Below are 144,179 nucleotides of genomic sequence, written 5' to 3'. Positions count from 1 at the left end.
TCACTGTTTTTCATAAATTCAAGAGAAATCAATGTAACACTGCCTACTAATGGTGCTTTTTTGTCTCTCCACTTCTCTTCCCTGCTGGGATTATCTCCCTTCCTTTACACTCCCCAGCTAAGGATCTGGCTCAAAGCACTTCTTATTTTGCCTTAATCCCAGGGCTCAGGCAAACAGGATAGGCAGTACTGCTGCAAACTGATGGACATCTCAAGCCCAGAGGGTTGAGACTAAACAGCATGAGCTTGGCCACTTGGGAACCCATCAGTGTTCTCTTCCCTAAGCACAGACATGTCTCTGTTTCCACAGTCCATACTCACAAACTGTTATAAAAACACGGCACACCTTTGATCCCAGCACTCAAGAGGCAGAGGCAGGTGGATCTCTGTGAGTTTGAGGAGCTAGTGTGAGTTCCAGGAAAGGCTCCAAAGCTACAGAGAAACCGTGTCTCAAAAACAAACAAACAAACAAGGGGTGGGGATTTAGCTCAGTGGTAGACGCTTGCCTAGCAAGTGCAAAGCCCTGGGTTCGATCCTCAGCTCAAAAACACAAACAAAAAAACAAAACAAAACAAAGAAACAAACAAACAAAACCATGTCTTGTGGGGCCAGTGAGGGGGCTCAGTGAGTAAAAGCATTTGTCATGCAAATGTGACCCAAGTTCAATTCCTAGAATCCACATTAGAAGGAAAAGTTGTCCTCTGACCTCCATCTTAAAGCTGTATCAGACAACATTCACACTTAAAACACTCTCTCACACATGCAATAATAATTGATAAATAAATGATAACATGAATTTCCTCCAATAAGGCCTGTCCAGTTTGCAGCTTTGCTGAAAGGGCAGGTTTAGAGAAACCAGAGTTAGGCCACTAATTTCTGACCCAATTTGTTTCTTTGCATCCTTCCCTAGACAGGGTCAGACCTGATCTGACTTTGAATGACAAAGAAAATTTTAGTCTTGAGAAAAATTAGGTCTGAGAACTTAGGCTCTCCTTTTTGCCGTGTGTATGTGTGTGTTGCTGAACCTAGGGCCTCATGCATGCAAAGCAAGCTCTATCAATCAAGCTATACTTCCAGCAGGCCCTGGGACTCACTGCATTGAGGACTCAGAAGCATGACGACTCCAGCTTGGAAAATGATGATTCCTCTTTTCATGCCCGGACATCCCAGGACACTGAGCATGCACACCCCTCCACATCCTTCTCCAAACAGTCCCGGTGGAACAAGGACAAAGAGCTGGGATAAAGGTTTAATCTCCAGGGACAAAACGGTGGCAGTGGGGGTGAGAACTAATCTCTATAATAATTAAGAATAAAACGCCGAGTCGGGCGGTGGTGGCACAAGCCTTTAATCCCAGCACTGGGAGGCAGAGGCAGGTGGACCTCTGAGAATTTGAGGCCAGCCTGGGCTACAGAGCCAGTTCCAGGACAGCCAGGACTGTTACACAGAGAAACCCTGTTTAGAAAAACCAAAATAAAATAAAATGCAGGATGGGTATGGTCGTTCACACCTGTAATGCCAGGATTCATGAAGCAAGACCATTCCCAGTTTAGGCAAGCCTGGGCTATATACCAAGCTTTGGGCAAAGCTGGCCTCAAACAAAACAAAGTACACAGAAGCCAGAGGGTAATGTTTTTCCTTTGGATTCATGTATAAAATAAGATAAAAAATAATTTTAAACTGAGCATAGTGGCACACTCCTTTAATCCCAACACTCAGGAGGCAGAGGCAGGTGGATCTCTGTGAGTTCGAGGCCAGCCTGGTCTACAGAGTGAGTTCGAGGACAGCCAGGGCTACACAGGGAAATTTTTTTTAAACATCTGCTTCAGTAAGTGTATTCAAAAGACCTTTTAAAGTGATACGCTGGGCTGGAGAGATGTTCAGTACAGAGTACTTGTTGCTCTTGCAGAGGACTCAGACCCAGTGCCTAGCACCTACATGGTGGTTCACAACCATCCATAACTCTAGTTCCAGGGGATCCAACTCCCACTCCTGACCTCCAGGGGCACCAGGCAAACATGTAGTGCACGCCATACATGTAGACAGGACACGCAGACATGTAAAATTAAGTAACACCCTATTTTCTGTTGCGGTTCTTGAGACATGATCTCAGGTAGCCCAGGCTAACTCTAAACCGTTATGTAGCCAAGGCATTAAGCTACTGGTCCTCTTGCCTCCACTCCCAGGAATGGGATTCTAGGGAGACCCTAGTTTATAAACACTGAGTGTTCTGGTCTAGAGCTCCTGAAGTTGCATCCCTCATAACTACACTGGTTTCCACTTCTGACATCACAGACTGCTCTATCCAGTTTGAACCAGGGAAAATGTACAGAACACAATTTATTCAACACTTTGATAGTATTTTATTTCAAAGCTGATCTCTGCCCTATAATTAGAGAATGCGGTCAGTCTGCTCCTCCACAGTTCCTGCTGTGAAAAGCCCGGTATCACGTCTGTTCTCCGACATGCTGCTTTCCTTTCACCTCAGGGTAAACATGACTTTCAAAAGAAGATGCTCCATGGCCAGGAATCCCAGCCTCCTACCTGGGCCAGATATCAGCCACAACCGCAAGTGAAAAGGCCCAGGCAGGGCAGGAGAGGGCAGGGGAGCCACTAGGGTATAGGTGATTTTGTAGCCCCATCATCCATTATTTTTCCCCCAAGACAGGGCTACTCTGTGTAGCCCTGTGGTGTCCCGGAACTTTGTATCCAGGCTGGCCTCGAACTCACAGAGATCCGCCTGCCTTTGCCTCCCGAGTGCTGGTATTAAAGGTGTGTGCATCACCACCGCCAGGCTCCTTGGGAGTCACTTATGTCGTTAGGCAAGCTGAGGCTTATGGGCTTCGCCTTTTGTCTCTTCGTACTCCTCCCATGGTTTCAGCTGAGGACCAGGAATCATCAGCGTCTGCAAAGAACAGGAGGCTGAAGTTACCTGCCAATCAAGCCTGCTGTTTACCCACAATGGCTTCACTCCCTGACCAAGCAACCAGAAACAGTTCCCCTTCCCCAGGTTGGTACATCTTTCCCTTTCTCCACTAGGTGGAGCCCAAGAGGAGCATTTTAGGATGTCAAGACTACAAACAGCCTTATGCAAGCTGCCTACCTTGAGGATGGGCTGCTTAGGGGGTACCCATGTGGGCACAATCTTGGCATGCATTCTCCAGCTCCCATATGGGTTCACCAAGTGTTTTTCAAACACCACATACTCCAGGACATCCTTGGGCACATCTTCTTGTCCATACATCAACCGGCCAAACCGATCATAGATGGCCAAAGTCTGCAATGATGAAATACAATCTGGCCTGTCAGAGGGCTTTGTTTTATTTTTGTCACACAATCATTTTTGGAACAATCTTAACAAAAAATTTAATGAAAATTAAAATTATTTCAGAATTCTGAACTAATCATTGCTAAGGTTCTTTGGTGGATGGGGAAGGTGGGAGACCAGCAGAGGAGAATACCCTCACAGCACATCTGAGTGGAGATAACACTTAGCAGTGGCAGGGACCAGCAAGCCTCTCCTGAGAATCCACAGTCCTGGGCCACGGGATGGAACAGAGTGGTGTGAGCACTTCCCTAGCATGCATGAGGCTCTGCCTTCAACCCCCAGAACCACAAAAACCACACAGCCCTGAACTCAACAGTCCAGAGACAGATGCCCAACATGAGAGCTGTAGTGATGAAATTTAATGAAAATGTCTCTTGCATTCAAAGAGACTAAATGTTTTTCCTGGATCCCTGGCCCAGTTAAAACCTTTGAGATCACTTAAGACTTGGCCTGCTGTCCTACTGTATCCTCTCAGCCAGTCTGAGCTCAACAGTTAAGAGAACAATGTAATAATGTCTTGAACTTCCCATGTAATCTGCTTTTACAACCTAGCCTAAGACACAGTTTTATACTCCTCCATGCCCCTGACCCAGAGCAGTGTATATATGTATGTTGGGGTAAGGATTTGCTGTATCAGCCAACAAGTTGAAAGCAACCTTACACAATAAATACCCACCGAGTGCTGGGCAGACTGGAGATGTCACCTGACAACATTTCTGCAGAACTGTTTACTTTCCTGAGTGCTTTAGGGTCAGATGGGGTCAGCAGAGTTTGTTCCCTTATAAAACTCTGTTAAAGATTTCTGCCTGGAGAAGTGGCTCAGGGGTTAAGAGCACTGACTGCTCTTCCAGAGGTCCTGAGTTCAATTCCCAGCAACCACATGGTGGCTCACAAACATCTGTAATGAGATCTGGCGCCCTCTTCTGGCCTGCAGTCATACATGCAGGTAGAACACTGTATACATAAAAATATAAATCTTTAAAAAGAAAAAAAGGTTTCTGCCCAGACTGCGCCGTCCCTTTTCCATACTGTTTTCTGCGCTATTCAATAAATACAGAGGAAAGCCCGTTGTCAGGGACAGACACAGTGGCAGGTAGACATCAGATGGCATCCAGGCAGGCACAGACATATTTAAGAGATAGACTAGGGACAGGCCAGGAACCACAGAACTCACACAGGCGGAAAAGGAGAATTCAAACTTGGGCTCACGCCTGGCCAAACAACTCCAAGGGGGAGTCTGAGATTTCATTCCTTAAAGTAACACTGATGCATTCTGGTGTCCCTGAGGTTATTTTTAACGTACTTAACACAGAGTGACGAAAACAGTGACTCTACCTGCCGAGTGTGCAGGCGTACGGTGACCTGGGCGTACAAGTCGCTCTGCTTCATCAGGCCTGCAGCGCGAACATGAACCACTTGGGCTGGCTCTAAAGACTCCACGAAGCTCCAGCGGACAGTCTTGTACTTGAGGTCCCAAACCATGTCCTGCGGGCAGGAGAGAAGAGTTCAGTGGGGTGTCCCTTCTGTAGGGTGCCAAGAGCACAGCTGCAACACTGTAATCAATAGGCAGTGTGCCCCGACTTCTTCCTCATGTCAGGTGGGCATGGGGTTGCGACAGGGACTCACTAACCCAGGCCGTAATGCCGACTCAGCATATGGGAGCCACAAAGTCCCCTCTCTTCCCAAGTTTTTATGTATTTATGTATGTATTTTTTTTGTTTTTGTTTCTGCAAGACAGAGTTTCTCTTTGTAGCCCTGGCTGTCCTGGAACTCACTCTGTAGACCAGGCTGGCCTCGAACTCACAGAGATCCGTCTGTCTCTGCCTCCTGAGTGCTGGGATTTAAAGGCGTGCACCACCACTGCCTAGATATTTTAACTTTTATTATTTTATGTGTATAGGTGTTTTGCTTGCATATATGTCTGTGTATCATGTGCATGCCTGGTGCCCATGAAGTCAGAAGAGGGTGCTGGAGGCCCTGGAAGTGGAGTTACAGGCAGCTGTGAGCTGCCAAGTGGGTGCTGGGAATTGAATCTTGGTCCTCTGGAAGAGCAGCCAGTGCTCCCAACCACTGAGCTGTCTCTCAAACCATTCCTCATGCTTTCAACTGTTCCAACTTTTTTATTTATGAGTATGTATGTGTATATTTGTGTCCCCAGAAAGAATATAGTGTGAGGTCCCCTGGAGCTGGACTCATAGGGATCTATGAACCACCTGACAAAGGTGCTGGGATCTGAACTCCATTCTTCTGGAAAAGTGGGAAAGCACCAAGCACAAGTACTCAGAGTAATTAACCTCTTAGTCATCTCTAGCCCCTCTTCCTCAAGGTTTTTTTTTTTTTTTTTTTTCTTTTTTGGTTTTTCGAGACAGGGTTTCTCTGTGTAGCTTTGGAGATCAGGCTGGCCTCGAACTCACAGAGATCCGAGTGCCTCTAGTTCCAGAGTGCTGGGATTACAGGCGTGCGCCACCACCACCCGGCTTTTTCTTTTTTTTTAAATTTTGGTTTCTGGGCCAGGTGGTAGTGGCACACGCCTTTAATCCCAGCACTTGGGAGGCAGAAGCAGGGGGATCTCTGTGAGTTTGAGGCCAGCCTGGTCTACAGAGTGAGATCCAGGAAAGGTGCAAAGCTATACAGAGAAACTCTGTCTCGAAAAACCAAAAATAAATAAATAAATAAATACTTTTTTTTGTTTTGTTTTTGGAGACAGGGTTTCTCTGTGTAATAGCTCTGGCTGTCCTAGAACTCACTTTGTAGACCAGGCTGGCCAAATTCTCATAGATCAGCCTGCCTCTGTCTCTCAAAAGCAAGGATTAAAGGCGTGCACCACCACCACCACCACCTAGTACTTCACAAATTTTGATCAAGCTACTGGTCAGGCTTACCTCGAAACTACATTTTTATTAAACCACTCCTTAAGACCCACCCACCAGGTTAAGAGTACTGACTGCTTTTCCAAAGGACCTGGGTTCAATTCCCAACACCCACATGACAGCTCACGATGGTCTGTAACTCTGGATCCAGGGTACTTAACATCTATGGCAAATTATCACACATTAAAAAATAAAATAAAATAAAAAAGGCTCTTCTCCAAATCACTGAAAACCCACTCCACACACCATCACTCCACACACACCATCACTGCACACACACCACCACTGCACACACACACCATCACTGCACACACACCATCACTGCACACACACCATCACTGCACACACACCACCACTGCACACACACACCACCACTGCACACACACACCATCACTGCACACACACACCATCACTGCACACACACACCATCACTGCACACACCATCACTCCACACACACACCATCACTGCACACACACCATCACTGCACACACACCATCACTGCACACACCATCACTGCACACACACCATCACTGCACACACACCATCACTCCACACACCATCACTGCACACACACCATCACTGCACACACACCACCACTGCACACACACACCATCACTACACACACACCATCACTGCACACACACCATCACTCCACACACCATCACTCCACACACACCATCACTGCACACACACACCATCACTGCACACACACACCATCACTGCACACACACCATCACTCCACACACACACCATCACTCCACACACACACCATCACTCCACACACACCATCACTGCACACACCATCACTGCACACACACCACCACTGCACACACACACCATCACTGCACACACACCATCACTGCACACACACACCATCACTGCACACACACCACCACTGCACACACACACCATCACTGCACACACACACCATCACTGCACACACACCATCACTGCACACACACCATCACTGCACACACACCATCACTGCACACACACCATCACTGCACACACACCATCACTGCACACACACACCATCACTCCACACACACACCATCACTCCACACACACACCATCACTGCACACACACCATCACTGCACACACCATCACTGCACACACACACCATCACTGCACACACACCATCACCGCACACACCATCACTGCACACACCATCACTGCACACACCATTACCCCTTCCTCCCACACACATTCTTCTAATTACTGCACGTACTTCTATAGATAGTACACTTTTTCCCTCTCTTTTAGTTTCATTTTACCCACTCACATTTCAGCAGTGAAAAGGAGTGGTTTCCAGAGCTGTCAGGGCTATGACAGATGAGGCACACTTGTCCCGGAAGTGGCTGACAGAAACTGGAGTTCTTATTCTAGAACATCCAGCTGAAGTACAAAGCCTCCATTCTTGGGGGTTCCTCAAAGTACCGGATACCCAAGTCATTACGTAATATAAGCTTTGTGAATTCCAGTTGAAACCTTTACCATAGGGAGACATGTGAAGTGAGGCCTCAGAGTTAACTCTCAAGCTCAGGATCTACACACTAGACTGAAAGCCTTTCTCTTTCCTCATTTGCCACGGCCCTCATCAGAGTCTGTGCTAAGTCATTATCACACAGCTAGAAATAAAGGACTTGGGCTGGAGATATGGCAGGGCGGTCTAAAAGGATTGGCTACTCTTCCAGAGGATGAGAGTTCAGTTCCCAGCACCCACATGGCAGCTCACAAGTGACTGTAACTCCAGTTCCAGGGGACCTGACACCTTCACACAGGGATAAACATAGGCAAAACACCAATGCAAGGCCAGGCGGTGGTGGCACACGCCTTTACTCCCAGCACTTGGGAGGCAGAGCCAGGCGGATCTCTGTGAGTTCAAAGCTAGCTTGGGCTGCAGTGTGAGTTCCAGGAGAGGCGTAAAGCTACAGAGAGAAACCCTGTCTAAAAAAAAAAACACATAAAACAACAACAACAACAAAATCCCCAATGCACATACAAGTAAGTAAATTAAGAAGAAAATACATTGAAAGAAAAAGAAAAGAACAGACATAACTCCCAAAGCCCGAGTAGTGGCATACACACATAATGTGAGCATCAGGGAGGTGAGGCACAAAGACTGTGAACCGGTAACCCCAGCTACATAGTGTAACCCTGTTCCTCACCACTAGCACCCCCCTAAAAGGAAGAAAAAAAAGAAAGAGACAAAAGAAAGAGAGAAACAACAATATCAAAAACAGAGTAACATCTAGAATCTGCCTGCTCAGGCAGGCCACCATTCTAAGGATGAGTACCTACCGGAAAACAGTGTTCAGTGACCAAGGTATGAAGCCGCTCATGGTCTGAGCTAGAAAAGAAAAAGAGATATACTTATTTATCACTGATTTCTACTTTTATGGTACCCTCTATGAAATCTGAAAATGGGCTGGTAAGATGGTAAGTTCAATCCCCAGAACTCATATGAAAAGTACTGACTCCACACATGAGTTATGGTATGTGTGTTCCCATTTATATATATATACACACAATACAAAACCAACAGAATATAATAATAGAAAAAGAGTTTTGTTTTTGTTTTTTGCCTCTCCCCTCCCCAAGACAGGGTTTCTCTGTGTAGTTCTGGCTATCCTGGAACTTACTTTGTAGACCAGGCTGTCCTAGAACTCAGAGATCTGCTGGGCCTCTGCCTCCTGAGTGCTGCAATTAAAGGCATACACTACCACCATGCAGCAAAAAAAATTTTTTTTTTTTTTTTGTGTGTGTGTTTTTTTTTGGGGGGGGGGTAGGCTGGAGCTGAGGACCGAACCCAGGGCCTTGCGCTTGCTAGGCAAGCACTCTACCACTGAGCTAAATCCCCTACCCGTGTTTTTTTTTGTTTTTCGAGACAGGGTTTCTCTGTGTAGCTTTGTGCCTTTCCTGGAACTTGCTTTGGAGACCAGGCTGGCCTCGAACTCATAGAGATCCTCCTGCCTCTGCCTCCCGAGTGCTGGGATTACAGGTGTGTGCCACCACCACCAGGCCTTTTTTTTTTTTTAAGTTGAAAATGGAGGGCTGGAGAGATGGCTCAGTGGTTAAGAGCACTTAACATAGAGGTCCTGAGTTCAGTTCCCAGCAACCACATTTGTAATGAGATCTGGAGCCATCTGGCCAGCAGGCATACATACAGGCAGAACACTGTATGTGAAATAAATAGACAGATAGATAAGAAATTATTTAAAAAAAAAAAAAAAAGGTTTAAAATTTAAAAAGGTCCTGAAGATGGAAAACGGTTCATTTATACAAATGTTTTCTACATATGCACTGGAAGGCACATAATATACTAATTTGTGATCTACCTCAAAACTCTTGACGTTTAATAGTATTTAATAGTTTGTGTTTCTGGAGCAGAAAGAAATTCCTCTGAAATCACATCTAGTTGGGCAAGGATATTCACTAAGACGTGCAGCTGACTCTTGTTCTACGCTGGTATAGCTGGTGTAGGGAACAAAATCCAATGCCATGCAAGAATAAAAAGTCCCTTATCTTCTCTGATGGAGCATGAGTCACTTGGCCGGCCTCTATGGACACTCTATCTCTGAATCAGTAAAAGACGGCCGTGTGTCTTTTCTGTCCCTGACACCCTCGGACTCTGGAAGTGCAGGAAGTTGGACTTAGATGTTATGACTCTTCAAAGAGTCCTGCATCTACAAGGAGGAACCAGAAAACTAGAAAGACACCAGGCACAAAGTGTCTCTTCTGGCTCAGATCTTAGTGTGAAGGAAAATGGAAAACTGCAAGGAAAGGAAACCCCTTCCTCCCTGGGCTCGGGGACTATCACAGATGAGAAGGCAGAAAGATGGTGAGCAGAGGTTGGGGGATCATGACATTCATGGCGGCCTGCATAAAATCAAGCCAGTCAGGTTCTAACAAGGAGTGGGAGGGGCTCAGAAGCTCCACCCTCACTGAGGAGCTACTGATAGTAGATTCTGGGACAGAGAGAGAGAGTTTTTAGGATAGGTCAGCTACACTGCACTGGATGGCCTAATACTCAGGCATGTGTATGAGTAGCACAAACTGAATTTGGGGTATCAAAAAAGGGGGGTGGGCAGGGGCATAGCAGGTGCATCTGGAAGGAGTTAGGAGGACAAGTGGGAGGGTTGAATGTGACCACAATACATGCTGTGAAATCCTCAAAGCATTAATAAAAACTTTTTAAAAAATGGCTCTGGGATTGGGGATTTAGCTCAGTGGTAGAGTGCTTGCCTAGCAAGTGCAAGGCCCTGGGTTCGATCCTCAGCTCCAAAAATAAATAAATAAATAAATAAATAAAAATAAAAATAATTTTAAAAAATGGCTCTGAAGAAGCAGTGGTGCACACCTTTGATCCCAGCACTCGGGAGGCAGAGCCAGGTGGATCTCTGTGAGTTCAAGGCCAGCCTGGTCTACAGAGCGAGATCCAGGACAGGCTCCAAAACTACAGAGGAACCCTGTCTTGAAAAACAAACAAACAAACAAAAAATGGTTCTGAAGGTAAAGTGTTTGTCATCAAGACTGAGGCCCACATAGTGGGAGGAGAGAACTCACCTCCATAAGCTGTTCTCTAGTTTCCACATACACACACACACACACACACACTAAATAAAAAGAGAAAGAGCATGCACAATAGCATGGTAGAAGAAACTGGGAACAAAGCAAACAGCAACAGCACAGGTCCTCAGGAGTGACAGCGCAGGACTTTAGTCCTGGAGCTTGGGATACAGAGGCAGGTGGATCTCTGTGAGTTCCAGGCCATCCTGGTCTACATAGGGAGTTCTGTATCAGCCAGAGCTGTTACACAGTGAGATCCTGTCTCAAAAGAAAAAAAGAAAGAAAGAAAGAAAACACCAAGGCTGGAAGATAAAAAATGAAGAGGCCTGAAAACAGACACTTGCAGGTGTAGGGACCCAGCATCCATCTTGTATGCACAAACCCCAGGGTTTAAGCTCCAAAGGCAACAAATAGCCCCGCTGAACAGCAAACCTCTTTCGTTCTCTCCTTCCTTGCCTCTCCTCCTTTCTTTCTCTCACATAAATGCCCCTCCCTCCCCCCAAAAAAAGAAGAAAAAAATCAATAAGAATCCAAGGATTAGTCCTTAGGTCTGTTCCAGCCCTGCTGGCTGAGTGGAGCTCAGAGATAAAACATCTGCTTAATTCGAATTAGGGCCCTCAATAAGACAAAGGACAGGAACAAAGAAAAAGTTACAAAGAATAAAAATTTCAGGGGGCTGGAGAGATGGCTCAGAGGTTAAGAGCACTGGCTACTCTTCCAGAGGTCCCAAGTTCAAGCCCAGCAACCACATGGTGGCTCACAACCATCTGTAATGAGATCTGGCGCCCTCTTCAGGCCTGCAGGCAGAACACTGTATACATAATAAGTAAGTAGATTTGAAAAAAAATTTTTTTCAAAAATGTATCCCAAGCTCCTGACATTGAACTTTCATGTCCCTAGCAACTTGACTTGGGTGAATTAAGAAAAAGTTGCAAGTATCAAGAAAAACTTAAAGTCACCAAGGAAAGAGAAATGTTCATGATAAAATAAATGCTCAGGCAGGATCAGATAGGGACCAATCCCAGGACAGTGCTGACAACTACAGCTAGAGCTGAGAGACCAAGTCATTAAAAACCATCTTTTAAAAAGCCCACTCACCGGGCGGCGGCGGCACGCCGTTAATCCCAGCACATGGGAGGCAGAGGCAGGCGGATCTCTGCGAGTTCGAGGCCAGCCTGGATTACCAAGTGAGTTCCAGGAAAGGCGCAAAGCTACACAGAGAAACCCTGTTTGGAAAACCAAACAAACAAAAAAATGAGTTCAAGGACAGGATGGGATACATGAGAATCTCCTAAAAATACAGACAAGACCCTTGTGGAGGCACACACTTTTAGCCCTAGCACTTGGAAGGCAGAGGCAGGCAGAACTCTGTGAGTTCGAGGCCAGCCTGGTCTACAGAGAGAGATCCAGGACAGCTAAGGCTACACAGAGAAACCCTGTCTCAAACAATGACAACGAACTACTGGAAAGGCAGGGAGAAAAGAAAAACCAGCTTCAGTTACTACTTAATAATAGCTGTGGAGACTGAACATATATATACAAGATGGGGAGTTCACTTACTTGTTCAGACAAAGATGAGCTTCAATGAAAATATCCTTAGCTTTTTCAGGGAAGACTTTCATTTTAAAATTAGCATCAAATTCTCTTATCCTTCGAACTCTGTAAAATTAAGATGAAAACCATCTTAAAAATGACGTCACAGCAGGTAAAAGGTCTTAGCATCAATCCTAACAACCTGAGTTCACTCTTAGGGACTCACATGGTAGAAGGAGAGGACGGACCGACTCCCACAAGGTGCCCTGACCTCCATACTTGTGCCGTGGATGAGCCAGCAAGTGCACATACAGAAACAAACAAAAAACTGTAATAAACTATGAGTTCTTTATATAATTTCCAGAACTTATAGTTCACATTAATCTTCATGTCCATCTATACAGTTAATAATGTTTTGACTGTGTCAAGACTGTAAATTCAACTCTCTCTCAAATCAACCACTGTAAACAAAGAACAAGCAGGTCAGTAGGTCAGGAAGCAGAGGCAGGTGGATCTCAGGGAGTATGAGGATCTCAGGTAAGCCTAGTCTACATAGGAGTTCCAGGACAGCCAGAACTATACAGTAAAATCCTGTTTCAAAACAAACAAACAAGATCAAGTTTTCTTTGGACTGGGGAAGCAGTTCAGAGGCCAAGGGAGAATAGTGATTTGCAGAACTAGGTTCCCAGACACACATTATGCAGCTCACAACTGCTTCTAACGCTAGCTCCAGGGGGACCCAACACTGTATCAGCACTCAACTGCACATACCCACCTACAAACATATATACACAATTTACAGTAAACCTTAAAGAAAAAAGAAAGCCGGGCAGTGGTGGCACACGCCTTTGATCCCAGCACTCAGGAGGCAGAGCCAGGTGGATCTCTGTGAGTTCGAGGCCAGCCTGGTCTACAGAGCAAGTTCCAGGACAGACACCAAAACTACATGGAGAAACCCTGTCTTGAAAAGAGAAAAAAGGAAAAGTTTTTCAAAGTGAAATTTTTGGATTCAGGGATTAAAGAAAACATCTACATCTTACAAATTGGGGTGAGGGGCTGGAATTTCAATTTAGAAAAGCACACATCCAACATGTGCAAGTCCTGGTTCAATCTCCAGCTCTACAGCACCAAAAAGAGGACCAGGCCAGATGGTGGTGGCGCACGCCTTTAGTCCCAGCACTCGGGAGGCAGAACCAGGTGGATCTCTGTGAGTTCGAGGCCAGCTTGGGTTTCAGAGAGAGATCCAGGACAGGCACCAAACTACACAGAGAAACCCTGTCTCGAAAAAAGAAAAAAAAGGACCCAAACCAGCAAGAATCTGAACAACAGAGAAGTTCTAAATAGCAACACTGAAAACCAAAGGAAAAGCAGGCCTTTAAACTCAGCACTCAGGAGACTGAGCCAGCTGGATCTCTCCAGTTTGAGGCCAGCCTGATCTACAGAGGGAGTTCCAGGACAGCCAGGACTACAAAGAGAAACCCTGTCTCAAAAAAACAAAAACAAACAAGCAAAAAATGGAGGTGGGCAGTAGCAGGGTTTTTGGTTTGTTTCTTTCTTTTTCCAGGCAGTCTTTCTGAGTAGCCCTGGCTGTCCTGGATCTTGCTCTCAGGCTAGCCTCGAACCCACAGAGATCCACCTGCCTGTGCCTGTAGAATGCTGAGATTAAAGGGGTGCACCACCTAGCTTGTCTGTTCTTTTTCAGGACAGGGTTTCTCTGGTATACTTACATGAAGGAAAAACACATAAAAAGAGAGAAGGAAATCAATGTAATATACCATACAACACATAAGGATAAAACCATATGTTCTTCTCAGCCTAGAATATTGAACCCTAGTTGTCTCTGATACCTACGCCAACAGTGATGTCGCATTCTTTTTTAATCGATTTGTTCTCTGTACCAGTCCTTCCTTTGAAAGGGATGACATTCGACCATCACCTTCAGGTGGGACATAGGGATCAAATATACCAGCTGTAAGGAGAGAAGAAAATTAAAAAACTGTTGAAAGATTGAGAAAGGGGCCAGGCGGTGGTGGCACACATCCTTAATCCCAGCACTCAGGAGGCAGAGGCCAGTGGATCTCTGTGAGTTCGAGGCCAGCCTGGTCTACAAAACGAGTTCCAGTTACACAGAGAAACCCTGTCTCAAACGTGCCCTCCCCCCCCAAAAAAAAAAAACAGAAAAGAAAGAATAATTTAACTCCTTCTAGAGTCTGTTTCTACTTGTACAAACCAGAGAACTTTCATTCTTTCTAGAAGTTGTGTGAAAACAAGATCAAAAGATAACCTCATAAACAGGACTAGTGCTGCAGTTAAGTCTGGATTACTACTCAGGCAGACGGATCACAAATTCTAGTCCACCCTGACAAACTTAGAAAGATTCTGTCTCAAAGGCAAAAAGAAAGGTAGACTAGAAATACAACTCAGTGGTAGAGTGCTTGTTTAGCACGTATAGAACCCTAAATTTCATCCCAAGTACTGTAAAAACAAAATAAAACTGACTTTATGAATTACAGTACATATAAAGTTAATCGGTACTGAGGTTGGACTTAGTGGTTAATTTAATGGTGCTGTCAGAGGTGTCTGAGTTTGAAGACAGCCCGGTCTACTGGCCTGGTCTGAGTTCCAGGACAGCCAACGCTACACAGAGAAACCCTGTCTTGAAAAAAAGGGGAAATTTTTAATGCTGTCAATCAGTCTAAGGCATTCCAAGTGCCAGTAGAGGATTGAGTCAGAAGCCCAGAAATACTGTTCCTACCTGTACAGGCTAGATGTATGGGACGGTCCAACTTTTCTGGAGGAATAACCAATCCTGCTTTCCTGGCATGTTCCAAAAGCTCCTTCTCTGATTTGTACTTGGGTTCACGCAGAGTGGGTCTGAACCGGCTTTTGGTTTTTACTGGAACTACAGCTGGGGACCGAGTCACCAGAATGGGCTGGGAGGTAAAGGAAAGGTTAGCTTAGAAGTAATTTGGAAGGAAAAACCTGTCTTGAGCAAACTGTATGCAGTCTTACAGAAAGGATATATCCAAAGAATGTTTTAGGAGAAGTTATGAAATAATGTTATGGAGAAACTACATTACTATTTGAACACCTAGAGATGGCTCTTACCACAAGCCAATAAATAACTTTTATTAACATCAGTCAACACTTACAAAAAGCTTTCCTTTAATACATTCTGTATTACTGCTGTACACTGAGATGATTAAAACAAAAATCCTACCATCAAAGACCTTTTAGCTTGATGGTGAACCTTAGTATCAACCCAATACTGAAAAGTGTGGAAGGTTATTATTAAAGCATTAAGCAAGATCTCATGGGTATTTCCTCCACACTTTTTTTTTCTCTACATTTCTCTTTGGCTTTTTTTTTTTTTTCAAGATTAATTTTATGTACATGAATGTTCTATCTGCATGTTAGCCTCCACGTCAGAAGGAATCAGATCCCACTATAGATGGCTATGAGCCACCATGTGGGTGCTGGGAATTGAACCCCGGTCCTTTGAAAGAGCAACCATCTCTCCAGCCCCCTATTTTGCCTTTTTCACCCAAGCAGTGTCTGACTGTCTCATTTCTGTCCTTCTAGCTCCTAACTGCCCAATAAACTTTTCAGAAGCCAGGTGACCTTCTCCCCCTCCCCCCCATCATGATTTTGGCTCCAGACTAAGACACAACCTACCTAGTACCTCTCTCCTTGGCAGTTTGTTTGTTTGTTTGTTTAAGAATGTAAAAGAAGCGGGCCCACCTTCCAAGCCACTACTTCTTTCCCTTCAACAACGTCTCACCAAAGAGACTACAACTAATGTGGAGAAGCTCAAAGCCAGTCAATTCAAATCGCCCTCAAGGCCCCGACCAAGTAGTCTTCGCTGAGCCACAGGAGGGACGTACAGGGATGGCAGACACCTCGAATTCTCCCCCAGACGATGTCAGTCTCGAATCGCCCAAGCTCATCAAAGACCACTGCACGACTTTACCCTTCTACTCTGTCCTCCTCCTTCTCTCCCTAAAGTTCCATTCGCCGCGTCCCTACCCACCTGCCGAGACCACCATCCCAAAGCCCTGGATAAGCAGGACAAGCCCCGAGGCATGGGGGCTGCCATTTTGTCCACGCAAAGGCCGCCGGGATGCTGGCTGAGCCGCAGAGCACTGAGCTGGGGAAAAGGCGGATAGGGTGGAGCGAGCTCGGGAGTGGAATTTTCCAAGGACGCGCGCCCTCGGCCGAAAGGTGAGCCGCGCGCACGCGCACGCTCCCGTGTGGGGCGGGGGGGGCGGGGGGAGCGGGGGGGGCGGGCAATGCGGTGGCGCGTGCGCAGTGAGAGCACTTTGGAAGTAGGGTAAACCGCACGGTTGTCACGCGCCCGCCGGAGACTGGTGGAGAACCAACTGCGCCTGCGTACGAGGCGTTCTGTGAGGCACCGGGTTGCTGCATTCCTGGTTGCTTAGCACATTGTTAACACCTTGTTTACATTCGGTTGAAACATGAAAAAGTGTTTCCCTCTGAAATCAGGGGACTTTGAGATTAGTGTTTTCTTTCATTACTTGGAATACACTAGAGGTATTTAGAGCGAAAATGATAGTTCTGGGTGAGTATCTGGCTGCGAAATGCTGTGTGACCTTAAACCTGAGCCCCGTCTAGTTTTCTACATGAAAATTCTTTTCTTACTGTTCCATTAAGGAAACTACTGTGGTTACTGAAAAGCAAAGGACACTTGGATTGAAAAGAATCTTTTTTTTTTTTTTGTCATTTCCAAAAATGTGGCATTTTATATATATATCAATGTAATCCTCACCACACACACACACACAAACAAGAATATTCCTGTTTTACATATGTGGTTGGGCCAGAGATACTAAATATGTAATTTAAGTTTAGGCAGACCTGAAAGTCGGGTCCATGGAGTGTAAACAACTCCAAAACAGCTTCACATTCAATGGCTAAAGGAACCGTGATGGAAGTTCCGGTTATCCTGAACATCCAGGACCATAAACACTTCTGAAGAGCAAATACTATCCATAATTTTGGTTTCAGATTCTGTAGATTACTATTAATTGAGCATTCATCTACACTGTTTTGCAATAGATTAGGAGTTATGGTCTGCACATAAGAGCTTCCAATCTGAGGCAGATTTGCTGATAGCTTAAAGTTCTGAGAGCTATTATCAGAGGGACCGGGAGATCCCATACAAGTTAGAAATCCTATGTATTGTTTCAAATCTTAACTTCTAGTTCTATGGATTTTCTTTTCTTGAACTCACTATGTAGCTGAGGATGACTGTGAACCACACCTTATCTTTCTGCTTCTACTTCTCAAGTCCTGGGATTACAGGTGTACCCTACCATGATCACCCTTTGAAACTTCTTTTTGTGGTTGTTGGTTTTGTTTGAGACAGGGCTTCTCTGTGGTACCCTGACTGTCTGGAACTTGAAACTTTTTCAAGAGTTAGAATTTCCCCAAATTTCTAGCCTTAGCACTGAACCTATACCATGAGATACACTAACAGTGACATGAAACTAGGTACTATATGTATGTCAACTAAATAATAATCATTTAAATGAGAGATGTCTATTGTTTCATTATTTCACTTACTTTTTTTTTTTTTTTTTTTTTTGAGACAGGGTTTCTCTGTGTAGCCTTGACTGTCCTAGAACTCATTCTGTAGACCAGACTGGCCTCAGACTCAGAGAATTGTCTGTCTCCGCCTCCACAGTGCTGGGATTAAAGGTGTGCGACACCATTGCCTGGCTCTTTTACTTACTATTATTATTAGTGTTTTGTTTTGGTTTTGAGGTAGGGTCTCACTGTGTAGTTCTGGCTGGTCTGGAACTCTCTACACCTGGCTGACCTCAAATTCACAGAGATCCCGCTGCTTCTGCCTCCTGAGTGCTGAGATTAATGGTGTGCTCCATTGTGCCTGGCCATAGACATCTCATACTCCTTACAGACTCCTGTTTACCTACACTATTCATTATAAAATAAAACATGATTTTTAAAAATTTGTTGCTCCAGATGAAGTAAGAAAACCATATTGATGAGTGGCTACTGATTACTCCAGAATATTGCTATAATCTTTCTCAGACTCTGCTCTTTGGTCACATTTTATTTTGGCCACATGGAGTAGGTAACACATCCGAAGTCATTTCTGCCTGACCTCTGGTCAATTTCTCAGATACAGCCTGGATGAATAAGAGTAGTCAATATGGTTTAGTTCATTAAAGGTGATCATGTTGCTTTTGATTAGCTGTTTTGGAAAATCTGTAGTATCCTTCTTCCTCATTAAGTCCAAGGCTAATTGCCAGTTGTGTGCTGAGGAAGTAACACCAGAGGATGTTTCTTAATCTGCCAACACTAATACTTTGCATTTCTCAGAATGCAAGACGAAAAGATTTTGTGTCATGTTCTCTTCAGCAGCACATACATTAACATTGGAATAATATGGAGAAGACTAGCATGGTCCCTGCTCAGGATGGCATGCAAATTCGTGAAGCATTCCATGTTTTTTGTTTTTGTTTGTTTTTTGTTTGTTTGTTTGTTTGTTGGTTTTTCGAGACAGGGTTTCTCTGTGTAGCTTTGCGCCTTTCCTGTACACCAGGCTGGCCTCAAACTCATAGAGATTCACCTGGCTCTGCCTCTCACATGCTGGGATAAAGGTGTGTGCCACCACCAACCGGTAACCACAGCAACTCTTATAAAGCAAAACATTAAATTGAGTGGCTTTTGGCTCAGAGGTTCAGTCCATTATCATCGTGGTGGGACATGACAGCATGCAGGCACACAAGGTGCTCGAGAAGAGGTAGCTGAGAGTTCTACATCTTTTTTTTTGTTTTGTTTTTCGAGACAGGGATTCTCCGTGTAGCTTTGCGCCTTTCCTGGAACTCACAGAGATCCGCCTGGCTCTGCCTCCCGAGTGCTGGGATTAAAGGCGTGCACCACCACTGCCCGGCAAGTTCTACATCTTTTTGCAGGCAACAGGAAGTGCCACTCCCTATGAACTTCTGGGGCCAATTACATTCAAACTACCACAGGCCTAAAGAGAATAGGACTCCTTGTTAGCAGTGGGGCACATATGTGTATTCTTTGCCTTCCCAGTGGCAGATAACATCAGGATTGAAACTTATAGGGGTTGGAGATATGGCTCAGGGGTTAAGATCCTATACTGCTCTTGTGGAGGATCTGAGTTTGATTCACAGCACCCATATCAGGAGGCTTGCATCTGCCTGTAACTCAAGGAAGACACAGCATCCCTGTTCTCTGCAGGCACCCACACACACATATGCATACCAATGCACACACGCACGCATGCACGCACGCACGCGCACACACACACACACACACACACACACACATAATTAAAAAGAATTTTTTTAAAAAAGGAACCTATGGGGGCTGGAGAGATGGCTCAGTGGTTAAGAGCACTGACTGCTCTTCCAGAGGACCTGGGTTCAATTCCCAGCACCTTCGTGGCAACTCACAACTGTCTGTAACTCCAGTTGCACTGGATACTCTCACACAGCGGGGGGGGGGGGGGGGGGGGGGGCTGGAGAGATGGCTCAGCAGTTAAGAGCACTGGCTACTCTTCCAGAGGTCCAGAGTTCAGTTTCCAGCAACCACATGGTGGCTCACAACCATCTGTAATGAGATCTGGCGCCCCCTTCTGGAATAAAGGTGTACATGCAGATGGAGCACTCACACATAAAGTAAAAGAAACCTATGGGCTGGGGTGTAGGTCAGACAGAAGAGCAGTAGAGCCTGCAGTAGCCTGGGTCCTATCCCCAGCACTGTACAAACCAGATGTGGTGATGCATGCCTGCAGCACTTAATAAGTGACATCAGAAAGACCAGACATTTAAGGTCATCCTGGCTACATAGTGATTTGGGGCTATATGAGGCCATGTCTTAAGGGGGAAAAAGTATGAGGGCTTATGTGATGGGTCAGTAGGTAAGGGTTATTTCTATAAACATGGGGACCTGCATTTGAATTCCCTGAACCCATAAAAAAGCTGGGCATGGATTAGGAGCAATGGCTTTTCTTGCAAAGGACCCATACTCCCAGCACCCAACATGGTGGCTCACCAACATCTTAAATCCAGGCTTTCTTGGTGAAGCCCTGGCTTTTCTGGAGCTCTCTCTGTAGACCAGGCTGGCCTCAAACTTAGAGATCTAACTGCCTCTGCCTCCCGAGTGCTGGGATCAAAGGCGTTTGCTACAAATACCCGGCTCTGGCTTTGTTTTTTAAGGATTGGAAGTTCTAAAATTTCTCTGAGTGACCTACATCTAGAAGAGCACAACTGAGTTGAACAGGAACATTTTTCAGCCAGGTGGTGGCGGCGGCGGTGCTGCACGCCTGTAATCCCAGCACTCAGGAGGCAGAGGCAGGTGGATCTCTGTGAGTTCAAGGCCAGCCTGGGCTACAGAGTGAATTCCAGGAATGGCGCAAAGCTACACAGAGAAACCCTGTCTTGAAAAATCGAGGGAAAAACAAAACAAAAAGGAACATTTTTCTGGAGAATTGGAAGAATGTGATTCTAAACATGATGACACATGGATTATTACAAGTAATAATAGGCTTGGCAAGCGTTTACATGGTGCTTCTCTGACATAAGGTGGGAGCACAGAGAAGAGAGAAGTGATTATCCAGGCCGGGTGCCAGAGGATAAACAAGAATGGTGACTCCTAGCAAATATTCTCAACCAATTTTAGCTAACAAAATTAGCAGTGCTACTTTGTCACGCAGGGTAACTCCCTGTGACCCTGACAAGTGCTTAGGAATTCGATCATGCTTCTTGGTCACCACTGATTCTCATCTATACGAAGGTGGTAATCTAATACTTAAAGTACAGAATTATTAATTCATTAAAATCAAACAAGTTCCACTCAGGTTAGTTTGGGCTCCAGCCTGCAGTGTGCTGATATCCCGGAAAAGGATCTGTATGGGGAGCCTCGTAGGATGCTAATGAGTGTCGCTGGCCCTTAGGCTGGACACAGCAGAGGGACACCCTGTCCTGGAGACCACCCCAGTGCAGTGCCCCTAAACAAGAAATCTCCAGACCGAGAGATGAGCTGGCTCCTCGGGGAGTTCTAACATGCAGTTCTCATCTGTGCTGAAGCTAAACCACAGAAACACAGGAAGTTTCCATGGCCCCGAGTGGTTCCTTATGTCGGCACCGAAAAGCTCTCTCAAGGCTGCCTCTCTTTTTCATCTATTCTTCCACTTTCCTCTGCTGCTGGAGACGGAGCCTCGGCCTTTGTGCTTGCCCTAGATTCCTCCTTCTGAAGGCATGTTTGGGGAGAGATATTATTCATCCTGGCTCAGCCAGGAAAGAAACCCATGCAAACTGCTGCTGGAGAGAGCGAGTTCTAGAATTAATCCCTCGCTTCTCCTTGCTCCACTTTCTCCCAGCTGACTAAATCAACAATAATCCTAAAAGGGAAATTCAGGCTATTTGTGACTCCCTACCTCCACCCCACCCCACACGTACCGTGTTTAGGGAGAAGAGGGCAAAGCCTTTGGATCAGAGTAATCTGTTTCTAACCCACTTCCATTCTCAGGGATTATTTCTAGGCGGAGGGCAAAGGGAGGGGAAGAGCAATAAATCTTAGTGCCTTAGTGCTTGGGAATGTGAGGAGGAAACCCCAGATATTCCCTTGCACAGGGATCCCACGAGCCTGGGAGCTCCTTCCCTTCCCAGGGTCCACAGGCTGGAAAGGCAGAGCCTAGACTAGGGCTTGGCAATAATAGGCACTGAAGGAAAGAGTGGAAAGCTCATGGCTTGTGCACAGATGAAGGTAAAAACTGTCCCTGCTTGTATCTCCAAGTTTCGTGTCGTGTCTTTATATGCTGAAGTTATGGGTAAAGTGTGACCCGGTGAGACAGCTCTCTAAGGACAAGGGAAACAGGGCCCCACTGCTGCTGGCTTCCATTTGTCCTGTGGCCTTACAGGAGTCACTTTGCATGTCTGATCACAAACTTGTCCTTAATAAAAGGGGAAAAAACGTCTTTCTCATGAATCCTAAAAGTCCAAATTCCCAAGTGGCGTAGATCTCCTTCCTATTTATAACGCCACACAAAGACTGGATCCCCAGAGCATGTACCAGCATGTACGAGACTCTTGTGAGTCTCATGTGAATCCGGTACTTGGCACACATTTTCTCTAACCTTGTACCCGCTCCTCCACACCCATAGACCTCCATCATCCAAACATGCTTTCCCCAACCAACACTACTGCAATTTTTTTGAGCCGCTGCTCTCCAGTAGCTGTGAATGTGTGCTAATGCAGGAAACTTCCACTAGAGGGCACCAGGGCTGCACTGGGATCTCAGATCGCAAGACCTGTGCAAGGCAGGACTTTTAAATCTCTGCGTTGGGAAGTACAGAGTGCTCATCACTTCGTCTGCTCTTTACTGAGCTTAAAAAACAGTCTTAAAAAGCCTCCACTATTTTGACACCATTGAATTGGATCTCAGCTCAAATGAAGCTTAGCATGGTGGAATCCATGGGGGTTCTGGCAACTGACACAGACCTTGTTGTATGATTTCCAAATTCTGTGAGCAAATTGCTTAAACCTGCTGTGGCCCCATACCCTTTGGTGAAATGGGGATTGCAAAACTGTCCTCGCTGAATGATAGCCTATGGATCGTGTGACTGGTATAGCGCAGATGACTGCGGTTATTTAAGTGCTGGAGAATTTTGAACCTACTGCAGCTGAGGAATCTTGGTGTTATAATAGATGGGTCTGCAGGAGCACAGAGTCCCTTTTGCCATTTTATTCTTCAGTCTTACAGTTTTGAGGCTGATGCTGCTGGTTGTTCGGCCTAGCCCCTCAGTTACATCTCATCACTACAGCAGCCTAAGCATGCTGTTCCTTTGCCCTTTATCTTGGTTTTCAGGAAGGTGAGTTAAATTTCTACTTCCCACTCACGCCTCCATGAAAACCCTCTTTTCTTCTGCCCCTGTTTCCCCGAACTGCCACATTCCCGCCCAGCTCTGCCCTTCCCTTTCCCTCCCGTCCGTCCCATCTCTCCTACATTCACTTCGGAAGTTTCCTGAGGAGGGGGAGGGGCAGGGCGATCAGGGCTTGCGTGTCAGCAGACACGTTACAGCTGCAGGGCAGCCCAGGGTGAAACCACAAGGCAGAGGCTGCAGGGTAGGCAGCTGACAGGCCCGCCCCTTGGCTCTTGTCATCCCTGTCTCACCCCAGAATTTTCCTGGCAGGAGTGGGAGAGGCTGGTATCGAGTCCTGGATCCCTGACTCACTCCCTGTCCTAGCTGGGTGCTTCTCAGTTTTATCTCTCAGACTATCTCTCCAGGGTTCTGTGTTAGCCACACTGCTGGGTCATCTCAAACAGGAAACGCCAAAGAAGAGGAAACAGACTACCTAGTCATTTCATTCCTATCTGGGGACCCCAACAACACACGTGAAGTTTATAGTCCTTGAGATAGTTATATATCCTTATATACTAGTGGTTATAAACTGAACAAACCCATCCTATACTGCTACATGAAGGGGCTTGCTAGTTTCCGGATTTCTTTAAATAATTGGAACAATTGTGCTTAACTTTATCCAAAAAAAGAAATTGTGCAGGAGAAGTGGGAGGGAACATGGGACCAGGAAGTAACACAGTGACTCAGGGCCCTATCTAGGGACATAACTCAGGTCTCCCAACCCAACCCTAAATTCCATTCTTTTCCTCCACGAGTTACTCATGGACCACAGTGATATTCTGGGCTCTCTGGGCTTTATAATATTGTTCTTTTTTTTTTTTTTTTTTTTTTGGTTTTTCGAGGCAGGGTTTCTCTGTGTAGCTTTGCGCCTTTCTTGGAACTCACTCTGTAGACCAGGCTGGCCTCAAACTCACAGAGATCCGCCTGGCTCTGCCTCCAGAGTGCTGGGATTAAAGGCATGCGCCACCACCGCCTGACTATATTGTTATTTTTTTATGTTGCCAAATTAAGTCCTGTGGATTCAATAGAAAATCAACTATCTTCTGCTTCCTGACTTAGTTTGTCCATTTCGCTATTTGTCCTGTGCAAAATGTGAGGTAGACGTGTGCTGCCACCTGGATAGGAGGTCAATACACATGGAGTCATCTGAGATTCAAAGAAGACTGGTATAGTGGTCTGCCGTCCTGAGGTGACATTTTAGAGATCGGAGATTGCATGCCTGTGAGTCCATGTACCAAGAATGCTAGGAATTGGGATGAGGATTTAGCTCAGTGGTAGAGCACTTGCCTAACAAGCACAAGGCCCGGGGTTTGATCCTCAGCTCCAAAAAAAAAAAAAATGCTAGGAATTATTTCCTTTTTTATTTATTTTTTCTTTTCTTTCATTCTTTTGTTTTGTTTTTGACAGAGTTTTGCTGTGTGACCCTAGCTGTTCTGGAACTTACTCTGTAGACCAGACTGGCCTTGAACTCAGAGATTTACCTGCCTCTACCTCCTAAGTGCTGGGATGAAAGGCATTCACTATCACGCCAGGCTTGAGAATTATTTTCCTACTTTTCCATTATATAAAGGTTCCAGCCAGCCCTAAAGTAGGGCTGCGCTTCCTAAATACATTAAGTGGTTTCCAGGAAAGTTGACTTTAGTGCTATCCTGTGGCAGAGGGAGTGGAGGAGTCACTGCACACAAGCCAGGACATCCTTTCTGCCAGAGCCCCCATCTGGAAGAAAGAAGGTTTCAAAGTTTCCAGAAGGGCTGCCTAACAGGGAGGAGCAGCGAGAGAGCCACAGAAGAGAAGAAAGCCATGGGCAGGAACCCCAAGCTTCATGGTCTGAAAAGGAAGTCAAATTCTGGAAACATGGCCCAGCATCACTGTACCCCTCCCGACCTTCTGGTGGAATTTCCCCATTCCTTAATTCACTCTTTAATTTTATTGTTCAGACAGGGGTTCTCTGTATGCCAGACTAGTTTTGAACCTGTGATGGGTCTGCCTTGGCCTCTCAAGTGCTAGAATATCAGGTGTTCATTTCCAGGTCTGGCTAGTTACTTTATCTTTCCCATGTGTTTACCTATCTCTCTACCCAGACATTTTATTCATTTAAGATTTACTTTATGTGTGTGAGTGTTTTGCCTGCATACATGTCCGTGCACCACCTGTAAGTCTGGTGTTCACAGGAGCCGGAAGAGGGCATCCGATCTCCTGGAACTGGAGTTACAGATGGTTGTAAGTCACTATGTGGCTGCTGGAAATCAAACTTGGGTCCTCTGGAAAAGCAGCCAGTGTTCTTAACTACTGAACCATCTCGCCAGCCTTACTTACATATATGTATATATTAGTTTTTTGAGACAGGGTTTCTCTGTGTAGTTTTGGTGCCTGTCCTGGATCTCGCTCTGTAGACCAGGCTGGCTTTGAACTCACAGAGATCTGCCTGGCTCTGCTTCCCGAGTGCTGGGAGTAAAGTGGTATGCCACCACCGCCCAGCTCTATTTACTTATATTTTGAGACAGGATGTAGCACTGATTGGCCTGGTACTCTCTAGGTAGACCAAACTGTCCTCAAACTCAAAGGGATTCGCCTGCCTCTACCTCCCTGGAGCTGGGATCAAAGGCCTGTGCCACTATCTGTGCCTCTTAGACTGTGTCTTAATATGCTATGGAAAAAACAGGATTGCAGAGTTGCATGTACTTTCTTATAACCCTCATTGTACAGAAGGACATTGAAGCCCATGAATTGATGGCATTATTTTGTGCATATGTTTTTTTCTGGCAAAAAGTCTTTTTTGTTTTCCAAGTTCTCAAAGGTTCTATGATCAGACCCAGCCTGCTCTGCATATAGCTGAGTGATAGAATACATGCTCAGCACGCACAAGGTCCAGTGTTCCTTCCTCATGGTAGGGAAAAAGAAATACTCAAATGCATGGTATTAATCATGAAGTTCAGTGTGTGTTTGTTTTGCTTTGTTTCCAGAATAAGGCTGGGAATCAAAGTTGATTTGGGGACCTGGGACATGACTTCTTTTAGAAATAAGTAAAAGAGAATATGCTGTATCAGGGTGTATCCTAAGCAGGAAGGCCATTGGTATATTAACATTGGCTTAGAAATTAATCTATAATAACATTTTATTTATTTATTTATTTATTTTTAAGACAAGGTCTTGCTGTGAGGCCCAGGCTGGCCTAGAACTTGTTATATAGCCCAGGCTGGCCTCAAACTTACCAACCTCTTGACTCCACCTCCTAAGTGCTGGGATTGTGTAAGTATTAGTTTATGTGATGACTATTTACTATGAAACAGATATTTCTGTAAGCACTGAGGAAAAAGGGATCAAAGGGACATGTTTCTGACCCAAAGGCAGCTAGCACTTGACAGTAAAAAGATACACTGCCAAAAGATGGTAAGAGCCAAGACAAAAGCAGTCACAAGGTACAAGGGGGCACAGAGTAGAGCATGGCATGGAGCCCGAAAAGACCAAATCCTAGGCATGGGGACAGACCTGCTCAAAGGTGCAGCAGTGTAAAATGACCTAGGATAAACTGGACATGATGGAGCATGACTGTCACCCCAGCACTTGGGAGGCTGAAACAAGAGAACTGCCATAAGTTCAAGGCCAGCCTGGTCTACAGAGCAAGTACAAGGTCAGACAGGGCAATGAAGCAGGATCCTGTGTCAAAAATGAAATGAAGACAGTAAACCACCTGGGAGACCCAGGGTGTTCTGTGCGGAGAGTGGAGCATTGCTTCAGAACTGCGGGATCCAGCTGCCCGAGTTACGGATACCGACTGGAGCATGGAGTCTCCCACCAAATGCAGAAATTCTTACAGCTCTAGCGGCCTGTCACCCACATCTGCCTGGACCCCCTCAGTGCCGGGGGACCTAGCCCTTTTATGCAGCCCCCTCTGTCTCTGAACATCTGATTGTGACAGGCCCTTCCTATTCTGATGTGGCCTTTCCTACCCTCTTAGACCTGGTAATCCTCCTGAGCATTGCGGCGAGGTGAATCTATACCCCTTTTCTATTAGGGCAAACCAAATGAAATATCAAAACAGGTGAATATGGGCAACTTCAAATTGTCAGCCTTCAACAGGACAGCCAGGTATTTGAGAACAGGTATTATGGATCACTTTGGCTTTGCTTCCCTGTATTTTCCCTCTCAAGTGCTGCTGGGATCACAGGCATGTGCCACCAGGACCAGCTTTTAACATTTATTTCTCGAGACTCGATCTCACGTAGACCAGGCTGGCCTTGAACTTGCTGTGTAGTTAAGGCTCACCTTGAACTGCTGACGCTCTCGCCCCCACTTCTCAAGTGCTGGGGCTACTGACATGTGTCCCTACACACACCTCACCTTCTAAATCATGAGAGCTTCCTCGTTGTGATCTCTCACTAAACACGTCCTTTCAATATCTTCCTTAACTGGTAAGGCCAGAGCTGGTCATCACAACACATGGTGAGATTATGACCTCACTCTACCTAACATTCTCCTGAAGTTGAGAGTGGACTGAGTTTGTTGACACCTGAACCTTTACACCTAAAATCTTGTCAAGCCAGTCCTGATTTTTTGTTTTGTTTTGTTTTGTTTTTCGAGACAGGGTTTCTCTGTGTAGTTTTGGTGCCTGTCCTGGATCTCACTCTGTAGACCAGGCTGGCCTGAAACTCACAGAGATCCGCCTGCCTCTGCCTCCCGAGTGCTGGGGTTAAAAGATGTGCAACACCACCACCCAGTGATTTTTTTTTTTTTAAACATAAATGTAAGTCTTAACTTTATCCCTGTTAAATCTTGTTGGTTTTGGTACTTTGTTCTCATCCATCAAGACGATTTGACCACATTGTAAACATATATCAAACCATCACACTGGGGTTGAAGAAATGATGTATCAGTTAAGAGCTCTTTTTTGTTTGTTTGTTTTTTTGTTGTTTGAGACAGGGTTTCTCTGTAGCTTTGGATCCTGTCCTGGACTAGCTCTGTAGACCAGGCTGGCCTCAAACTCACAGAGTCCATCTGCCTCTGCCTCCCGAGTGCTGGGATCACAGGAGTGCACTCCACCCCCCACCCCCCCCACCCCGCCCACCCCCCACCCCCCCCCACCCCACCCCCACCCCCCGGCTCAGTTAAGAGCTCTTGAAACAGTGCAAAGACTTGAGTTTGGTTCCCAGCACCCAGGTCAGGTGACTCTCAACTGCTTGTAACTTTGAAACTCAAGCTCTATTGGATCTGACACCATCTTCCTACCTCCATAGACATGTGCACATACCCAACACACACACACACACACACACACACACACACACACACACACACAATTAAATTTTAAAAGCAAGCACAGCTGGGTGGTTTTGGTGCACGCCTTTAATCCCAGCACTCAGGGGCAGAGGCAGGCAGATCTCTGTGAGTTCGAGGCCAGCCTGGTCTATAGAGAGAGTTCCAGGACAGCCAGGGCTACACAGAGAAACCCTGTCTTGGAAAAAAAGAAAGAGATGAGAGAGAGAAAGAAAAAAATTTTGAGCAAAATTGTGCTATGTAGCCTAGATTGACCACACACTGGAAATCCTCCTGCCTCAACTTCCCAAGTTATGAGAATACAGGCATGTGCCAATACAATACAATACAATACTATGCCTATTCCTGGATGAAAAATACATTTACATTTTTTCCAGGTGTGTTTGGAATCCTACGTTTTTCATCCATTCTTTTGCATGTCACCAAAAACCTTGACTTTAAAAATACTAGGGCAGGAATGCTGCAGCTCCTCCCCCCCCCCCTTTTTCTTGTGGGGTGGGCAGGGTCTCACTACGTATCCTTGTCTAGCTTGGAACTCGCTATATAGACTAGGCTGTCCTGGAATTCATAGAGATCTCCCTGCCTCTTCCTCCCAAGAGCTCAGATTAAAGGCCTAAGCCACTGTGCTGACCAGCAGCTCTTCCCTACTAATAGAGTCATACACACACACACACACACACACACACACACACACACACACCGCCCTCCTGCCCCCCAGCAAAGTCTCCCTGTGTAGCTCTGGCTGTCCTGGAACTGGCTATGTAGACTGGGCTGGTCTCTAATTCACAGAGGTCTGCTTGCCCCTGCCTTCTGAGTCCTGGGATTGAAGTCACGTGCTACCAGTCTGGACCTGCTTTTATCTTCTTACCCTGTCTCTCACTGTGTCTGGGAGAGGACAAATATATGCCATACTTTGACACAGGAGCCCTCAGATCAGAGGCCTAAAGACTCAAGGTGAACTATGCATTTACATGGACATGTTCTGTGAAGTTTGGACTGCAGTGTGGAAAGATGATTTGACACAAAGGGTGTGCCAAAGAGTAATAGATTAGGGGAACCCAGCAAGGCTTGTCTGTTCAGATTCCAGGCCTGTGTCAGCAGTGTTCTTCCTTGGGGGTGGGGGTGGGGGGGTGGGGGGGTGGGGGGGTGGGGGGGTGGTAACAGGCTACAGTCAAAATGTAAAGTGAAAGTTCTTTAAAGTCCACTCTCACAGGGAGGTGGAGGGGAGAGGTGAAGGGAACTGCAGAAACAGTTTGAGGTTCCATGGCTGGCTTCTGGAGAAGGGGCTATCTCTCTTCTGGTCACGCTTGGGATCTGCCTTGGGGACGAAGAATCCTGGTGCCTGTGTGGCTTGCCTCACAGAGACTGAGAGGGCCGAAGGACAGCAGGGCAGAAATCAGGAAGAAACTCAGCTTCTGAGATCTTTATTTGGGGGTGTTGTTTGCTGAGCTGTCCACACTTTCAAGCTCATTTTCTTACCTGCATATTCCTGCACCTTTTCTCTTTATTAATAATAGCATATTTAATCTTTAGCTAGCCCATTAAAGCAGTCCGGTTCCACCATTCGACCCACATTACACACTTTTGAAGGTAAGCCCAAAACATAGCTGTGTGTAAAGTTACATTGAGGACCTCCCTGTTGAAAAGCCAGCCTTTTTTTTTTTTTCTTTCTTTCTTTTTTTTTTTTTCTTTTGAGACAGGGTTTCTCTGTGTAGTTTTGTACCTTTCCTGGATCTCACTCTGTAGACCAGGCTGGCCTCAAACTCACAGAGATCCGCCAGCCTCTGCCTCCTGAATGCTGGGATTAAAGGTGTGCACCACCACTGTCCAGCTGAAAAATTCCTCTTCAGCTATGCAGACCCTCCAGCAACTCTGAGGGAGGCTTTGTGATTGTCAGTGTTCATTCCCCCACCAATCCCTGAAAACTGAAGTCTAGATTATTCTAGATGTTTTGATTTCAGCTTTCAACTTTGATTAGGTTCTCCCCTTTGACTCTTTCAAAAAAAATTTCATTAATTTGCTTATTTAGTGTGTGTGCATGTACACACGTGCATGCCTCTGTGGGTGGGTATGTCATTCATGTATTTGTGCAGGCCTCACAGCAAGTACGTGGAGGTCAGAGGACAACTTGAGGGAATTGGTTCTTGGCTTTCACCTTGCTGAGGCAGGATCCCTAGTTTCTGCAGCTGCATACTCCAGGCTAGCTGACCCTCAAGGTTCTAGACAATTCTGTGCTGGCTCCTTATCTCACAGTATGAGTGCTGGGATTACAGATGTGAACACCCTACATTCAAATTGTTGTGTGGGTTCTTGTGTAGAAGAGCTTTTACTATGCTTAACCATCTCCCTAGCACTAGAGATTTTTGTTTTGGTTTGTTTTTTTGAGACAGGGTTTCTCTGTGTAGCCTTAGCCTTCTTGGAACTCAATCTATAGATCAGTTTGGCCTTGAACTCAGAGTAGAGACCTTTTTTTTTTTTTTTTTTAATATTTTATTATGTATGCAGTGTTCTGCCTGCACACCAGAAGAGGGCATCAGATCTCATTACAGATGGTTGTGAGCCACCATGTGGTTGCTGGGACTTGAACTCAGGACCTCTGGAAGAGCAGCCAGTTTTCTTAACCTCTGAGCCATTTCTCCAGCCCCTAGAGACCATTCTTAACCCTAGCAGACATTCTGCTCTTGGACTAGTTTTACTTGGGTCCCTACCAAATTCTAACCTAACCGTCCTTGTGTACTATAATTCAGGTCTAGCCTACACAGATTGTTCTGTTAGCCGATCCCCTCAGTGACCTGTCCTTCTAAAAGCACAAATTCTGGACTGCTTCAGCCTGTGGCAGAGAATGTGTGAAGTGGATCAAAGGCAGGGGCTGTAGTTTAGGCAAGCGCTTTCCCTCTGAAGCAGTGGAGCAACTGTCTTCTGGTCTCCTGGTGGATCTTCCCTGACAGGAAGCAGCTGGCCGGTCAGTCAGGCTCTTGCAGTTCAGCACGCTGTGAAATTCAGGCAGTGCCCGCAGTGCCCGCAGTGCCCGAGGCCAATTCAGGCAAGGCTATTCAAGACCCAACAATGGGGTGAGACGTTGCTGTGGTGTTGGGAACAATATAATCAAGTCACATTTTTTTGAAATGAAACTGATTGCCTGGGTTGCTAGCTGCAGGAGTGTGTTAAGTGTCTATAAAGAGCCAGAGACTTGAGGGTATTGTTTGGAGGAGAGGCAGCCAGGGGAGAAAGGGAGAGGGGAAGTAGGGTAAGATGTTTATCCCTGGGGTTTTCTGATTCTTGGGAACAGTTGAGATTAAAGGCCTCAGCAGCACTGGCAGAGGGAGGCACTTCTGAAGTCTTCTGCTCACAGTGAGTCAAACGCCTTGCCTGTTAGTCTGGAATGGTGGGAGGGAAGGGAAGGCAGGAGGGCAAGGAGCAGCTGGGAAAGTTCCAAGGCCTCCGAGTGTGTGTTTCTGCGTGTGGGAGTGGTTGTGTGAAATGCTAATTCCTGCTATTTCTTGGCAGCCTTTCTGGAAACTGTGATGACAGCTGCTGGTGGGAAAAATCACTAGTAACTACAGTCAGTTCCCTGCTTCTAGGTAGCTGGCTATCACCTGAACCATTTCCTATGGCGGACTACTGCCTATTCATTTTTCTCTTGCTCATTTGATATAGTTAGGGTATTATTTTCATTGTTTGACATCTCTTGTTTTGAGTAGAGAGAAAAGTTCTTTTCTGTTTGTTTGTTTCTTTTTTCTTTTGAGTCAGGGTCTCACTATGTAGCCCAGGCTGGCCTGGAACTTGTCATATGTAGACCATGTTAACCTCACATTCCCAGTAATATTGCTCTCCTACCTCTGCCTCCTGACAGCTGGGGTTAAAGGTGTGCATCATCCTGCTCAGCTGAGAAGCTCATTTTCAAACAGCAGTGAATCGATAAGCAGCAATGTCGACATTACCCAGAGAGAGCTTGTTGAAGAATAAAGAGTCCTGGACAGGAGATAAAGGCCACAGAGAAGACAACGTTTATTTACTTATTTTCTTATTTATTTTCCCAAGACAAGGTTTCTCTGTGTAGCCCTGGCTGTCCTGGAACTCAGAGATCCACCTCCCTCTGCCTCCCAAGTGCTGGAATTAAAGGCATGCTCTATCACATCCAGTGACAAAATTTATTTAACCATTTTTTAATTTTTTATTTTATGTGTACGGGTATTTTGCTTGCATGTATATGTATGCACAATATGCATGCAGTGTCTGGGGATGTAAAAAAAAAGGGCATTGTGGATCTCCTGAAACTAGAGTTACAGGTGGCTGTGAGTTGCCTTGTGGGCTGGGAACAGAACATGGGCACTCTAGAAGAGCAGCCAGTGCTCTTAACCACTGAGCCATCTCTCCAACCCTAAAATGGATAAAAAAAAAAAAAAAAAAAACAAAAAAAAAACAAACATCAACAACAAAACTTTCCTTTGTTGTTGTTGTTGAAATGGTTTGCATGTAGCCTAGTCTGGCCTTGAACTCACTAGGTAGCTGAGCCTGGCACTGAACTCTTGATCCTCCTGCCTCCACCTCTCCAGTGCTGAAATTACTGTGTGACACAGCTTCTATCTTTAGGTATGCTCCAACTAGCTTTCGACATTCTCGAGATATCTTTGGTTCATTGATTTGTGTGACAGGAATTTATGTCCCTCCAAGGTATTATAAAAGGAAACAGAAGAGAAGCTGAACGTGGTGACACACGCCTGTAATCCCAATACTGGGGAGGCAGAAGCAGGAGGATCACTAAAAGTTAAAGGCCAGCCTAGGCTACATCATGAGACCTTGTGTCAAAAGTGAAAAGAAAGTTTAAAAAAGGAACAAGGAGTATTTAAACTCCTAAGGAAGTAATACCTTCTAGAGCTCTCTTTGAGTGTTTTCTCCAGCTATTCTGTTAAAGTAAACTGTCTGTGGCTGACCTGCCATTTTTTAAGTGGATGCTGGGCATTGCTAAGGAGCCTCTTGAATAATTTCCGCCTCTTAACTGGAACAGAGCTTCTGGCTATTAACAGAGAAGGGTCAAAATAGAACTCAGCTGTTCTGCTACCTCCAATTTTCAATGCACACTATGGAAGCATTTAGTTCTGAATTCAGAGCTAGATCACTGACCAGGATTGTGGCCCATGCATGTGAACCCAGCATTCAGGAGCTTGAGGCAGGTAGATACAAATTTTGAGGTGTTGTGTACAGTCACCCTGCCTCAAAAGAAGAGGAAAAAAAATCAAGCTAGATTATGTAAACACAGACCAGTTCTGTTGACATGTGTGCTAGTGAACAAGTATAAATTATACAATGAAGGAAAAGCAAGGAAAGTCTTGATGTGATGGTACACACCTGGAATCCCACACTTGGCAGTGGAGGTAGGAGGAGCAGGCACTAAAGGCCAGTTTAGGTTATGTATCGAGTTAGAATTTGGGGCCAGCCTAGGCTACATGAAACCTTATCTCAAAAGGAAAAAAAGCAGAGGGCTGCTGGTGGTGCTGCTGGAGAGATAGCTCAGTGGTTAAGAGTACTTGCTACTCTTGCTGATGACCTAGTTGCGACTACCAGTACCCACATGATGGTTCACAACCATCTGTAACTTCAGCTTTAGGGGATCCAATGCCCTCTGAAGACACAGATATACATGCAGGCAAAACACCCAAACACATAAAAATAAATTAATAATAGTACACAACAACAACAACAAAAATGGTCAGTCATGGTGGCGCATGACTTTAACCTCAGCACTTTGGGGACAGAGGCAGGCAGATCTCTGTGGGTTCCAGGCCAACCTGGTCTACACAGTGAGTTCCAGCCAGGGATACAAAGTGAGGACTATGTCTCAAAAAAGAAGAAGGACAGGAAGAGAAAAGAAAGAAAAAAAGAAAAAGAAGAAAAAAAATCCACATCTAGAAACAGATGAATACATAATAAAAGGTTTGTGAATGTTACAATACATGGAATGCTCAATAATGATATGCCATGTAGTTAACACGTCACCTTTCAGGAATCCTTAGTTCATTGTGCTGAACCAACCTCTGAACGAAATGCTCACACAGCATTTATCCATCTCTGAAAATAGGTTTGTGATGTTTTGTCTTAGGTTGTTTATCTTTATCTTTGACTTTCACTGAATGAATCTATATATCCCATAAAAAGAATCATGAGTTCTGTCCTTAAAAATAAAACAGATTCTGTATTTGTAGGATTTCTGGGTATCTATAGCCCCAGACATGAGTAGAGAACGAATGTGTGAACAACCTAGAGAAAGAAGGGAAAGAATAAGCAGTAAATGTGACCATGAAAACAGGGTGGGGAGGGTGTTCACATACAAGCCACACACACAGATCAGCAGTGTATCCAAGGAAAGTCAGTTTAAAGGGCAGACAGGAGCTAGAGAGAAGGCTCATCAGTTAAGAGCACTGCCTACTCTTATAAGAGAACCAGAGTTCACTTCCCAGCATCCACATGGTGGCTCACAACTTCCTATAACTCCATTTCCAGACGATCCAACACCATCTTCTGGCTTCCAAGGGCTCCTGCATAACTGTGGTGTTGGGATAATCTTTTTGTACACTGTGTGAAGATGTGTCTCTGTTCTACCTCACCTGCCTACGGTGCCTTCTGATTGGTTTAATAAAGAGCTGAACAGCCAATAGCTAGGCAGGAGATGATAGGTGGGACTTCTGGGGAGAGAGCGTAACTCTGGGAAAGAATCTGAGGTGGGGGATTCACTGGCCAGACTTGTAGGAAGTCAGACATAGTTTACTGAGGGGAGGTAATGAGCCACATGGCAAAATGTAGATTGATATAAATGGGCTAATTTAATTTCTAAGAGTTAATTGGGGCCAAGCAGTGTTGCATGCCTTTAATCCTAGAACTTGGGAGGCAGAGGCAGGTGAATCTCTGTGAGTTCAAGGTCAGTTTGGTCTACAGAGTGAGTTCCAGGAACAAGTCTAAACTAAGGCCAAGCTTTCATAATTAATAAAAAGTCTTCATGTGGTTATTGAGGAGCTGGCAGTCCAAGGAAAGACCCATTATAACATGGTGCCTATACAGACGAGTACACACATAAATTTGTTTTGTTTTGTTTTTTGAGACAGCATTTCTCTGTGTAGCCCTGGCTGTCCTGGAAATCACTCTGTAGACCAGGCTAACCTTGAACTCAGAGACCTGCCTGCCTCTACTTCCCAAGTGCTGTAATTAAAGGCCTGTACCACTACCATTTGATTCACATACAAATTTTTTTTTTTTTTTTTTTTTTTTTGAGACAGTTTTTCTCTGTGTAGTTTTAGTGCCTATCCTGGATTTCGCTCTGTGGACCAGGCTGGGCTTGAACTCACAGAGATCCACCTGGCTCTGCCTCCCAAGTGCTGGGGCTAAAGGCATGCGCCACCACCACATAGCCTCACATATAATTTTTTAAGTAAATAAAAAATATTGGGGCCAGGTGGTGGTAGCCCACGCCTTTAATCCCAGCACTTGGGAGGCAGAGGCAGGCGGAGCTCTGTGAGTTCGAGGCCAGCCTGGTCTACAAAGTGAGTTCTAGGAAAGGCGCAAAGCTACACAGAGAAACCCTGTCTCAAAAAAACAAACAAACAAACAAAAAAAAAAACCAAACGCTGTGGATATCACTCTGTATAAATAAAATGCTGATTGGCCAATGGCCAGGCAGGAAGTATAGGCAGGACAAGAGAGAAGAGAATTCTGGGAGGTGGAAGGCTGGGGCGGGGAGATACGGCCAGCCACCGCTATGACAAAGAAGATGTAAGGTAATGGTAAGCCATGAGCCACGTGACAAAGTATAGATTAATAGAAATGGGTTAATTTAAGATATAAGAACAGCTAGAAGCCTGAGCCATTAGGCCAAACAGTTTAAATAATATAAGCGTCTGTGTGTTTATTTTATAAATGGGCTGCAGGACTACAGGGGTTTGGCGGGACCCGGAGGAAAACTCTAACTACAAAAAAAAAAAATAAAATAAATTGAAAAAAAGACATTTTTCTTGGTGGTCACTAGCATCTCGTTGATTTCAAACAGTAACATCAAATCCTTTATTTGTCTCTAGAACCTCTCAGTGCCTTGATTTCTTCTGTAAAATTGTTTGTTGGACTAGAAAATCTTTGAAGTTCTTTCTAGCTCTTAAATTAAATATAATGTAATTTAACTTTTTTTTGTATGATATGTGTGAGTGTGTGATTCATGTACATCATACTAAACCATCAACATTTAAAATTCTTTTTAGGGTATCTCACAACTGTCTGTAACTCCGGCTCTAGGGGAATCTGATGTTTTTGAGGTCACGTGCACTCATGTGCACATACCCACATGCAGACATAGCATTTACATGTAACTAAAGACAATAAATATCTTTTAAAAACCCAAAGAGGCCAGGTAGTGGTGGTACATGCCTTTAATCCTAGCACTTGGGAGGCAGAGGCAGGCAGATCTCTGAGTTTGAGGACAGCCTAATATACAGATCGAGTTCCCAGACAGCCAGGGCTTCACATAGTAATCAACCCTGTCTTGAAAACAATAACAACAAAATAAACAAACAAAAAAAAATCCCAACAGATTAAAAACAAAATGAATTAACCATTAAAAAGGAGGGGAGAATATAAATATTCATATACCTGATAAAGCATTCGTATCCAGATACTATAAGGAATAGCTAAAAACAACAACAAAAGGAAACGATCCATTGAACGGCAAGATCTGAACAGATACTTACGGAGAAGTCTGAATGAACAATGAGCCATGAACAGGCACTTCCGGTAACTGCTGTAATTCTCCTTCAGGATGAAAAACCCTGTCCTCAGCTGTTGGGAAGGCTGCCTGCCAGCAAACAGCCCTCAACTGTCAGTCACTTCAGTGATGACCTCAGCTTGTCTGCGGTCACTCCCTTTTCTCCCGGTGGCCTATATGGAAAGACCAATGAGCATGGGTGTATAAAGACCCAGCCCTTTGCCGGAACTCCGAAACTTTTGAAGGTTATGCAGGCTCATTGCTTTCTAGAGGATCAGCTGAGCCCTCTGAGGGGTGAGAGCTCACTTCTCTTTTCCTTTCCTTTCTTCCCTTTTAGACATGGTGTCCCTCCATCGCCAGGACTGGTCTGTAGCTCACGGAAACCTCCTGCATCCCTCCCTGTGTGTGGTGGGGGGTGGGGGGTGGGCATGCCACGCTTGAGTGTGAAGAATGTAAATTAACCTCAGGTGTCAGTTGGTCTTTCTTCTTTGAGCTAGGGCTGTTTGTTCCTGGCTGCTTAGAGACCAGATCATCTGCCTCAAGAGTTTCTGGGTATTCCCCACCTCTCAGTAAGTGTTGGGATCGATCCTAGATGCATGCTATCAACTCTAGCTTTATGTGGCTTCTGGAATTCCAACTCAGGTTCTCATATTTTCGCAGCAAAGGATTTGTCCACGGAACCATCTCTCAAGGTCAGAGTCTACATCGCAGAGATTTAACCCTTGCTATGGTTTAGATATAGTCTCAGTGGGTCCACGGGGCGGGGGGGGGGGGGGGGGGGGGGGGAGGGTGGGGGGGTGTTTTGTCCTTGAAGTCGTAGAACCTTCCAGGGGTTGAGTCTAGTGGAAGGTGATTCGTTATCAGACTTACTGTCCTCAGAAGAGATTCATGTCGTTATCAAAGCATTCATTAGTCCTTTTAGAATGTGTCATTACAGAGCAAAGCTACCCAACATGCTTGGGCCCTTCTGCATGCAGCCCTTTCCCTTTCTTTTTCTTTTCTTTTTAAGATTTATTTTATTTAATATAAATAGAGTTCTTTCTGCAAGTTTGCCTGTATGCCAGAAGAGGGAATCAGATCTCATTGTAGATGGTTGTGACTCACCATGTGGTTGCTGGGAATTGAACTCATGACTTCTGGAAGAGCACTCAGTTCTCTTAACCTCTGAGCCATCTCTCCAGCTCCCATCCCTTTCCCTTTCTGAGTCTCTATACTTACATGACTTAGCCAAGGGGAGTTTCAGATAGTCTGAACAAATGCAGCGGCTTGATCTTTAGCTCACAGCCTTCACAACTGTGAGCTAAACAAACTGTTTTCTTTAGAAGGTATTCATCCTCAATTATTTTAGTACAATCTCCTAGTTCGTCACCTTAATGGTAGTTGGAGGTGGGACCCTGGGGAGGAAGTGAAGATCAGGTGAGGTTATGAAGGTAGGGCCACCATAATGACATTAGTGGGTTTACTAGAAGAGGGAGAGAGACCCAGACTGGTGCTTGCTCTGTCTCACCATGTGATACCCTCTTGTCATGTTCTCATGTGACAGACAAAGCCCTTACCAGCTGACAGCACCATCCGGTTAAACTTTTCGGCCTCTAGACCTATGAGTTAAAGAAACCACCTTTATAATAACATTTTTAAAGACAAGGGCTTGTTGGGCTGGAGAGATGGCTCAGTAGTTAAGAGCATTGCTCTATCAAAAGGACCTGGGTTCGATTCCCAGCACCCATACAGTGGCTCACAACCACCTCTAACTATAGTCCCAGGATATCTGACGCTCTCTTATGGTCTCACCGATACCAGGTATGCAGGAAAAAAAACCATATACATTATAAATAAATGAATAAAGTTAAAAAAAACAAGACAAAGTCTTGCTTTGTGTCCTTGCTTGGTACTCAGCCTCTAGTCCAGGAAGGCCTTAATTCAAGGTAATCTTTCTGCCTCAGCCTCCTACGTTCTGGGATTTTAAGCATATGCCAGCAGGACTGGCTTAAACTCTATTTTTAAGTTAATGACTTTGACTCCGGTATTTTGTTATACCAACAGTAAATGGCCTAATACACTTCAGATTGTGAGCAAAGGACATCTTACAAGACTTCCTGCCAGGTGGCTGTGAAGATGGCCCAACTGAGAAACTGTCTACTGCCTGAGTTTGAATCTTTCGAACCTACATAAAACCCAGAAATGTTAACACATCTGCAACTCTCATGGCGGAGCACCAGAGGCAGGAGACTTCTCGGAGCTCAAGGCCAGCCTCCCTAGCAGGACTGACAGACTCTGGGTTTAGTTAAAAACCCTGTCTCAAAAAATAAGATGGAGAGTGATCAAGGGGTACACCCAGTGACTTCTGGCAGACACCCATGTGCACACACACGTGCACATAGCCACACATACATGTATTCACCACCTACCCACACCCTTTACAGCCAGCTAAGCGTGGTGACACACACCGTAATCCCAGCACTCAGGAAACCAAGCTATGAGGATGAGTAAAGTTCAGGGTTATCCTTGGCTACATAGTGAGCTGGAGGCCAGCCAGGACTACATGAAACCCTCAAGACCAAAGAGCAACAAACCAAGAAAACAACAATAGCAACCAAACACCCTTCCTGCCTATTAACTTTCTCTTTGCCTTTGCTACCAAGGGAACCCAACTGTGATAATACCCGAGATGGTTAATGACCAAGGTATTTTATTAAATGCAAACCATGAACTGCCACTTTACATACACTAGAAGGGCTGGATTAACTATTGTAAATGTTAGTGAAGTTGTAGAGAAACCAGGACTCTCTGGGGTAAAATGATACCACTGCTTTGGAGGTTATCTGTCAGTTTCTTTTTCTTCTTCCTTTTTTCTTTTTTCTTTTCTCTCTTTCTTTCTTTTTGTTGTTGTTGCTATTGTTTTTCAGGTTTTTCTCTTCTTTTTCTTTTGATTTTTTTGAGACAGGGTTTCCCTGTGTAGCTTTGTGCCTTTCCTGGAACTCACTCTGTAGACCAGGCTGGCCTCGAACTCACTGAGATCCACCTGCCTCTGCCTCCCAAGTGCTGGGGTTAAAGGCGTGCGCCACCACCGCCTGGCTGGTAGTTTCTTATAAAGTTAAATAGATACTTAACCCATGATCCAGCCCCGAGTTAGCCAGGTGTACTAGCATATGCTTGTGGTCCCAACACTCAGGAGGTAGAGGTAGGAGGGTCAGAAAATCAAGGCTATTATTCCCAGCTACATAGTAAGTTTGAGGCCAGTCTGAGGCACATGAGACAAACAGACAAGCAGATTGTATTACATAGATCTGGCCCACAGATGCAAAGCATACCAAAAGAGCCCACTGCTGTGAAGTACAGGAACAGGAGGCAAAAGTACTGTGTGGCATTTGAATGTAGGAAGTAATTCTCAGGTTAGTGTGAGTGGGGAATAGAGCTGACTGAAAGGACCATGTAAAAGCTCCTGGCTTGTTAGAGGGGAATTGTGGGGAGCTGGAGAGATGGCTTAAGTGGTTAAGAGCACTTGTTGCTCTTGCAAGGACCTAGGTTCTATTTTTAGCACCCACATAGCAGCTCACAACAATTTGTAACTCCAGTTCCAGGGGATCCGATACACTTTTCTGACATCCTTGGGCATTAGCACACACCCACTACACAGACATACTTGTAGGCAAAACACCCATGCACACAGATTGTAAAAATCATGATGGCCTGGCAGTGGTGGCACACGTCTTTAATCCCAGCACTTGGGAGGCAGAGGCAGGTGGATCTCTGTGAGATCGAGGCCAGCCTGGTCTACAGAGTAAATTCTAGGACAGCCAAGGCGAAACAGAGAAACCCTGTCTCAACCACCCCCAAACACACACACACACACACACCACAATAAAACAACAAAAATAAAGAAATAAATGAAACTGGAGCCCAGGGAGAAGACATAGTTGGTAAAGTACTTGTCTTGCAATCAGACCCCCAGCATCCAGGTGAGAGGCCTGATAGAGCTCTCATGTATCCTTGGAGTAAGAGGGTCTCTGGAGCTAGTAGGCAAACTAATCTTTTGAAACAGTGAGCTCTAGGTTCAGGTTCAGATCCTATCTCTAAAAATACAAGGCAGCGAGCAATAGAGGAAGACATCGGACATTAATCTATGGCTTGTGTGTGGATGCAAGAACACACCACTCACACACACACACACACACAAATCATGGTGCATACTGGGCATTTAATAAACACAATAAACAAGAGGTGATTTTTTTCTAAATAATTAAATTATTAATGATAATTAAAATAAGCTGGGAAGCCAGGCATAGTGAAGCACACCTTTAATCCCAGCACTTAGGAGGCAAAGGCAGGCAGATCTCTGTGAGTTCAAGTCAGAGCCTGGTTTACAGAGTGAGTTCCAGAACAGCCAGAGCTTCACAGTGAGACTCTGTCTCAAAAAACCAAAAACCCGGGGGCTGGAGAGATGGCTCAGAGGTTAAGAGCACTGACTGCTTTCCCAGAGGTCCTGAGTTCAATTCCCAGCAACCACATGGTGGCTCACAACCATCTATAATGAGATCTGGTGCCCTCTTCTGGTGTTCAGACATACATACAAACAGAATACTGTATACATAATAAACAAATAAATCTTTAAAAAAAAACAAACAAACAAAAAACCAAAAAACCCAAACCAAAAGAAACAAATAAATGATCTCATGAAAGGGCTGGGGAGGCAGCTGAGGGGTAAAAGTGCTAGCCATGTGTCTTAGTTATGTTTTTATTACTATGAAGAAACAACATGACCATGGCATTCAATTGATGGGATTTGCTTACAGTTTCAGAAGTTTAATCCATTACCATCATGGTGGAGAGCATGGCAGCATGCAGACAGACATGGTGCTGGAGCTGAGAGTCCTACATCTTGACTTAGAGGCAACTGAAAGCCGACTGGCTCACTGGGCAGTATCCTGAGCATAGGAAACCTCAAAGCCCACCCCCACAGTGACACACTTCCTCCAACAAGGCCACACCTCCTGATAGTGCCACTCCCTGTGGGGGCCATTTCCTTTCAAGCCACCACACCATGCCATGCAAGCCTGATTACTTATGTTTGATTGCCAGAACACAGTCCTCTGGTGAGATAGGAGGCTGAGACAGTAGATCACCTACATTCTAGGTCCCAGAAGCTTGTGCATCAGGTGGTCTAGAGCACAACATGGCACAGAAACAGACCCTGAATTCAATAAGGTGGAAAGTGAGAGCCAATTTCCAAAGTTATCCTCCAATCCCCCCACACACCTGCTGTGGCCTGCACTTGAACTCACACAATATATGAATAAACATTTTTTTTGTTGTTTGTTTGTCTTTTTTTGAGGCAGGTTCTTAATTACGTAGCACTGGCTGGCCAGGAACTGCTATGCAGACCAGGCTGGCCTTAGACTTACAGAGATGTGCTTGCTTCTGCCCCCTGAGTCCTGGGATTAAAGGTTGTATGCCACCATACCTAGCTAAATAAACTTTTTTTTTTTTTTTTTTAAATCCTATGAAAGCCAGGTATGGTGGGTCATATCAGATAGCTGTGAACTGCCATGTGGGTGCTGGGAGTTGAACCCAGGTCCTCTGGAAGAGCAGTCAGTGCTCTTAACCTCTAAACCATCTTCCCAGCTCTGTAATAAAACAATTTTAAATCCAGGTGAGGTGGTTCATACCTCTGACTCCAGCACTCTGGAGGCAGAGGCAGTTGGATCTCTGTGAGTTCAAGGCCAGCCTGGTGAGTTCCAGAAAGCCAGGGTTACATAGAGAAACCCTATCTTAAGAAACCAAATAAAGAAATATAAATAGGTAAATTCATGCTTTGATATTCACAGGAGAGTCTGAATCAGGTCTGGAATGTCAGCCTGAGTCATTGTTAGGTAGTGGAAGTGTTCAAAGTATATTGAGACAGTACCAGTGGCCAGGGAGAAATGAAAACCACCATCGGGTTCTCTGTGGTATGTCAGCTCTTGGCTGCCACCTGACAAAATCTCACCAATATCACTCTCAAAGTAATTTTTTATTAAACAAACACAGCACAATTGCTACCCTATTCGGAACACAAGTATCTAATCTCAGAAGTAGTATGTAAAGCATCTGAACTATTTGGTGAGACAAGCTGATTTTTATGGAGCCAGTTGAAATTAACTGTGGAGGTTCTGAATGAGAATGGCCCTCACAGGCTCCTATACTTGAATGCTTAGTCATCAGGGAGTGGAGCTGTTTGAAAGGATTAGGAAGATTAGGAGACATAGCCCTGTTGGAAGAAGCATGCCATTGGGGGTGGGCCTGGAGGTCTCAAAAGCCTGTACCTAGTCCAGAGTTTCTCTCTCCCTCTGCCTGCCTACGGATCAGGATAGCTCTCAACTACTTCTCCAGCACCGTCGGTGCTGCCATGCTCCCAGTCATGATGATAGTGGACTAAACTTCTGAACTTGTAAGCAAGCCCCCAGTTAAATACTTACTTTTATAAGAGTTGCCTTGGCCATGGTGTTTCTTCCCATCAATGGAACTGTGACTGAGACACTAACCTATGCTGTCTTCCACCAAAGTAAACAAAAAATCAAAAAATCAAAAAAGAGATCCTTTTTAGGGTTTCACAGGTTGAAAAATCTAAACATGATAGAATGCCAGTCAACTCTCAAGAAAAAGATTGGTGCAAACAAAAGCTATTTTGAAGTTCCTCCTTATAAACCAAACAGCTCAGGAACTGAGGATGTAGCTCAGCCGGTAGCGATGTCATCTCTCAGTAGGCACGAAGGTTTGGGCTCAGCACCACACAAAGTGGGATCTGGTAGCACCAGTCTCCAATCCCAGCACTCTAAAGGTGAAGGCAGGAGAATCAGAAGTTCAAGGTCATTCTCTGCTATACACAAGTTTGAAGTCAGCCTGGGATATAGTGAGACCTTTTCTAAAAAAATAAACAAACATAAGCTGGGGTTGGTGGCTCTACAAATAAATAAATAAATAAATACTAAAAATAAACAAACACACAAATCAAGGGAACAGTTTAAACACCATTGGTTACAGTCTTCACAATTTGAAAGCAGGATTGGTGATATATATGTAAGGCCCTAGATTCCACCCTAGCACCAAGAAAATTAGTGAGAACTCCGCATGAACAATGTATAGTGTTGATATGAGTATAAACTTTTTTTTCTTTTGGTTTTTTGAGACAGGGTTTCTCTGTGTAGCCCTGGCTGTCCTAGAATTTGCTCTGTAGACCAGGCTGGCTTGAATTCATAGAAATCTGCCTGCCTCTGACTCCTGAGTGCTGGGATTAAGGTCATGAGCCACCACCGCCCAGCTGTAAACTCTTATTGTGTATTTAAAAAAAGATTTAGTTTATGTGTATGTGTGAGTGTCTGCATGCATGTCTGTGTACCCCGTGTATGTAGTGCCCATGGAAGCCAAAAGAGAGCATTGGATCTCCTGGAACTGATCTTATCTATGGTTGTGAGTTGTCATGTAGGTGCTAGGAAACAAACTGGGTCTTCTGTAAGCACAGCAAGTGTCCGTAAGCTCGGAACCATCTCTCTCCAGCCATTTACTTTTTTAATATAATCATATATCATGAAATATTGGATATGTATTTGATGCTAAAATAAACAAACAAAAACCCATATTGGGATTCACTAGCCTCTGCTTCCTGATTGTGGATTCAATGTGACCAGCTACTTCAATTTCCTGTCACTATGATGAACTGTCCCCTCCAAGAGTGAGTTAAAATGAACCCTTTCTTCCTTAAAACAAAACAACATATGGTTGTTTATCTAAAAAATTGAAATTTATAGGTGGACAGATTGCTCAGTGGTTAAGAGCATTGGCTGCTTTTCCAGAGGATCCAGGTTCAATTCCCAGCACCCACATGGCAGCTCACAAGGGTCTATAACTCTAGTCCTAGGGGATCCAATGCCCTTTCTTGGCAGGTAGCAGGTACTCACATAGTGATATAATGATATGAATAAGGCATACATTCAGATAAAACACCCATACACATTGAATAGAATATCAAAAATAAGTTTGTTTGGTTTTTTTTGGTTTTTTGAGACAGGGTTTCTCTGTGTAGCTTTGCGCCTGTCCTGGATCTGGCTTTGTAGACCAGGCTGGCCTCGAACTCACAGAAATCTGCCTGGCTCTGCCTCCAGAGTGCTGGGATTAAAGGCATGTGCCACCACCGCCCAGCCAAAAATAAGTTTTTAAAAAAATAAATTCAAATTTAACCAGGTTTCCTTTTATTTCCTGGCAAACCTCTGACCTGGCTGGTGAGTGTGCCTTTAGCCATGACCATGAAGAAGATAGATCCTTCTGCTCCATGGATTTTCACTCTGTCCCCTTTACATGGTGACAAACATGGAAATACACTTTTAATCATTTGGTGCAGTGATGGATCAACTATTAAATAAAGTGGATACCTCATTTGCAGCTCTTCAGTTAGTGTCTGTGTAGGGGCTGAGAGCCTCAGGTTAACCACACAGTTATGCCTAGGAAACCTGTTTCTCTTGCTAGGTTTGTTGTTCCTACTGAATTCGTAGAATCGATTCTGTAAAGCTGTTTGAGGCCTTCACAAATGCTGAGTGAGACTATTTTGTTCTAATGACATCGTCCCCGCCTTTCCCTAATGGGTTACCCTATTGTTTGGCCTTTTAGGACTTGTCAGATCTCCAGAAGAGAAGCCTGCCAAACAGAGACTAGAACATTGTTATTCCAGAGGGGGCTTGAAAAACAGCTATCCCGCCAGTGTGGTGGCACTCCAGAGGCAGAGATAGGAGGAGGTCAGCCTGGTCTACCCAGTGAGTTCTGGGCCAGCCAGGGCTACGTAGTGAGACTCTGTCTCACAAATAAACGAAGAGAAAAGGAAAAGAAAGGAAGGACGGAAGGAAAATGGAAAGAGCCCTGCTGTGCTCATCTAGATCACTCCACTCAGCATCAGCTGACTCTCTGTGGCACAGGATTCTGTTACCCTCATTTGAGCAGCCTGGTTATTCCAGCAATCAGGTCTTTGTGTCTCCTTCCTGTTACCCGACCTTGACACTACCTACTCATGTGTCCTCTTTGCCTCGACTCCAGGCACACAATCCTTTCATTTTCTTTAAACTCAAATGCCAGAGTATTGGAATTCCCAGACACTGGCCTGTCTTAGGACAACAGTGGAGGAGCACATCTGCCATCGGGAGTGTCCTAGAAACCTAGCATAGGTGGCTCCTCTAAGACGTGAGGAGAACCGCAGAGTCTTTGGACCGCCGATAGGGCTGGGAGTCTGAACCCCTTCTCACTGTGTTTTTAGTCTTTGCTCCCAGTTAACCCAGGGCAGACTGGGGAAATCTTTGTCCTGGGTCAGTTTCCTCTCCCTCTATTTGATGAACCACTGACAATAATGAAAAGAAAGACGAACTGGTTTCCACCTTGTTTTGGCTCGTCTTGAAATGCAACCTCGGAGTCTCCAAGGTTCTGACACAGCAGGCTGTGTTTCTATGGCCCTTTACCACAAAGCGGGAGAAAAGTCAGGAAAAAGGAAGGGCTTGAAGATTTTCCCAATCTGAATTCTTTGATGTTTCACTGCTGTGTTGTGTTTTGTTGTAGTGGTTGTTATGTTTCATTTTGGCAATGTGGAGATGGAATCCAGGGCCTCAGACATGCTAGGCGAGTAAGTTTTATGCCCAACTGAATTCCTCCTCCTCTCCTCCTTTCTCTCTCTCTCTCTCTCTCTCTCTCTCTCTCTCTCTCGTGTGTGTGTGTGTGTGTGTGTGTGTGTGTGTGTGTGTGTGTGTGCAGGAGCACATTGGTGCACATGTGGAGGCCAAGGTCAATGTTCCTCAGGAGATGTTAACCTTGTTTTGTTTTTGTAAGACAGGGTCTCTCATTGACCTGGGGATTGCTGACTAGGCTAGGCTGACTGGCCAGGGGGCCCTAGGGATCCTGTCTCGGCTTCTCCAGAGCTAGGATTCCAAGAACAAACCACCACACCTGGCATTTTATGCTGGGGATAGAATCAGGCCCACAAGCTTACATGGTGTGTACTTTACCATTTCCCTACTCCTAAAATTTCTTTTGTTTTTAAAGATCAAAGGCTTTTTGTTTGTGTTTGTGGGTTTTGTTTGTTTGTTATTGTTGTTTTGTTTTCTGTTTTTTGAGACAGAGTTTCTCTGTGTTACAGCCCTGGCTCTCCTGGAACTCCCTTTGTAGACCAGGTTGGCCTCAAACTCTCAGAGATCCTGTCTGCCTCTGCTTCTCAAGTGTTGAGACTAAAGGCATGGGCCACCACACCAGGCTTGGTTTTTTTTTTTTTTTTTTTTTTTTTTGTTTTTTGTTTTTGAGCTGAGGATCGAACCCAGGGCCTTGCACTTGCTAGGCAAGCGCTCTACCACTGAGCTAAATCCCTAAACCCTGGCTTGTTTTTTAAGATTGTGTGTGTGTCTGTGTCTGTGTGTGTGTGTGAATATCATGCCTATGAAGGCCAAAGGAGTAAGTCAGATCCCTGGAGCTGGAGTCACAGGTACTCGTGAACTGCCTGATGTTGGTGCTAGGAACTGAACTTAGGTCCTTGGCAAGAGCAGCAAGCCCTCTCTCTCCAGTGTGCCCCACCTCTCATTCTAATTCCTTTTTGTTAGGAAAAGAATGAATCGTGTCTGCTTTTAGAATTGCAAGTTGCAAAATTCATGTGTGAATCCCACCTGACTAGAACTCCAATATTCCGCTTCCTCGAGAAAGCAGCAGCACAAGGGGCTAGTAAACTAACGATGTAGCCTGGCAGACGTCACACTCGCATCTCCTGTCAAACTTCTGTCACCTCCCCTGCAACTACTGAGCTGTCTTGCTTTAGGAGAAAAACAACAATGAATCACTTAACCAAAGTGCACAGGGTTAAAGAGAGACGACACATTTTGGCATCTTTCGGCACAGTTATACACCAGATCAGGACACCCCAGAGTTCCTTGTGTTTGCTGATGCAGACTGGATACCATGTGGCTTCCGATTCTGAGCTAACATAGGTGTGGGGTAATAGGAACATAAATCTCTCTTGTATGGTTTAAATTGTCTTTTGACTAAGGATTTTTTTTTTTGAACTGCCCTAATTACTGATGTCAAGTCCCTACAGTATTCTTGCCATATCTCTCAGTTCTCAGTGAATGTGTGTTTTATACAGTGTGATCGCACTTTGAACTAAAATAGACCACAGCCAGACACCTGCTTGTGCAGGCTTCTCAGGGCTAATGAGCAGGTTCAATCGCTTGTCTGTCTCTTTGGTTTCTCTGAGTTGGTTCAGAACATAGAGATGCTGCATCAACATCTTAGATTGTATTTATGATTTTTAAAGAGTCTTAAAAGCTGGCTCCATAGCTGAGCGTGGTGGTGCACGCCTTCAATCCCAGCACTCAGGAGGCATAGGCAGGCAGATCTCTGTGAGTTCAAGGCCAGCCTGGTCTATAAATCAGACAGCTAGGGCTGTTACACAGAGAAACCCTGTCTTGAAACCAACCTCTCCTGCTGCAAAATAATAGCTGAAGATGGAGGTGCCCCAGAAGCTGGATTTACAATCTCCCTTGGTTCACCTCCAGTATTGGTTTTTCTTAGGGACAAGACAACTTCCAGTTGAGTCACACGCCAATTCTCATCTCTCTTTCCATTTTGTTTTGTTTTGAGACAAGGTCTCCTTACCTAGACAGCCCAAAATGTACTATGTAACTGAAGATGACCTTGAACTCTTAGTTTTACACCTCTGCCTCTCTAGTGCCGTGTTTACAGGCATTTGCCACCATTCCTGGCACTTATGCTTTTTAAGTGCCTTGACTTCAATACAGACTCCAGGGAGGGTGGCAGTAGAGAACTGTCATCTTCAGTTATTTATGTGGCTAAGACTCCAAGGCAAATTGCTGTTATAAAGTCACACCCCATGAGATGAGATTCTACCAGGTGCTGGCAGACCTTTGTGTCTTGGATTTCTTTCCTTCACCACACCCTTAACCTGGGGTTGGACCAGGGCTGGGCTATTCTCTCTGCTAGGTATGAGATCAGATACCGAGGGTGGCCTAATTCCGATGTCAGTTCTTCCTGTCAAGGACTTAAGAAACAGAAAAAGAGTCAAGGGTGGAGAAATTGAGGCTCTAAGACTTATTGTCATGCTGTTAAGGCTTCTAATCCTCTTGGATACACCAATGCTCTGATTCAAGTTGCCTCCACAATGATTTTTTTTGTTTGTTTGTTTTTTGTTTTTTGAGACAGGGTTTCTCTGTGTAGCTTTGTGCCTTTCCTGGAATTCAATTGGTAGCCCAGGCTGGCCTCGAACTCACAGAGATCCACCTGCCTCTGCCTCCCGAGTGCTGGGATCAAAGGTGTGCGCCATCACTGCCCAGCTTAAACTCCTTCTTCTTAAAGTTTTTGTGTATATGGGTATTTTGCCTGTATGTACGTTTGTGTGCCACGTGTAGTGCCCAAGGAAGCAAGAAGAGTGAATTAGATTCTCTAGAACTGGAGTTAAAGACGGTTGTTAGCCACCATGTGGGTTCTGGGAAACAAATCTGGGTCCTCTGACCTTCCAGCCACCTCTCCAGCCCCTATTTATTTATTATTTATGTGTGAGTCTATGTGCATGAATGATGCGTGTGTGTGTGTGTGTGTGTGTGTGTGTGTGTGTGTGTGTGTGTGCGTGCGCGCACAGGTGCCAAGTCATGAATGTGATCAGAGGTCAACATCTTGGAGTTTGCTCTCTCCTTCCACTTTACATAGAATCTGGCGGTGTGGAACTCAGGTTGCCAGACCTGAGTGACAAAGGCCTCTACGCACTGAGCCATCTCCTGACTGGATTTTTTTTTTTAAGTCAATGCAAATGTGATTGAAACCCAACGCCAGCATGCCAGCATACCAGAACACTGTAACCTTTAAAGACTTGGGATTCCACGAGAATCATTGCAGCTGCATCCCAGAAACCCACACTGCAGACACAGACATCTGCATTCTTGCCTGCAGCTGTTGGCTTCACTCCCTAACACACATTCTGTAGAGTCCTGGTGCCTCACACTTCCCAGGAGAACAGAGGTGAACAGGCCCAACTCAATCTGAAGATAAGCAGTGATGGGCTGGGTCTGTTGTGTAGCTGCTGGTCCTTCAGGACTGATAAGTAAACTTTAGTAATGATTATGAGAAGGGTGGTGGTGGTGGGGCCTCAAAAGGAAATTAGGCAGTGGAAATGCATGACTCTTTCAATTTCCTGATGGAAAGATACCAAGAGAAACAGAAATCTTTTGGACAAAATAGTACCAAGTACCAACCTCTGGCCTCGGTTGGATCCACAGAATAATATTGCCATTCTCCAATAAACAAACCTGAGCTGGGGTGTGGGCCAGTGGCAGAACACTTGCCTACCATGAAAAACTCCCTGGGGTAGAGTCTTTAGCATCAGAACAAAGAGAAAAAAAACCCTGAAAAAGATCTCTATCAGCCAGGGAGCAGTGGTGGAGCACACCTTTAATCCCAGCACTCAAGAGGCAGAGGCAGGCAGATCTCTGAGTTTGAGCCCAGCCTGGTCTCCAAAGAGAGTTCCAGGAAAGGCGCAAAGTTACACAGAGAAACCCTGTCTCAAAAAACTAAAAAACAAAAAACTCTATCATATTATATACACATACACATACATATATATGCCCAGAACTCATTATGTAGACCAGGCTGGTCTCAAACTCAAATAGATCCACTAGCCTCTGCCTCCAGAGTGCTGGAATTAAAGGTGTGTACCAACACACTGCCCTGTACGTATAATATGCTTCTTAATGTATACCGAACTAACCTACTTCCCTTTCATGAAGAACAGAGGAGGGTGGCAACATTCAGTTTATTTTCATTTCCAACTGTTATTACAACAGCCATTTTAATTTACAGAAGACAGCCATGGCTGGAGTTACTTCTAGATGGATTGTGCTCCAACTTCCTGTGCCCCAGGCTTTTGGAGCTCCTTCTTCATGGTCCACAGATAAGAATCTTATTATCAGAAGTAGAGTTATAGTTTTCACCCTTGAAATTGATGTTGAGGCAAAAATTCCCAAGTCAGGGATAGTGATGTTTTGTTTTGATCTAACATGGTAGATTTTATGGTCTCCTATGTTCTTTACATCTTTCTCCTTCCCTTTCCATGATCCACAGCCAGGGTTTCTTTTCTGTCTGGAAATTTTGACTCCCTACTCTAAATCCTTTATATTATCTTTGCTTTGAATCATCTCTTTCAGTGATCTACATTTTCTCCATGAGTCCTTTATGTTACCTCTTTACCCATCACATTACAAAAATGGTAAAACCTTTTCACAGAAAATTTCAAGTCCCAAGTGAAGCTCGAATCTCACTTATGGATGTTGAAACCAAGGCAGGTAATGTATATGACTTGTTCTTGGTCACACAGAAGATACTGAAATTCCCTCCTTGTGTCCTTGAGTCTTGAGCTCAGGGCAAATAAGTACTGTACCACTGAGCTATATCCCTAGCCTATTTTCTTAGCCTTTAAAATTTTTATTTATGTATTTGCTTATTGTTATTATTTTGTTTTTTGAGACAGTTTTTCTGTGTAGCCTGGCTATGCTGGAATTCACTGTAGACCAGGATGGACTTGAACTTCCAAAGATCCACCCCGCATCTGCCTCCTGTGCTAGGGTTAAAGGCATAGGACACTATACCAGTCTATTTTTTTTGAGGTAGGATTTCACGTAGCCCAGGCTGATCGCAAACTCTTTATGTAAGGGAGGATGACCATGAACTTCTGATGCTAGTGCTTTCACTTCCAATTACAATATGACAATTGCTCCCTCACCTCCCACCTGGCTAATGCAGGCAAGACACTAGGGGTTTTCTCTCTCTTGTTTTTCCTTCTTTTGTTATTGTTTCGGAAGATAGCTCAGGCTTGCCTGGAGCTCACTACATAGCCCAGGCTAAGCTCAAAGTTGTGGCTCTCCTGTCTCAGCTCTCTAAACATTTGTTTCTCACATGCCCTCCCACTCCACCCCCAACCCTGTGTGTGTGTGTGTGTGTGTGTGTGTGTGTGTGAGAGAGAGAGAGAGAGAGAGAGAGAGAGAGAGAGAGAGAGAGAGGGAGGGAGATACAGAACACGTGGAAATCAGAGGACAACTTTCAGGAGTCAGTTTTTTCCCCAATGTGTGGGATTGTGAGGTTTGGAGCCAAGTACCTTTACCCACTGAGCCATCCTGCCTGCCCCCTTTTAAATTTTTTGTTTTGTTTTTTTTCCGAGACAAGGTTTCTCTGTGTAGTTTTGGTGGCTGTCCTGGATCTCGCTCTGTAGACCAGGCTGGCCTCGAATTCACAGAGATCTGCCTGTCTCTGCCTCCCGAGTGCTGGAATCAAAGGCGTGCACCACCACCGCCCGGCCCCTTTTAAACTTTTTATTGAAGCTTATGGACTAGAACAGGATTTCTTCTTATTTGCACATTTTCAGGGGCTTGGTAAACATGCCCAGAAATCTGTTAAAAGTAAGGCTAATTGATGATCTCCTGATAGCACTGACTTCCCTAGTTTGTTGGAAGCACCCAGGAGAATTTCCAAAAGCCCTGGGATTCTCCATCTCAGCTGTTTTAAAGAATAGAATAATAGAATAATAGAATAGATGTTAGGGGGGACCCAGTCCCAGGTAGGAAATGACTTGCTATACTGAAATCTCCTGGGTTATATAAATCAGGGATGTGGCTGAATATGATTATTTTCTTTCTCAGCAAATTCAAAATTACTGTTGGTATGAAGTTGTCTTTTTGGATGGTGGGGGGCTAGGAATTGAACCCAGAATTTTTGTACACGTCAGGCAAGTACTTTAACACTAAGCCTACACCTCAGCCCATGTGCATTTTCATTTTAGTCTTGTTATTTAATAAAAGAAGATTGTCTATAGTCTTAGGTTCACAGTTTCTCTGTGGGGGCACAGATCTTGTACAGGAAACTTGTACAGAGACTGAATACGATATTCTCTCTTGGCCAGTTGTTAGTCAGCATGATAACTGAGGTGTACTTTGTTCAGGGCCTACTACTGGAAGCAATAAAAGAACTAGAGAGTGAGCTCTTAGAAAAGTAAATGAAGCAGAAAGAAAATGAAGAGAGCTAGGTGTGGTGGCTCAGACCTGTAATCCCAGCACCCCAGAGGCTGAGGCAGGAGGATAACTATGTGTTTAAGGCCATCTAGGGCTTCAGTCTGAGATCCTGTTTCAAAAAGAAATAACAGGGCATGGTGGTCCTGTCTTTAATTCTAGTACTAGGGGAACAGAGGCAAGCAGATCTTTGTGAGTTAGGAGCCAGCCTGTTCTACATAGTTAATTCCATGCTAGTCAGAGTCAGGACCACATAGTGTGACCCGATCTTAAAGGGAAAAATAAAAAATAAAATAAAATTTAAAAAAGAAAAAGAAAGAAAAGAGGAGGAGAAAAGGAAAATAAAGTAAGAAAACAAACTGGTGATGGTGTATGCCTGTAAACACCTGGGGGAGGCTGAGGCAGGAAAATTACAACAGTTTCATGCCAGCCTGGCCTATATACTGAGTCTGAGGCCAGCATAGTGTGACCCTGTCTCAGGGGAAAAAAAAATTAAAAAATAAAAAACCAAGCCAACTCTTGCTAGTATTTATCCTACAAACCAAACCAAAACCCTATACATTCCATCGCAAAACGTAAGAACAAGTACAAATAAGTCAGCAGAGTCAGTACCGGAGCTAAGGGGGATGGGTTGGGGATGGGTGGTGTCAGTCAACGAGGACCGTTTCCGGCAAAGTGAGGACAGAAGAGGATGAGGAGGCTGTTCCAGCACTAATTTGTGAGCAATGGTGGAAGGCAAATGAGCAAGCTGAAGGGCCAAACAGTAAACGGGTTAGAATGGAGAATGTATGGTAAAGGGTAAGAGAAAAACAAGCCCGGCGGTGGTGGCACACGCCTTTAGTCCCAGCACTGGGAAGGCAGAGGCAGGCAGGTCTCTGAGTTTGAGGCTAAAATAGTTCATAGGCAGCCTTAGATGGTTATAAATCAATTTTGCTTTGACACAGGAAGCCTTTTGGGTATTTAAAATGAAAATATCTTGGGGGAACTGATATACAGTTAGATTAGCCTAAAACAAAATGGTAGAATTATGAAGGGAGCTGTTATAAAGTTCCAAGGAGATAAAAGAAACGGACTGGGTCCCAACTCCAACTCTAGCTGTATACCGGTCCTCGGCAAGTCATGAATTTTCTTTTTTTTCCCCTGAGACAGGGTTTCTCTGTATAGCCCTGGACATTCTGGAACTTGCTCTGTAGATCAGACTGGCCCTGAAATCACAGAGATCTGCCTGCCCCTGCCTCCAAGATTAAAGGCGAATGCCACCATCGCCTGGCTATCTCCCTTGTTTTAATTCTACCCAGTGGCTCACAGTGTGATGTGATGTTTATGGACAGTGCTTGTCCAAGAGAGAGCATTCTCCACTGAGTCTTAGAAATTAAGTTTTGGCTCTACCTTAGAAATTTCTTATAAAGATATTTGCTTTTAGGAATAAATATCTTTTCCCTTGATCTAATTTAGACTCATGTCTAATTTAACTACAGAATGGAGAGAGCCACAGTTAGGAAATTTTTATGAAAGTCACAATTGGTAAAAGGTCTTGTCATTTAAAAAAGCGGGAACAAAAAAAGAGGAGGAGCTTGAGGTGGGGCTTAGGGCAAAGGGCTTGCCTAGCCTGCATGAAAGCCGAGTTCAATGCCTAGCACCACAAGAAGATCCCGGAGACGTATTTACTTGATTAATTATTATTATTATTATTACCCCCTAATTATTTTTAATCTATGTTTTTTGAGTCAAACTCTTTCTCTGTGCCCAGACTATCCCGGAACTCACTCTGGAGACCAGGCTGGACCGTGATGTGATGATCCTCCTGCCTCAAAGTCTCCATGCCCAACCAACTCTGAAGCCTCTTGTTTTAAACATTAAACTATGGAGTCCAGTCCTTCTGATGTTTGAAATCACTCTCCCAAAGGTCCAGATTTCACTGGTCGGAGCGCCTTGGAGAACTAAAGATTTTCTGGTTAAAAAAAAAAAAAAAAAAAAAGAAAGAAAAATGTTTTCCGGTCATCCCTTGGACCAGCTATGCAGCAGAAAAGAGCCTCAGGTCAGGAGTCGACCGCCGAGGTAGATCGGCTCTTTCCACACGTCACCCCGGCTGAACTGACCGCCCGCAGCCAGCCGTAGGCTTCCGTTTCTCCCAGCACCTCAGGAGCTCCTCCTCGCCCTTCACGGCTCTTTTCCTGCCCCCGGCTGAGCCGCGCCGCGCCGACAGGTGCAGCGCCAAGAGCGGCCCCGCGCCTTCCCGTCGGCCGGCCGCGCCCTCGCCGCCCCGCCCCGCCCCGCCCCCGGCGCGCGCCCTCGGCGGGGGCGCGCCCGCCCCGCGGGGCCGCGCACGCCGCCGCCGCCGCCTCCCTCCCTGCCCGCCTCCCCTGCCCTCCCCTCCGCCCCCTTCCCCGTAGGCAGCCCGCCCGCCCGCCCCCCCGCACCGCCGCCCGCCCGGCCCAGGCACCCGCTGGGTCTGTCCCCCCGCCCCAGCCTCCCCGGCGGCTCTCGGCAGGCGTTCGCCCGCGCCCGGTGGATGTGGCTGGCAGCCGCCGCCCCCTCCCTCGCTCGCCGCCTGCTCCTCCTCGGCCCTCCGCCTCCTCCCCTCCTTCTCCTCCTCAGCCGCTCCTCTCTCCGCCGCCGCCGCCGCCGCCTCCTCCACAGCCTGGGCCTCGCCGCGATGCCGGAGAAGCGGCCCTTCGAGCGGCTGCCCGCCGAGGTGTCGCCCATCAACTACAGCCTCTGCCTCAAGCCCGACTTGCTGGACTTCACCTTCGAGGGCAAGCTGGAGGCCGCCGCCCAGGTACGGCGACCCTCGGGCGCCGGCGGCGAGCAGCGGGCGAGCAGTTAGGCCGCGCCCGCGGGCTGGGCTGGAGGCCGGGGCGGGCTTGGGCGCGTGGGCCGCGGGACCCGGCGGGAGGCGGGTGCGGCGCGCCCCTCGAGGCCGGCGTGCTGGGCCTGGCCGGGCGGGGACGGCGCCGCGGGAGCTGGCGGGTCCCGGAGGGCGGTGCGCCCCTCGGGGGGCCCGCACACCTGTGTGCGGCGCCCCGGGTCCCCGCCTTCCGGGCCCCGAGCTCTGGGAGAGGCTGGCTGGGGGGGGGGGGGTGGGGAGCTGCCGGGGGCTAAGAGTGCTTGCTGGGTCCCAGCCTGGCGGACTCGGTTCTGGTCTGGTCGCCCCTTCACCCTACGGGGGATAGATGGGGAGGGGGTGGTCATCGGGCCCTGGGGAGCCAGGAGGGGAGCGTCTCGAAGCGGGGTGGGGTGGGGTGGGGAGTGGAACGAGAATGTTAATCCCCGGCAGCCTCACCGAGTTCTCCCGGCCTGATCCTGCCCAGGGGCCGGGTTTCCAGGATGATCCGCCCCCTCCCCCTTCCCCTCAAATGACAGTGCAGCAGCAGTGACTTTGTTCTCCCCTAACCTCCTGAGAAGCTGCGGGAGGACCCCAGCACCGCGTTTCCTATCTGCCTTGCTCTCGAAACCCTTGAAGCTGGTGGACTTAGAGCTGCCGCGATGGTTGGTGGTTTTAGCGGTCCCCTCCTCTGAAAGAAGGCTCTCTCAGCCTTAGGCTGCCACTGGTGAAAATATTCCATTCCTCTTCTTTGCAGTTTTTGGTGAATCATACTCTCCTCTCTCCTCCCCGAAGCATTATCTGGCAGTATTGTTTGATTTTAGAGACCATTAGTATAGATGGCCCATCAAGGTCCCAAACGGACATTTATGATAGATAACCATGGTGCATGATGTGTTACATGGAATCAGAGATGCAAATTGCTATCTGTGAAAGGAATGGTGGGAAATACAATTGGTTCCGTTTCTTTTCCTACCCCAGCTGGGGGGGGGGGGGCAGGAGTGGTTGGAGGAAGCTAGGCCAGTAGGCCTCAACCTGAAAGATGAGGGCGTGTATGTGTTGTAATGAAATGAGAGAAATGGAGTCTAGTGCTCATGCATTGAAGGCCAAAGAAGTACCACACTCAGTTTGAAAATCGGTGCAAAAGTGCAGAACTTAAAAGTATATACTCTTAGCGGCTGGAGAAACGGCTCAGCGGTTAAGAGCACAGACTGCTCTTCCAGGGGTCCTCGGGTTCAGTTCCCAGCACCCACAACCCACAGTTACGGCCTCACACAGACATATGTACAGGCAAAACACCAATGCACACAGAATAAAGTGAACATATAAGTAATCGTTAAAAATATATACTGTTAGATTTGGGGCATTGGTTTGAGAGGTGCTGGCAGCATCAAAAGACAGGACTTTTGTAAAAGGGAGATGATTTACAATTTTTCTATCAAGAATATAAATCGGGCTGGGGATTTTTAGCTCAGGGGTTAGGGATTCAGCTGGGTGGGGGAGGGAAGAAGAATATAAATCAGGATGCGTGCTTGTTGGGTCTAAATTAGGATTTGAAAGTGTTAGTTAGGAAACTCTGGTTTATGCCAAGTGACTTCAGTTTGATAGGTATTGGCAGGGGCCAGATAGAAGTAGAGTGTCTTGTGACTTGGCAAACCTTTGGAAAAGGACCCAGCCTTGGATGAGTGTGAACTGTGTGAAAAGACTTAACATTCAAAAAGTTGACTGGAGTTCGTAATTCTGGAAGGTGAACATATTGAGTGAAGAAACTTGAGGAGAAAAATAGTACGGGTTTGTTTACTGGTTATTAAGTGAGTCTTACTGAAATGTTAGAACAGCAAGCAGCAACATGCTGCTTTTGACCCCCTCCCTTTAAAACCGTGTGTGTGAGTGGGTGGGCATGTGTGGGTGCTGTGGTATGTATGGTCAGAGGACAGCACTTGGCATCTTTTATCCTTTCATCGTGGGATCTTGGGTTCTTACTTGGTTGTTTAGCTCCCATGTCAATCATTTTTACCCGGATGCTACCTCTCTAAAGAGATGAAAATATGTGGAAGAATGGGCCTGCCATTGGGAAGCACAAGGTTAGATGTTCGCCATCAGCAGGATTTAGTAATTTTCTTTGAGATGAAGATCTAGTTGCCCAGGCTGGTCTTGAACTCACCATCTCATACCTCTGCGTCCAGAGTAGATTCTAGGCACACGCCATTGTATTTGCCTGACTGGTGAATTTGCCACAAGGAAATGAGTGGATCATTTTTTTGGAGGGGGGCAGTTTCGAGACAGAGTTTCTCTGTGTAGCTTTGGAGCCTGCCCTGGAACTCACTCTGTAGACCAGGCTGGCCTTGAACTTGCAGAGATCTGCCTGGCTTTGCCTCCCCAGTGCTGAGATTAAAGACGTGCGCCACCACCGCCGCCCGGCTGGATCTTTTTAATAGAATAGACCTTACAAAGAATTAACAAAACACTTTCCTCATTGATTTATTTTGTGTGTTTACCTTTGAGTGCATATGTCTGTGTGCACACTTGGGTGCCATGGAGTGCCTGTAGAGGTCATGGGCAACTTTTGGGAGTTAGTTCTGTCTGTTCATTATGTGGGGCTCTGGGATCAAACTCAAGAGTCTTGGTAGCAGATGCAGCTATCCACTGAGCCGTCTTCTTGGCCTTCAAGCCCCCCCACCCCCTCTTTTCAGGCTAGGTGGCCATACAAAGATGGAGTGTTAGTGAGTTTTAAGGCGTTGACTAAGGGATGAATGGACTTTTTAGTTGTCCCTTTGGAAGTATAAGTGGCAGTAACAGTTGTTAAAGCAAATGGACCCACAAATTGAAGCTATATGTTTAAGTTGTAGCATTAGGTAGTTTCATTGTGGAAATGTAAAATATTCTAAACTTTAGATTGAATAATGACATTAGGTTACCTTTTTTTTTTTTTTTCTTGACAGGGTCTCACTGTGTAGCTTTGCACCTTTCCTGGATCTCGCTCTGTAGACTAGGCTGGCCTCGAACTCACAGAGTTCACACCTGTCTCTGCTGGGATTAAAGGTGTGTGCCAGGGTTGGGGATTTAGCTCAGTGGTAGAGCGCTTGCCTAGCAAGTGCAAGGCCCTGGGTTCGATCCTCAGCTCTGGAAGAAAAAAGAAAAAAAAAAAAGATAAAGGTGTGTGCCACCGCCGTTAGGTTACTTTCTTAACAATTGATATCATAGAGTATGGCAAGTTGCTTGGTTGCCTTAGTTATTTAGAGTTGCAAAATTTTATGGCAGAGTATTTGTACAGTTTACATATTAGAAACGTGGTGGATTTTTAACCTGGCCTCAGGTATTGGGCTCCTGTGAAAAGTGAAAAAATTAGACAATGTGTAATGATATAAAAATTGTCTTTTACAATTTTTGTTTAATCTCAGCACTAGGTGGGAAGAGACAGGCAGATTTCTGTGAGTTCGAAGCCAGCCTGGGCTGCAGAACTAATTCCAGGATAGCCAAGGCTACACAGAGAAATCCTTAATTGAAAAATGAAATAATAATAATAACAATAATAATACATTTTATTTTATGTAGATGACTCTTCTTTCTTTCTTTTACTTTTATTTTATTTTTATTTTTTTCCCTAGACAGGGTTTCTCTGTGTAGCCCTGGCTGTCCTGGAAATCCCTTGTGTAGATTAGACTGGCCTAGAACTCAAGACCCACCTACTTCTGCCTCCCTAGTGCTGGGATTAAAGGCGTGTGCCACCACTGCCTGGCTCATAGAGACACCTCTTCTGATTGTGGTGTTTTTTTTTTTTTTGTTTTTTTTTAAGATTTATTTATTAATTCTATACACATGTTTTGTCTGCATGTCTGCCTACATGCCAGAAGAGGGCACCAGACCTCATTACAGATGGTTGTGAGGCACCATGTGGTTGCAGAAATTGAACTCAGGACTCTGGAAGAGCCAGTGCTCCCAACCTCTGAGCATTTCTCCAGCCCTGATTGTGGTCTTTTTGAAATGAGGTCGGTCTTTGTGGCTCAGCCTGACTTGGCACTCAATGTGCATTCCTTGCTACCCTCAAAAGCTCATCAGTTCTTCTGCCTTTGGAGCACTGGGATTATAAGCATGAGCCACTGTGCTCAGCTTCAGCAGGCCCTGAAAATGTCTTATGGGCCTAAAGAAATTTTTAGGCCTATAATTCACTTTTTTTTTTGGAGCTGAGGATCAAACCCAGGGCCTTGCGCTTGCTAGGCAAGCACTCTACCACTGAGCTAAATCCCCAATCCCGCCTATAATTCACTTGTATAGGTAACTTTTTAACAAATGTACATTGGTGTTTTACCATGGGTGTCAGTCCCCTGGAACTGGAGTTAAGACACTTGTGAGCTACCATGTAGGAGCTGGGAATTGAATCCAAGTCTTCTGGAAGAGCAGCCAGTGCTCTTAACCACTGAGCCATCCCTCCAGCCTTCATTTTCACTTTTATATTGGATGTGTTGAATCAATAGATGTCTGTAGAAATTTCAAAATCTAATCTTCTGCCATTATTGATGATTAATTAAATTGTATTCTAGGCTTATGTGATTGTGTGAGTGTGACTGCAGTCCTTGGTTGAGTGGCTGGGATTCTTTTTTTTTTTTTTTTTTTTCCGTATTTTTTAAAAAACTATTTATTTATTATCTATACAGTGGTCTGCCTGCATGTATGTCTGCATGCCAGAAGAGGGCACCAGATCTCATATCATTATAGATGGTTGTGAGCCACCATGTGGGTGCTGGGAATTGAACTCAGGATTTCTGGAAGAGCGGCCAGTGCTTTTAACCTCTGAGCCATCTCTCTAGCCTGAGGTTGGAATTCTTAAGAGTTGGACACACTCAGGCTGGGCAGTGGTGGCACATATCTTTAATCCCAGCATTCGAGAAGCAGGGTGGCACTCAGGCAGACATGGTACTGGAGAAGGAGCTTGATCCTAAGGCAGCAGGAAGAGAATGCCATACTAGGCCTTGCTTGAGCTTCTGAAACCTCAAAGCATCTCCAACAAGGCCACACCTCCTAATAGTGCCTATTTCCTATGGGCCAAGCATTCAAACACATGAGTCTAGGGGGCCATTCCTATTCATACTGCCACAATGGGTAATAAGGAATTTGCTCACATTTTATGTTCAACTTTTAAACAGGGTATCTATAAAATAAGAAATATAAGGCACTAAACTGGGCCTAGTGGCTCATGCTTGTAATTTTAACCCTTAGGGGGCAGGAGGATTAATTACAAGTTCAAGGTCAATTTCAAATCAGCCAGGACTGTATAGTAAGACCCTGTCTAGAAAGATAAAGAAAAGGGGTTGGGAATTTAGCTCAGTGGTAGAGCGCTGGCCTAGCAAGCAAGCACAAGGCCCTGGGTTTGGTCCTCAGCTTAGGGGGGGTGTGGGGTGGGGGGGGGGGGGGGGGGGGAGGGAGAGCAAGCAAACCACACACAGCTTGGTAGTAGAGTCCATGCTTAGGATTTAGGGTGTGCAGGAACTTAATGCATAGTCCTCAGCTGCACTGAGGAGTGCCACTCCTCAGAAATAGAACTTTTTGTTGTTTTGTTTTTTTGAGACAGGGTTTCTCTGTAGCTTTGGAGTCTGTCCTGGACTAGCTCTGTAGACCAGGCTGGCCTTGAACTCGCAGAGATCCGCCTGCCTCTGCCTCCGGAGTGCTGGGATTACAGGCGTGCACCACCACCGCCCGGCCAGAAATAGAACTTTTATGTAGTGAACTTTTGTCTGAAGTCACCTGGCATTGAATTCTGTAGTGAATTTTCCATATAAATCAAGCTTATCTTTGAAATATTTTAACTTTATTCACTGATTTGGATGGAAATGTTTAAGGTTTATAATTGACACTCTAGATTTCTCTTTTCCCTTTTTGAAATACTGGATCATTTTGAGCATGTCATTGGTGCTAAAATACTTATAGCAGTTACTTCAAACTGTGCACTATGTGATTCATGAACTTAGTACCTGTCCTTTAAACTTGCTTTGTGTGTTCCCTGCTCTCGGGCACATTGCTTCTCGCTGTGGATTGTGTCTTGTCGAAGTGCCTGGTGTGCACTTTGACCTCTCTTCTGTTTCACTGAGCTTGAGCTGGAGAAGTCTATGGAATGAGTCAAGCAAGCTTGTTTGAGCTTAAAAATGAATTTCTAAGTGAGAGTTTGATGTATTCTCTTCTAAGTAAATGGTGTGAGCTTTAGTGTATGGACTTTGTGTTACCTATTCTGGCTTTGTGTACAAGCCTTTTTTTTTTTTAAGTTTAACTTTCTGGTTCTAGATTATCAATGTCTAATACAACTTGGATAAATAAATGTGTTCTTAAGTAGCAAGTTATCTAGGAAGCTTCTTTGAACTTTGCTACATAAATGTGTCTGTTTTTGTTGTAAAGTAAATCTATTCTAATCTGTATGTGAGTCAGTTGCAAAGAACTGAGCTTTCTGCTAGCTGTTGTGTTAACTGAGCTCAGCTCCCCAGATTTTAGAGCTTTCCTTTTGACACCGAGTGAACCTGTGGTTTTGTTTTTTCTGTTGTTGTTTTTTGTTTTTTGTCATTTGTAATCTCTGAATTTTTATTTTAAGTCAGGAAATGTTTTAGAAATACAGAAAATAACTTACCTAGATTGACTCTTTTGTCCTGTTGCTTCAGACTGTTTATTGTATATTTTGGGAAAGGTCCCAGATAGCACTGGGGTTGCAGCTCAGTAAAGAAGAGTGCTTTCTAGCTCACACAGGCTCCCTGGCACCACCAGGTAATCTCTGTGCTTGCAAAGTAAAGGCAGGAGGGTCCGAAGTTTAAGGCCATCCTTGTCTGCACAGTGAATTCAAGAGTAGACTAGACTACATGAGACCCTGCACCCTAGGCACCCCCACCCAAAAAAGGCTAGGTATGATGGCACATACCTTTAATCCTGGCATTTGGGAGGCAGAGGCAGGCAGATCTCTGAGCTCCAGACTAACCTGGTCCATATAGAAAGTTCCAGGGGCCAGAACTTTGTCTCGAAGAGTAGGGGTAGTCATGAATACCACTAAAATTAATTCCCATGTCTTACCATGCTCAACTGTTGCCCACTTAGAGGTACATAATATGCCTATATACAGTTTTAACTCCGTTGTGTTTATAAGTAGTCACAAACTATAAATGTCAATATTCTGTGTATTTAATTTATAGATATAAATGATGTTTGTATGTGTGTATACATACATATATGTGTATGTATGTATACACATACATATATAAATGATGTTTATATATATATACACACACATATATAAAATGATGTTTATATGTGTATGTATACATATATGTATGTATATATATACACACACATACATATATATAAAAATGATGTTTATTGATTACTGGGAGTAGTGGTAACATGCTTATAATCTCAACTCTTTGGAGGTAGAGACAGGTGGTTCTTAAATTCCAGCCAGCCTGGGTTACCATAGTGAGTTGGAGACCAACATAAGCTACAAAACAATCTTAAAAAAACAAAACAAAACGGAAAAAGTTCTTACTTGGTTTAGTTCCACTTGCTCTTTTCAAAATCACTTGTAGGAAAATCTGGCCCAATTTGAAATGACTGATAATTTGCTTCTTGTTGACTTGAGAAATTATAGTTCTGTTCCACCAAGGCAACAATTACTGAAAACTTTTAGCAGTGGAATCACTTATTAGGGAAAGTGTTTCAGGCTTCCAAATGATTGTGTTTGTGATTATATCACTGGACATTTTCCTTTATTAATTTATCTGGATTTGGCAGTCAGGAAAGAACTGTTGAGTCTTACTGTAGTGAATGCAAGATGTATTTACTATTTATATGATTATAACACAGTACAAAGTCCTCTTCTCCAAAAGAGCAAGGCTTGATGGATGGAGCATGTTACTTCATTGCAGAGAAAGCTTTCAGGAAACATTGTGTCTGCTTGCTAACTCTGTAGTACCTGGGAATCTTCCATTGTACAATTGTTACCAAGGACCATGCTGCTTTAGTACAGTCATTTATGTGGTTCATTTGAAGTACAATCTTTAGAAATCCAAGATTTAATCCTGGAGCTGAAACGAAGAAATGACATTCTACTATTTTATGACATTAAGTGGAAGAATTGAAAGTGAGTTTATTATCACCACAATTTGTAGGTCAACTTAAGCATTTTACTTTTTTAAAATTTTTTCGAGACAGGGTTTCTCTGTGTAGTTTTGGTGCCTGTCCTGAATCTCGTTCTGTAGACCAAGCTGGCCTTGAACTCACAGAGATTGGCCTGGCTCTGCCTCCTGAGTGCTGGGATTAAAGACGTGAGCCACCACCTCCTGGCTGCATTTCACTTTTTAAAGTTAGAAATTGGCAGTTTTAGTGCTAAAATTAATTTAAATTAAAACCTATTTTTATTTTTATTTTTTTATCTACTTATTTTATGTGTATGAGTGTTTTGCTTGCATGTGTTTGTGTGCACCACATGTGTGCTTGGTGCCCATGGAGGTCAAGAGAGGGCATGAGGAGCCTTGGGGCTGGAGAGATGATGGCTCAGCAGTCAAGAGCACTGGCTGCTCTTCCAGAGAGAAGTTCTGAGTTCAATTCCCAGCAACCACATGGTGGCTCACAACCACCTATAATGAGATCTGGTGCCATCTTCTGGCGTGCAGGCAGAACACTGTACACATAATAAATAAATCTTTAAAAAAAAAAATCTTTGGGGGGAAAAAAAAAGAGGGCATCAGATTCCCTGGAAGAGTAATGAGTGGTTGTGGGTACTGTGGGTACTGGGAACAAACCCAGGTCCTCTGCAGGAGCAATAAATGCTTTTTACTACTAAGTCATCTCTTTGTCCCTCTTGTTTTCTTGTTTCAGTGTTTGGTCTTTCTTTTTTCTTTTCTTTTCTTTTCTTTTTTCTTTTTTTTTCTTTTTTTACAGGTTTCTCTGTGTAGCCCTGGCTATTCAAGAACTCACTCTGGAGACCAGGCTGACCTCAAACTCTCAGAGATCCACCTGCCTCTGCCTCCAACTGCTGGGAGTAAGGGTGTGCGCCACCATCTTTGGGCAGTGTTTTTATTTTTAATTGCAGAACACAGTTAATATTTACTAACCTGATGATATCAATATATGAGAAGTAACATACTATATCACCAGGTCCTTGCTGTTGTTGGAAAGATGACTTTAAATTTTTTATTCATTTTACATACCAACCACAGATCCCCCTCTCATCCCTCCTCTCGCCCCCTCCCCCAATGTTTCTTTCTCTGAAAAAATTCTGCACGTGCACAAGAAAACTCTAAACCAAAATGTTTATTGTAGTACTGTTTTGTTTATATGTAATACATATAAACAAGCAACAAAGCAATGTTTTTTTAAAAATGGAAATAAACTTTTTTTTTCCTGGAACTCATTTTGGAGACCAGGCTGGCCTCAAACTCACAGAGATCCGCCTGCCTCTGCCTCCCGAGTGCTGGGATTAAAGGCATGCGCCACCACCGCCCAGCTGAAATAAACTTCTTTAGGAAGTACGTGGATAGATAACTGCTTTATTCATAGGATGGAACACTACAAAGGAGTTCAAATTAATTAGATCAATCCAGGTGTGATGGAGGCTGAGGCAGGGGAATTTCTGTGAGTTCTAGGATATCATGGTCTCCATAGTGTGTTGCAGGACAGCAAGGGCTATATTGTGATCAAACACACAAATAAATACACACACATTTGGATACCTAAAATTATGGTGTCATAGTTTAAGTCTTCCTAACTATCTTAGAGTGTTACCATATGGTAAAAGAACTATTCTGTTCTCTTTTTTTGTTGTTGTTTTCAAGTCAGGGTTTCTCTGTGTAGCCCTGGCTGTCCTGGAACTCTGTAGACTAGGCTGGTCTTGAACTCAAAGATCCACATGCCTTTCCTTCCCAAATGCTGAGGTTAAATGTGTGTGCTACCATGCCCAGCTTGTTCTTTAATGGAAGAACATGATTTATATCAACATTTTTGTATCTTTGGGCCATTGTTAAGTGAAATAATAGTCGAACACAAGCACTTGTATATCTGTACAGACACTCTGATAACCTGGATTTCTAAGTGACTAGCTATAAGTAGGGTATATAGTCTCCATAAGCTGGACAAAAGATTCCTAGGCAGGACAGGAGATTTTAAGCTAAGTTGTGCAATTTTTAAAAAAAGTAATTCTTTTTTTTTGGAAACTGAGGATTGAACCCAGGGCCTTGTGCTTGCTAGGCAAGAGCTCTACCGCTGAGCTAAATCCCCAACCTTTATTCTTTTTATTTTATTGAGATTATTTTTGTGTGGGGGAGTGTTTTTGCCTGTTTTTAGCTTTGCCGTACGTATGTGGACATAACTGGTGCATGTCTGGTGCCCACACAGGTCAGAAGAGGGCATCAGATCCCCTGGAATTGGCGTTATAGATGGTTGTGGGCAGCACCTGGAAGAACAGCCAATGCTCTTAACCAATAGCCATCTCTTCAGCCCCCCTAACATTCTGCCTTGTTTTTTAAGAAAGGGGGTATGCCTGTGGTGTTCAGGACAACCTTGAAGTCTTTGTATATAGAGCCCAAGTTGGTCTGTAATTCTAGTTCTTTTTGCCTTATTTGCCCAAGTGCTATGATTACAGACATGGGACACTACCTAGAGCTTAGGTGTTCAATTTAAAATTTAAGAATTGTTTAGATTGAGGATCTATCTAAATGGTAGCGTGTTTGTCACATATAAGGCTGTAACACCACAAAACAAATAGTTCTTGGAATTTTCCATTTAATACTTTTGGGCTGTTGATGAAGGATAATCCCTCCATCCTCCAGTCTGAGGATCGAACCCAGGGCCCTGCCCTTGCTAGGCAAGTGCTCTACCACTGAGCTAAACCCCCAACCCCCTTTTTATAGTCTAACACAAATAAGACAGCTTGATATTAATATTAATGGTAGGTCATAGTGTCTTTTACATTTGAAATGTTTCTTTGGTAAAAGAAAAATCTAAAGACTAAATATTTTTTAAATGTGTATAGGTGTTTTGCCTGCATGTATGTGTCCCATTTACATGCAGTGCCTGAGGCCAGAAGAGGGTTTGGATCTCTTGGATCAGAGTTACAGTAGGTTGTGAGCTGCTGTGTGGGTGCTGGGAAGTAAACACTGTCCTCTGGAAGAACAGCCTTAATCACTGATTCTTCTCTCTAACCCCTATTTTATGATTTTTTTTTTAATATCATAGTTTAGGAAACCCTCATGGCTTCAGTGTGCTGATAAAATATGTAACTAGTGTAATATGCAAGAAAGGTTTTCATATTAAATTTTTCTTGAGGGGCTGAGAGATGGCTCAGTGGTTAAGAGCACTGGTTGCTCTTCCAGAGGACTTTGATTCAATTCCCAGCAACCACAACATGGCAGGTCACAACTGTCTGTAACTCCAGTTCCAGAAGATCTGATACTCTCACACAAACATACATGCAGGCAAAACACCATAAAAAGAAATAAAAATTAAAAAATTAAAATTTTTTTTCTTGAAATTAAAATTCAGTTAAATGGCTTTAAGGTTTAGGAGTCTGGAGCTTTGACTCAGCGGTTAAGAATGCTTCCTGCTCTGCAGAGGACTGGACTTCAGCTCAACTCTTTAAAGATTTATTTTTTAATTGAGAGAGAGAGAGAGAGAGAGAGAGAGAGAGAGAGAGAGAGAGAAAGCTCACCGCATGGTTCTCTCCCTGTACAGGGACTCAGTTCAGGGGGTCAGGCTTGGTGACAAGCATCTTTTCCTACTGAGCCATTTTGCCAGCTGTGCTTGGGCTGAGAGAGGGACTCACACTGTAGCCAAAGGGGCCAGGAACTCACAGCAATCCTCTTGCCTCTGCTTCCCAAATGCTGAGATTACAAGCATGAGCCGCTACCTCTGGCCGCCAAACTGCTGTTCAAACTGCTTATGTCATTGCGCACTCATTCATTCATTCATTCATTTCTTTTCCAGACAGGGTTTCTCTCTGTAGCCCTCGCTGTCCTGGAACTCACTCTGTAGACCAGGCTGGCCTCAAACTCACAGAGATCCACCTGCCTCTCCTGGGATTAAAAACATGGGCCGCCACCACCCGGCATCATTGCACGTTCTTGTTCACAGCCAGCTTAAAGATTATAACCTGACCTGGATATACATTGGGGTGAAGTATTGTTTGTTTGTTTTTCTGTTTCTCTGTGTACTTCGGGGCCTGTCCTGGAAGTCACTCTGTAGACCAGGCTGGCCTTGAACTCACAGAGATCCTCCTGCCTCTGCCTCCAGAGTTCTGGGATTAAAGGCATGTGCCTCCACTGCCCAGCCAATTACTTATTTAATTTTATGTGTTTGAGTGTTTTACCTGCATGCATGTATGTCTGTGTACCGTGTGCATGCTTGGTACCTGCAGAGGTCAGAGGAAGGAGTTAGGTCCCCTGGAACTGGAGTTACAGATGGTTGTGAGCTGTAATGTGGGTGCTGGGAACCGTACTTGGGTCTCTGTAAGAGCAGCCAGTACTCTTAACCACTGAGTCATCATGCCAATCCCCCAGTTAATATCTCTTAACTTTCTCTCTCTCTCTCTCTCTCTCTCTCTCTCTCTCTCTCTCTCGAACTTCCTTTTAATCTGTAAAGTTGTTTATTTATTTGTGTCTGTGTGCCATGGAAGCCAGGGGACAACTTTGTGGATTCAATTCTTCTTCTGTCATGTGGGTCCTGGGGCAGAACTCATGTTGTCAGGCTTGGTGGCAAGTGCCTTTACCTTCTGAGTCAACTCTTGGCCTTTTCTGAGCTTTTTTTTTTTGTGTGTTTCTTGTTGTAGATTTGTTTATTTATTTAAATTACTTATTCAATTAAACAAATGAGACAGAGTCTCACTGTATAGCTCTGGCTACCCTGGAATTCACCATATAAACAGATTTATTTTTGTGTGTGTGTGTGTGTGAGAGAGAGACAGAGACAGAGACAGAGAGACATGAGTGGAGGTGTGTTGGAGGCCAGAAGAGGATGTCAGATTCCCTCTACCTGGACTTGATCAGAAAAAAAACTTGAAAAATCTTCTGTAGATTTATGTATGTGCATGGATGTTTTGCTCTCATGTATGTCTGTCCATCACATGCATGCCTGGTGCCTGCAGAAGTCAGAAGAGGAAGTCAGAACCCTTAGAACTGCAGTTACACATGAGTGTGAGCTGCTGTGTGGCTGCTGGGAACAGAACCCGCATTCTCTGCAAGAGCAACAAGTGCTCTTACTCACTGGACCATCTCTTCAGCCTGTTTCTCGTCAAATATTTGTGTTTGTGTGTGTGTATGTGTGTGTGTCTGCCTGTTTGTGGGTATATGCAAATGAGTACAGGTGCCCTTAGAGGTAAGAGGCATTGGCTACCTACTCCTGGAGCTGGAAGTATGTCTAGTTGTGGGGTGCTCCTTGTGGAGGTTGAGAACTGTCAGGGTGTTTGTTTGTTTGTTTGTTTTTGTTTTGTATTTTGAGACAGGATTTCTTGATGTAGTCCTGGCTGTCCTGGAAATCTATGTAAACTAGGCTGGCCTCAAACTCACAGAAATCCTCCTGCTTCTGCCCTCCTGGGTACTCTGATTAAAGTCGTGCATCACCCACCAGGAAGGAGGGAGGGAGGCAGGGAAGGAGGAAGGGAGGGAGAGAGATAGACACACACACACACACACACACAGACAAAGAGACAGAGAAAGAGAGAAGGAGATCACTTCCTGATGTGGATGTTGGGAACTGAACTCCAGCCTTCTGCTCATAATGGCTGAGCTATCTCTCTAACCCCCAATATAAAATGATCATCCCCCCCCCCCCCCCCCCGGAGCTGCGGACCGAACCCAGGGCCCTGTGTTTGCTAGGCAAGTGCTCTACCACTGAGCTAAATCTCCAACCCTGATTTTTTTTTTTTTTTTAAATAAAGATTTAGGTAGAAAAGTTTTTATTTATTGATCAGGTATTTAAATAGTATGAAAAACTTAAACATGTATTATGGCTTTTAATATAATTTAGAAAATGTGAGTTGCTTTGAAGTATTAAAACAACTTACTTATTTTTACTATTGTATAAATAATCAGCCTAGGTTTTAAAAAATTGCATGAAACGTTAGCCCAGGTTGAAGGTGAACATATTTTTTGTGCTATTTCTGATAATAGCTGGTTTTTCCTTTCTTCTTAGGTAAGGCAGGCAACCAATCAGATTGTGATGAATTGTGCGGATATTGACATTATCACAGCTTCATATGCGCCAGAAGGAGATGAAGGTAAGCCCTGTTTTCCATTTTAATTTGATATGTGGAGAGAGACAGAGACCGACTGACTCAGACTTTCCAATTGAGTCTTCAGTGCTGATTACTTTAAAATGAGCCAGGCGTGGTGGTGCATACCTATAATCCTGGGATTGGGAGGCTGAGGCAAGAGAACTACATGTTTTTGGCCAACCTGGTCTATGTGGTAAGACTCTTGTCTCAAAAAAACAACAAAACAAAGCAAAGAAAAGCAAGTTTGTTAGTTGTTTATGGGGATATTTGAATAGTATTACCTATGTGTATTGTAAGATAAGAGAAGTGTCAGAATTTAAATCCTGTTTCAAACGGCTTATGTTGTTTTCCTGGGAAATCACATTTTTATACATGTAAAGTAAATATAACAAGCATAACAAAGCTGTTTTTTTTTTTTTTTTTGGGGCGGGCGGGGAGACAAGGTTTCTTTGTATAGCCTTGGCTGTCCTGGAACTCCTCTGTAGACCAAGCAGGCTTCAAACTCAGAGATCCACCTGCTGCTGAGATTAATGGCACGTGCCACCACCTCACACCTCCCTGGGTGAATTTTTTTTTTTTTTTTAATTAAGTACTTTGAACATGAAAGTTTCATCAAAGGAGCTTATTTTTATATGTTATGGGTTTTTTTTTTTTTTTTTAGTTTTTCAAGACAGTTTTTCTGTGGAGCCCTGGCTGTCCTGGAACACACTCTGTAGCTCAGGCTGGCCTTGAGCTCACGGAGATCCACCTGCCTCTGCCTCCTGAGGGCTGGCATTAAAGGTGTGCCCCATTACTGCCTGGCCTATATTTTTCTTAGAAGACCTCACCACCTTGAACTGTAGGTTTAATTGAGATAGTATGTCTTTCTTATAACTAGAAAATACTTGCTTTGTGAGGCCTAGTATTAAGATTAGAAGTTGGATATTGATGTTAGTCATGAGGATGTTAAAAAAAGAAGCATGGTATTTTGTGTGGGAACCCTACTAGAATCTTTAAAATGAGAACTCTTGCAGATGTTGTAATTTCAGTAAGGTTATAATAGATTTGAGGTTCATAGCTTATTCACACATAAGATGAATGGAGCCAAATTGTTTTTTACTTTTGTGTTTACCTTACCATTCCTTGTCAGAATATTTTATTGGTTACTTACAGAAAATCTCATTTGACATAGAATAAGTTATTGGTATTTTTAAAAATTCCTATTTTTTTATTCTTCTCTTTTGCTTTATATTATGCTGAGAAGAAGCATACAGGTTTATTGTAAGGTCTGGCATTATGTCTTGACTTTTCTAAAATGTCTTGTCAGGAGGAAGATGAGGTAGTAGTGGTTGCCCACACTGTTGCTGCAGTTAGCTTATGCTCAGTGGTTTAGTTTGTGAGGTTGAACTACTGCATTTTACCTTTAGAAAAATAGATTCTTCAAATGGACTTGAACGAATGCCACCTTTCAAAAGATAGCCTGGCATATGAGAGAGTAGTCAATTTCTTTACCTCTTAGGAAAAATGGAAACACTTGAGACAGTTAAATCAAGGCTAGTTTTCAGTTAGAGAACATTTAAGTCAGTGTAGATAGGCAGATCTAATAAAATAAATACAGCATTTTAGATCACTTAAAAAACAAGACACATATCTGTGTTTGAGGCCAGCCTGGTCTATAGAGTGAGTTCAGGACAGCCAGGGCTACACAGAGAAACCTGTCTCTAAAAACCAAAAACAAACAAATGAATAAACAAACAAACAAACAAACAAAAAACCCAGAACAAACATTCCTTACCAAACTGCAGAAAGAGTTCAGGGTTTTAAAAGATTCTGAGTATGCACAACTGAATGGTGCTAAACTGCCAATGGCCTGCACTTTGAACAGCCTCAGTTAGTGCTCTCACTTAGGAAATAGAATTTATAGAGGGATTTAGATAGAACATTACAGTTCTAAGACATTTTTCACTGGGCGGTGGTGGTGCACGCCTTTTTTCTAGCACTTGTGAGGCAGAGGCAGGCAGATCTCTGAGTTTGGGGCCAGCCTGTTCTGTAGAGTGAGTTCTAGGAGCTAGCTACACAGAGAAACCCTGTCTTGAAAAACAAAATCAACAACAAAATTTTCCTTCAGAACTAGCTACGGAACATTTCCCAATCCTTTTCTTCTATAGCATCAGGAGAAACCCAGAGTCATGTGGAAGTTTGGTTGATTGTAGAATGTAATTTGCAAAATGGTAATTTTATTGATTTGATATTTTAAGATTTGTGTAAGCAGCATGGATAGATTTGGCCTTTACACACACACACACACACACACACACACACACACACATACAATCACACAATTTAGTTTTGTCCTTGCATATTTTATGGTTTAGTAAAATGCATTTAGTAGCATTTTATGGCTTTTACCTTATAGGTGAGTATGGCATGTTGTTTCTTTAGAAAGTGATAATTTTAAATTTGACCCAGCTCTTTCCAGAGCTATCTTCTAGTAACAGGGAACATTTTAACCTAGCTAATCACATCAAGTACCCATTAATACTTATGACAACCTTATGCAAGATTGATTCAGCCTGACATGGTGTCCCATGCCTTTAATCCCAGCACTCAGCAGGCAGAGGCCAGAGGATCTCTGTGAATTCCAGGCCAGCCAGGGCTACACAGTGAGACCCTGTCTCAACAAACAAACAAAAAACAAAAAAAAAATTGATTCAGATATTAGGATCCACTAAATTTTGATGCTTTAGGGTAAAACCAACCAGAAAAGTATTTGAAATTGCTGCAGTATAAGTTTTTAATGAGTGGAGAGGCCATCCTGTAATATATGCATTAATCCTGAGAGTCTGTTAGACTCCATGGCACTGTCTTTTAGGCGTGGTTTATTTTAAAACAACGATTTGAGATCTTATTTTGTAATATATTTTTTAATATGAGAAACTAGTAAGCGAAAACGGCTGAAAACTGTTTTTCTACTGTTCTGCACTTCAAGGGTTGGTGAAGTCACTGGCACTTAAGCCAGTGCAAGGAATGCACCTCCCTACACAGTGCAGGGATTAGTATTGTCATCAGCTTCTGCAAGAGAAATACGAAACTCTTGAGTGCCTGAACTCAGGTCCTGACAGGTAAAGAGTCTTTTAATTTATCATTAATAGACAGCTTGAGTAAAGCCACGTAGAAAATGGTCATTGGAAAATTTTGTGCCAGGTTTTCCCTTAGTGTATCCTATCAGATATCTGCTTTCTGCATTACTGTGTGAGAAAGGAGCTCCCCTGATAAAGTGTCTATACAAATCCCTAGTACATAATTCCAGATTTACCAGCTTCACGTTGGCTTATCTATATAAGGGCCTAAATTACACTGTTCGTGAAGTATGGTTATATATTTGAATGTGTACTTACGGAAGTGTGCATGTGTTTAATGTAACAAAAGAATATTGCCAAATACATCATCAGAACAAATTGTTAACTTGACAAAAAGTAATGGTTCTTCACACATGACCATAAGCCCTTGTTTAACTTCTAGTAATGTATATTCTCTCATATAATTAAGCATAGATAAACAACTCTAGCCACCATCTCTTTGAAGTGGGCTTGTTTAATGTCATTATTCTGAAAATTCATGTGGCCCTTAGGATGGGAAGGCTGAAAATGAAAGCAACACAACTGTCTGTGAAGCAGGTATTGATGTGATAGACATGGAGATATTTTCAGAGGAAAGGAACTTGACTGTGACTTCAGTTCTGAGACAGAGATGTAGGTTAGAGTTACTGTCCAGTCAGACAGATAGAAAATGACTGATATAGGCTGGCGGGAGGAAAACTTGATGGACAGAAGGTAGACTAAAAAGAATGCCTGTCTCGTAAAGACATATTCAAGGCTTGTAGATACAGTGCTTGCCTTGCATTCCTGAGGCTCCAGGTGATTGATTCCCAGCCCAGCAAAATAAGTAAGTCAAACAATTAAAGATAAATGTATTCAAATTAAAACAATAACAACAACAAAAAACTTATGGAAGTCACATAGAGAGACACCTCTACTCCCAGCACTCAGGATAGTGAGGCATGAGGATCACAAGTTTGAGGCCAGCCTGGACTACATGGTTGAGACCTATCTCAAGCAAACAAAAAGTCAAAAGAGTCTCCTATTCAAACAAGACATTTCTTTAAACTATAAAAATATATATATATATTTATTTATCAGTGTTAAAGTTGGATGAATGTTAGGCAAGTGCTCTAGCACCAAGATGCATTCCCAGCCCCAAATAAAACATTTCTGGGGCTGGAGAGATGGCTCAGAGGTTAAGAGCACTGACTGCTCTTCCAGAGGTCCTGAGTTCAATTCCCAGCAACCACATGGTGGCTCACAACCATCTGTAATGAGATCTGGTGCTCTCTTCTGTATCCATAATAAATAAATAAATCTTTAAAAAAAAAAAATTTCTGGCTGGGCGGTGGTGGCGCATGCCTGTAATCCCAGCACTCAGGACGCAGAGCCAGGTGGATCTCTGTGAGTTCGAGGCCAACCTGGGGTACAGAGCTAGTCCAGGACAGGCTCCAAAGCTACAGAGAAACCCTGCCTCGAAAAAAACAAAAACAAAACCAAAAAACAACAACCAAAAAAACCCAAACAAACAAACAAAAACATTTCTGAAGGCCACATTGAACTTAGTTAAAACTTGGAATTCTGAAAGAGTCCTGGGAACTGGTATATTCTGCATCTTCTTCATCACTTAGACCTTAGTGCAAGATGTGAGCATAGCCATCTGATTAAAAGGGAATAAAAGGAGAAGAGGTTTGTTTAATTAATTACTTAATTGATGACGCGGGTCTTCTACAGCTCAGGCCTACTTTCAACTCACTGTGTATATTCAGACTGGCCTTGAAGTTGATGTCCTCCTGCTTCAACTTGTCAAGTGCTAGGAGTACAAATGTGTGTGCCGTTCCTGGCACAGCCTTGAGGATGCATAGACCTCAGTGAAAAGTGACACAACAGTATGTACTACACCGGTTATAATGAAACCTTAAGGAAGTTGTTTGAATTTATTTGCTGTTCTTGCCTCTGTGAGACTATAGATACTAAGATTTCAGGGCTGGCAAGATGGTTCAGTGGGTAAGGCACTCTACCACACCCCCAGCCTCAGGATTGGAGTTAGATCTCCTGAACTCACATGGTAGAAGGTGACACGTGTGTCTTGGTGTGCACCCACCTGAAAATAATGTTAAAAGAAATAAAATATTTAGGGCTGGTGTGTAGTTAAGTGGTAGAATACTTTTCTAGCATGTATAAGGCCCTGAGTTTTATCCCTGCTCCTAAAAATACATATTCAGAATCTATCAGCTCCTTTTGGTAGACTTTATACTGAATATATAAAGTATGTATATGTATGGAGAGGTTGGGTGCATGGTGGCCTACCTCTGATAGAATTCTCATGACTTATACAAACACTCCATCACTGAATTATATCTTACCCAGTTTATTTTTAGAGAGATTTTCTTTTGTTTCATTTTGTTTTTTGAAAAGGGGACACACTGTATATAACCAAGGCTGGCCTTGAACACCTAAGCTCCTGCTTCAGCTTTCTGGCAGCTGGTTTAAAGAGGTTTTGAGCACACTTGTTTAAAATGGCTTTATTTCTGGGTGTCTTTTGTTGTTGCTGTTTTTGTTTTATTTTAATTTGCCTTTGATCCGGTTTACGGTTTCTTTCTTTCTCTCCTCCCCCCCAATTCCCCCCAAAGGGTTTCTCTGTGTAGCCAGGCTGAGGCTGGCCTCAAACTCGAGTCCCCTGCCTCTCTGCCTTCCAAGTGGTGGGGTTAAAGGTGTGTGCTGCCACCAACTGGCTTGGTTTAGTATTTCTGAATGTAATGAGTTAGAATGGGAACATAATGTTTATTGGTGCTATTGTTCTTTTGAAGAATGAGTCAAGTTTTGTGTAACCTGACCACTACTCCAGACTACGCTGAGCAACCAAATAGTTTCTCAACTCTTTGGTAAATTTCAGGACATCCTGTTTTCTAAATTAAATGGCTCTCTTATTTCACTTTTAATATATCTTAATTTTTAGAGCTATTTTAGGTTAACAGCAGAATTGAGAAAAAAAATACAGAGAGTGCCAGGCGGTAGTGGTGCACGCCTGAAATCCCAGCACTCAGGAGGCAGAGGCAGGTGGATCTCTGTGAGTTTGAGGCCAGCCTGGTCTACAGAGCTAGTCCAGAACAGGCTCCAAAGCTACAGAGAAACCCTGTCTTGAACCCCCCCAACCCCCTCCAACCCCCCCCCCCCCCCCAAAAAAAAAAATCTGAGAGTTCCCATATAACCTCTGTTCCCGTGCACTCAACAGACTCCACTAATGTCAGCACACTGTTCTGGAGTGGCATTAGTGGTTCCAATTGATAAATCTCCACTGACACATCTTCATCTACATCCTGTTTATGTTTCAGTCTTGCTGTACTATCTGTGGGTTTTGACAAATGGGTGATGACAAGTATCCACCATTACAGAATCCTATGGAACTGTTTCACTACCTAAAACCATCTATACTCGACCTGTTCATCCCTCCTCCCCATCTGTCTCCTGATAACCACTAATCTAACCACTACTGTGCCCATAGGGGATTTTTTAAAAAATTATTTTTAATTATATGTCTCTCTGTGGGCATGTGCATATGATTATAGGTGCCCACAGTGGCTAAGGAGTGTGGGATATCCTGGAGCTGGAGTTGCAGGTGGTTTTGTGCTGCCTGATGTGGGTGTTGAGAATTATCCTCTGAGCCGGGCCTTGGTGGTGCACGCCTTTAATCCCAGCACTCGGGAGGCTGAGCCAGGCAGATCTCTGAGAGTTCGAGGCCAGCCTGGGGTACAGAGTGAGTTCCAGGAAAGACGCAAAGCTACACAGAGAAACCCTGTCTCGAAAAACCAAAAAAAAAAAAAAAAAAAAGAGAGAGAGAGAGAGAGAGAGAGAGAATTATCCTCTGGAAGAAGAAGTATGTGTGCTTAGCTACTGAGCCATCTCTAGTCCTGTACCCATAGTTTGCCTTTTCTAAAATGGCATGGTTGGGATCAAACAATATGCAGTCTTCCCTGATTGGCACTTTTCACTGCAATGGTATACATTGGAATTTTGTCTGTGTCTTTTCATGGCTTAGTAACTTGTTTCCTTTTAGCACTGAATAATATTCCATCTGGGTGTGGTGGTTCAAACCTTTAATCCCAGCATTTGGGAGGCAGAGGTAGGTGGATTTCTATGAGTTATGCCAGCCTGATTTACACAGCAAGGTCCAGCCAGCTAGGGCTGCATGGTTAGATCCTGTCTCAAACAAAAAATGCCCATTTTTGCATATGCTGCAATTCGTTTACTTACAGGAATGTTCTGGCTGCTTCCAAATTTTGGCAACTATGAATCAAGCTGCTAGAAAAATCCATATTCAGGTTACTGTTTGAACTTCAAGTTCTTCATTCTTTGGTATAAATACCAAGGAGTATAGTTGCTGGATCATATAGTACAAAGAATATTAAGTCTCCTCCATCTTCCTTCTGAGGCAGGTTCTAATGTAGCTCAGGCTGGCCTTGTATATGTAGTCAAGGATGACCTTGAATTCCTGATCTTCCTGCTTGTACCTCCCCAGTGCTGGGATTGGAGGTATGTGATACTGTACCCAAGGTATTCAGTTTGTAAGCAACTTCTACTTCCTAAGTGGCTGTTTGTCAACAGTGAAGGAGTTTCTATTGCTCCACAAATTTGATGTTCTGGAGTTTGGACATTCTGATAGGTATGTTGGAGTGTCTGTTGGTTTTCATTTGAATTTCTATGATGATATATGGTGTGCATATTCTCATGAGCTTATCTCTTCTTTGGTTTAGATCTCTGTCTTGCTGAGGATCTGACCTAGTACCTTGTACATATTTAATAGGAGCCCTACCCCCAGCTACAGCTCTAGTGTCTGCTTTGGCCCCTTAAATAGCTGTGATTACAGGCATGAACCATCCTTTCTCTCTTTGTCTACTTTATGATGCTGATGCTGATGATTTGGAAGAGGATCTCACTGTGGAGCTTAGATTGGTCCCAAGTACTGGAATTACAGGAGTGTACCATAGGTGTTTGGGTTTTTTGTTTCTTTGTTTTTTTGCTTTTTGCACCTCACTTTCCTCCTCCTCCTTCTTTCTCTCCACCCCCCCCCCTTTTTTTTTTAGACATTCTCACTACATAGTTAAGCCTTAAACTCAGAATTTTCCTGTTTCAGACTCTCTGCTGGGATCACAGGTGTACTCTCTCCAGCTCTCTTACTGTTGAGTTTTAAAGAATTCCTTGTGTATTTTAGATAATATTCTTTTGCTAGATCTTCTGCTAATGTTTCTCCCATTTTGTGGCTTATCTTTCCATTTTGACAGTGTCTTTTGCAAAGCAGTTGCTTAATTTTAATTTAGGTTATCAGTTATTTCATGGATTCATGCCCTTGGTGTTGTAGCTAGAAGGCCATCACCACATTTAAGCCATCTTGATTTTTGTGCTGTGTTGCGTTCTGAGAGTTTCCTAATTTTACCTTTTCCATTTAGGTGTATGGTCCATTTTAAGTTCTTATGGGGGATGTAAGCTTTGGCTTTGTTGCATGTGGCTGTTTAGTTCCAGTGAGCTGTAGAGGAGACTACCTATGGCAAAGATTGATTGACTGTATTTGTGTCTGTCTCTTTCTGGACTCTTTTTTTTTTTGGTTTTTCGAGGCAGGGTTTCTCTGTGTAGCTTTGCACCTTTTTCCTGGAACTCACTTGGTAGCCCAGGCTGGCCTTGAACTCACAGAGATCTGCCTGGCTCTGCCTCCCGAGTACTGGGATTAAAGGCGTGCGCCACCCCCCCCTCCACCTCCACACCCCCCCCCCCCCCCCCCCCCCCCCCCCGGCTTTTTTCTGGACTCCTTTCTTGTCTGTTTTTATTCTCTCACCAGAATCACACTGCCTTCATTACAGTGGCTTTGTAGTTAGTCTTACAGATGAGTGATATAGCCCTGACTTGAGATTCTTCTCTAACACTGTGTTCACTCTTTAGGGTCTTTTGCCTTTCCATATGAAATTTAGAATTAATTTGTTATCTATTGAAGCAACTTCTTAGAATTTGTATGTAATTTCTATATCTATAGGTGTGTGTGTGTGTGTGTGTGTGTGTGTGTGTGTGTGTGTGTGTGTGTGTGTTGTTCTTCAGGAGCTAGCCAACATTCCACCCTTCCCACCTCCTCTCCCCAGGATTTCTCTGTGTATCCCTGGCTGTCATGGAATTCACTCTGTAGCCCAGGATGGCCTCAAACTCAGAGATCTGCCTGCAGCTGCCTCCTGAATGCTGGGATTAAAGGTGTGTGCCATCACCGCCTGGTTCCAACATTCATTTTTATTTTTTCTTTTGACTCAGGGTGCCATTGTGTAGCCCTAGAACTGGCTATGTAGATCAGGCTGCATTAAATGAAAATACAAAGATCTGTCTGCTTCTGCCTCCTGAATATTGGGATCAAATTCATGGGCCAAGTTCTGGGCATGGTGGCACATGCCTTTAATTCAAGCACCCAGGAAGATCTGGCAGATCTCTGTGAGTTAAGGGTCAGCCTAGTCTGGACAACCAGGTCTATATAGAGAGACCCCCATCTCAACACCTCCCCCTAAGAAAAAAATATGGACCCCTACACCCAGCTAACCTCAACATTCTTGGTAGCCATATTTTATTTGGGAAGAGAAATGAGTGATATCATAAAGACAGAAAATAGTGACTTAAAAAAAAGTGTGGGCTTTTCCCTCCCCAGCAAACAAGCAGTTCAGCAAAAGGGATACCAGCTGAGTGTCAGCTATCCAATTCTGTTCTGACACCATCTCCCTGTAGTTACAGGTCAAGGCCCGCTGATTAAGAGTTCAGTTTCCAAGATATTACTGCCCCTCTCTTCAGACACCAATTGTCAGCCTGGGTGGTTTTCCCTGTTTCTAATCTTCCAGCTATTCCAGGTCCTCACAACAACCTCTTGATTTTGTTTTGTTTTATTTTTTGAGATAGTTTCTCTGTGTAGTCTCTAGCTGTCTTGGGATTTGCTCTGTAGACCAGACTGGCCTTGAACTCACAGAGATCCTCCTGCCTCTGCCTCCCAAATGCTGAGATTAAAGGCACACACTGCCACTGCTGTCCACCTTTTCAGTTCTGATTAATTTCTTCAGCAGCTCACAGATCTCAGGGAAATACTTACTGGTTTATTACAAAGAATATAGATGGCACGATATATATATAAGCCTATAATGCCAGTACTTGTGAGATAGAGGCAGACAGATGTCTGTGAGTTCAAAGCCAGTATGGCTTACATAGTGAGACCCTTTAAAAAATAAAACAAAATATGGGGAATGGGGAAAGGGTTCATCATTGTCTAGGAATTTCTCGTCTGGAAGCTTTCTGAACACTCTCCTTTTGAGTTTTTTTTTTTTTTTTTCTTTCTTTCTTTTTGAGACAGGGTTTCTCTGTGTAACCTCCCTGGCTGTCCTGGACTTCACTTCTGTAGACCGGGCTGGCTTTGAATTCACAGAGATCTACTTCTCTCTGCTTCCCAAGTGTCGGGATTAAAGACATGTGCTACTACCTCCTGGCTTCCTTTTGAGTTTTTGTGGAGACAATTTCCTATCTAATGCTAATAGAATTGGTTAGAAAATCCAGAAAGGCCTGTCCAGATTCCTCTTGACATTTCCATATTGCATTCTCTTTTGAAATAGTGGGAGCAAGGAAGATTAACTTACGCTTAATTAATACCTACTTTGGGGATGGAGTTATGAGCTAGGGCCATTGAGTAAAACTCCAAATATGGGCTGGAGCTATGGCTCAGAGGTTAAGAGCACTGACTGCTCTTCCAGAGGTCCTGAGTTCAATTCCCAGCAACCACATGGTGGCTCACAACCATCTGTAATGAGATCTGGCACCCTCTTCTGGCCTGCAGTCATACATGCTGTATACATAATAAATAAATCTTAAAAAAAACCAAAAACTCCAAATACTTACTATTATATCCTAACAGGTAGCAAGAATTAAAGGCAAAAAATTGAAAAGGCATATAGAATGAGGATTATTTATTTTGTTTGGTGTGGATTTCATGTAGCCAAGGTTGGCTTTGAACTCACTATGTCGTGGAATTATAGGCACGTAACCACAGTGTCCCATGTTATGCAGTACTGGGGATAGTACCCAGGGCTTCATGCTCATTAGACCAGCACCAGGGCTACACTTCCCAGCCTTGTGGCGATTGTTCTTAAAATCTCTGATTGGTGTGTAAAATGAAAAAAAATTCTTAATAAAAAATGAAAAAAAGTGATAGAACAGATCTTTAAAGAAATGAGTTGATATCTGAATGACTTAAGTATTTACAGACATGGCTGGAGAAAGAACTGTTGAGGCAGATGTGGAAATCCTGAGATGGGGTTGGAGAATGTTTGCACCAACAATATTAGTTTTAATTCTGGCAACATTTTTGTTGACACTTAGTGAAGCTAACTACTCTGGTGTGTGTAGTGGTCATTGGGGGTGGATTTGATTTGTGTTTCCTTGATGACTAATAATGTTGAACACTTTTTCATTTTTGCTTTGACTATTTATTTTGAGCTTAAGAGCATCATAGACTTTGATTTGGGGGCTACGGAATACTTCACTTAATCTGTTCAGCATAAAATGAATGGACAGTTCCAAGAATACAAGACAATTTAGAAGAATTCAATATATGGCTACTGTCTTCTGAGGAAACCAGAGAGAACTAACTCCTTGGTAGTTCTATCATCTAGTTGTCCTTACAGTTGGAAGTTTTTATTGTGGAATGAAGTGTAGCACTACAGCACTGGGTTGTTCTGTCTCAGGCTCTTGTTCTTTTGTGTTTCATTAACTTCTTACCAGTTTGAAATGTTTCTGTAGATTTATAAGAACAAATTGGTTTTAGTAATACCTTAAAGCTACCAGAATCCCATTCTCTCTTAGAAAGAACTTTGGCTGGGGTGGTGGCTTGGTTGGTAAAGTACTTGCTGCACAGTTGTGAGGACTTGTGAGATCCACACCACTCACATGAAAGGGGATTTGGAAGTCATTGGCCTGCCAGCACAGCCAAACTGAGCTGCAGGTTCAGGAAGAGACTGTGACACACGTGAGGTGGAGAGTGAGCCAGGAAGACACCCGTGTTGCCCTCTGGTCTCCTCATGCACACTCTTCTTGTCTGTTTCATCATTTGGGAGTGTCTCACTATCATCCCAGGCTATCCTCAGATTCGTCATGATCCTCCTGCCTCCCAGGAGCTGAGGTTTTTTGGTATGTACAACCACACATGACGGAAGTGAACATTTACAGGCGTTGTGGTGATAATTGTCTTTCCTTCAGGCTGTTGTAATTGTTTTCTGTGGAATCACTTTAAAGCATGTTTTTAGTTTTTGTTCTAGTAGAGAACAGTTCTTTATATACCAAATTCAGAAGCAATTTTAGGATTACATAAATAATTTTAGAAGCAATTACAGGAAGGCAACTGAGATTTAGTCTAGCCATTTAATCTTCATCATATCCTTAACTTCATTTTCTATTTTCCTTTTCTATAAAATGAAGGTTTATATAGAGGATCAATGAAAGTTCTTTCAAAGTCTGAACTAAACTGTAAGAATTTAGTTTTAGCCTGGCAGTGGTAGTACACGCCTTTAATCCCAGCACTGTGGAGGCAGAGGCAGGCACATCTTTGTGAGTTTGAGGCCAGCCTGATCTACGAAGCAAATTATAGGGCAGCCAAGAAAGAAACCCTATCTTGAACCACCCCCCTCAAAAAAAAAAAAAAAAAAGATTTTAGTTTTACAGATATGTGTATGAAGCTTAGTGATAATATAAAAATTTTTGAAATCTTGCTAAGTCAGTTTAAAGCATCTTCAGGGCTGTGGATATATGGTAATCCATTCCTGTAATCTCAGCATTTGGGATGAAGAGCCGAGAGGATCACTGCAAGTTATAGACTGACCTGAACTATAGTGTGAGATGTTGACTCATAAAGCCAAACATTTTAAAAATGAATAAAGTGTGTAGATTTTAATAGCTTTTAGTTTGTTTACACTTTGTATGGCCACCAGCAGACTCAATATTTCCCAGCTCCAAGAAGTACTCATTGCCCATTTCCCCTCCATCTGCCACGCATTTACTTTCTAAAGATTTTGTTTTGTTATGTTTGTTTTTTGTTTTTTGAGACAGGGTTTCTCTGTGTAGTCCTGGCTGTCCTGGATCTCGCTCTGTAGACCAGGATGCCTCAAACTCAAGAGATTTTCCTGCCTCTAGGTATTGGTATCAGAGGTGTGCGCCACTACTGCCCAACTAAGAATTTTTTATCCATTTATCTATCTATCTATCTATCTATCTATCTATCCTAAGATAGTTGTCTCACATACCTCAGGCTGGCCTCAAACTTGCAATGTACCTAAGGCTGGCCTTTAGCTTCTGAGTCTTCCTCCTCAGGGCAAGAATTATAAGCATGTGTTATCACCCCCCAGCTGTGTCTAGGCTGTTGTTTTTTTTGTTTTCAGTGGTACTTGGATATTTGTCTCGTTTAACTTGGTTTATGTTCAGTTTCAAGCTCACAGGGACTGAGGGTGTTGCTCAGTGGTAGGATGCTTGCAAAAGATGAACAGTTGGGTTGGCTCATTGAATAAGCTGCCATATGAGGACTTGGGTTTGGGTCTTAGCACCCAGATAATAAGCCAGGCAAAGCACACACACACTTCAGTAATCTAAGCACTGGATGGGCAGAGACGGGAATCTCTGAAAGCCAGCCTCTCTCAAACACACCTTTAATCCCATACAGCATGGGGAGGAAGGGGCAGGCAGATCTCAAAGTTTGAGGCCAGCCTGGTCTACATAGTGAGTTCTAGGACAGCCAACGCTACATAGTATAACCCTGCCTAGAAAAAACAAAAACAAAAACAAAACACCCAAAAATTAAGGTGGAACCATTTGGAAAGACACTTGGTTGACCTAGTGTCTACACACACATGCACACATACATGCAGGTACTTGCAGAAGGAAAAAGGACAAGACAGAAAACTTAGAGGATCACTAGTTGAGCTTGCTCTCCCATGCCTTGACCCCAGCTTTTGAGATACTGAGGCAGGAGGATTAGGAGGGTTTTTTTGTTTTTTTTGTTTTATTTTGTTTTTTTGTTTTTTTTTTGAGCTGAGGACTGAACCCAGGGCCTTGTGCTTGCTAGGCAAGCGCTCTACCACTGAGCTAAATCCCCAACCCGGAATTAGGAGTTTAAGGTCATCTTCAGTCACATAGCAAGGTCAAGTCCAGTCTGAGCTTCATGAGACCCTCTTTCAAAGTTGCTGCCCATTATGCCACTCCCTTCCTCCTTCCCACTCTTTGTTTTCCACATTCATTTGAGAAGGAGGCATGGACCCTATAATGTATGTGTGGGGGTCCAGAGACAACCTTCAGGAATTGCTTCTCCTTCTTCCATGTGGGTTGCAGGGGTCCTCCATGTGGGTTGCAGGGGTCCAGCTCGAAATTGTCAGCTATGGTGGCATGGACCTTTACCCACAGAGCCATCTTGTGGTACAGCACCTCATTTATTTATATTGTTGAATAACAGTTCATTGTTATTCACATTTTATCTATTCATTAGTTGATGGACATTAAGTGACAGAAGCCCCACATTGGAACTATTAGTAACAGTACTATTATGAATACTTGTAGACTTGTATATATACAAGTCTTTGTATTGACATAGTTCTTAAGAGAGAAATATATAGAGAACACACATGGGAGTGGGATTGCCCACCATACGGTAACTGTATATCTAACCTTTTGATGAAATACCACATGGTTTACTAGGTGTCTACCATTTCATATTCTGCCAGAAATTTATGTGGGCTTGGGTTTCTCAACAGCCTCCTTAGATGTGTTTGTAATTATAGTTATCATAGTGGGTTTGAATTGGTATGGTTTTTGATTTTGATACTGAACATCTTTTTGCATGCTTATCAAGGTCATATCTTTAACCATTATTTTCACTTGGGGTATACTTGGGATGTATTGGTTGGAACTGGCTTGTGGATTCTGAGTATGTCAAGTTAAGCTTCCTGAAGTGGCATTAAAGGCAGCAGTTTCTTCTCCTGGTTTGTGAAGAGTAAGTAACTGGAGTCTTAATTTATCTGTACATGTCATTATTTATTTCTGTAAAATCCAAGAGCAAAGAATCTAGAAGAGGGTGTGATTTCTCTCTGAGTTTACATTGTAATCCATCTTTCAGGGAGTGGGTGCAAGACTCTGGTGATATCTTTAACAGTGAATTCTTAACAGTGTACTAGATCTTCTAAAGATTCATGATTAGAAGACAAAGATTCATGAGTAGGTGCAACATAGAAAATAATACCACAGTCTTATAAGAATTAGAATGGAGCATTTCCATAGTCTGACAAGACTGTCACAACTCTGGAAGCTGAGACAAGAGAATTACTAGTTGAAGGACAGTTTAGGATATATAGTAAGACCCTATTGATGCATTTAAATAATTACTCTTTATCAATAAAAACTTGGGAGTCAGAATCATAACTTTAATGATAAGAGAAGGCGAAGTGGCCAGTTACTTCCTATCTCTTTTGTTTCTTCATCCAAAAGGGCTGAGACCCTCTCTCAGGCCCACCATCCTACTTCCTGTATCTGTCAGTCCTTGGTCCTCCAAAACTTCTATGGTTAATTTTGTAGCTAGTAGCTCGCTTCACCTTCTGATTAAAAACAAACTTTATTGTCAGTCTCGGGAGCATCAGAATGCAATCAAAATATCACACAACACTCTATCTCACAAAATGAGCACAGTATAAATGAACAAATAGAAAACTATCATTTGTAGTAACTCTTATTTCCTTTACATCACCAGAGATGGTAAATTTATAAAGAAATGTAATTATTTTTAAAAATTTTATATGTGTCTGTATGTTTGTACAAGTGTGCACATTTGTGCATATGTGTATGTGAGGTCAGTGGATAATTTTGTGGAGTTGGTACTCTCCTTTATAATTTATAATTTACATTATAAATTCTGTGAATTTTGAACTTTCATTACCGGACACTTGTATAGCAGGTGGCTTTAATCATTGAACCATCTCACTAGCCCACTTGTAATTCTTTTTAAGGAGCATTATTGAAACTTGATTTACTAAGTGGAGAATGTTGCATTTTGCCCCGTATGTTGGCACACAGCTTTAACCCCAGCACAAGGTCTCTGAATTCCAGGCCAGCCAGAGCTACATAGTAAGACCTCATGTCCAAAACACAAACAAAGAGGAAAGAAAGCTAAGGCAGAGGGTTGCTATAAGGTCAAGATCAGCCTGGCCTACATAGTACCAGGGCTGTCTAGCCAGACTGTCTCGCAAAACAAGAATATTTCATTCATTTCAGTAGAAATTTTGTTAAAGATGTTAACTTCAAAGTCATGTACTCAGATTTGTGAAGTAATGTCTTTTCTTTTTCTTTCCAGAAATCCATGCTACAGGATTTAACTACCAGAATGAAGACGAGAAAGTCACCCTGTCCTTTCCTAGTACTCTCCAGACAGGTGAGAGACTGTCTCTGAAATCCATAGAAACTACTCACGTCAGCTTCCCAGGGACCATGTGCTGTCTCTTCCCTGATAGTGCTCACCAATTGAAATGTTCAGACCTTCCCTCCCCCTCAAAATGCTGGGTTATGAAAATAAAAGTTTCAAATTTCTATCATTTGTGTTTTACTTAAACAGAAAACTAGATGAAAAGCTAAAGATCATTTACCATAGAATAAGATGTTTAATTTTTAATTGTTTCTGTTTGTTTTTCAAGATAGGGTTTCTCTCTGTAGCTCTGTCCTAAAACTTACTCTATAAACCAGGCTGGCTTCCAACTCACAGAGAGCCACCTGTCTCTGCCTCCTTAATGCTGAGATTGAAGGCGTGTGTCACCATGCCCAGCTCAGTTTCTATTTTTTAAAAATACATTCACTTAGCTCCATCTGCTGCTGATTGAAACCTCTGAAGAGAATCCTCTACATACGATTCTGGTTTACAACCAGAAGGAGAAACATTACTACTAGTGAGGGCGCAGAAAGGAAGATTTGTTGGTGTGTTACTGTATTTGTCATAAAAGCACAAAGAAAGGGGAAGACTTTCAGAGCTTAGTATAGAAGAAATTATATAAAAATCAATTTGGAAAGCTCTAGGGATTTGATAAATGAGTAGATGAAAAAGAGCAGTTCAGGCGGTGGTGGCGGCACAAGTCTTTAATCCCAGCTCTTGGGAGGCAGAGGCAGGCGATGCTCTGTGAGTTCAAGGCCAGCTTGGTCTACAAAGCAAGTTCCAGGGCTACATAGTGATACCCTGTCTCAAAAAAAAAAAAAACAAAACAAAACCAAAAGAACATATTATACAGAAAAAAACTGTAAATAACTATTAAATGTGGATATTCAGTTTCCTAGTAATCAGAACTATCAAAACAAGTTGCTCTAATATAAAACCAATTTATTCTTGTCCTGTAAGCTGAAGTTAAAAAGTTTTTTGTTGTTGTTGTTGTTTTTTGTTTTTTGCTTTTTGAGACAGGGTTTCTCTGTGTAGTTTTGGTGCCTGTCCTGGATCTCACTCTGTAGACCAGGCTGGCCTTGAACTCACAGAGATCGCAGGTCTCTGCCTCTCAAGTGCTGGGATTAAAGGCCTGTGCCATCATGGCCCAGATTAAAAAGATTCTTAATGGGGGCTGAGAGATGGCTCAGTGGTTAAGAATGCTTGTCGTTCTTCCACAGGCCCAAGTTCAGTTCTGACACCCATGTCAGAAGACGTGCAACTGCCTATAACTCCAGCCATGGGGGGTCCGTTACCCCTTTGTGATTCCCCCCCTTCTAATGCGCGCGCGTGCACACACACACACACACACACACACACACACACACACTTATTCACTCACTCACTCACTCATCCTTTTTGTTTTGTTTTTCTAGTAGACAAGGTTTCTCTTGTGTAGTCTTGGCTGTCCTGGAACTCACTTTGTAGACCAGGCTGACCTGAAGCTCTGCCTGCCTCTGCCTCCCCAGTGATGAGATTATAAAAGATTATAAAGGCATGTACCACCACCGCCCAGCTAAAAAGAAATCTTAAATGAGTAAGATTCATGATCATAAAAAATGCTTTGTAGTACTGGGTAGAGATAAACCATGTAATTACTTTTGAAAACCAGCTTGTCAGTACATGCAAAGAGCTGAATGCACTCATGACATTGGACTCAGCCATTCTGCTAGTATAAATGTATTCTAAGGAAAAGTCATAACAAAAATATTTTATGACTTCAAGTATGTTATTAAGACATTATATATATTGGTGACAGAATTACAGTTAATATTTGTTCAACACTGAGTTAACAAATTCATTGTGACTTATCAGTATAAATGAAATATACTTAGTAAAAGTTTGCTAATTCTTATTAATATAATAAAATACTTATTATAATACAAATTTTAAAACTATAAAGTATATATTCAGGTTGATAAATCCTATTTCTAAAATAGTACAAATAAAATGATACTCAGCTGGATATCCTGGCTTACATCTATAATCCCAGCACTTGGGAGATAGAAACAGGAGGATCAGGAGGTCCTCCTGGGCTAGGCCAGACTCCATGTTAGTACCTCCTCCCTGTTTACTCTGTGGATGCCTGGATTATGTCTAAATAGTCACACAGTTATTTTTTTTTATTTTTATTTATATCTATTTGTCTGATTTCCAGAAATTGTTAAATTTTTAAAAAATTGATCTGTTGTTTGTGTGAAATGTATGCATGTGTATACACACATAGTATACCTTTTGGAAGTCATACTATGATGAATTAAATGTTTTTGTTTTGTTTTGTTTTGTTTTTTGTTTTTCTTCGAGACAGGGTTTCTCTGTGTAGCTTTGCACCTTTCCTGGATCTCACTCTGTAGACCAGGCCGGCCTCGAACTCACAGAGATCCGCCTGACTCTGCCTCCCAGAGTGCTGGGATTACAGGCGTGCACCACCGCCTGGCTAAATGTTTTTTAAATGTATTTATTTTTATGTCTATGGATGTTTTGCCTGAACATATGTATGTTTATGTGCATGTATGTATGTGTACCACATGCATGCAGTATCCACAGTGGTCAGAAAAGGATGTTGGATCCCCTGGAACTGGAGTCATAGATGTTTGTGAGCCTACATGTGGATGCTGGGAATTGAACTTTGATCCTCTGGAAGAGCAGCCAGTCAACTTAACTCTTGAGTCATCTTTACAGATCCTCCTCCTTTTAAGCAAAAGTTTCAGAAAATGAAATTGAATATATTCCAAACTATAGGAAAAAAACAAAGAAATGCAAAACAGAAAAATAGGAAAATTGAGAACCAGTCTATTAAAACCAAAATCCAAATTATTTAAAAAAGAAAAAAAAATTTTTTTTTTTTTGAGCTGAGGATCGAACCCAGGGCCTTGTGCTTGCTAGGCAAGTGCTTTACCACTGAGCTAGAAATTTTTATTAAAGGAATAAATTCAGCCAGCAAGGTGGTGCTTGTCATTAAGCCTGCTTCTGTATCTTGACTCTGGAGCCACATGAGAGCACTGTCTCTGCAAGCTGTCCTGGCCTCCAAGCCATGGCACTTGTCATGTGGTGTGCACTCTTCCCCTCCCTTCCTACCTGACTCAACACATTGAATACATAAATTGATTTTGAATACATAAATGTAATTTTTGAAAATTTGTAAAAAGAATAAAGTAAGAAATTTCTTTGAATTAAACACTGGCATCTTCAGTCTACAAAAATACACCTTTGGAGGCCCTGTGGTGGCTCACACCTTTAATTCCAGCATTTGGGAGGCAGAAGCAAGAGGATCTCTTTGAGTTCAAGGCCAGCCTGGTCTAGAGTTCCAGGAGAAACCCTGTCTTGTTGGGGGTGAGGGGAGGAAAAGAAATCAGAGTTGAAACCTTGGCTGCTGGGCATTTATGGAGGGCACACTGGCCAGGACTTGTAGCTTATAGGTAAGCTTGTGGCTGCTGTATCAATTTAAAATGTAAGCTGTTACTTGATAAAAATGCAGCAATTTTAGTCTGGTACACGCCTTTGCTCCCAGCACTCTGGGATAGAGATAGGAGGTTTTGTGTGACTTTTGAGGTCATCATGGTTTACATAGTGAGCTCCAGGATTGCCAAGACTGTAGAGAGAGCTTGTCTCAAAACAAAACAAAACAAAAAGTAACTTTATGCGTATTAGTGTTTTGTCTGTGTGAATGTCTGTGCAGTAAGTGTGATGCCAGTAGAAGCCAGAAGAGATGGGGTCAGATCCCCTAGAACTGGATTTACAGGTTACTGTATGCCATGTGAGTGCTGGAAATCAAACGTGGGTCCTCTAGAAGAGCAACTAGTGCTGGTAACTGCTGAACCGTCACTCCAGCCCTCCTACTCAAAAAAAAAAAAAAGAAAGTATCACTAAAGAACTATAGTTCTCTGTGTAACAGTTCTGGCTGTTCTGGAACACTACCTCATATTCTATGTTCATATTGTGACAATATTAGAAGTCAGTAGCAAAGCCAGGCATGATGGCCCACATGTTTGGCAGGCAGATCTCTGAGTTTCAGGCCGTGGTCCACAAAGTGCTCCAGGACAACCAGAACTACATAGAGAAATCCTGTCTCACAAAATAAATAAGTAAGTAAATAAATAAATAAATAAATAATTAATAATGGCAGAATTTTTTCATTTTTCACGTATTGAGTAATTGAGTCAAAACTTGTTAGGAAAGTTAAATTAGCAGAGCATTTGGTTAGAATTTGCAGGGCTAAGTGTAGTCCCCAGTACTGTAAAAATATAAAAAGGGAAGAAGAAAATTAGAAGACACTAGACATCATGGCATCTATTTATAGTTCTGCCTCCTTCAGAGGCTGCAGTGAGAGCCAGGGCGTTTGGACCATCGGGAGAGAACTAGTAAGACCCCATCTACAATAATAACAGAAAATTAGCAAATAGTTAGAACTGAATAAGAAAGTTGAGGCATATCAAAACATACGGAATCTAAGTAAAATACTATACAAACGGGATATTTAGTTAAAAACTAAATATCAAGCTCAAGTAAACAAAAGCAGATTCCTACGAGAAAGAGGAGAGGTAGGACTTATTACTGTCATGCTCAGGGACTTGGAGTCAATCTCCATTGCCACTAAGAAGGAAGAAGAGATTGAGGAAATACAGGCTTGCTATGTACGAGAAGCCTGACGATCCAAGTTTATCTCCAAGACCCACATAAAAAGCCAGATGAAGCTAGATGGGAGGTGGAGACAGGAGGACCACTTGTCTGCCAGCTATCCTTTAGTGCCATGAACCATGAGTACCAGCCCAGCCTGGGCATCATACTCCAGTTCAAAAAGAAATAGAGCAAACAAAAGCCTGTCTCTGCTACATTATGCCTTTTAGTTTGCTTCTTTTTTCATAGTACTGAGGATTTAACCCGGGCCTTAGACCCAGGCCTTCCACCTCTCATCTGTGCCACCAGAGCCACCCTCTCTCTTTGTCTGCTTGTTTGTTTGGTTTTGTTTGTTTTCTAGATAGGCTTTCTCTGTGTTGACTGTCCTGGACCTTGCTCCGTAGACCATGTTGGCATCGAACTCACAGAGATCCACCTGCTTCTGCCTCCTGAGTGCTGGGATTATAGACATGTGCCAACACTGCCCAGCTACTCTTTGTTTTTGTGATAGGTCTTGGATGCGTTCCTCTGCCTGAACTAGATCTTGCTATATATACCAGGTTGGCTTTGAACTTGCCTCTGCCTTACAAATGCTGGGGTTATGGGTGTATGTTGCTATGTCCTGCTTAGGTTTGTTTGTGCGTGCGTGGTTGGTGTGTATGTGTGTGTTTGTATTTGTTTTATTGTTTTCTTTTGTTTGAGGCAGCATGTGTAGCTCTGGCTGGGCTACAGTAAGATGGTAGGTACACCATGTTGGCCTCAAACACAGAAATCCTCCTGCCTCTGCCTCCAGAGCCCTGGGATAAAGGTATGGGCCACCATGCCCAACTTCACCTTAGAATTCAATTCCTACACCCAACTGTGAACTAAATCTAAAGCTTCCACATGCCAGACAACTGCCCTTACCACTGAGCTACATTCTTACATCCCTAGCCCTGTTTTATAGTTATTGCTATGGTACATAGTTTGAAAATTCATATGCTCCCTGATGGAATTTTGCTTTGCCCTCCTCTCAGTTTACCCCTTAAATGGAATTAGTTTCCTCTGTATCATTACAAACTATATCATAGTTTTGTAGTCATTTATATATACTGAAATAGTTTTTAAGAAACAAGTCTTTGTGTATGGGTGTTTTGTCTGCATGTATATGTGCACCAGATGGTTGTCAGCTGCTGTGTGGGTTCTGGGAATCAAACCTGAGTCCTTTGGAAGAGCATCCAGTGCTGTATCATTCTTGATAAATTCATAACACACATGATAAATGGTCAAAGCCATTTCAAACAATATCAGAGAAAGTTACCTATATGTAATACACTATAATTCATCATACTGATTTTTATCTGTCCCATATTTTATTGGAAATTGAGTTTATACATAAAATACTTTATAGTTTTTGAGTTTTTTTAAGTTAATTGAACTTTTCTTGTTGTTTGTTTGTTTGGTTTTTTTTCAAGACAGGATTTCTCTGTGGTGTTTGGTGCCTGTCCTGGCTCTCACTTTGCAGACCAGGCTGGCCTCAAACTCACAGAGATCCGCCTGGCTCTGCCTCCCAAGTGCTGTGATTAAAGGCTTGCACCACCACAGCCTAGCTCTGTTTATTTGTTTTTCGAGACAGGGTTTCTCTGTGTAGCTTAAGCCCGTCCTGGAACTCACTTTGTAGATCAGGCTGGCATCGAACTCACAGAGATCCTCTTCCTGCCTCTGCCTCCCAAGTGCTGAGATTAAAGGTGAGTGCCACCATTGCCCAGCAGAATAATTCTTTTAAAAAATATATTTATTTTACATATAAGAGTTTGTGTTCCAGGGGCTGGAGAGATGGTGCAGAGGTTAAAAGCACTGGCTGCTCTTCCAGAGGTCCTGAGTTCAATTCCCAGCAACACATTATGTCTCACAACCATCTATAATGAGATCTGGTGCCCTCTTCTGATGGGCAGACACATGCAGACAGAACACTGTGTACACAATAAAAAAAGAAAAACGGTGTGTTCCTCTGTATGTATGTGCAGAGACTACAGAGGTCAGAATGGGTGTTACATCACCTGGTAATGGAGTGCCATACAGTTTTTCTTAAGCTAATATATATAACAACTAATAAAAATGCTAGAAAATCCTGCAAGTGTGACTGTACTAAATTATTGAATATTGGGCTGACAAGATGGCTCAATAGATAAAGGCATTTGCCATACGGTCCCTAGAACCTATGTAAAGACAGAAGGAGAAAGCCATCTCCATAAGTTATCCTCTAACCACAAATAATAACACAATTTTAGATTATTAAGTATCTTGATAGTGTCTGTTGGAAGATTCCACATTATAACAAACTGACTTACACATTATAACAGAGTTCTTAGGACCAGATACCCAGTCATTCTTTGCTTTAAATAAAGGTCTTACCTCACAAATATCTGTGAATTTGGGAGAAATAAAAACAGCTAAGTCTTTTGTTTGTTTTTTGTTTTTTGAGACAGGGTTTCTCTGCGTAGTTTTAGAGCCTAATCTGGAACTCACTCTGTAGACCAGGCTGGCCTCGAACTCACAGAGATCTGCCTGCCTCTGCCTCCTGAGTGCTGGGATTAAAGGTGTGTGCCACCATTGCCAGGCAAAAACAAAGAAAAAGTTCTTTATTTTTTTCAGATTTTTATCAGATTACAGAACAGGTCTTGGGTGATGATTGAGTAAATATTGAACATAATTTTATGACTTTTAGCCTTTAGTAGCCTTTGTGTTTTATCTTTTTAAACTTACCAATTGTACCAGTTATCAGATAGCTAAGTAGAACATCTCTACTGACATTCTATAATATTGATAAGTATCCCATAATTATTATAAAGTCTAAAAGCCTGAGAACAGTTTTCAAAGTCCTGTAAAGTGGTATCAATATGGAGAAATATAGTTGTTCTTATTATTTTCCCTTTCATATAAATTGGTCTTTAGTTTTATAGCATTTAATAAGCTTATTAAATTTCTTATTAAAATACCTCAAGATATGTAAGTTTTATAATTATAATCTCAAACTTTCATCATTTGTGTTTTTGATGGATGTTTATTTTAGTTGTTTAATTTTAATCATTTTATGGTTTTTTTTCTGTTTGTTTTTTGAGACAGGGTCTCATTTTGTAGTTTTAGCTGATCTGGAACTCTCAACATTGTATGTAGGCCATGCTGGCCTCAAACTCAGAGATCTGCCCACGTGCTGGAATTAAAGGGGTGGGCCACTAAGCTGCCTTTATATTATGTTTTTAAAGGTTTACCATCTAAACATAAGTAGGTTATATATTGAAATTAAGTATCTAATTTGAGGAAACAATGTAGTTGCGTGTAAATAGGTATAAAATTAAAGGCCTATTGAAAGTTTGTTCATCATGGTGTTTGATAAATGAAATTTGTCAGAAGTCCTTTTTTTCTACTCACGTTAAATTTTTGTTAATAATGATACTTTGTGATTAGTATTGTATAATGTGAAACTAATTTATGAATTATTTAAAAAACATTTAACTTGTGTTTTGTTTGAATTTCAGGTAATTACCCTTTCCAATACTTTGTATTTTGTTTAGTAAGCCACTCTTTGGAAGTGGTCACTGTCAGTATCTTGTTATGGTTTGATGGCCTTGGAGATTTAAAACCAAGTAAAAGTGTAAGCAGCCTTTCTTATTTAGTTATGAGTTTTAAATCCACTTTTGTTCCAAATAGGAAAAAGTGAAAGTAAATTTACTGTTAATATGAGTTATATTAGAAAACATCCTGACAGTGAAAACAGACGGCCAATTCATCTGTGGAACTGTAACAGAAAATTCCATCAGTCAGTTCCCACTTAGGGTAATGGAATTGAAAAAATAATCTATTGTATTTTCTTTGAAAACTTTAATAATCTTAGTATACATTAAATTCCTATAGAGAATAGAGGATAAACCAGTTAATTATTTTCTTACATTTTTACATTAGTTACTCCTTTTTTAAAGATTTATTTATTTACTTTATGTGTGTGAATGCTCTATCTACATGTACGCCTTTATGCCAAAAGAGTTCATCAGATCTCATTACAGACGGTTGTGAGCCACCATGTGGTTGCTGGGAATTGAACTCAGGACCTCTGGAAGAGCAGCCACCTCTTATCTGCTGAGCCATCTCTCCAGCCTTAGTTATTCTTAATATCCATTATTAATCCATCAATAATAAGACTCTACAGTCCTATAACTGTGATAATATTTATTGCCCTAGTAATCTGCTATTCTTGTTAAGAACAAAAAGTATTCACTGGAGTTTGGGATATAGCTTAGTGGCAGAGAGCCTTCTTAGCATTATTCATGGTGTCCTGAGTTAGTCCTAGCACCACGTACCAAAAAATATTATTCGTTGTCCCTTGAGCTGTCACAGATGAGTGTCACAGTGGTTTTCAGACTCTCCCTATCACAGACGCCTGTGAGCTGAGCTCCAGCAGCTGTTGTGTTGTTTCCACATGGTTGTTTTAAGACTGTGACACTTTGTAGTGCTTAGTTGGCTATTGTCGTCTTAGTGACATGTAGAAAAATGAGTTTAGCCATGTAGCAGACGCATTTGTTTTTAAGTAGAGGTGATGCCTTTGTCCTTTGCCTGTTGTACAGACTTCTACTTATGTTACTTTGAACCTTTCCAAAGAGCAAATTCAGTTTTAGGCATGAAATTTGACTTTAAGACCATACAAAAAGATACGTCAAAGGCTGGAGAGATGGCTCAGAGGTTAAGAACACCGACTGTTCTCCCAGAGGTCCTGAGTTCAGTTCCCAGCACCCTCATGGTGGCTCACAACCATCTGTAATGACATCTGGTGCCCTCTTCTGTGTACATAATAAATAAATACATCTTAAAAAAAAAAAAGATACGTCAAAGGAGGAAAACGTCAATGACATTTAATCAATGTCAGACATGGTTAATTTATAGAAAGGACAATCTGAAATATTAGGATATGAAAGTCTGGTATGATTGGCTAATCATTTTCCTCATATCTTTAATTTGTTAGGCTCACTTTCTGCTGATTTTATTATAAGTAGGCATATGGAAAAGATCAGTCAACATTTTTCAGAATTCTTTGTGTGTGTGTGACTTGATCTGTGAGATGTAGAGTGGGTTGTTGTACCATGCATCCAATTTTAGCAGGTGAATGCTAGATATAATTATCTTTATTCTGTTGTTAAGAACAGTACAGAAAAGCAAAAGTTGAACGTGGAGGCAAAAACTCATTTTCCTCTTAAAATAATGTGGATATGTTTTTACGTTGCGTTTTTGCTTCAATTTAGTAATTTCTTTCTTTAGTATTAGTGCTCAGATGATTGAGATGATTCTGAGAGTTCATTTTATGCCCTGTAGTTGATCAAATAATTGCTCTTTCCTGGAATTCCTTACAAGAATATGCAATCAGTGTTCTATCTGGATCAAACAAATACTGTCTTTAAGCATAGAATAATTGACTGCATTTTTCTTTGTATGCATAAAGTTATCTAAAAAGACTAATCACATGGTATAATTGGCAGAGAGCATGTTTTGGGTAAAAACATCCTTGCTGCTTAACTTACTGTATGACCTTTGGAAAGTCACTTTAAATTTTCAGCCCTCATTTCCTTTTCTAAAAAAGAGGGTCACTACCTTCAATTTTGTAAAGTTGTAAGTCTCACGCACAGAAACATGTGTTAGACCTTTAATAATTAATGTTTTCTTTCTTATTCTTCATTTATATACTGTGGTGATTTGAGACTTACTGAAATTGTTTTCTAAGCAGTCCCCTAGACAAGACTTTAATGATTAGTTAACCATTTGTATCAATCTGTATAGTATTCTCTTCAGTGCCAAAAGGAGTATTTGAGAAAGGAAATGCTTTAAACATTGTGGTAGCCGATTTCTGATACCTATATTTATTAACGTCTCCATAAAAAGATCTCTGTTCATCTTCAATCACAGGTACAGGAACCTTAAAGATAGATTTTGTTGGAGAGCTGAATGACAAAATGAAAGGTTTCTATAGGAGTAAATACACCACCCCTGCTGGAGAGGTACGCTATGCTGCTGTCACCCAGTTTGAGGTACGTGGTACTCTTCGCTAGTGTAATGCCTTTTGTTTTTCATTTGTTTCTTTGTTTGTTTGTTTCAGTTTTTTGAGGCAGGGTCTCACTTTGTAGCCCTGGCTGTCCTGAAATTCATTTGTATAGCAGGCTGGCCTTGAACTTCACAGAGATCCTCTTGCCTTTGCCTCCTGAGTCCTGGGATTAAAGGTACACACATACCCAACCACTAATGTAAATCTGTTAGTTGTTTTGTTTCTTTGTGTAGCTTTGGCTGTCTTGGAACTATCTCTGTAGACAAGGCTGGCTTTGAACTCTATGTATCTGCTGGTATTAAAGGAGTGCACCATCATGCCTGGCCCTAGAATTTATATTTTATATTCGGGATTTTTCTGTCTAAGTGAAGGAGAGAACTAGGGCTGTTCATTGTTTAAAAGTCCATTCTGGCCGGGCGGTGGTGGTGGCAGCAGCGTACGCCTGTAATCCCAGCACTCGGGAGGCAGAGCCAGGCGGATCTCTGTGAGTTCGAGGCCAGCCTGGGCTACAGAGTGAGTTCCAGGAAAGGTGCAAAGCTACACAGAGAAACCTTGTCTCGAAAAAACAAACAAACAAAGAAGAGTCCATTCTGCTCTTGGAGAAGATCTGAGTTTGGTGGTTTCTAGTGCCTATATTGGGCAACTGAATAACTCCAGCTCCAGGGGATCTGCTCTCCCCTGTGTGTATGCACTCACAAGTAAGAAGAAATCTTAAAAGAAAAAGAAGGAATAAAGGATATGAGTTGGAGAAGAATATTATATCCAGGTAATAATATACATGTAATGAAATTTAATCATAATTGCTTTGGTTCTTATTGTTGTTTTAGGCTAAGTAGCGAATTTGAGAACTGCCGAGGCTACCCAGTGTTACCCTGTCAAAAATAAACCAAAACAAACAAAAATACACTTAGCACATTTGTGTATGCTTATTTCTTTTCTTTCTTTCTTTTTTAAAAGATTTATTTATTATACATACAATATTCTGTCTGCATGTGTCCCTGCAGGCCAGAAGAGGGCACCAGATCTCATTACAGATGGTTGTGAGCCACCATGTGGGTGCTGGGAATTGAACTCAGGACCTCTGGAAGAGCAGTTGGTGTTCTTTAACCTCTGAGCAATCTCTCCAGCCCTCTTTTCTTTTTCTTTTTTTTTTCCTTTTCAAGACAAGATTTCTCTGTGTAGCCCTGGTTGTCTTGGAGCTCGCTCTGTAGACGAGGCTGGCCTTGAACTCAGAGATCCGCCTGCCTGTGCCTCTGCCTCCTGAGTGCTGGGATTAAAGGCGCACTCCACCACTGCCTGGCCATTGTTTCTTTACGTTTATCCTTGAATCTTAGCTGTAGCATAACTAGTTTTTGTTTTTTGTTTTGTTTTTGTTGTGTTTGTTTTTGACTTTTCAGGCTTTTAATAGTCACCTGTAGCAGTCTGGGTCAGTTCAGCTCTTTGACTGCCAAAGCGGAGGCGGGGGCTACTTCCCCTTCTCTGCCTTCCTCTTGTCTGTGATGACCAGGCTATAAAGGACCTGCTGCCACAGACCTTGACCTTCTCCTTATCCATGTTCTTGATCTTGACGGATTTGGCATCCTTCCGATGCACTGGGAGCAGAAAGTCCTTGACTTCCTCAATTTTCCAAGGCATGGTGATGGGCGATTGATGTGGTGACTGCACCTGGCTGTGGATTGTCTAGGATTTAACTCCCTTCTCCACCTACCCAAAAAAACCTCACACTTTTGGAGAGGTTTTGAGATACGGTTTCTCTATAGCTCTGGCTGTCCTAGAACTTGCTCTATAGACCATAGATATCTGCTGCCTCTGCCTCCTAAATGATGGAATTATAGGTTTGCGCCACAGTGCTTGGCTGCTGTTGTTGGCTTTTAATATTACTATGAAATTTGTTCTTGGACAGTTTCATAGGTGTATATAGTATTTCTCCGTCTTTAGCTTCTTCCCACTCCAAGTTCTTTTGTCACATTCATGCCTTTTGTTTTACGTGGTGACTTTGATTTTATCTACATATACATTTTTAGACTTCTTATTTTCTGTGTGAGTGTGTGTGTGTGTGTGTGTGTGTGTGTGTGTGTGTGTGTGTGTGTGTAGATTGAGGTGCCCACAGAGGTCAGGCATCTATCTGTTCTTCTGGAGTTACAGAGGTTGTGCGGTCCCCTACGTAGGTGCTGGGAACTGAATCAGGTCTTATGTAAGAGCAGTACATGCTCTTAACCTCTCCCATTTCTATAGCCCTGACTCTGATTTTAACCAGGGCTGTCTGTGTGTGGCCGTGGAGTTAGAACTATCTATTGGAGCCTGATGGGTGTACCATTTGGTACACAGCTGAAAGTAATCTCTATCCCTCCCCTAGAATCCATTAGTTGCCAACAGTTAGCATGGAACACAAACAGTTGTGTTTGTATTTAATTAACTTACTTTTTATATGTATGGGTGCTTTACCTACTTGGATATCTGTGGCCATGTGTATACAGTGCCTGTGGAATCTAGAAGAGGGTGTTGGAACCCTTGGGTCTGGAGTGACAAATGGTTGTGAGCAGCCATGTAGGTGCTGAGGCCTTTGGAAGAGCAGCCAGTGCTGCTTAACCACTGAGCTGTCTCTCCTCCCCCAGAGATTGCTTACTTGCTTGTTTATTTGTTTGGTGTGTGTGTGTGTGTGTGTGTGTGTGTGTGTGTGTGTGTGTGTGTGTTTCGAGACAGGGGTTCTCTGTGTAACAGCTCTGGCTGTCCTAGAACTTACTTTGTAGGCCAGGCTGGCCTACAACTCACAGAGATCCACCTGCCTCTGTCCCCCAAGTGCTGGGATTAAAGGTGTGCACCACCACCACCTGGCCCCAAAGAGTTTTTTAACTTGGAATATATAGTTATATGCTGTGGCACTCATGTAGAAGTCTGACGACAACTTGGGGGAGTTGATTTTTCCTTTCTACCTTGAGGGGTCTGGAATTGAGCTCAGGTGTTAGACTTGTCATGAAGTATCCTTACCCAGCTGAGCCATCTTGCTAGGTTTCCAGTAAGGTTTTTGTTGGTACTTTGTAACTTGGGCTTGTCTGTCTTTACATTCTTCATGCTCATCCTGCCTTAGCTTGTCCAATGTTGGGTTTTCAAGTATGTATCACCAGCCTGGCTCACTTCTGTTTTCTGATAGCATCCAATTTAAAGTGTTCAATTTCCTTAGATCTGCCTCAAAAACACAAAAATAGTTTAAACATTTTTGGGGAGATGGAGGGTGTGGTCTGTTTTAGCCTTGGCTGGCCTGGAACTCGATTTGTAGACCATTGTGGTCTCAAACTCGGAGATCTCCTTGCCTCTGCTCCATGAGTGCTGGGATTAAAGATGTCCATTCGTGCCCTGCTTTTAAAAATAGATTTGTTGTATTTTAGTTCTCTGTGTGTTTACACGCACACATGTGGAGTTCAGGTACCCCAGGAGGCCAGAAGAAGGTATTAAATCTCCATGAATTTGTGGAGTTACAGGCAATTAAGAGCCACTTGATGTGGGTGCTGGAAAGCACACTTGGGTCTTCTGAAAGCAATGAGAGCTCTTAACCACCGAACCATCATTTCAACGCCTGTGAAAAGGTGCACATATGTGAGCAGATATGTGCGTTCATGGAGGTCAGAGATCAGCCACAGATATCATTCCTTGTGTGCTTTTTACCCCCTCTTTTTTAAGAGTTTCAGTTAGGGCTAGAGAGATGACTCAGTGGTTAAGAGCACTGGCTGTTCCTCCAAAGGTTCTGAGTTCAATTCCCAGCACCCACAGGGTGGCTCACAACCATCTATAAAGAGATCTGGTGCCTTCTAGCATGCAGGCATAGATGCAGACAGAACATTGTGTCCATAATAAATAAATAAATAAATAAATCTTTAAAAAGGGAAGAGAGAGAGACAGAGACAGAGAGATTGATTGATTCAATTAGAGCTGGACATGGCAGTGCATGCCTTTAATTTGAGCACTTAGAAGGTGGAAGGGGCTGGCAGATCTCTGAGTTCAAGGCCAGCCTTGTATACAGAGCAGTTCTAAGACAACTAGAACTACTCAGAGAAACCCTGTCTGAAAAAACAAATAATACCACAAAACAAAAGTTTTAATAAGTAAACTAGACTAGCTGGCCAAGGAGCCCTAGGTCTTTTCTTTTTTTCTTTTTTCTTTTTTTATTATTTTTTTTCTTCGAGACAGGGTTTCTCTGTAGCTTTGGAGCCTGTCCTGGACTAGCTCTGTAGACCAGGCTGGCCTTGAACTCACAGAGATCCACCTGCCTCTGCCTCCTGAGTGTTGAGATTATAGGCGTGTGCCACCACCAGGTTCCTAGGTCGTTTCTTATCTCTGCTTTTTCAGCCCTGGGATTACAAATACCACCACAAACAATGAATGTAATCCTGTTAACTCAGTACACACTTCCTGACTGGGCTATCTTCCTAATCCCATTTTTAATTTTTATAGAAAGAATGAAGTCTTTAAGTAGGCCAGATAGGGATGGTTTTATGTGTACAGTGTATAGGAATGCCATTAAACAAATGACCTATTTTGAATTGGTGGAGCATCTGTTTTTAAAGAATTTTTTAAAGATTTATTTATTTATTATGTATACAGTGTTCTGTCTACACATATCCTTGCAGACCAGAAGAAGGCATCAGATTTCATTACAGATGTTTGTAAGCTACCATGTGGTTGCTGGGAATTGAACTCAGGACCTTTGGAAGAGCAAGCAGTGCTCTTAACCTCTGAGCCATCTCTCCAGCCCAAGGAGCATCTGTTTTTATTCTCATTCTAGATAAATAACAGAGTCCATCAGCGACTGGGAATATTTTTACTTATTTATTACCCAACATGGTTTTCTTTTCTGTATTGATGATTTTTACTTTAAAATAAAAGCCAGAGGCACCTTCTCTCATATTTTCCCTAATCTGAATCCTTACAGCATGGTATTAAATGTTCTGTGGTGGTTTTTTGGTTTTTTGGTTTGTTTGTTTTTTTTCTTTTGAGACAGGGTTTCTCTGTGTAGCTTTTGGAGCATATCCTGGAACTCACTCTGTAGACCAGGCTGGTCTGTCTTCCAAATGCTGGGATTAAAGGTGTACACCGCCGCCACCACCCAGAATGTTCTGTGTTTTGTATTGTGTCTACACTATTGGTAAAGTTACTTATTCATGTTAAATCTGCAGTGTTAAAATATTTTAATAAAAGCAAAAATTAATTACAAATGATTCTCATTTTGTTGAGATGTTTAGGAGAATCGTTCCCAAATGCTGGTGGGACAGTGGTAATAACATGTGTTTACTTTGCAGTCAGCACCTAGCTCATGTCCTGGCAGAGTAGACATTAAATCTTTGAAGGTTGGGCATAGAGATCAGTAGAAGAGGGCTTGCTATTGTATGATATGTATACACACACACACACACACACACACACACACACACACACACACACACAAAACAACCTCTGAGGTTAATTTAATGGTATTTATAAGTTTATATTTTTTTTGTTAAGGCTACTGATGCCCGGAGGGCTTTTCCTTGCTGGGATGAGCCTGCTATCAAAGCAACTTTTGATATCTCGCTGGTTGTTCCTAAAGACAGAGTTGCTTTATCAAACATGGTATGTATGTGTTAAAGAACTGTGAATAGTCTTTGGTATATTTAGTTTGTTTATTAAATAGGATAATGTGAAACCCCCAAGCTTAGTGAGCACTACACCATAGAAGTGTTTCTATTAGTTTCCTTTATTTTGAGTAAGTCTTGTTTTCCTTAGTTGCTTTTGATTGTTTTTTTTTTTTTCTCCTCAAGGAAGAACTTCTCTGTTAGAGCCACTGACAAGATCCTCATTTTTTGCTGTTTTCTTTTTGAGTCAGGGTCTATTATATCCAAGGCTGCCCTGGAATTTACTTTGTAGCCCGAACTAGCCTTGAACTCCCAACTCTCTTCCTGTTCATCTTGGATACTAGGATTATGTCTATGAGCCACCATGCCCAGATTATCAAAATTGAAGGACATAAGTAAGAGACGACCTTACAAATTACCTGAAATAAGAGTGGTGGCTTTCTCATTCAATCTTAGAAGTGATAGCTGTATTTAAAAAGTGTATGTAGAGTTTTGACTGGCTGTGTTTTAATATGCTCTCTTTACTGTTACTGATCTCATTCATAAACAAGAGGAGCTTTCATTACGGTACTGTCCAGGACCACCTTGTTTAAGATGTACTGTAACCAGGAGTTTAGACTTGACTGTGGAGGGCTAATAGCTGCTAGGATGGTGACTCATGCCTGGAATCCCAGCACTTGGGAGAAGCAAACAGAAAGATTGATGCAAGTTCAAGGCCAACCAAGACTACAGAGTAAGACCCTTTCCCAAAAGCCAAAAATGAACAAACAAAACATGTAGTTTTTGCCTACTTACTGGTGGAGAGAATTCCATAGAAAATGCCATTCTCTTCTCTGACATTCCTAGAGGGGAGACTGATAACCCTAAAAAGAACATTCGTTTACACTTCAGTATGGATACATTTAGGGTCTGTTTCTTTGCTTGTCTCTCTCTTTTTTTTTTTTTTTTTTCTGTTTCTTTTCTTTTCTTTCTTTTTTTTTTTTTTTTGAGACAGGGTTTCTCTGTGTAGCCCTGTTTGTCCTGGAACTCACTCTGTAGCCCAGGCTAGTCTCGAACTCTGAGATCTGCCTGCCCCTAGAGCACTGGGATCAAAGGCATGTGCCACCACTGCCCTGCTGAGGAAAAAGTTTTATCAGGTCATTTTTCCTTCTGAAAGGAAAGACCTTTATGATATAAAAACACTGAAGAACTGGGATTAAAATTAAGACGTTCTAAGTTTGTTTTTGTTTTCTGTTTTTATTTTTTCCTGAAGAATGTAATTGACCGGAAACCATATCCTGATGATGAAAATTTAGTAGAAGTGAAGTTTGCCCGCACACCTGTTATGTCTACGTATCTGGTGGCATTTGTTGTGGGTGAATATGACTTTGTAGAAACAAGGTCAAAAGATGGTGTGTGTGTCCGTGTTTACACCCCTGTTGGCAAAGCAGAGCAAGGAAAATTTGCGCTAGAGGTAAATGTCCTTGAAGAGGATTGTTCCAACAGTCCATAACTCCAGGTTGGGGAATTTACATTTCTGATCAATTATTAGTACAGTTATTTGTGATTTAATTAGAAAGTTGTTTTGATACTTTCATTTCACTTATTAGACTTGGATATGCCAACCTTGATGTTGGATCAACATTTTATAAGATAATGATCTAGAAAATAGGAAAGAGAGGGCTGGAAGTGTGGTAGAGTGTATGTTCATCAGTGCATGAAGTCATGGGTTCAAACCTCTGGCTCTGGATAAAAGAGAGAATATAAAAACAGTTTTGTTTTTTCTGAGAAATTACCATGAAAATATACAGTAATATTGTTCATACCAGGTTATAAATAGGTTTGAGTTTGGCCAGTATTAGGAAGCTTGTGGCCAATGCAGTCTTCAAAAGAAGTAAGGTTCCCTGGGGTTAATTTCTAGAAGCTTATGGTAGTTTGGCTTAAAACAGGTTTCCTTTGTGGATTTCTTTGTGTATTCACAGAATGTTTTTGTTTGTGTGCACTTCCATAGGTTGCTGCTAAAACCTTGCCTTTTTACAAAGACTACTTCAATGTCCCTTACCCTCTGCCCAAAATTGATCTCATTGCTATTGCTGACTTTGCAGCTGGTAAAGTAAATTTCGTTTTATTGCTGAATTGTATGATTTTATTTGAATTTTGTGATTTTTGAGGAAAAGTATGCATATATATCAATAAATGTTTATATTTATTTTATGAAGGTGCCATGGAGAACTGGGGCCTTGTTACTTATAGGTATGTTAATGATACATTACCCTGCCCTCTTTCAAATCACTGATTGCATTCTGTTCACAGATGAGAGCTTTTGCTTTATACTCTAGGGTACATTTTTCTGCCTCTCCTGAGTGTCATGAATATTTGAAGCATGCAGATGGACTTTCCTCTCTGGTGCTACTATCTGAGGGTTCAATATTTTTAACAGGAGCATTTGGCACTTGTACTGTTTTTAGCTGTGTTCTTGGCTGAATCTCATTTGGTGTGGCTCCTTCCCAGCAGATACACAGCTATTACCCAACTTGAAGAGCCTCTCTGATTCTTGTGTTTTCTGGCAGATTTTTACGTGTCTTTCAACAATAACACAAACATGTAGCTTACATAACTTCTGAGACTGCGTCTGAAACAGTTTTCCCTTCCACTTTCAGCTACCTTTCGGATGAGCTAAGCTTTGTGAGCTGCTCAGTGCCCTTTTGGGGACTTTAGAATGTCTTCCGCTGCTACTCCCTTGTGTCTCTGCTGAGGAGCATAGTCTTCCTACTCAGCATACAGCATGCAGATAAACCTGTGTGATTTTGATCCCCCCCCCCAGCTGAGGACCGAACCCAGGGCCTTGCGCTTGCTAGGCAAGCACTCTACCACTGAGCTACATCCCCAACCCTGTCTTCTGTTGGACAAAGTCTACCAACGTAGTCTTCAGTCTTCCTGGACCCTATTAATCTTAAAAATGCCGAGAAAATGTTAACTTGATATGGCTAAAGCCTAACATAAAGCCATCTGACTTATTGCCTGAACCTCCTTCATTTCGCTTTTATTGAAATGCTTTTACCATTTTACTTTTTTTTTTTTTTTTTTTTTTTTAAATACAGGGAGACCGCATTGCTTATTGATCCAAAAAACTCCTGTTCTTCATCACGCCAGTGGGTTGCTCTGGTTGTGGGACATGAACTCGCCCATCAATGGTTTGGAAATCTTGTTACTATGGTATTTAATATTTTTAAGTGCTCAAATATATCCATCTTTGTCCTGCTGCACATTATTTTGGCCTCACTGTTTCAAATTTGGCTATCATACTGTACCAAAGAATTGGATGATAGAAACATTTTATTTTAAACTGGGCAGTGGTGGCACACGCCTTTAGTCCCAGCTTGGGAGGCAGAGGCAGGCAGATCTCTGAGTTTGAGGCCAGCCTGGTCTACACAGGACAGTCAGGTCTACACAGGGAACCCTGTCTCACAAAACAAAACAAGAAACATTTTCTTTTAAAAAGTCTGTTTTGCAAAACTATTCACTAGGCAAATACCTCAGTGGTTAGGTACTTGCCCGACATGCAGAAGGCCCTTAGATTCCCTAGCAAGGAGAGGAGAGAGAGTGTGAGGACAAAAATGAGACCATATGTGTTTCACAAGAAATACTTTGTAAACTTCTGTGATTAGTTTGCAAATAGGGAATGTTGAGATACTAATTTTAGCAAGAGAAAAATTTGTCTTAGACAAAGAGGAATGAGTTGTGCTCTGAGGTTCTCAGAACTGGAGTTATCTCTGTTATGTAGTTGCTAGTTGAAAAGAAATGTATAAACATAAATTTATCTTTAATAAGTTAAAGTGCTTGGTAAGAGTCCTTTTTATTTGCCTAAAATAAGATGAAGTTTGACGGAATTAAAGTTTTTTTTTAATCTGCAGAATAAAGTTATACTTAAATCCAACTAATTGGAGTTTTCAGTTACTCTATGTATTTTGTACATGATATTTCCTGATGTTTCTCCTGAACTATAAATAAAATTCTATCTGAGGGAGCTAATTATGTTAGTGTTTTGAAATACAGAGTTTAATCATTATGAATTAGAGGCACCTGTGTAGTGAAAGAATTTCTTGCTAGCCAGAGAACTGACCTGACTTGGATGTAGGTTAAGTCCATATATATTAGAAATGAGCAAGAAAGTAAGACGTGTTTCAACTGTGACTTAGCTGAGAGCATTTCTAAAGAAAGTCACTCTCTGAAATACATTTGTCCACTTTTCTTTAGCTGCTTAAAGCTTTTCTTACAGGTTACAAGTTTTTTATTTTCAGTATAATTTCATTGGAACTATGCGAGTTAATGGGTGTATTCAAATGTGTGTAAGAATTGTATTCTCTCTTCCTCTTGGTTGTTTGTTTTGTTTTGTTTTGATTTGGTTTTATTTTGTTTTGTTTTCTTGAGGCAGGGTCTCTTTATGTAGTCCTGGCTGGCCTTAAGCTCATTATTTCCAGCTGACAAGGCTGGCCTGGAACTCGAGAGTCTCTTGTTCCTGCCTCCCAAGTGCTGGGATCACAAGACTGCACCACCACTCCTGACTTGGTATTTTCTTGTAATGCAGCAAGTCTACTACTTCCTACCAAGTGGCTTGGGTTTTTGTTTGTTTGTTTGTTTGTTTTCTGTTTTTTGTTTTCTTTCTTCCTTTCTCGTTGGTTTTTCGAGACAGGGTTTCTCTGTGTAGTCCTGGCTGTCCTAGAACTCACTCTGTAGACTAGACTGGCCTCATAGACATCCACCTGCCTCTGCCTCTGCCTCCCAAGTGCTGGGATCAAAGGTGTGCACCATCACGTATTTTTGCTTCCTACCAAATATTTTTGCTCAACTTTGGGAAAATATGATAATTTATGACCAGCAATAAAGTTTAGCAGAGGGAATATGTGCTTATTGTTTTGAAACAACTTTCTACTGTGCTTATGTAACTGTCTTATTAGATGCCAGTTGTTCCAAAGGTTTAGTGTTCAGTAGCTTTGAACCAGGCACTTACTAATACCTAAATGGCACAGATTTTATTACTTAATATTAAAAATATTTGATCCTTTCAAACTGTGTAAGTGCCCTTTTATTATTCAACAAAAATTCTCTGGCTTCTGTCTTGGATTTATATTACTCTCCTAAGAGATTTAATCAACTTTAGTGAAAATTAGACTGTTGTGTTCTAAAAAAGATGGTTCCTAAATGTTTTCATCTGTCACCCATTTGTTTTCATTATACAGAGAATTCTTTATTAGTTTCTGTGATTACACCCACAGAGATAAAACCTCACATATTTAATAGTGTTAACCTCTGTACAGATGGAATAGAAAGGTTTACTGTTTCTAGACCAGTATGGCTGTTAATTTCTGTACATTGCCATTTCAACATGGTAAGCTGGAACAGACCCGCTCCCCTCACACTGCCTCACTCTCACAAATGGTATCTGTTATTGATTTTATTCTTGGTCTGTTCTGCTCACTATGCATTCTCATTTAACAGATTGAATTTTCTGTTTATAAATACTTAAATATCGTTTGCTTTTTAGCTACTTCCTGCCATGTATGACATTTCTGTTAAATTTATATAATCCTTATAAGGCTGTACTATTTTTCTATTTATTTAGAAATAGAAACCCATCAGTGTTTCTCCAAGTCATTGTGTGAATAATTTTTTAGTTTTTTATTTGGTCCTGATAGCTGTAGTTTGGTTTGGGGTTTGTTTGTTTGTTTTTCTTTCAATTTTTTTTTTTTTTTTTTTTTTTTTTTTTGAGCTGAGGATCGAACCCAGGGCCTTGCGCTTGCTAGGCAAGCGCTCTACCACTGAACTAAATCCCCAACTCTGGTTTGGGTTTTTTAAAGAGAAAGTCTTGGCTTCAAGCAGTATTCTGGCCTGATGCCCTGTTGCAGTGAACTTAATAAATTGTTCTTGCTGGGCCTTAAGTGGGGGAGAGTGAGACTCGTGTTCTTTACTAAACTTTTCTCTTTTTTTTTTTTTTTTTTAAAGGTTAGTCCTGGCTAACCTAGAACTTGCTATATAGACCTGGTGGCCCAAAATTTCTAGAGACCCACTGTCTCTGCCTCCTAAGTATTGGCATTAAGATATATGCCACCATGCCTGGCCAGAACTTTCTTCTTGTGGCAGGGCCAGGCAACATGGTTTCACTTTGTAACTCAAACAAGTGATCCTCCCAAGTTCTGGGATCCTAAGAGTATACCCCAGTAGGGGCTGGAGAGATGGCTCAGCAGTTAGCAGCACTGGCTGCTCTTCCAGAGGACCCAGGTTCAATACCCAGCACTCACAACTGTCTGTAACTCCAATTCCAGAGGGTCCAACATCCTTACATGCAGACAACCACCAATGCACATGAAATAAAAATACATAAATTGAAAAAAAAATAAAGTTTTTTATTTTTATGTTTTTGCACTGTGAGGTTCTTCTATCTGGTCTTTGCTTATGTGCTCTGTTTTCCCTTTCTGTACACTTAAAACTCTTCCTCCTTTATCCATGTTATCATCAGTTGGCATTTCTTTTATTATTCTTTTCTAAAATACGGGTTCTTTACTAGCTGGTTTCTGTTGAATTTTAGGTTAGTAAAGTACAAATTTTTCAAGTATAATAGAAGGGAGACATGGTTCTAAAAAAATGGAATGACTATTATTTTGTTTCCTTCACTTGTTTCTACCTCTTTCTTTTTAGGAATGGTGGACTCATCTGTGGTTGAATGAAGGCTTTGCATCCTGGATTGAGTATCTTTGTGTAGACCACTGCTTTCCAGAGTATGATATCTGGACTCAGTTTGTTTCTGCAGATTATACTCGGGCCCAGGAACTTGATGCCTTAGATAACAGCCATCCTATTGAAGTGAGCTATACTTTCCAACCATTTTAGTGAAATAAGTATAATTTATTATGTCTCAAGATGCTTAGAATTCTGAAAGGAAAAGCTGCATGGATGATTTCCCTGGGATGATTTATTTTTAGCTCATATTTCTAGGCTTGGAACTGATAAGAATAAAATCTAAATAACATTTCTCTTTAAGGTAGGGAATAAATTTTGTCTTTGTAGAGGCAGGGACTATGGGCATTTAATGAGGAAACCATGTCTATTGAGCAATACTACAACTGGTGCCAACAGTTTTGGACATAGTTCAGTATCATCAACGTGCAGTGCTTTTGTCTAGTGCTTTGCCAGGCCTTTCCTTTTTTTTTTCTCTAGAGCTGAGGACCGAACCCAGGGAGGGCCTTGTGCTTGCTAGGCAAGCGCTCTACCACTGAACTAAAGCTAAATCCCCAACCCCCTGGCCTTTCCTTGTTCTTTCTTTGTTTATTTTTAAACTTTTATTAATTATTAATAGATTGTGATTTTTTAAAAAAAAATTTCTTTCTGTTTCTTTTTTTTTCCTTTTTGGTTTTTCAAGACAAGGTTTCCCTGTGTAGCCCTGGCTGTCCTGGAGCTTACTCTGTAGATGAGGCTGCGCCTCTCCAACTCAGCCACCTGCTACCTGCTTCCTCCCAAGTACTTGGATTAAAGGTGTATATCACCACGACTGGCTTTGTTTTGCTTATTATTATTATTTTTTTATATTGGTGGGAAAACATGCCACAGTGTGTGTGTATGTGGCTACCAGAAGACAGCTCCTAAGAGTTGGTTATCTCCTTCCACTGTAAGTTTTGAGGATCAAACTTGTCAGGTTTATATGGTTACTTCTTTTACCCACTAGGCCATCTTGTATGCTTTTTTTTTTTTTTTTAATGCCCATTTTTAAAAATTTGTTTTTATTTTATGTACATTGGTGGTTTGCCTACATGTGTGCCTGTGTGAGGGTGTCAGATATTAGAGTTACAAACAGTTGTGAGCTGCCATGTGGCTGCTGGGAATTGAGCCTGGGTCCCCTGGAAAATAGCCAGTGTTCACAATCACTGAGTGATCTCTCCAGCCCCCTACTTATGGGTTTTTTGTTTGTTTGTTTGTTTTGTTTTTTTGAGCTGAGGGCCAAACCCAGGACCTTGTGCTCGCTATGCAAGCGCTCTACCACTGAGCTAAATCCCCAACCCCTATTTTTGGTTTTTGAGATAAGATTTTGTTTGTGACCCTGGCTAGCTTAAAACTCAGTATGTAGCCTAGGCTAGCCTGAAAGTCATGGGTGATTTTCCTGTATTTGCTTTCTAAGAGTGAGGAGGTGCATCATTGTATGTGGGTAGCTCTTGGAGTTGATAGACTTTGATCCAGGAACTAGAGTCACTGTCCTCAGTGTATTTAACCCGTGTCCTAGACTGTGGCTTTCAACCTTCCACTCCTGTCACCCTCCGACACAGGTCTTCATGTTGTGGTGACCCCAACCATAGTTTTTGTGTTGTTACAGCATAACTAACTTTGCTACTATTATGAATCGGAGTGTAAATATCTGATATGCAACCCCTGTAAAAGGGTCACTTGACCCCTGCTTGGGGGTCACAACCCACTGGTTGAGTACAGCTATTCTAAACCTTTATAATTTGTGGAAGAAATCAAATGGTTTTCATCATGGTGTTCTCTCCAGACACACTCAAGAATAAATGGAGCTTTAACAGATTGCCTTTCAGATTCTCCTTTCAAAGGAGAGTCAGGACTAAAACCTAGGCTGGACTGCAGCAGTGATTATGCTATATGTTCTCTTGAAGTTAATTACTCTTATTTTTTAAGGGTTGTCATATACTTTTCATGAGTAACTTAAGGCAGAAGAATATTAGCGTTAGAAGGGTTTTCCTAGAAAGCTTTTTATGTAATTCAGTGTTACAGGCTATCTGCTTCCTGTCATAACCCTGAATCACACTGTCTGCCAGGTCAGTGTGGGCCATCCATCTGAGGTTGATGAGATATTTGATGCTATATCGTATAGCAAAGGTGCATCTGTTATCCGAATGCTACATGACTACATCGGCGATCAGGTAAAAAAAAACAATTTTTTTTCTTCCAATCCTGAAATCATAGTTTTAAAGCATGGACAAAAATTTGGGGGTTGGGGATTTAGCTCAGTGGTAGAGCTCTTGCCTAGCAAGCACAAGGCCCTGGGTTCAGTCCTCAGCTAAAAAAAACCAAAAAACAAAAAACAAAAAACAAATTGGTTATTAGAGTTCCCTAGAAAAGTGCTACACAAGTTAGAGTGTCTGTGGTTAGAGTGGGAAGCTGGGCGTGTGATCCCAGCACTGGGGAGGCAGAGGCAGCGAGGGGCTGTCTCAAGGTCAGCCTGGGCTACATGGTAAGACCTTATCTGTATTGGTTAATTTCCTATTGATGGGACAAAACACCATGGCCCTGACAACTTCTAGAAGGAAGCATTTAATGGGGCTTACATAATGTCACCATTATGGAGGAGCCTGACAACAGGCAGGCATGGCACTGGGACTTTACCTAAGAGCTTCCCCCTTTATTTTTTATCCCCTGAGATTGGGTTTTTCTTTTTTTCTTTTTTTTTTCCTGGAGCTGAGGACCGAACCCAGGGCCTTGCGCTTGCTCTAACACTGAGCTAAATCCCCAACCCCGAGATTGGACTTTTCTGTGTAGCCCTGGCTGTCCTGGAACTGCTCTGTACCAAACTGGCCTCAAACGTAGAGATTCATCTACCTCTGCCTCTCGAGTGCTGGAAATAAAGGTGTGCCTCACCACCCAGCTAACAGCTCTCATCTTGAGACAAAGCCACCAGTTAGAGCTAAATGGGAATGGCAAAAGTCTTTTGAAGCCTCAAAGTCTGCCTCTAGTACCACACCTCCACATAAAGGCCACAACTCCTAATCTTTCTCAAACAGTTCTACTAACTAGGGATCAAGAATTCAAACATATAAGTCTTTGGGGACCATTCTCAATCAAACCACCACACTGTCAAAATAAATAAATAAAGGTACCACATTAAAAGCAAAAGTAGATTGGGGGGGGGGGCACGCTCACACCTTTAATCCCTAGCACTTGTGAGGCAGAGACAGGTGGATCTCTGTGAGTTCAAGTCAGCCTGGTCTACAAAGCGAGTTCCAGGACAGCTAAGGATACACAGAGAAACCCTGTCTCAAAAAGAAAAAAATCCCAGCAAATATAGAAGATAAAGTGTAGTTACTCTCAGATAAAAGGTAGTGGGCTACAAAAGGATACATATTTTTAAACATATCTGTTACTATAGTATTTGAGTATATTTACTTTTGACTAATGTGCATGTCTACTATAAATTCTGAGGTCTGAGTCACTTGACTTTAAAAATTATATTTTTCAGGACTTTAAGAATGGAATGAACATGTATTTAACCAAGTTCCAACAAAAGAATGCTTCCACAGGTAATCTTGGCGGTTTGTTTTAATCTGTGTCTCCATCCTTGCTTTCCTTTTTTTGTCAAGCTCAGTCCAGGGCTCTCAGGCATGCAGAGCACATACTCCCACCAGTCTGAGCTGCACCCTGGCTTCAAAGATAATGCCTAGTGACTTGAGATAGAAATACAGATAAAGGCCCTGGGTTTGATTTTTCAACACCAGACAAGGGGTGCTGGAGGTAAAATGTTATTTTACACACGAAGGTCATTTTATAATGAGTTATTTGCAGATTACAGACTACACTTTGAATAACAAAATCTACTTAATGTTTTTATTCCAGCTGTTTATGAAAGATGATTGTCATTCCTGATGCTTGGGCTGCCAGGAATGGTTTTGCAAACCATCCTCTTGCAAAAAGTTCAGTGCTTTCTGTCTTTCCTCATTCCTAGTCCCCAAATACACAACTCTGTGGTCTATTAGAATTTCGTGATTGCCTACTAACCCAGTCCTTGTGGCTTTGCTCTATTCATCTCCTGCGCTAAGGCTGAAGCTACTTCTCCCAAGTATTGTGCTACTTCCTGTTGTATTTCTTTCATGTTGAGGTCCGTACCTCTTTGTAAGCCATACTGCCCTGAATACTTTCTCTCTCGCCTGTTTTTAGTGTCAGCTCCTTATTCTTCTGTACTGTTCTTTTCTGGTACTGAGCTACCGATTTCTTTTTTTTTTTTTTTTTTTTTTTTTTAATTTTTTTTTTTTTTTTGAGGGGTGCAAGAACAGTGTCCTCTATGTATGTAGTCTTGGCTGTCCTGGAACCAGCCATGTAGACTGGGTTCTCCCTGTACATGCAGGGATCCTCCTGCTTCTGCCTCACATGTTCCATGACACCCAGCAACATCACCGTGTGTGTGTGTGTGTGTGTGTGTGTGTGTGTGTGTGTGTGTGTGTGAAAATACAACAAATGTAGACATCAGAGGACACTTTTGAGAGTTGATTCTCTTCTGTCACTAAAGGTGAGGGTAGAGCTCAGGTGTCAGGCTTGTATAGCAAGTGCTTTTACTTACAAGCCCCACCCTCATTTTGTTTTGCTTGTTTGCTTATTGTTTGTAATTATGTGTATGTGTCTATGTATGGGTCCATACCTATACGTGTGCATGAGTACACATGCCCCGAAGACCAGAGACATCAGATCCCTTTAAAGCTGGAGTTAGGGGCTGTTGTAAACAGCCATGCATGAGTGTTGGGAACTGGTCCTTTGCAAGAACAATAAATGCTTTTAACCATTGAGTCATCTCTCCAGCCCAACTTTCACGCCTGGCAACATTGAATATATATTTTAACTTAGGTTATTTAAATGGATGTAATGGCTTTTAAGTTTGTCAACAAATGTTTCTATGACTTTGTTTTTATTTCTTTTTGTTTGAACTTATCTGTTTGTCTCATTTATGATAATTTTTAATTTTCCTAATGACCAGAATGATTAAATTCATCTTAGAATAGAAGTCCAATTGTTTTTTTGTTTTATGTGTGTCAAGGGTGTGTGCACATATGTGCTTGCAGAAGCCAAGCGTCAATGTTGAATATCTTCCTCAATTACTGTATGTCTTACTTGGGGTTTTTTGTTTTGTTTTTTGTGGGTTTGTTTGTTTGTTTGTTTTTTGGAGACAGGGTTCGGTGCCTGTCCTGGATCTGTAGACCAGGCTGGCCTTGAACTCACAGAGATCCTTCCTGGCCCTGCTTCCTGAGTGATGGGATTAAAGGCATGCGCCACCACCACCCGGCTTACCTTACTTGTTTTGAGAAAGGATCTCTCCCTGAACCTCATCTACTAGGCTAGTAAAGCTGGTCAACAACAGGACCCCTCTTGTCTCTGCTTCCCTAGCACTAGGAGCTTATAAGCTCCCAATTTTTTTTCTCTTCTTTTTTTTTTTTTTGTTTTTTTTGTTTTTTTGTTTTTTAAAGACAGGATTTTCTAACATAGTCTGGCAGTCCTAGAACTCACTATGTAGATCAGGCTGGCCTCAAACTCAGACACATCCTCATGCTTCTGCCTCTCAAGTGCTAGGATTGAAGGCCCCAGTTTTTTATGTGGATGCTGGTATGGCAAGAATTGCACCAAGTGAGTCATCCCCTGAAATACTCTTTAGAGTAGAATTTACTTAGTTATAGTATTGTGAGTGGGGCATTTGTTTGACCCACTGTGTGCTAGAGAAATCGGTTTGTAAGCCGTGCAATGTTAAGGGTTAAATGAATTTTCTGATTTAGGAAAGAAACATAAACATTTCTGGTTATTATTTTCATTTTTCTTCTAGAGGATCTCTGGGAAAGTTTGGAAAATGCCAGTGGTAAACCCATAGCAGCTGTGATGAATACCTGGACCAAACAGATGGGATTCCCTCTCATTTATGTGGAAGCTGAACAGGTAAACCTATACATAAGAAGCTCTTGCACAGCCAGGTGTGGGATCTCATTCCGGTAATCTCTGGATTTAGGTGAGACATGAGGAATCATGAGTTTGAGGACAACCTAGCCAGATGGTTTGAAAAAAAAAAGAGTATTAGCACACAAGGATAACTGTTTTTTCTCTGAGGATTTCATTCCTCAAAACTGGTAAGCTTATTAATGATTACACTTAATGAAGACTACTAGATGATACTTGTTTTTTTCTTTAGGCTCAGCACTCATATAAGACTTCAGTAGCCTGCCCGATGTAGTAGCTTTAATCCCAGCACTTGGGAAGCAGAAGTAGACAGATTTCTTGTGAGTCTTAGCCCAGCCTAGTGGTGCATAGTATGTTCCAGGACAGCCAGAGCTACATTGCCTTGGGGGGTGGGTGGGTAGGTAATAAAAAGACTTCAGTGAACACATGAGTTACCACAGAGAACAGTAATTCTCCTCTTCCCAGTACTATAAAAACTTATTTTACTTTTCTATCCAGATGCTTTCTAGGTCTTACTGTCTTTGTTTTTATTAGTTTTTGTCCCAATGCCTAGCCAATGAGCGCATACAAAGGTGTTTTGGGGGGCTGGAGAGATGGCTTAATGGTTAAGAGCACTGATTGCTCTTCCAGAGGACCCTGGTTCAATTCCCAGCACCCACATGGCAGCTCACAACTGTCTATAACTCCAGTTCCTGAGACCCAATACCCATGGCAAAACACCAATGTACGTGAAATAAAAATAAATAAATTAAAATTTTTTAAAAAAAGATGTTTTTGCCTGGCGGTGGTGGTGCACACCTTTAATCCCAGCACTCGGGAGGCAGAGGCAGGCGGATCTCTGATTTCGAGGCCAGCCTGGGCTATAGAGTGCGTTCCAGGAAAGGTGCAAAGCGACACAGAGAAACCCTGTCTCGAGGAAAACAACAACAACAAAAAAAGGTGTTTTTCTTTTGATTTTTTTGAGACAGGTTATCTCTATGCAGTCCTAGCTGGCCCGGGTCTCTTACATTCTAGAATGCATAATTTCCATAAGCCATAATACCTCTTTTTTTAAAAAAATTATTTTTACTTAATTGTAATTTTTTGTTTGATTGTTTTTGTTCTTTCTTTGAGACAGGGTTTCTCTGTGCAACAGTCCTGCCTGTCCTGGAACCGGCTTTGTAGACCAGACTGGCCTAGAACTCACTGAGATCCGCCTGCCTCTGCCTCCCAAGTGCTGGGATTAAAGGCAGTCACCACCACTGATCCACTCACAAAATTTGTTAAATCATTATTTCACGTGTATGCTTGATTTCCCTGTATATATATATATATATGTCTGTGCACTATGTGTGTGCCCATTAACCATGAAGGCCAGAAGAGGGCATCAGATCCCTTGGAACTGGAATTGCACAGATGGTTGTTAGTTTCTACTGAGTAGTGGGAAATCAAACCCAGGTCCTCTGGAAGGAGGAATAATCAGTGCTTGTAACTGTTGAGCCAGCCCTTTGGCCTGGATTTGGGGAGGCGGGGAGCAGTTTTGAGATAGTTTCTCCATGTAGTTTGGCCTGAATTTTTTAACTTTAGTTTTTTTATTTTTATCTATTCATTCATTTATTTATCTAGTGATTCTGTGGATTGAACCTAGGACCTTTTCTTTTTTGTTTTTTTGTGGGGTTTTTTTGTTATTGTTTTTTGTGGGTTTTTGTTGTTGTTGTTGTTTGTTTGTTTTTTGAGACAAGGCTTCTCTGTGTAGCCTTGGCTCTCCACTCTCCTTGGAGACCAGGCTTACCTTGAACTCATAGAGATCTGCCTGCCTCTGCCTCCCAAGTGCTGAGACTAAAGACATGCACCACCACCACCCAGCCCAACCATTTTTCTTATTTGTTTGCTTGCTTGTTCATTTTTTTTCTTTTTTGTTTGTTTTGTTTTTTGGAAACATGGTCTTCCTATGTAGCCCTGGCTGTCCCCGAACTTCCAGAGATCTGCCTGCCTTTTCTTCCCCAGTAATGAGATTAAAGGCTGTGACACTATGCCTGAATTTCATTTCTGTTTCTTATACTTAGTTACTAAGGTCATTGTTTATAAAGGTTTTGTTTTGTTTTTCAAGACAGGGTTTCTCTGTAGCGTTGGAAGCTGTCCTGTGTAGACCAGGCTGGCCTCGAACTCACAGAGATCCACCTGCCTCTGCCTCCTGAGTACTGGGATTACAGGTGTGCGCCACCACCGCTCGGTCTGTTTTTGTTTTTTAAAGATTTATTTATTATGTATACAGAAGAGGGCGCCAGATCTCATTATGTATGGTTGTGAGCCACCATGTGGTTGCTGGGAATTGAACTCAGGACCTCTGGAAGAGCAGGTGGTGCTCTTGATCTCCTAGCCATCTCTCCAGCCCCCATACTAAGGTCTTTTTTTTTTTTTTTTTAGTCTAGGTTTACATTTAATTTAAGTATGTTCAAATCTTTTATATTGTGTGCTCTTTAAATAATTTACTTGTATTTTATGTACATTGGTGTTTGTGTGCTTTTTGAAATATCCCAGAATGTAATGTTGATGAGCAGTCAGGAAAATGACTGCCTATTGGTTGGATTTTTTTTTTCTTTGGTGGAGGTTGAATGCATGGTGTAGGTGTGCATGTTTGTGTGTGCGCATGCAGGTGGTAAAGGATAGAGGTCAGTGGGCTGTACACTTGGTTTTCTGACAGGATCTCTCACTGGAACCTGGGATTTGACAGTTTGACTAGGTGGACTGGTCAGTAGGCTCCAGGGCTCTGCTGTTTCTACCTTGGAGACACTGGATTCTAAGTTTTCATTATCACACCCCAGTTTTTACATGGGTGTTGGGGATTGAACTCAGGTCCTGGTGTTTGCATAGCAAGCATTATTCTGAGCTATCATTTCACCCAAAGTATTTTTTAAACATATAATTTGCTTTTGGTTTTCCAGTTATTTGCAGTCTCCCTCACCTTCACATTTGTGTTTTATTGCAAAACTTGTACTTTGAAAAAAGATGTATATTGCTTTTACATTTAACAAGTAGCAAGCATTCTAAGATTTGAATTCTGAATATTGAATCTACCTGTTAATCTAATAAAGGGGGGGGGGACGACGACGGGACGGGACCCTCTAGATATAATCTTTTTCTATAAAGAGTAGTGCAATTTGATTTGTTTGTTTGTTATGTATACTTTGGGGGGAGTGGAACAAGCCTAGGCTAACTTTCTTTCTTTTTTTATTATTTATTTAAATTTATTTCATGTGCATTGTGTGAGGGTGTCAGGTCCCTGGAAGTGGAGTTACAGATAGTGATATGCTGCCAAGTGGGTGCTGGGAATTGAACCCCAGCCCTCTGGAAGAGCAGTCAGTGCTCTGAACCACTGAGCATCTCTCCAGCCCCCTACGCTGACTTTCAGCTCACTGTACTGTAGCATATTTAAGGGTGACCTGGAAGTCTTACTCTTCTGGTTCCCACTCCCAAGAAACTGGGATTACTGTTGGGCATTGGCATTCTTGGCTTTTTGTTGTGTATATTTTTAAAGACAAAATAAGTTGCTTTTAGGAATTTCTCTCATCTGAGTATTACACACCCTCAGAGGAATCATATTACATAGAAATTGGTCTTTGATTTAAAAAGTTTTACTATATTTAAATTTATTTTGTGTATATATTGAGAGCTAGTCTCTAGGGCATTTAAACAGGCCGTTTTATTTGTTTTTCTTCTGAGGTCTAAGTGAAAAAGATTGACTTTTTAATTTATTCTTTGAAAGTTTTATATACACACACACACACACACACACACACACACACACACACACATATACATATACAATGTATCTTGTATCCCCAGAACTCTTCTCAACACATCCCATTCCCACCTTCATGTGTGTCCCCCCCCCTTTTTTTTTAAATAACTCACTACATGCACATGGCTATGGGGCCAGCCACTGGAGCATGAACAACCTATAGGGGCCACACATCTGAAGAAAATGGACTATCTCCCACCCCAAAGCAGCTGCTTATCAGCTAGGGGTGGGCTTAGATTCCCTCCCTCAAGAGTGACTTTTCTATTCTTAGTACCCTCATCTGTGTCACATAAGACATCTGTGCTGTCTATCTTAGTCTCAGTAACACCCCTCCCCCAATCACCGTTGTTATTGTAGCCTTTACTTTGTTCTGTAGGCAGAAGATGACAGAGTGCTGAGGCTGTCTCAAAAGAAGTTCTGTGCCAGTGGACCATATGTAGGTGAGCAATATGCTATAAGAGGGGCTGGCTGATCAATAAATTCTGGGTTCTCACTAGTGGTTTTCAAATTAAGAGTAAATAATACCATGTTATTTAGTTTTTGTTTAGTTATACTTTGAGTTTAATTTGTTTTATTTATTTTATGTATATGTGTGCCTATCTGTATGTGCAGGAACTATATGCAGGTACTATAAGGAGAGAAGAGGGCATCAGATCCCCTAGAAGAGAAGTTACTGGCAAGTGTTAGCCACATTGTGGTGCTGGGAGTTGAACCCAAGTCTTCTGGAAAAGCAGCCAGTGCTCTTAACTGCTGAGCCATCTCTTCAGCCCCAGTCTTTAAAATGTTATGTCTCTCATGTTGAAAATGAGTGAAAAAGGGTTGGAATACCTAAGAAATGATTTTTTAGTCTTACTCTTGAAGGAATTACTGTGTTACTTTTTTTTTTTTTTTGGTTAAAGTTATTGGACGTAATAAGAATTAAGTCCAGTGATAATTGTCTTTACTTAGTAGTCCTTATACACGGCACTAGAGTTGGTTCATACTTTGCTTTCTCAGTGTTGTTACAAGGTAGAGAATAGTATTTTCCTTTTACACATACAGAAGCTAAGGTATGGCTAGGTTAGTTAAGTTGCTCAAAGTCAGCTGGGTATGATGGTGCACACCTTTAATCCCAGTACTTGGGGAGGCAGAGGCAAGCAAATCTCTGTGAATTTGAGGACAGCCTGGTCTACATAACAAGTTCCAGGACAACCAGGACTATGTAGAAAGACCCTCTTTCTTTCTTTCTTTCTTTCTTTCTTTCTTTCTTTCTTTCTTTCTTTCTTTCTTCCTTCCTTCCTTCCTTCCTTCCTTCCTTCCTTCCTTCCTTCCTTCTTTCCTTCCTTCCTTCCTTCCTTCCTTCCTTCCTTCCTTCCTTCCTTCCTTCCTTCCTTTTTTTAAAGATTTATTTATTATGTACACAGAAGAGGGCGCCAGATCCCATTACAGATGGTTGTGAGCCACCATGTGGGTGGTGGGAATTGAACTCAGGACCTCTGGAAGAGCAGTCAGTGCTCTTAAACTCTGAACCATCTCTCCAGCCCCAAAAGACACTGTTTCAATCACCCACTTCTCCACTGTCCCCCACAAAAAACATTTCTTCAGATCACCTGTCTAATAAGTTTAAAGGAGTGGGACTCCAGATAAGATAGGTGAGATCCCTGAGCTTGCCCTCTCAACTACCTTCTCAGATGACTTCTCTGCTTTTAAGCTCTTTTTACCTATCAAATTTTACCCAGGAAATTACATTTAAATTGAAGAAATTAAGTTTTCTTTCCTTTAAAATAGTAATCTCAGTGTAGTCCACTATGACCAGAACAGTGTAGGCAGCATTAAAACCTGGAGTATTTAAGTGGTGGGGTTTGAGTGGTGATTTAACCTGTTTGTTTGTTTTTCAAGATTGGGTTTCACTGTGTGGCCCTGGGTGTCCTGGAACTCACTCTGTAGACCAGTCTGTTCTCAGAGATCCAATGCCTCTGCCCTCCAAGTACTAGGAATAAAGGCGTGTGCCACCACTGCCACCGGTTGTGACTTGACATGTGGCATACTTAAATGTTGATTGGGTGCCTTTTTAAAATCGCTCTGTTAATGCACTAACACCAAGTCTGATTTGCTGTTTGATATCTGAGACAGTGTCGTACTTCTCACATGCTCTGGCTTTTACATGTGGCTCCTCAGTGATGGACTAGAGTGGCCCCCAAGGTTTCTGCTATCCCAGTGTAGCAGTTTGTGAGCCCTTGAAGAAAAAGCACCTGAGAACTCTCACTGCTCAAATTGGACAACAGAGTCACTGTTGGCTTTACTGCTCTGTTTGAGTTCATTATTCTCTTTGAGACAACCGTAATTTTGATATTAAATTATTTTTTCCTTTGCAATAATATTACTCAAGTCACCTGGAAGCCTAGTGTAACCCTGAGAATGTGTCTTCGATACAATACTAACAGTCTTCTGTCTACCTTGCCTCCTGTTTAGTGTAACGTTGTCTTTAATTTTCTATTTGTTCTCTTCTTGTTTAGGTGAAGACTGTCCTCAGTGGATGGTTCCTATCACAATCTCAACTAGTGAAGACCCCAACCAAGCTAAACTAAAAATACTAATGGATAAACCAGAGATGACTGTGGTTTTAAAAAATGTCAAACCAGACCAGTGGGTGAAGGTGAGTAGAGAATGGCATAGGTGTTTTTAACCTTACTGAAACCATTTGTTTCTTTTACTATGCCTTCTGCGGCTAGCTCTGAATTGTATTCTTTTAGTTTAGACTAGTACTTTCCAGGAGAAGAAGGAAAGACTGAAGTGTGGGAAGGAAAAATAAGAGTTGACTACATTTATTTGGTCACACACACCTCTAACCCCAGCACCCAGTAGGCTGAAGCTAGAGGTTAGAGGTTAGAGTTTGAGGTAGCCTAGGTGAGTGAGACTTTGTTTCAGAAAAGGAAAGGAAGGAGTAAATAGTATACATAAAACATTTGTAGGGGTTGGGGATTTAGCTCAGTGGTAGAGCACCTGCATAGCAAGTGCAAGGCCCTGGGTTTGATCCTCAGCTTAAAAAAAAAAAAACAAAACATTTGTAGTCTTGCAGCTACAAACTACTGCCCTCCCATTCTAAAAAGCTAAACACGGTGGTAAACACTTTTAATCCCAGCCTTTGGGAGGCAGAGGCAGGCTGATGTCTTAAGTTCAGTCTACAGAGTGAGTTCCAGGCCAGCCAGTGCTACACAGAAAAACCCTGTATTGAAAAACAAAAAATCAAAGAATTTTTTTGGTTATTTATACAGTATCTTTTTTTTTTTTTTTTTAAGATTTATTGATTATGTATACAATGTTCTGCCTACATGTATGCCTGCATTCCAGAAGAGGGCACCAGATCTTATGATTACAGATGGTTGTGAGCCTCCATGTGGTTGCTGGGAATTGAACTCAGAACCTCTTTTTTTTTTTCCCCTTAGAATTTATGTATTTATTATGTATACCGTGTTCTATCTGCATTCATGCCTGCAAACCAGAAGAGGGCACCAGATCTCATTACTGATGGTTTTGAGCCGCCATGTAGTTGCTGGGAATTGAACTCAGAACCTTTGGAAGAGTAGCCAGTGCTCTTAACCGCTGAGCCATCAGCCCCATATAATATCTTTTTATGATTCATGTGTTTTTTGTTTTATTTGCATTGGTGTTTTGCCTGCATGTGTGTCTGTGTGAGTGTGTCAGATCTTGGAGTTACAGACAGTTGTGTACTGCTATATGGTTATTGGGAATTGAACCTGGGGCCTCTGGAAGCCAGTGCTCTTGACCACTGAGCCATCTCTCCAGCCCTATTTTTATAGTATTTCTACATAGTAAACTTTATAATTTCATTTTACATGTTTTCTTTTGTTTATTTGCTTGTCAAGATAGGACTTGCTAGCTAAGAGCACCGACTGCTCTTCAGAGGACCTGGGTTCAATTCCCAGCACCCACATTGGCAGCTCACTGGCACAACTTCAAGATCTGACAACATGTCACAGACATACATCAAGGCAAAACACCAATGCACATAAAATAAAAATAAGTTATTTAAAAAAAAAAAAAAAAAAAAAAGACAAGACTTGCTTAGTAAGAACATACTTGTTTAGTATTCAGGGTCCATGACTTTGATCACTGTCACTACTCAAAAGAACAAAACCTAGCCAGGCAGTGGTGGCGCACGCCTTTAATACGAGCACTCGGGAAGGCAGAGCCAGGTGGATCTCTGTGAGTTCGAGGCCAGCCTGATCGAAGATCCAGGACAGGCTCCAAAACTACACAGAGAAACCCTGTCTTCAAAAACCAAAACAAAATAAAGAACAAAACCTTTGTTTGTTTGTTTCTTTTTGTTTTGTTAATTTTTTTTCCTTTGAGGTAGGGTCTCCCTGTGTTAGCTCTGGCTATCCTGGAACTCATATAGATCAGGGTGGCTACTATTTTCACCCAAAAAAATTTTTTAAAAAGGGGTGGCTAATCAAGCATTGTAGTGCTCATCTTTAATACCAGCATTCTGGAGGCAGATCTCTTTGAGTTTAAGGTCGGCCTGGTCTACATAGTGAGTTCCAGGACAGTCAGAGATGTAGTGAGGCCCTGCCTCCTAAAAAAGTCAAGGGAAGCTGGGCGGTAGTCGCACATGCCTGTAATCCCAGCACTCAGGAGGCCGAGGCAGGCGGATCTCTGTGAGTTCGAGGCCAGCCTGGTCTACCAAGTTCCAGGAAAGGAGCAAAGCTGCACAGAGAAACCCTGTCTTGATAAACCAAAAAAAAAAAAGAACGAAAAGAAAAGTCAAAGGAAAGGAAGTGGTTAATACTAACTATTGGCTCTTTTCAGTTAAATCTGGGAACAGTTGGGTTTTACCGGACTCAGTACAGCTCTGCCATGCTGGAAAGTTTATTACCAGGCATCCGTGACCTTTCTCTGCCCCCAGTGGATCGACTTGGATTACAGAATGACCTCTTCTCTCTGGTGAGCATCTCACACTTAGGTCATCTGATGCATTTTTTTGGTTAAAGGGTCCTGTTTCTCCTGGAGTGTATAAAGCATAATTAGAAGGATATGGTTCTTCCTGAGGATTGGCACATTTGAGATGTCAGCAAATGGCCAATTATTAATTAACATGACAAAATTGTACCTATATCATTTGCCAGAAGCAAATTCCATTTCACTGTTTCTAAGCTAGTTTTTATTTAAACTATCCTTTGTAAGGCAAAATATCTATTCTTTTCCAAACAAATGGATATAAGTCATGAAGAAGTTTCCCTACTGATTTTTTAAAAAACTAATTCAGAGTGATTTTATGTTTTTAAGTAGTACTTGTACTTTGCTAGGAAAGCCAGAATGTTTTAACAGTATGTTATTACTCAAATTATAGCATATCAGCCCCAGAATTATACACATATTTGGCTTTGTTCCAGGAAGGATTTAAAGCAGCAAAATATGTATTTTGTCTTTATGACTACAGCAGGTTAGGTAATTTCAAGATGTCTTTGCCTGTGGTAAAATTGTCATTCTTTCTAGCGTTCCTTTAAATTGGACCTGAAATCTCCTTGCCCTCTGTGATTGCTGATTGGATTCCTTCTTTATAAATGCAGATTAGCATTGATGGACAAATCCTCCCATCTGCTGATCTCACTGCCACGGGAGACCTGTCCCAGGAGAACAGGCTGTTTGTGCAGTTGACTGATAGAACAGAATTTCTTTTTCCAGCTCTTGTTAGTCAGTGCTGAGAGCAAGCCCTCTGAATTTGTAGCCTTCCCATTCATGTTCTTTTAGAAGGGAGTGAAGGAGGAGCTCAAGTTGACACAGTTTGCAGGTTCAGCCCTGAAGAGACTTTGTCAAGAACCAGAGCCCCAACTCTTCTTGCAGCTTTTCTGAAAGTATAAAAAAATTGAAAGCATTAAAGTGATGTCCTAGAAAATGAGTAGAAATAAAAAGTTAACTGGTTTTTGTTGGTTCCAAATTATGAAGTGTAGTGTAGTTTTTTTAAAGGAATTCTTTTACAAATGGCAAAGGAATAAATAAAAGATTTTGTCATAGGATTTTTATTCTACTAGTATTCTGAACTTACTTAGCCTCATTTTCTTAAACCGAAAAGATTAGTAGCAGTAGATAATACCGAAGTACATGTTTGTTTTCTTTTGTCTTGTATAGTTTGAAGGCTGGGCTAATTTGTGTTTTTTCCTATCCCAGGCTCGAGCTGGAATCATTAGCACTGTAGAGGTTCTAAAAGTCATGGAGGCTTTTGTGAATGAGCCCAATTATACTGTATGGAGCGACCTGAGCTGTAACCTGGGGATTCTTTCAACTCTCTTGTCCCACACAGACTTCTATGAGGAAATCCAGGAGTTTGTGAAAGATGTCTTTTCACCTATAGGAGAGAGACTGGGCTGGGACCCCAAACCTGGAGAAGGTAATGATTGAACGTAATGTATGTGGAAAGAGTCTGCCTGAAATTGTTACTTTCTATTCACTTGTGCTTAACAGTTAGGAGCAGCATCTTTGTATCCAGATGTTATTGTGTATTCAGTTAGCAAGAAATTACATCTGCTAAACCTGCTGGTGAAAGTGTCACACCAGCAACAAACAGTAACTCAAGTAGCAGGGAACCCATAGAGACTCTGCTGCCTCAGTATGAATCATCACACCTGGCATCCCTTAGCTCTCTGAAATAAGGATATTAATTGCTTTCTATGTGTGTTTTCCATGATTATGCTATAATCATGTACCTTTTAAAAACTGTCGTTTAAATGTTGAGAATGGTGATTTGTAAGATTTAAATACAATTATTGCCATCTGCTCACTAAATAAGGTGTTTTCTCCTGACTAATCTTAATCTAGGAGTTTTTTTCTTTTTCTAGTGCTGGGTTTAAACCAGTGAGTTATTCCCAGACCACTAATCTGGGAATCTTCAAAAAAGAACAATAATAGTAGCAAATACTTGGCACTGTCTTTTCTTTGTTGATTCAACTAATATTTATGTAGCTAGTAAAAGTCAGGTGCTATTTTAGAAGCTGGTGGTAGAGATAAGCAAAGCCCTAACCCGTGTAGCTTAAATTCTAGTGGGAGACATAGCAAACACGTTGTATTATGGTGAAGGAAAGTATCAAAAAGAAAAATAAAATTAGACAGTGTGAATAAGGAGTACTAAGCCAGTATTTTATAAAAATAGTTGAGGAAAATAATCACTAATAATTGATCTTTGAGCATAGATGGAGAACTGAAAGAGAGGTTTAAGAATAGAACAAATGTAGACCAGACCAGAGGGACTAGAAAGTGACAAAGATCTGAAGGAAGAGCATGGCTGGAGTGTCCATAGAATAACCAGAAGTAGCCAGCATGGTGGAGTACAACTTTAATCCCAGCACTCTGCAAGGCAGAGGCAGGCAGATTTCTAGCCTGATACACAAAGTGAGTACCAAGACAGCCAGAACTGTTACACAAAAAAACCCTATCTTGAAAACAAACAACATATATAATCAGAAGGCTAGTGAGGTCAGGACCAGGCAAAGGCAGGTGAGAGGCCCATGGCAAGTTAACGGTATCCTACAGGGGGTGTGGACTATAGTAAGTTCCTTGTTTTTCACATTTTTGATACAAAGTGATATTTTTTAAAGTTTTGAGCAGAGCAACATGATTTGATTTTCATGACTATGAAAAACAAAGTGAAGGAAAACCAATCATAAGGCTGTTGGAGTAATCCGTTTGAGGTGTTGGTTGCAGCTAGCCCTTACAAGTGTGTATTCTCAGTGTGTTTTGAAGGTAGTGCTAAAACTATTTGATGGAGAACTGAGTGTGGTAGAAAGAAATCTTCTCATCAGGTTAAGACTGCTTAGAGAGGACCAGGCTTGGTGGCCTTTAATCCCAGCGTTTAGGAGGTCTTAAATTCAAGGCTAGCCTAATCTACACAGAGAATTCCAGGCCAGGCAGGGTTACATAGTGAGACCCTCTCTTTAATAAAAAAATGTATACACACACTACTGTAGAAGCACCTTTGGGTACAAAAACCAGAAGAGTTTGGTTTGCTGTCTTTCAGATCGAAGACATCAGAGTAGAGAATGCCTAGAGATCCAAGCTAGGTAAATACATTTTGGAGTTAATAGCATGCAGGTAGTATCTATAGCTGTGAAACTAGAAGAAATCATCTAAAGACTAAGAACAGGTGGAGACGAGAGGTTTGAGAACTGTATCATAGTTCAGAATTTAGAGATTGGTAGAATAAGCATCAAAGCCAGGCATGCTGGTGGTACATTCCTGTAATTAGGAAGCAGAAATATGCAAGACCAGCCTAGTCTACCTAGAGGTCTTTGTTCTTTGTCTCAAAAAACAAAAGAAGATTCGACATGGTGATCCACACCACCAATCTTTGGGAGGTTGAGGCAGGAACATCAGGAGTCACATCCTCAGCTTCATAGAAAAACCAAGGCCACCCTGGACCATGTGATACTCAGAGAGAAGAACGTGAAGAATCACAAAGAAACTGACTGGCCAGTGAGAGAGAGAGCCAGGAGAAAGTAGACTGGCCTAGAACTTACCTAGACAACCCTTTAAAAAGAATTTTGTTGACAACAGGAGTAGAATTGAGGATATGGGATTAGAGAAGTCTGTAAATTTATAACATTTTCTACTGTTGAAAATAATGCAAGAGTGTGTAGGAATTGGAAGGTTGGGGGGGGGGTAGGGGAACGCAAGGGCACAGAGGGCAGAGAAACAGTAATACTGAAAGTGTATGTGTTATGAGAGAAGGTGAAAAGCTAGTGCTGGTGTGGCAACTGAGTAGTTGAGAGGAGTCCAGACCCCATTTGTAGCAGAGGAGTTAGCTGTAGAGAGGAACATCCATACACAGTAACAGGACAGCAGGAAGGAAGTGGGCACATGCAGCTAGATTCCTGGGTGTTGCACTTTCCTTTGGAAATGATATTGTGTAAAACCTTTAATTCAAAAAGGATATAGGGAGAATGCCTTTGTTTTATAGCTGTATAGACAGGGGAATTAAGAGCAGGGAGTAAAACATTGCTTTGACTTACAACACAGGTCAGTCGCAGAGTCCCAGTAAGGGCTAGGGAGGCAACTCAGCAGTGTTTCTGAGAGTACACACCCAAAGCCCGAGTTCAGTCCCAAGAACCCATGTAAAATAGCCCAGTGTGGTGACACACACTGGTAATCCCAGCACTAAGGAGATGAAGACAGGCAGATCTCTGGGTCTTGCTGGCTCTCAGCCTCTCACTTGTGAGCTCCATTATAGTGCGAGATAATGGCATAAAAAGTGAGGTGGCCAGGATTGGTGGCAGAGGCAAGTGGATCTCTGTGAGTTTGAGGCCAGCCTGGTCTTTCAAGAGAGTTCTTGGCCAGCCAGGTCTAAGTAGTGAGACCCTGTGTCAAAAACAAACAAAAAGACAAGGTGAGTGAATGGCTTCTGAGGGACACCACCCGAGGATGACCTCTGCTCACCACATACATAGACATACACATGTGTACCCATGTGTGCACACACACAAAAACTATCATAGGAGCCTGAGAGCTTGCTCCACAGTTTAAGAGTACTTACAGTTCTTGCAGAGGACCAGGTTCGGTTCCCAGGACCCACATGGAGGCTCACAACCATCTGTCTGTAATTCCAGTCCCAGGGAATCCAATCTCCATTCTGATCTGATCTGTATCCTCAAATAAAACTGTATTTTTTTTCCAGTCTTGTGGTTGAACCAAAGGCCTATGGCATACTCTTAACACTAGCTGTATCCCCAGAACTTACCTTGGAGAATTTTACCTGTACTGACAGTGATGCTCAATTGGGCGTGGGTGCTTGTTGGTCATTTTGCATGTCGTTGGAGGATGAATCCATTGGATTTTCATTTTAAAATCTAAGGTTTCAGTTTATTGTGCAAAGAATATTCTAGTTCCATGTGGGTCTTTTTAAACAAAACTTGGATCAAACCTGTATGATATAAGCCTTTCTTTTTTGTCGGAGCTGAGGACCAAACCCAGGGCCTTGTCCTTGCTAGGCAAGTGCTCTACCACTGAGCTAAATCCCCAACCCTGCCTTTCATTTTCATATGTTTTCTTTGTGGTTTTTTTTTTTCAAGACAGGGTTTCTTTGTGTAGCTCTGGCTGACCTTGAACTCACAGAAATCTGCCTGGTGCTGCCTCCCAAGCACTGAGATCAAAGGTGTGTGCCACCACCCAGCTTTAAACAGAATATTTACCTACATTGAGAGTGCATTAGTAGGCTCTGATAGCTGGCAGTTGAGTCTAGACAAAGTCAGCAAATTTGTTTGCTTGTCTGGTATGTTTATTCCTTTCCTCTTACAATTTGATAAGTTAAGTCAAGTGTTCTCTCAAGTATTAAACTAATTGATTGTGTTTGTTCAAGACCATAGGCTTGGTATAACAAAGTTACAAAATATTTAGGTAGTGAATTTATAAGAGCAGGCTTTTCAAGTAGTTCTGTGTCTTCACTTCTCAATCAGGTCATCTAGACGCACTCCTGAGGGGCTTGGTCCTGGGCAAACTGGGAAAAGCAGGGCATAAGGCAACTTTGGAAGAAGCCCGTCGTCGGTTTAAGGAGCACGTGGAAGGAAAGCAGACTCTCTCTGCTGACCTAAGAAGTCCCGTGAGTTATCTTAATAAATTCCCATGGAAACTGGGCATGGTGGGACACTCCTTTAATCCCAGCACTCAGGAGGCAGAGGCAGATGGAACTCTTGAATTTGAGGCCAGCCTGGTCTACAGAGTGAGTTCCAGGACAGCCAGGGCTGCACAGAGAGACCCTGTCAGGTGGGAAAAAGTTATAGTAATAAATTCCCTTGACTTTTAGGTATTAGTTCCAGCCTATAAAGCTAAAATCAAGCTAAGAACTGACTCCCAGGATCATCTGACTGTTGTAACATACGCTACTTAGATAGGTTGTAGCAGCTTCTCTTTGGTTTCTCAGGCAGCACTTGAGTGTTGCAAGGTGATTAAGTTCTCTGCAGTTCTCTGGAAGAACTGGTACAAGCTGCTGTTAGGACATGGCAGCCCCTCTGGTTGTTCACCAGGAGTATATTAGGAATTGATAACCATGGTCTGTTTGTGCAGATGCATAACTAATTTTTTAAATTCACTTTCTAGCTTTTCTTTGTTTTGTTCTTCCAGACAGGGTCTCACTGTGTAGCTCATAGAGACCTTGAACTTATGGTCTTTCGCTTATGGTTTTCTCACTCTCTCCAGAGCTAATGTAGGCCACAGGCCTCTGGCAAGTTTTTAATCTTAGTTAGAATATTTATAACAAAATACGTGTAACTCAAGTGACTCCATTTTTTTCCTGGTGTTCTTTTGTTGTAGGTCTATCTAACTGTTTTAAAGCATGGTGATGGCACCACTTTAGATATTATGCTAAAGGTAAGTGTACCCGGAAAAGGTTCCAAGTTCTTGCTTTTGAATTTGGATATGCCCAGTACCACTTTAAATGGTTTGGGGAGTTGGGGGAAAGCCCAGGCAAAGAAATATATGTGCTGGGTGTGACTTATAATCCCAGGTATTAAAGAGGTAGACCAGAAAGTGTAAGGCCTATGGCTACTGAGTGAGTTCAAGGTCAGAGTGGGTAACTTTGTAAAAGAGCTCTGGGAGTGTAGTTTAATGGGAGAGCTGGCTTGGCGTGTTGGACGCCCTAAGGCCCAGATCCCAGTTCCACCATCCTAGAGAGAGAGAATGTAGAAGGTCTGTTTGGGTATTTCCAAATGATGCTGAACTCATTTTTCAGGGTTGTTTGTTTTTCCTTCACAACTTTAGTATCTAGCCAAATCTTAACCCTGAAATGGTGAGGTTTGACCCCAGGACTTCATACATGTTAGGCGAGGGTTCTGCTACTGTACTGTAGTCTGTCTGTTTGGTTCTGTTGAGACAGTCTCAATAGCCCGGGTGACTTTGAAGGTTTGTGTTGATTTTCTGATCCTTGTGCCTCTACCTTCAAAGTGCTGGATTCCAGGTTTGCCCTCTTGTTTTGTTTGTGTGTTTTGTTTTTTGAGAGGGCCTCACTTAACCCAAGCAATACTCTACCTCCCTTTGTAACTGAGGCTGGTTTTCAACTCTTAAATCTTCCTCCTACCTTCCCACATAATGCTCATGTATGGAGATCACAGACATGCATTACACCTACTCCCACCCTTTTAAAAAGCAGGTCTTACTAGGTTATTCAAGTTACCCTTGAGCTCAGTGTAGCCCAGTCGGGCTTGAACTAATTCTTCTGTAGCTTCCTAAGTATCAGTATTAAGAACCCTCCTGGGATCATGGCCTGAATCACCCACTAATGCCCCACAGAGATACTTGCTCTGTCAGTGGTTCTCAACCTTCCTAATGCTGCGACCCTTCAGTACAGTTCCTCATGGTGTGGTGACCCCAACCATTAAAGTATCTTGTGGCTACTTCATAACTGTAATTTTGCTATTGTTATGAATTGTAATGTAAATATCTGATATGTCAGGATACCTGATATTTGACCCCAATGGGGGTCACGGCCTGCAGGTTGAGAACAGCTGGTCTAGATGATAAAGCCAGGTTCTTTAAAACTTCTCCTATGGAAAGGCAGGCAAAGTAGTACTTGCCTTTAATCCCAGCACTTGGGAGGCAGAGCAGACAGATCTCCAAGGCCAGCCTGGGCTACAGAGTGAGTTCCAGAGCAGAACTAATCAGAGAAACCTTGTCTGGGGGAGGGGAACTTCTCTTGTGTAGGAGGTAGAGTTATTCCCTGACCTCCACAGTCACAGGAATCCCTGCACGCCTACACACGCACCTGGCTTCTGAGCAGGATGTTTAATCCCAGCACTTGGCAGAGTCAAGCAGATCTTGGAGTTCCAGGACAGCCAGGGCTACACAGAGAAACCTTGTCTTAAAAAACTAAATAAATATATATATAAAATAAAAACAAAAACATTTACATTTCAAGCAGGAATAAAATGTGCTAGCTAGTTCATAGATTAAGAATACTTCTGACGCCATGCAGTGGTGGCGCACGCCTTCAGTCCCAGCACTTGGGAGGCAGAGTCAGGTAGATCTCTGTGAGTTCAAGGCCAGCCTGGTCTACAGAGTGAGATCAAGGACAGGCACCAAAACTACACGGAGAAACCCTGTCTCAGGGAGAGGGGAAAAAAAAAAAAAAACTTCTGGCTAGGTGGTGGTGGCCCACGCCTTTACTCCCAGCACTCAGGAGGCAGAGGCAGGTGGATCTCTGTAAGTTCGAGGACAGCCTGGTCTACAGAGCAAGTTCCAGGACAGCCATGGCTACACAGAGAGACCCTGTCTCAAAAAGCCCCCCAAAAATAAATGAATCAATCAGTCAGCCCTTAAGAGCACTGGGTGCTCTTCCAAAGGACCCAAATTCAGTTCCCAGTTATGACAGTTCACAACTGTCTATAACTCCAAGATCTGACACCCTCTCACAGACATATATGCAGACAAAACACCAATGCACATTAAAACATAAATCTAAAAATTTTAGTTTTCAAAAAAAGAATACTAGGTAGATCTCTCTGAGTTCAAAGCCATCCCGGGCTACAGAGTGAGTTCCAGGACAGGCTCCAAAGCTACACAGAGAAACCCTGTCTCAAAAAACCAAAAAAAAAAAAAAAAAAAAAGGAGGGGGGGGGGAATTTAGCTCAGTGGTAGAGCGCAGGTCCTGGGTTCAGTCCTCAGCTCTGGAAAAAAAAAAAAAAATACTTCCATTAACTGGGTGGTGATGGTGTACATCTTTAATCCCAGCACTTGAGAGACAGAGGAAGGTTGATCTCTCTGAGTTTGAGGTCAGCCTGTTCTACAGAGCAAGTTTTAGGACAGCCAGGGGATACACAAAGAAAGAAACCTTGTTTTGGAAAACCAAAAAAGGAATAAATTTCTGTTACCTCAGGTGGGTCAGAAGTGCAGAAACTGTTGCACTTATTAAAGGAAGGGGTCAAAGGAAAGGGGACAAGGAGATGTAATGGGGGGTGAGTAGGATCAGAATCTGTTGTATGTGCTTGTGGTCTTGGCTTTTTTTTCTTTTTTCTTTTTTCTTTTTTTTTTTTTTTTTTTTTTAGCTTTTTTCAAGAGAGGGTCTCTCTTTGCAGCCTTGGCTATCTTGGAACTCACTCTGTAGTCCAGGCTGGCCTTGAACTTACTGAACACTTATCTGCCTCCTGAGTGCTAAGATTAAAGGCATGTACCACCCCATCCAGCCTGTATATGTTTATAAATATGTCATAATTAAACTCATTATTTTGTACACTAAATATATACTAATAAAATAGGAAGAACCAAGCTCAGTAGCATGTGCTGGTAATTCCATGATTGCTGAAGGAAGAGGCAGGAGGATTGCTGTAAATTTGAGGCCGATCTGGTCTACATAGTTTCAACCGAGCCAGAGCTACATAGTGAGACCCTGTGTCAAAAAATGAAAAACAAACCCAATGTTGTGGCACAAGCTTTTAATCCCCCCCTCTTTGGGAGGCAGAGGCAAGTGAATCTCTGAGTTTGAGCCAAGCCTGGCCTACATAGTGAGTTCCAGTATAGCCAGAGCATAAAGGAGTAGACCTCAAAGGAAAAAAGAAAAAAAAGAAAGAAATTAAAACAAATTTACAGTTAAAAACATATAAACAAAAAAAGCTAGCCGTGCAATAGTGGCGCACGCCTTTAATCCCAGCACTGTGGAGGCAGAGGCAGGTTAATCTCTGTGAGTTTGAAGCCAGCCTGGTCTACAAAGAGAGTTCCAGAACAGCCAGAGCTGATGATATACAGAGGAAAAAAAACAACAAACTACCTGGCCCATGACAGAAGGAATGTCATGTCACATGCAACTGTTTCTGGGAGAGAAATGCTTCCTGAAAGCTAAAGGTCAGACCTTGAATATATCCGACTCAGGAGGCAAGAGGCAGGGGCAGTGTCAGAAATTTGAGGCCAGTCAGATCTGTAGCTGGAGTTTTCCTGCCTGGCCCACAGTCAGGACAAATCTCTCTCACCTGCCAGGCCCATAGACGCTCAGAACCAACCAAGTAAACACACAGAAACTTACATTGTTTAGAAACTGTATGGCCATGGCAGGCTTCTTGTTATCTACTTCTTCTATCTTAAATTAACCCATTTCTATTTATCTATACTTTGCCACATGGCTCGTGGCTTACCAGTACCTTACATCTTGTCATGGAGGCAGCTGGTGGTGTCTTTCTCCACCCAGCCTTCCACCTCCCAGAATTCTCTTCTCTCTTGTCCCGCCTATACTTCCTGCCTGGCCACTGGCCAATCAGAACTTTATTTACACAGAGCGATATCCACAGCATGGATCTACCCAGCAAGCTCCAGAGTGTCTAGGGCTGCATAGTGAGACCCTGTCTCAAATAAACAAAAAGAGCATTAGGTAGTAATAATCTGGGTTTTCATTTCCTTTTCTTTTTTAAATGTATATAGGTGTTTCACCTTTGTGTATGTTATTATGCCACATGTATGCCTGGTGACCTGATTAGCTCAGAAGATCCCCCTGGAGCTAGAGTTGACAGACAGTTGTGAGTCACCTATGTGGGTGCTTCAAACCCAGGTCCTCTGCAAGAACGGCCAGGTTTTTGTTTTGTTTTGTTTTGTTTTTTTAATATTTATTTATTTATTTGCTTATTTATTTATTATGTATACAGTGTTCTGTCTGCATGTATCCCTGAAGGCCAGAAGAGGGCACCAGATGTCATTACTGACTGTTGTGAGGCACCATGTGTTTGCTGGGAATTGAACTCAGGACCTTCAGAAGAGCAAGCAATGCTCTTAACCTCTGAGCCATCTCTCCAGCCCCAAATATTCTTGTGTGACTTTGAGGGGGCTGAGGAGAGAGCTAAAAAGCTTGCTATACAGGAAGAGGACCTAGTTTGGATTCTCCATGTAAGACCTAGGTGCAGTGAGTGGACAGATAGACAGGAGCTTACAGGCCTACTAGCTTAGGTGAAATGGCAAGCTCCAGGTTTGTTGACAGATCCTCACTCAAGGAAACAAGGTACAGAGCAATACAGGAAGACTCCTGAGTGAGTGAAGCTGCAAACGTGAGCACATGTACACATACACAAAAACATTCAATGATGTGTCAAGTTATTTATTTTGGGACAGGGTCTTGTGTAGCCATGGTTGGCTTCAAACTATGAAGGTGAGGATGTCCTTAAATTTCTGATCCTTCTGCCTCTACTTCCCCAATATTAATACATCTTTTCTTTTTTAAAAAATTATTTATTTTTTTAAGTTATACTCAGAATATTCATTAATTACACTCATGATGCTTTTTTTTTTTTTTTTTTGGTTTTTCGAGACAGGGTTTCTCTGTGTAGCTTTGTGCCTTTCCTGGATCTTGCTCAGTAGAACTGGCTGGCCTCGAACTCAAAAAGATCCGCCTGCCACTGCCTCTCGAGTGCTGGGATTAAAGATGTGCGCCACCACCGCCCAGCACATCTTTTCTTAAATGAGTAAATAATTGTAGCCAGCTGCTAGGTGTCTAAATTATTTTCAGCTTCCACTACTATAGGCTAAATTGATGATATTTGGTGATAGTTTATTCTTCTGATTCAATGTCAGTGTTGTAAAGAGTTTGACTGGCAGATTTACTTCTTAGATCTTACTGTTTGACTCTGTGGAACTGAGGCAGACTATTTAGCTGGTGCACACCTACATCTAGTGGCTTACTGCTATGGCAAATGGAGGTTTTAGTACTCAGCCATTGATGATGTAGTGTCCCGCCAGTCTTACCCAGTGGAAGAGAAGCTGATGTGAACGTGTAGAATCTGGCGATGAGCTAACTATTCCTCATTGTTTTCTCCCTATAGCTTCACAAACAAGCGGATATGCAAGAAGAGAAAAACCGAATTGAAAGAGTTCTTGGGGCTACTCTTTCACCTGAACTGATCCAAAAAGTGCTCACTTTTGCACTTTCAGTAAGTTACAAGTTAAATCTCAGGAGAACTGGAACTCACTGATAATGTGGCCATTTTCTTTGGTTCAGCACACTCATGATCTTTTGGGGACACTGATACAAGCTTTTTGTTTTGTTTTCAAAATTGTGTTGCTTTATTTTGTTTGTAGCAGGATTGGGTGGAGGTGAGAGGAGGTGAGTGGTTGGCTCTTCTGTCATATGGGTTCCAGAGAGTGAAATCAAGTGATAGGATTGGAGAGGAAGAGGGTTCCTTTAGAATGCTTTTCCTGCTGAGTCACCGCCCTGGAAGGGAGTGTCTTCCTTGCTATTGCCTGAATTCTCCAGCAGTCTGTTGTACTGTTGTCTTCTCTGGTATCAGAAGACATTCTAGATAGCCAGACTTCTAGTTTCTTTTTTTTTTTTTTTAAAGGAAGAGGTCCGTCCACAGGACACGGTGTCAGTAATTGGTGGAGTGGCTGGAGGCAGCAAGCAAGGCAGAAAAGCTGCTTGGAAGTTCATAAAGGACAACTGGGAAGAACTCTATAACCGATACCAGGGGGGCTTCTTAATATCCAGACTAATAAAGGTGCGTGCGGGTCTTGAGTAATGTTACTGAAGTCATGAGTAATAGAGTCCTGTAGATTAGACTCAAAAATCAGGGCTCTTTGCTCTTTAAAAGGTTCTTCAGCCAGGTATAGTGAGCCATGCTTATAATCTCAGCACTGGGAGGCTGGGGAGAAGGCTCAGAGGTTAAGAGCACTGCTTGCTTTTCCAAAGGTCCTGAGTTCAATTCCCAGCAACCATATGGTGGCTCACAACCATCTGTACTGAGATCTGGTGCCCTCTTCTGGTGTGCAGGGATATGTACAGACAGAACACTGCATACATAATAAATAAACAAATCTTTAAAAATAATAATAATAATCTCAGCACTGATTATAAGCAGAAGCTGAGGCAGAAGGATTACTATGAGTTTGGAACCAGCCAGGGATATATAGCAAGACCCAAACCCTCACTCCTACCCTCAAATAAAGGGTTCCTCCAGGGCTGGGATTGCATCTCACTCATGGGCCTGTCCTGCACTAGGCCCTGTGTTCAAGCCCTAGCACGAAGACATTTTACTCAGTAGCTTGTGGGGTTGGTTTTATGATGGTGTATGTCCCCATCTTATGATCTCTGCAACAAACCAGAGTACGAGAGAACAGGTGGTTGGTTTGGGGGAAGTGGAAGTTTGTTCCTCGCGTTTAAATCTTGTGGTTTCTTTTCAGCTATCAGTGGAGGGGTTTGCAGTTGATAAAATGGCTGGAGAAGTTAAGGTAAGGAAAGTACAGCTTACTTTGTACTTTTCAATCCGGAATGTAAAAACATGAACCTTGATTTTTTTTTTTTCCCCCTTAAAATTTAACTTTATGTGTATGAGTGTTTTGCCTGCATGTGTGTGTGTACCATGTGCATGCTTGGTACCATGGATATCAGAGGACATCGGATCCCCTGGAACGGGAAATTGTAAGCCATCGTGTGGGTGCTAGGAACCGGGGTCCTCTGCAAGAGTAGCAAGTACCCTTACCCTGAGCTGTCTCTCCAGCTCCATGAACTTTCTTTTAATGAGTGTTGGGATGATTTTTTGTGTGTGTCTCCTTGTTTCTTACAAAAAGACAGATTTGACTTTGCCTTCAATATCTGAAGAGTTTAGAGTGGAGAGATAGTCAGTTTTGTTTGTGTAGACCCTGGACCTCTTAAAGTTTGGGGGACAAATTGATGCTGAGTAGGAAAATTTTATGCTCCACTGTACTTTAAACTTCATCATAATGTCAGTTTAACCTTTATCTTCTTGGAGGCATGATCTACCTGGTTTACTGTAGGAGTCATTGTTAGGAATGAGTTTTACAGCCAGACACGTTGGCTTACACGTTTGATCCAGCACTTGGGAGGCATAGACAAATGGATCTCTGAGTTTGAGACTATCCTGGTTATTCTGAACAAGTTCTAGGACAGCCAGGGATACACAACACCCTGTATGGAAGAAAAGGCAGGAGGAGTAAGCTTTACTATTGTTAGGTCTTGAGAAAACAGTGAAATACTTGATTTCTGCTGTCATTGACATTACATTAGCCGGGCGGTGGTGGCGCACGCCTGTAATCCCAGCACTCGGGAGGCAGAGGCAGGTGGATCTCTGTGAGTTCGAGGCCAGCCTGGACTACAAAGCTAGTCCAGGACAGGCTCCAAGTCTCGAAAAACCAAAAAAAAAAAAAAAAAAAAAGAGTTACATTGTATATTGTACTGTATGAACAATTTCATTGTAAAGGAAATGGGTTTATGAGTGAGAAACACTAATAGGTTTGGGAAGCATGGTAGTGGCAAACTGAAGCTGGTAAGGCAGAATTTCCTTAAAATTGATGGTGGGCATGGTGGCTCATGCTAGTCAGGCCAAAGCAGGAGGATCACTGTGATTTGAGGCCAGTCAAGCTATGGTGTAGAAGATGCTTTGGAATGAGAAAGAAAAGAGATTGAGACATTAATTCTCCAAGAAAGAAAGACATGGTTGCTTAGAGAAGAATAATGGAGTCATGGGATGACAGAGATTCAGAATGGATTTTCTCAATAAGTTTTGGAGGGTATGGAGTGAGATAGGGCCTTATTCTCCAGCCAGGCTGGCCTAAAACTCACTGTGAAACCCCAAGTTGGTCTTGAGTTTATGATGATTCCTCTGTCTCAGCCTCATGAGGACAGGGGTTATGATGTGTGAACCACCACACCCAGCTGTTGTTAATCTTTAATTCAGCAGTGTTTCTATGTGTTGTGACCATCTAAGGCAGTGGTTCTCAACTTTCCTAATGCTCCAACCAGTTCCTCGTGTTGTGGTGACCCCTCCCCCACCATAAAGTTACTTCGTTGCTACTTCATGACTGTAACTTTGCTACTGTTATGAATTGTAATGTAAATATCTGATTGCAAGATATCTAATATGCAACCCCTGTGGGGGTCACCACAAGTTGATATTATATAAGGGGAAGGAAAAGAGCCAAGGGGGTTGGGGATTTAGCTCAGTGCCTAGCAAGCGCAAGGCCCTGGGTTCAGTCCTCAGCTCTAGCAAAAAAAAAAAAAAAAAAAAAAAGAGCCAAAGATAATTTCCTTCTGGGGCATGCCTTTCAACCCAGCACTCTGAAGGCTGGAGAAGGCAGAGTTAGTTCCAGGACAGCCAAGGCTATGTAAAGAAACCCTGTCTCAAAAGAAAGAGGCGTGGGGGGGGGGGGGGAAAGGAAGAAGGAAGGAAGGAGGGGGGGGGGGGAGAGAGAGAGAGAAAGAAAGAAAGAAAGAAGAGTCAAGGGTGATTTTCAGGTGTAGGGATGCTATGATGCAGGTCCTGTTTGTTGAGGTGGGGCTGGAGCTGCCTTTTGTAAACCAGGCTGTTGACTGCTGAAGTTCACCCTTCACCTGATGAGTTAGTCATTTCCCTTTCACACTCTGGTGACCAGGTCCCATTGCTGCGTGGTGTTTGTAGATGCTTTGTTTGCTGGGAAATCAGGTGAACTAGTTAGGAAACAGCTTAGTAACTTTTAATAATGAACTGGAGAGGAGTCTGATTCTGTGAAAAGCATAAAACTCTGGATTTGAACTAGATCAGTATCAGCACTTGAAACTTGGCAGCTTCACCGTCCTTATGTACTCATCCTGGGATAGCATTGGGTCCTGAAGTGCCCTGTGCCGCGTCTTGCTAAGTGCTCCTGCATATTTGTTTCTTCATCCTGCAGACATTTTACATAGATGAGAGATTGAGACTTAGAGCCATTAACTTAGTAACAGGCAAGCACCATGAGTCACATCTAATTACTCAAGACCTTTTAACATTGGGACATAACATTCTCACCTACAAAATTCAAGCTTGAACCATGAACTCAGCCAGCAGTTGTGGCGCATGCCTTTAATCCCAGCACTCGGGAGGCAGAGGCAGGTAGACCTCCAAGTTCTAGGCCAGCCTGATCTACAGAGTGAGTTCCAGTACAGCCAGGGCTACACAGAGAAACCCTGTCTTGGGAAACCAAAGGAAAAAAAAAAGTGAACTCAGAAGCAATACCTTCCAAAGGCCTTACCTCACAGATCCCATTAACATATTGTATGCAAGGGCTCACAGTAAAGAGTCTGCTGACATTATTAGTGTAAGGGGTTTTCATTCTGAATAAGAGAGAGAAAATACCCAGAGGCATCTCGAAACATCCAGAGCAGAGAGAAAAAGCAGTAGAGTGGATATGGCTAGGGCTGTCTGCAAGAGAGCATAGGGAGACAGAAGATAGAGGCTCTGATATGTAGAACTTGTGAGTAGGAACTGAGGGATCCTGAAGACCAGCTTGGGCTTTGATGTGCAGTCTTCATCACTGTTGCACTGCTTGCTGTGAAGAGACATCGGGGCCAACGCAACCTCAGAAAAGAAAACATTTAACTGGGGCCTTGCTTACTCTTTCAAAGGTTTATTAGTCCATTATCACGGTAGGGAGCTTGGAACAGTAGCTGAGAGCGACACTGGGCCTGGCTTTTGAAACATCAGAAATCATCTCCCAGTGACCACTTCCTCCAACGAGGCCCCACCTCCTAGTCCTTCTAATCCTATCAAAGAGTTCCGCCTCCTGATGACTAAGCATTGAAATCTATGAACCTGTGGGCAGCATTCAAACCACCACAAGAACCAAGTCCCTTCTGCCAGAGGAGAGGAAATGATTCTTTTGAGGGGACAGAGAACCCATTTTATGGGCTGGAGAGATGTCTCAGCAGTTGAGAGCACTGACTGCTCTTCTGGAGGACCCTGGTTCAATTCCCAGCACCCACATGGCAGCTCATAACTGCTGTAATGCCAAGATCTGACACTCTCACACAGATACACATGCAGTAATGCACATAGAATAAAAATAAAATTATAAAAAAGAAAACCCCACCAAGCGGTGGTGGCGCACGCCTGTAATCCCAGCACTCGGGAGGCAGAGGCAGGCGGATCTCTGTGAGTTCAAGGCCAGCCTGGACTACAGAGTGAGTTCCAGGAAAGGCGCAAAGCTACACAGAGAAACCCTGTCTCAAAAAACCAAAAAAAAAAAAAAAAGAAGAAGAAGAAGAAGAAGAAAATGCTGTTTTACAGGTTCCTGAGGAAATGCTGGCTTTTATCACCAGAAATCCTTCATGGGCCAGCTAGAGCTCGTTAATAGATGTCTGGTGGGCCTGAGACCTGACACCTAACTCTGAGACCTAAGTTTCTAGGACATGAAGTGTAGGGGGAGGGGACACTTCCAAATGCTAAAGGAGCCAGGCTTTCTGTTAGGTCTAGGTTAGGGCCGGTGAGATGTCTCAGCAGTAAAACTGTTTCCTGCCCAACCTGGTGGCCTAAGCTTGATTCCTCTGGACCCAGATGGTGGAAGGTGGGAATTGGCTCCTGAGATTGTCTATCTGACTTCCACATTCTCACTGGAGCACACTCAAGTGCACATGTGTACACACACACAAATAAATGAATGAATGAATGAATAAATAAATAAATAAAAATAAGAGCATTGATTGCTCTTCCAGAGGTCTTGAGTTCAATTCCTAACATCCACATGCTAGCTCACAACTATCTATAACTGTAGTCCCATGAGATCCAGCCCTCTTCTGATGTGCAGACATATATGCAAACAAAATACCTATATATAGAAACAAATCTTTTCCTTTTTTTTTTTTGAGCTGAGGATCGAACCCAGGGCCTTGTGCTTGCTAGGCAAGCGCTCTATACCACTGAACTAACTCCCCAACCCTATTTTTAATTTTTTTTAACAAAAACTAGATGTTGGGCATGGTGGTTCATGCCTTTAGTTCCAGCACTCTGGAGGCACAGGCAGGCAGATCTCTGAGTTGAAGGCCAGCCTGGTCATTAAAGCAGGACAGCCAAAGCAGTTATATAGAGAAACCCTGTCTTGAAAAACCAAAATATTAAAAATTAAAATAAACTAATTAGATTCTGAATGAAGTGAGAGAAAAGGCAGTTTAATAGACTTGAGTAAAGTAGAGGGAGTCTGAACATGCCATATTCTGGAGGATCCTGCTGTGCCCCACCGGGGTCATACTGCTCAATGCAGACCAAAACATATTAGATGCTACACATGACATCAGAGAACTGGAAATGTAGCTAGCTGGTCTGTAAGTATAAAACAGTCCAGATTTTGGAGACTATATAAGAAGCAAAATATAAAATATCTAAATTTTAAATATATCTGTTATATTTGGAGTAATGTTATTTTTGCTCTTCTTAGTTAAATAAAGTTATTTTATTGAGGAAAAAAACTGCACAATCAGATTATTTTTAAAAAAATAATGCTTTCCTATACTGAGCCCTGTTCATAGCTGACTTTGGCTGTGTGTATCTTGTGTCTGGGCCATAAATTGGACACACACAAGTAGACAATTAACATTTTGAAAAGCATCAGGTTCCATCTCTTTTTATCAGCTTTTGATTAGGTTTTATGCATTCACTTGTTAAGGAAGGATTCCTGTATGTAGGCCCGAGGAGTTGCTTATTCTAGCCTATGGTAGCAATGATCAATTCTCATGATTGAGGCTGATGGATCCTTTAGGCTTTTACATAGTCCCAACATTAACTTCTTACTGTTGCTAACCATGGTTCTGCATTCTGGATTGTTTTATACCAGGCTTTCTTCGAGAGTCACCCTGCTCCTTCAGCTGAGCGTACCATCCAGCAGTGTTGTGAAAATATCTTGCTGAATGCAGCTTGGCTAAAGCGAGATGCTGAGAGCATTCAACAGTACCTCCTTGAGCGGAAAGCCTCCCCACCCTCAGTGTGAAGCCTCTGCACCAAGGTCCTGCTGCCTCTCTCCACAGGGGTGAGGTGGAGCCACCAAACAGCTGATTCACATGCCAAGAATTTGGAGTCTTGTACCAGTGGGGGTTGGACAATGAATGTAGTTAACTGGTTCCTGCTCACACTCCAGAATTAAATTCTATTGAAAAAGAAAAATCAGCAATTCAGCAAAAACAAAATAAAAATAAAAAATAAATAAAATAAAAATGTAAATATGATAGTAATAAACTAGAGCATAACGAAACTGTGAAACTTCCTGAAGCCTGTCATGGTTCAAAGTGTTGAACACTCTGTTAGTGACAGATGTTGTTTTAAAACCTACCAAAAGGAAAGAAAGGCTTTTGGGGAAAGGATTTTGTGAAGTGGGCTCTACAAGCAGCTTGACAAGCCGGGTAAGCCCACTGCTGGGGATGCTGACCAGACGGCTGATCCTGGCTCACATAATGGAGTCTGTGCATAATTCCAAGTGGGTTGTTTTTGTTGTTGTTTTTCTTTTGCTTTTTTTTTTTTTTTTTTTTTTTCCTTTTTGGCATGGGGACTGACCAGGAAGGTATCTTTTCCTGCATAATTCAGTCTGAACCAAGGATTGTAGTTTCCTCCTTGCCTCCCTTCTGTGTGATTACCCCCTCCCCCCCAAAAAAAAGTAATGAAAAGTTTTTAAAAAGTGAAACAATTCCCCGTCCTGGGTTCTTTTCCCTTTAGTTCTGCCCCAGCCCTGACCCTGTCCTTAGAGATGATGAGAAACATCTTTGACAGCCAATTGAATATAAGGAGCTGA

General features: G+C 42.6%; 2 protein-coding genes and 1 non-coding gene across 3 annotated transcripts; 2 read left to right on the top strand and 1 right to left on the bottom strand.

Moving 5' to 3' along the window:
* Positions 1-2,740: 2,740 nt before the first annotated feature.
* Positions 2,741-16,494, bottom strand: Mrpl45 (mitochondrial ribosomal protein L45). Its single transcript, XM_036194597.1, has 8 exons — positions 16,332-16,494; positions 15,057-15,234; positions 14,153-14,270; positions 12,329-12,427; positions 8,501-8,549; positions 4,663-4,812; positions 3,103-3,276; positions 2,741-2,904 (listed from the first exon to the last, which is right to left on the bottom strand). The coding sequence occupies exons 1-8, from the start codon at positions 16,395-16,397 to the stop codon at positions 2,818-2,820; spliced, it is 921 nt and encodes a 306-aa protein (XP_036050490.1). The 5' UTR covers positions 16,398-16,494; the 3' UTR covers positions 2,741-2,817.
* Positions 16,495-18,692: 2,198 nt separating this feature from the next.
* Positions 18,693-18,796, top strand: LOC118590463. The gene has a single exon (XR_004945765.1). It is a non-coding gene; the product is annotated as a U6 spliceosomal RNA (small nuclear RNA).
* A 36,857-nt stretch (positions 18,797-55,653) lies between these two features.
* Positions 55,654-143,913, top strand: Npepps (aminopeptidase puromycin sensitive). The gene is made up of 23 exons (XM_036196161.1): positions 55,654-56,094; positions 70,291-70,375; positions 86,840-86,917; positions 97,496-97,617; positions 103,128-103,235; positions 104,490-104,690; positions 105,228-105,324; positions 105,436-105,469; positions 106,318-106,432; positions 109,913-110,077; positions 112,039-112,143; positions 113,457-113,517; positions 115,800-115,909; positions 120,085-120,148; positions 122,204-122,343; positions 124,518-124,652; positions 125,877-126,096; positions 130,151-130,293; positions 131,004-131,060; positions 136,481-136,588; positions 136,997-137,152; positions 137,835-137,882; positions 143,232-143,913. Exons 1-23 carry the CDS (start codon positions 55,828-55,830, stop codon positions 143,382-143,384), a joined length of 2,772 nt encoding a protein of 923 aa, XP_036052054.1. The 5' UTR covers positions 55,654-55,827; the 3' UTR covers positions 143,385-143,913.
* The last annotated feature ends 266 nt before the right edge of the window (positions 143,914-144,179 follow it).

Source organism: Onychomys torridus, chromosome 8 (assembly GCF_903995425.1).
Source record: "Onychomys torridus chromosome 8, mOncTor1.1, whole genome shotgun sequence".
Classification (NCBI taxonomy): domain Eukaryota; kingdom Metazoa; phylum Chordata; class Mammalia; order Rodentia; family Cricetidae; genus Onychomys; species Onychomys torridus.
The sequence above is the reverse complement of the archived record's forward strand: the minus strand, read 5'-3'. Positions and strand labels throughout refer to the sequence as shown.

Excerpts from the sequence above, each read along its gene's own strand:
- Mrpl45 (XM_036194597.1), bottom strand. The coding sequence starts at position 16,397 with ATGGCAGCCCCCATGCCTCGGGGCTTGTCCTGCTTATCCAGGGCTTTG. Across the intron at positions 8,550-12,328 it reads GCTCATCTTTGTCTGAACAA|CTCAGACCATGAGCGGCTTC; the intron begins GTAAGTGAACTC and ends TTTCTTTTCTAG. Across the intron at positions 2,905-3,102 it reads CTAAGCAGCCCATCCTCAAG|ACGCTGATGATTCCTGGTCC; the intron begins GTAGGCAGCTTG and ends TGTTCTTTGCAG.
- Npepps (XM_036196161.1), top strand. The coding sequence starts at position 55,828 with ATGTGGCTGGCAGCCGCCGCCCCCTCCCTCGCTCGCCGCCTGCTCCTC. Across the intron at positions 70,376-86,839 it reads TGCGCCAGAAGGAGATGAAG|AAATCCATGCTACAGGATTT; the intron begins GTAAGCCCTGTT and ends TTTTCTTTCCAG. Across the intron at positions 137,883-143,231 it reads AAATGGCTGGAGAAGTTAAG|GCTTTCTTCGAGAGTCACCC; the intron begins GTAAGGAAAGTA and ends GTTTTATACCAG.